This window comes from Hypanus sabinus, chromosome 27, assembly GCF_030144855.1.
Source record: "Hypanus sabinus isolate sHypSab1 chromosome 27, sHypSab1.hap1, whole genome shotgun sequence".
Lineage (NCBI taxonomy): Eukaryota > Metazoa > Chordata > Chondrichthyes > Myliobatiformes > Dasyatidae > Hypanus > Hypanus sabinus.
In genome coordinates this window covers 1,945,348-2,089,526 of record NC_082732.1, presented here as the reverse complement: position 1 = coordinate 2,089,526, position 144,179 = coordinate 1,945,348, and positions in this window count along the sequence as shown.

The following is a 144,179-nucleotide window of genomic DNA, read 5'->3' as shown; positions in this document are numbered from 1 at the left end:
AGCATAGAGTTCAAATTACCTGAAAACTGCTATGTGCTACCTTTATGTAAACCTTATTAGTTTGCTTCCTATAGGATGTAGAGTAGTCTGCAACCAATTTTATGAGTGTGCTCCCAAAGGTTCTGAAGTTACATTCAGTAGAATCACCTTTATTACACTGTCGAACTATAGCGTTTACTGAATGAAAGCAAGTCATTGGCTAGTGCACTCTAAACGTTATGAGGACGTTTCCTGAATTCAGGTTGTATTTGAGTATTCCATAGCACTGAGTACTCTACATGCAATATCTATACAGTTCCAAATCACCCCAAGTAGTTATGTACAGTGCCTTGACACTAAATGCATTGAATAGAATGTAATGCATTCTGCTCAAAGTAGTGTACAGTTCAATGTTGCTGAAAACTACTAAGTGCTAACTTGATGTAAACCTTCTAAATATACACACCGTATGATTTAGAGTAGTCTGCAACCAATTTTATGACTGTACTACCAAAGCTCCAGCAGTTACATTCTTGTAAAATCCCCCTTTCTACACTGTGGATCATTAGCCTTTACTGAACTAAAGGAAGTCATTGGCTCTTGCAATCTAAACATTATGAGGTAGGTTCTTGAAATCAGCTTGCAACTGAGTTTTCCATGGCACTAAGTACTCTACATGCAAATTATATACAGATCCATATCACCCCGAGAAGTTATGTACACAGCTTTAACACAAAATGCATTGAATAAAAAAGTAATACTTTCAGCTCAATGGAGCAGAGAGTTCAATTTTCCTGAAAGCTGCTGCTAACTTGATGTACACCTTATTACTTTGCTTCCTATATGATGTAGAGTAGTCTGTAACCAATGTTATGAGTGAGCTCTCAAAGTTTGTGAAGTTACTTTCAGTACAATCACCTTTATTAGAGCGTGGAACTATAGCGTTTACAGAATGAATTCAAGTCATTGGCTGTTGCACTCTAAACGTTATGAGGAGGTTTCCTGAATTCAGGTTGTATTTGAGTATTCCATAGCACTGAGTACTCTGCATGCAATATCTATACAGTTCCAAATCAGCCCAAGTAGTTATGTACAGAGCCTTGACACTAAATGCATTGAATAGAATGTAATGCATTCTGCTCAAAGTAGTGTACAGTAGAATGTTGCTGAAAACTACTGTGCTAACTTGATGTAAAACTTCTAAATATACACACCGTATGATTTAGAGTAGTCTGCAACCAATTTTATGTGTGTGCTACCAAAGTTTGTGAAGTTACTTTCAGTAGAGTCACCATTATTACAAACTGGAACATTAGCGTTTACTGAAAGAAAGCAAGTCATTGGCTGTTGCACGCTAAACGTTATGAAGTAGTTTCCTAAATTCAGCTTGTATTTGAGTATTCCATAGCACTGAGTACGCTACATGCAATATCTATACAGTTCCAAATCACCCCAAGTAGTTATGTAGAGAAACGTAACACTAAATGCATTGAATAGAATGTAATGCATTGAGCTCAAAGGAGTGTACAGTTCAATTTTGCTGAAAACTACTAAGTGCTAACTTGATGTAAAGCTTCTAATTTTACTCACCCTATGATTTAGAGTAGTCTGCAAGCAATTTTATGAGCGTACTACCAATTGCACCAGAAATTACATTCAGTAACATCACCCATTCTACACTGTGGAACATTGGCGTTTACTGAACTAATGCAAGTCATTGGCTGTTGCACTCTAAACGTTATGAGGTAGGTTCTTGAATTCAGCTTACAACTGAGTTTTCCATGGCACCAAGTACTCTACATGCAATGTTTATACATTTCCAAATCACCCCGAGTAGTTATGTACACAGCTTTAACACAAAATGCATTGAATTGAAAGTAATGCTTTCATCTCAATGGAGCATAGAGTTCAGTTTTCATGAAAGCTGCTAAGTGCTAACTTGATGTAAACCTTATTAGTTTGCTTCCTATATGATGTAGAGTAGTCTGTAACCAATGTCATGAGTGAGCTCTCACAGATTGTGAAGTTACTTTCAGTACAATCACCTTGATTAGACCGTGGAACTATAACGTTTACTGAATGAATTCAAGTCATTGGCTGTTGCACTCTAAACGTTATGAGGAGGTTTCCTGAATTCAGGTTGTATTTGAGTATTCCATAGCACTGAGTACCCTACATGCAATATCTATACAGTTCCAAATCACCCCAAGTAGTTATGTACAGAGCCTTGACACTAAATGCATTGAATAGAATGGAATGCATTCTGCTCAAAGTAGTGTACAGTTCAATGTTGCTGAAAACTACTGTGCTAACTTGATGTAAACCTTCTAATTTTACTCACCGTATGATTTAGTGTAGTCTGCAGCCAATTATATGACTGTACTACCAATGCTCCAGAAGTTACATTCAGTAAAATCACCCTTTCTACACTGTGGAACATTAGCATTTACTGAACTAAAGCAAGTCATTGGCTGTTGCACTCTAACCGTTATGAGGTAGGGTCTTGAATTCAGCTTGCAACTCAATATTCCCTGGCACTAAGTACTCTACATGCAAATTCTATACAGATCCCTATCACCCCGAGAAGTTATGTACACAGCTTTAACACAAAATGCATTGAATTGAAAGTAATGCTTTCAGCTCAATGGAGCATAGAGTTCAGTTTTCATGAAAGCTGCTAAGTGCTAACTTGATGTAAACCTTATTAGTTTGCTTCCTATATGATGTAGAGTAGTCTGTAACCAATGTCATGAGTGAGCTCTCAAAGATTGTGAAGTTACTTTCAGTACAATCACCTTTATTAGACCGTGGAACTGTAACGTTTACTGAATGAATTCAAGTCATTGGCTGTTGCACTCTAAACGTTATGAGGAGGTTTCCTGAATTCAGGTTGTATTTGAGTATTCCATAGCACTGAGTACTCTACATGCAATATCTATACAGTTCCAAATCACCCCAAGTAGTTATGTACAGAGCCTTGACAGTAAATGCATTGAATAGAATGTAATGCATTCTGCTCAAAGTAGTGTACAGTTCAATGTTGCTGAAAACTACTAAGTGCTAACTTGATGTAAACCTTCTAAATATACACACCGTATGATTTAGAGTAGTCTGCAACCAATTTTATGTGTGTGCTACCAAAGTTTGTGAAGTTACTTTCAGTAGAGTCACCATTATTACAAACTGGAACTATAGCGTTTACTGAAAGAAAGCAAGTCATTGGCTGTTGCACGCTAAACGTTATGAAGTAGTTTCCTAAATTCAGCTTGTATTTGAGTATTCCATAGCACTGAGTACGCTACATGCAATATCTATACAGTTCCAAATCACCCCAAGTAGTTATGTAGAGAAACGTAACACTAAATGCATTGAATAGAATGTAATGCATTCTGCTCAAAGTAGTGTACAGTTCAATGTTGCTGAAAACTACTGTGCTAACTTGATGTAAACCTTCTAATTTTACTCACCGTATGATTTAGTGTAGTCTGCAACCAATTTTATGACTGTACTACCAATGCTCCAGAAGTTACATTCAGTAAAATCACCCTTTCTACACTGTGGATCATTAGCCTTTACTGAACTAAAGGAAGTCATTGGCTCTTGCACTCTAAACATTATGAGGTAGGTTCTTGAATTCAGCTTGCAACTGAGTTTTCCATGGCACTAAGTACTCTACATGCAATTTCTATACAGATCCATATCACCCCGAGAAGTTATGTACACAGCTTTAACACAAAATGCATTGAATAAAAAGTAATGCTTTCAGCTCAATGGAGCATAGAGTTCAAATTTCCTGTAAACAGCTATGTGCTAACTTTATGTAAACCTTATTAGTTTGCTTCCTATAGGATGTAGAGTAGTCTGCAACCAATTTTATGAGTGTGCTCCCAAAGGTTCTGAAGTTACATTCAGTAGAATCACCTTTATTACACAGTCGAACTATAGTGTTTACTGAATGAAAGCAAGTCATTGGCTGTTGCACTCTAAACGTTATGAGGAGGTTTCCTGAATTCAGGTTGTATTTGAGTATTCCATAGCACTGAGTACTCTACATGCAATATCTATACAGTTCCAAATCACCCCAAGTAGTTATGTACAGAGCCTTGACACTAAATGCATTGAATAGAATGTAATGCATTCTGCTCAAAGTAGTGTACAGTTCAATGTTGCTGAAAACTACTAAGTGCTAACTTGATGTAAACCTTCTAATTTTACTCACCGTATGATTTAGTGTAGTCTGCAACCAATTTTATGAGTGTACTACCAATGCACCAGAAATTACATTCAGTAACATCACCCATTCTACACTGTGGAACATTGGCGTTTACTGAACTAATGCAAGTCATTGGCTGTTGCACTCTAAACGTTATGAGGTAGGTTCTTGAATTCAGCTTACAACTGAGTTTTCCATGGCACCAGGTACTCTACATGCAATGTTTATACAGTTCCAAATCACCCCGAGTAGTTATGTACACAGCTTTAACCCAAAGTGCATTGAACAAGAAGTAATGCTTTCAGCTCAATGGAGCATAGAGTTCAAATTTCCTGAAAACTGCCATCTGCTACCTTTATGTAAACCTTATTAATTTGCTTCCTATAGGATGTAGAGTAGTCTGCAACCAATTTTATGAGTGTGCTCCCAAAGGTTCTGAAGTTACATTCAGTAGAATCACCTTTATTACACTGTCGAACTATAGCCTTTACTGAATGAAAGCAAGTCATTGGCTGTTGCACTCTAAACGTTATGAGGAGGTTTCCTGAATTCAGGTTGTATTTGAGTATTCCATAGCACTGAGTACTCTACATGCAATATCTATACAGTTCCAAATCACCCCAAGTAGTTATGTACAGAGCATTCTGCTCAAAGTAGTGTACAGTTCAATGTTGCTGAAAACTACTAAGTGCTAACTTGATGTAAACCTTCTAATTTTACTCACCGTATGATTTATTGTAGTCTGCAACCAATTTTATGAGTGTACTACCAATGCTCCAGAAGTTACATTCAGTAAAATCACCCTTTCTACACTGTGGAACATTCGCATTTACTGAACTAAAGCAAGTCATTGGCTGTTGCACTCTAACCGTTATGAGGTAGGTTCTTGAATTCAGCTTGCAACTCAATATTCCCTGGCACTAAGTACTCTACATGCAAATTCTATACAGATCCCTATCACCCCGAGAAGTTATGTACACAGCTTTAACACAAAATGCATTGAATTGAAAGTAATGCTTTCAGCTCAATGGAGCATAGAGTTCAGTTTTCATGAAAGCTGCTAAGTGCTAACTTGATGTAAACCTTATTAGTTTGCGTCGTATATGATGTAGAGTGGTCTGTAACCAATGTTATGAGTGAGCTCTCAAAGATTGTGAAGTTACTTTCAGTACAATCACCTTTATTAGACCGTGGAACTATAACGTTTATTGAATGAATTCAAGTCATTGGCTGTTGCACTCTAAACGTTATGAGGAGGTTTCCTGAATTCAGGTTGTATTTGAGTATTCCATAGCACTGAGTACCCTACATGCAATATCTATACAGTTCCAAATCACCCCAAGTAGTTATGTACAGAGCCTTGACACTAAATGCATTGAATAGAATGTAATGCATTCTGCTCAAAGTAGTGTACTGTTCAATGTTGCTGAAAACTACTAAGTGCTAACTTGATGTAAACCTTCTAAATATACACACCGTATGATTTAGAGTAGTCTGCAACCAATTTTATGACTGTACTACCAATGCTCCAGAAGTTACATTCTGTAAAATCCCCCTTTCTACACTGTGGATCATTAGCCTTTACTGAACTAAAGGAAGTCATTGGCTCTTGCACTCTAAACATTATGAGGTAGGTTCTTGAATTCAGCTTGCAACTGAGTTTTCCATGGCACTAAGTACTCTACATGCAAATTATATACAGATCCATATCACCCCGAGAAGTTATGTACACAGCATTAACACAAAATGCATTGAATAAAAAGTAATGCTTTCAGCTCAATGGAGCAGAGAGTTCAATTTTCCTGAAAGCTGCTAAGTGCTAACTTGATGTAAACCTTATTACTTTGCTTCCTATATGATGTAGAGTAGTCTGTAACCAATGTTATGAGTGAGCTCTCAAAGTTTGTGAAGTTACTTTCAGTACAATCACCTTTATTAGAGCGTGGAACTATAGCGTTTACAGAATGAATTCAAGTCATTGGCTGTTGCACTCTAAACGTTATGAGGAGGTTTCCTGAATTCAGGTTGTATTTGAGTATTCCATAGCACTGAGTACTCTGCATGCAATATCTATACAGTTCCAAATCAGCCCAAGTAGTTATGTACAGAGCCTTGACACTAAATGCATTGAATAGAATGTAATGCATTCTGCTCAAAGTAGTGTACAGTTCAATGTTGCTGAAAACTACTGTGCTAACTTGATGTAAACCTTCTAATTTTACTCACCGTATGATTTAGTGTAGTCTGCAACCAATTTTATGACTGTACTACCAATGCTCCAGAAGTTACATTCAGTAAAATCACCCTTTCTACACTGTGGAACATTAGCATTTACTGAACTAAAGCAAGTCATTGGCTGTTGCACTCTAACCGTTATGAGGTAGGGTCTTGAATTCAGCTTGCAACTCAATATTCCCTGGCACTAAGTACTCTACATGCAAATTCTATACAGATCCCTATCACCCCGAGAAGTTATGTACACAGCTTTAACACAAAATGCATTGAATTGAAAGTAATGCTTTCAGCTCAATGGAGCATAGAGTTCAGTTTTCATGAAAGCTGCTAAGTGCTAACTTGATGTAAACCTTATTAGTTTGCTTCCTATATGATGTAGAGTAGTCTGTAACCAATGTCATGAGTGAGCTCTCAAAGATTGTGAAGTTACTTTCAGTACAATCACCTTTATTAGATCGTGGAACTATAACGTTTACTGAATGAATTCAAGTCATTGGCTGTTGCACTCTAAACGTTATGAGGAGGTTTCCTGAATTCAGGTTGTATTTGAGTATTCCATAGCACTGAGTACCCTACATGCAATATCTATACAGTTCCAAATCACCCCAAGTAGTTATGTACAGAGCCTTGACACTAAATGCATTGAATAGAATGTAATGCATTCTGCTCAAAGTAGTGTACAGTTCAATGTTGCTGAAAACTACTGTGCTAACTTGATGTAAACCTTCTAATTTTACTCACCGTATGATTTAGTGTAGTCTGCAACCAATTTTATGACTGTACTACCAATGCTCCAGAAGTTACATTCAGTAAAATCACCCTTTCTACACTGTGGATCATTAGCCTTTACTGAACTAAAGGAAGTCATTGGCTCTTGCACTCTAAACATTATGAGGTAGGTTCTTGAATTCAGCTTGCAACTGAGTTTTCCATGGCACTAAGTACTCTACATGCAATTTCTATACAGATCCATATCACCCCGAGAAGTTATGTACACAGCTTTAACACAAAATGCATTGAATAAAAAGTAATGCTTTCAGCTCAATGGAGCATAGAGTTCAAATTTCCTGTAAACTGCTATGTGCTAACTTTATGTAAACCTTATTAGTTTGCTTCCTATAGGATGTAGAGTAGTCTGCAACCAATTTTATGAGTGTGCTCCCAAAGGTTCTGAAGTTACATTCAGTAGAATCACCTTTATTACACAGTCGAACTATAGTGTTTACTGAATGAAAGCAAGTCATTGGCTGTTGCACTCTAAACGTTATGAGGAGGTTTCCTGAATTCAGGTTGTATTTGAGTATTCCATAGCACTGAGTACTCTACATGCAATATCTATACAGTTCCAAATCACCCCAAGTAGTTATGTACAGAGCCTTGACACTAAATGCATTGAATAGAATGTAATGCATTCTGCTCAAAGTAGTGTACAGTTCAATGTTGCTGAAAACTACTAAGTGCTAACTTGATGTAAACCTTCTAATTTTACTCACCGTATGATTTAGTGTAGTCTGCAACCAATTTTATGAGTGTACTACCAATGCACCAGAAATTACATTCAGTAACATCACCCATTCTACACTGTGGAACATTGGCGTTTACTGAACTAATGCAAGTCATTGGCTGTTGCACTCTAAACGTTATGAGGTAGGTTCTTGAATTCAGCTTACAACTGAGTTTTCCATGGCACCAGGTACTCTACATGCAATGTTTATACAGTTCCAAATCACCCCGAGTAGTTATGTACACAGCTTTAACCCAAAGTGCATTGAACAAGAAGTAATGCTTTCAGCTCAATGGAGCATAGAGTTCAAATTTCCTGAAAACTGCCATCTGCTACCTTTATGTAAACCTTATTAATTTGCTTCCTATAGGATGTAGAGTAGTCTGCAACCAATTTTATGAGTGTGCTCCCAAAGGTTCTGAAGTTACATTCAGTAGAATCACCTTTATTACACTGTCGAACTATAGCGTTTACTGAATGAAAGCAAGTCATTGGCTGTTGCACTCTAAACGTTATGAGGAGGTTTCCTGAATTCAGGTTGTATTTGAGTATTCCATAGCACTGAGTACTCTACATGCAATATCTATACAGTTCCAAATCACCCCAAGTAGTTATGTACAGAGCATTCTGCTCAAAGTAGTGTACAGTTCAATGTTGCTGAAAACTACTAAGTGCTAACTTGATGTAAACCTTCTAATTTTACTCACCGTATGATTTATTGTAGTCTGCAACCAATTTTATGAGTGTACTACCAATGCTCCAGAAGTTACATTCAGTAAAATCACCCTTTCTACACTGTGGAACATTCGCATTTACTGAACTAAAGCAAGTCATTGGCTGTTGCACTCTAACCGTTATGAGGTAGGTTCTTGAATTCAGCTTGCAACTCAATATTCCCTGGCACTAAGTACTCTACATGCAAATTCTATACAGATCCCTATCACCCCGAGAAGTTATGTACACAGCTTTAACACAAAATGCATTGAATTGAAAGTAATGCTTTCAGCTCAATGGAGCATAGAGTTCAGTTTTCATGAAAGCTGCTAAGTGCTAACTTGATGTAAACCTTATTAGTTTGCGTCGTATATGATGTAGAGTGGTCTGTAACCAATGTTATGAGTGAGCTCTCAAAGATTGTGAAGTTACTTTCAGTACAATCACCTTTATTAGACCGTGGAACTATAACGTTTATTGAATGAATTCAAGTCATTGGCTGTTGCACTCTAAACGTTATGAGGAGGTTTCCTGAATTCAGGTTGTATTTGAGTATTCCATAGCACTGAGTACCCTACATGCAATATCTATACAGTTCCAAATCACCCCAAGTAGTTATGTACAGAGCCTTGACACTAAATGCATTGAATAGAATGTAATGCATTCTGCTCAAAGTAGTGTACAGTTCAATGTTGCTGAAAACTACTAAGTGCTAACTTGATGTAATCCTTCTAATTTTACTCACTGTATGATTTAGTGTAGTCTGCAACCAATTTTATGACTGTACTACCAATGCACCAGAAATTACATTCAGTAACATCACCCATTCTACACTGTGGAACATTGGCGTTTACTGAACTAATGCAAGTCATTGGCTGTTGCACTCTAAACGTTATGAGGTAGGTTCTTGAATTCAGCTTACAACTGAGTGTTCCATGGCACTAAGTACTCTACATGCAATGTTTATACAGTTCCAAATCACCCTGAGTAGTTATGTACACAGCTTTAACCCAAAGTGCATTGAACAAGAAGTAATGCTTTCAGCTCAATGGAGCATAGAGTTCAAATTACCTGAAAACTGCTATGTGCTACCTTTATGTAAACCTTATTAGTTTGCTTCCTATAGGATGTAGAGTAGTCTGCAACCAATTTTATGAGTGTGCTCCCAAAGGTTCTGAAGTTACATTCAGTAGAATCACCTTTATTACACTGTCGAACTATAGCGTTTACTGAATGAAAGCAAGTCATTGGCTAGTGCACTCTAAACGTTATGAGGACGTTTCCTGAATTCAGGTTGTATTTGAGTATTCCATAGCACTGAGTACTCTACATGCAATATCTATACAGTTCCAAATCACCCCAAGTAGTTATGTACAGTGCCTTGACACTAAATGCATTGAATAGAATGTAATGCATTCTGCTCAAAGTAGTGTACAGTTCAATGTTGCTGAAAACTACTAAGTGCTAACTTGATGTAAACCTTCTAAATATACACACCGTATGATTTAGAGTAGTCTGCAACCAATTTTATGACTGTACTACCAAAGCTCCAGCAGTTACATTCTGTAAAATCCCCCTTTCTACACTGTGGATCATTAGCCTTTACTGAACTAAAGGAAGTCATTGGCTCTTGCAATCTAAACATTATGAGGTAGGTTCTTGAAATCAGCTTGCAACTGAGTTTTCCATGGCACTAAGTACTCTACATGCAAATTATATACAGATCCATATCACCCCGAGAAGTTATGTACACAGCTTTAACACAAAATGCATTGAATAAAAAGTAATACTTTCAGCTCAATGGAGCAGAGAGTTCAATTTTCCTGAAAGCTGCTGCTAACTTGATGTACACCTTATTACTTTGCTTCCTATATGATGTAGAGTAGTCTGTAACCAATGTTATGAGTGAGCTCTCAAAGTTTGTGAAGTTACTTTCAGTACAATCACCTTTATTAGAGCGTGGAACTATAGCGTTTACAGAATGAATTCAAGTCATTGGCTGTTGCACTCTAAACGTTATGAGGAGGTTTCCTGAATTCAGGTTGTATTTGAGTATTCCATAGCACTGAGTACTCTGCATGCAATATCTATACAGTTCCAAATCAGCCCAAGTAGTTATGTACAGAGCCTTGACACTAAATGCATTGAATAGAATGTAATGCATTCTGCTCAAAGTAGTGTACAGTAGAATGTTGCTGAAAACTACTGTGCTAACTTGATGTAAAACTTCTAAATATACACACCGTATGATTTAGAGTAGTCTGCAACCAATTTTATGTGTGTGCTACCAAAGTTTGTGAAGTTACTTTCAGTAGAGTCACCATTATTACAAACTGGAACATTAGCGTTTACTGAAAGAAAGCAAGTCATTGGCTGTTGCACGCTAAACGTTATGAAGTAGTTTCCTAAATTCAGCTTGTATTTGAGTATTCCATAGCACTGAGTACGCTACATGCAATATCTATACAGTTCCAAATCACCCCAAGTAGTTATGTAGAGAAACGTAACACTAAATGCATTGAATAGAATGTAATGCATTGAGCTCAAAGGAGTGTACAGTTCAATTTTGCTGAAAACTACTAAGTGCTAACTTGATGTAAAGCTTCTAATTTTACTCACCCTATGATTTAGAGTAGTCTGCAAGCAATTTTATGAGCGTACTACCAATGCACCAGAAATTACATTCAGTAACATCACCCATTCTACACTGTGGAACATTGGCGTTTACTGAACTAATGCAAGTCATTGGCTGTTGCACTCTAAACGTTATGAGGTAGGTTCTTGAATTCAGCTTACAACTGAGTTTTCCATGGCACCAAGTACTCTACATGCAATGTTTATACATTTCCAAATCACCCCGAGTAGTTATGTACACAGCTTTAACACAAAATGCATTGAATTGAAAGTAATGCTTTCATCTCAATGGAGCATAGAGTTCAGTTTTCATGAAAGCTGCTAAGTGCTAACTTGATGTAAACCTTATTAGTTTGCTTCCTATATGATGTAGAGTAGTCTGTAACCAATGTCATGAGTGAGCTCTCACAGATTGTGAAGTTACTTTCAGTACAATCACCTTGATTAGACCGTGGAACTATAACGTTTACTGAATGAATTCAAGTCATTGGCTGTTGCACTCTAAACGTTATGAGGAGGTTTCCTGAATTCAGGTTGTATTTGAGTATTCCATAGCACTGAGTACCCTACATGCAATATCTATACAGTTCCAAATCACCCCAAGTAGTTATGTACAGAGCCTTGACACTAAATGCATTGAATAGAATGGAATGCATTCTGCTCAAAGTAGTGTACAGTTCAATGTTGCTGAAAACTACTGTGCTAACTTGATGTAAACCTTCTAATTTTACTCACCGTATGATTTAGTGTAGTCTGCAGCCAATTATATGACTGTACTACCAATGCTCCAGAAGTTACATTCAGTAAAATCACCCTTTCTACACTGTGGAACATTAGCATTTACTGAACTAAAGCAAGTCATTGGCTGTTGCACTCTAACCGTTATGAGGTAGGGTCTTGAATTCAGCTTGCAACTCAATATTCCCTGGCACTAAGTACTCTACATGCAAATTCTATACAGATCCCTATCACCCCGAGAAGTTATGTACACAGCTTTAACACAAAATGCATTGAATTGAAAGTAATGCTTTCAGCTCAATGGAGCATAGAGTTCAGTTTTCATGAAAGCTGCTAAGTGCTAACTTGATGTAAACCTTATTAGTTTGCTTCCTATATGATGTAGAGTAGTCTGTAACCAATGTCATGAGTGAGCTCTCAAAGATTGTGAAGTTACTTTCAGTACAATCACCTTTATTAGACCGTGGAACTGTAACGTTTACTGAATGAATTCAAGTCATTGGCTGTTGCACTCTAAACGTTATGAGGAGGTTTCCTGAATTCAGGTTGTATTTGAGTATTCCATAGCACTGAGTACTCTACATGCAATATCTATACAGTTCCAAATCACCCCAAGTAGTTATGTACAGAGCCTTGACAGTAAATGCATTGAATAGAATGTAATGCATTCTGCTCAAAGTAGTGTACAGTTCAATGTTGCTGAAAACTACTAAGTGCTAACTTGATGTAAACCTTCTAAATATACACACCGTATGATTTAGAGTAGTCTGCAACCAATTTTATGTGTGTGCTACCAAAGTTTGTGAAGTTACTTTCAGTAGAGTCACCATTATTACAAACTGGAACTATAGCGTTTACTGAAAGAAAGCAAGTCATTGGCTGTTGCACGCTAAACGTTATGAAGTAGTTTCCTAAATTCAGCTTGTATTTGAGTATTCCATAGCACTGAGTACGCTACATGCAATATCTATACAGTTCCAAATCACCCCAAGTAGTTATGTAGAGAAACGTAACACTAAATGCATTGAATAGAATGTAATGCATTCTGCTCAAAGTAGTGTACAGTTCAATGTTGCTGAAAACTACTGTGCTAACTTGATGTAAACCTTCTAATTTTACTCACCGTATGATTTAGTGTAGTCTGCAACCAATTTTATGACTGTACTACCAATGCTCCAGAAGTTACATTCAGTAAAATCACCCTTTCTACACTGTGGATCATTAGCCTTTACTGAACTAAAGGAAGTCATTGGCTCTTGCACTCTAAACATTATGAGGTAGGTTCTTGAATTCAGCTTGCAACTGAGTTTTCCATGGCACTAAGTACTCTACATGCAATTTCTATACAGATCCATATCACCCCGAGAAGTTATGTACACAGCTTTAACACAAAATGCATTGAATAAAAAGTAATGCTTTCAGCTCAATGGAGCATAGAGTTCAAATTTCCTGTAAACAGCTATGTGCTAACTTTATGTAAACCTTATTAGTTTGCTTCCTATAGGATGTAGAGTAGTCTGCAACCAATTTTATGAGTGTGCTCCCAAAGGTTCTGAAGTTACATTCAGTAGAATCACCTTTATTACACAGTCGAACTATAGTGTTTACTGAATGAAAGCAAGTCATTGGCTGTTGCACTCTAAACGTTATGAGGAGGTTTCCTGAATTCAGGTTGTATTTGAGTATTCCATAGCACTGAGTACTCTACATGCAATATCTATACAGTTCCAAATCACCCCAAGTAGTTATGTACAGAGCCTTGACACTAAATGCATTGAATAGAATGTAATGCATTCTGCTCAAAGTAGTGTACAGTTCAATGTTGCTGAAAACTACTAAGTGCTAACTTGATGTAAACCTTCTAATTTTACTCACCGTATGATTTAGTGTAGTCTGCAACCAATTTTATGAGTGTACTACCAATGCACCAGAAATTACATTCAGTAACATCACCCATTCTACACTGTGGAACATTGGCGTTTACTGAACTAATGCAAGTCATTGGCTGTTGCACTCTAAACGTTATGAGGTAGGTTCTTGAATTCAGCTTACAACTGAGTTTTCCATGGCACCAGGTACTCTACATGCAATGTTTATACAGTTCCAAATCACCCCGAGTAGTTATGTACACAGCTTTAACCCAAAGTGCATTGAACAAGAAGTAATGCTTTCAGCTCAATGGAGCATAGAGTTCAAATTTCCTGAAAACTGCCATCTGCTACCTTTATGTAAACCTTATTAATTTGCTTCCTATAGGATGTAGAGTAGTCTGCAACCAATTTTATGAGTGTGCTCCCAAAGGTTCTGAAGTTACATTCAGTAGAATCACCTTTATTACACTGTCGAACTATAGCCTTTACTGAATGAAAGCAAGTCATTGGCTGTTGCACTCTAAACGTTATGAGGAGGTTTCCTGAATTCAGGTTGTATTTGAGTATTCCATAGCACTGAGTACTCTACATGCAATATCTATACAGTTCCAAATCACCCCAAGTAGTTATGTACAGAGCATTCTGCTCAAAGTAGTGTACAGTTCAATGTTGCTGAAAACTACTAAGTGCTAACTTGATGTAAACCTTCTAATTTTACTCACCGTATGATTTATTGTAGTCTGCAACCAATTTTATGAGTGTACTACCAATGCTCCAGAAGTTACATTCAGTAAAATCACCCTTTCTACACTGTGGAACATTCGCATTTACTGAACTAAAGCAAGTCATTGGCTGTTGCACTCTAACCGTTATGAGGTAGGTTCTTGAATTCAGCTTGCAACTCAATATTCCCTGGCACTAAGTACTCTACATGCAAATTCTATACAGATCCCTATCACCCCGAGAAGTTATGTACACAGCTTTAACACAAAATGCATTGAATTGAAAGTAATGCTTTCAGCTCAATGGAGCATAGAGTTCAGTTTTCATGAAAGCTGCTAAGTGCTAACTTGATGTAAACCTTATTAGTTTGCGTCGTATATGATGTAGAGTGGTCTGTAACCAATGTTATGAGTGAGCTCTCAAAGATTGTGAAGTTACTTTCAGTACAATCACCTTTATTAGACCGTGGAACTATAACGTTTATTGAATGAATTCAAGTCATTGGCTGTTGCACTCTAAACGTTATGAGGAGGTTTCCTGAATTCAGGTTGTATTTGAGTATTCCATAGCACTGAGTACCCTACATGCAATATCTATACAGTTCCAAATCACCCCAAGTAGTTATGTACAGAGCCTTGACACTAAATGCATTGAATAGAATGTAATGCATTCTGCTCAAAGTAGTGTACTGTTCAATGTTGCTGAAAACTACTAAGTGCTAACTTGATGTAAACCTTCTAAATATACACACCGTATGATTTAGAGTAGTCTGCAACCAATTTTATGACTGTACTACCAATGCTCCAGAAGTTACATTCTGTAAAATCCCCCTTTCTACACTGTGGATCATTAGCCTTTACTGAACTAAAGGAAGTCATTGGCTCTTGCACTCTAAACATTATGAGGTAGGTTCTTGAATTCAGCTTGCAACTGAGTTTTCCATGGCACTAAGTACTCTACATGCAAATTATATACAGATCCATATCACCCCGAGAAGTTATGTACACAGCATTAACACAAAATGCATTGAATAAAAAGTAATGCTTTCAGCTCAATGGAGCAGAGAGTTCAATTTTCCTGAAAGCTGCTAAGTGCTAACTTGATGTAAACCTTATTACTTTGCTTCCTATATGATGTAGAGTAGTCTGTAACCAATGTTATGAGTGAGCTCTCAAAGTTTGTGAAGTTACTTTCAGTACAATCACCTTTATTAGAGCGTGGAACTATAGCGTTTACAGAATGAATTCAAGTCATTGGCTGTTGCACTCTAAACGTTATGAGGAGGTTTCCTGAATTCAGGTTGTATTTGAGTATTCCATAGCACTGAGTACTCTGCATGCAATATCTATACAGTTCCAAATCAGCCCAAGTAGTTATGTACAGAGCCTTGACACTAAATGCATTGAATAGAATGTAATGCATTCTGCTCAAAGTAGTGTACAGTTCAATGTTGCTGAAAACTACTGTGCTAACTTGATGTAAACCTTCTAATTTTACTCACCGTATGATTTAGTGTAGTCTGCAACCAATTTTATGACTGTACTACCAATGCTCCAGAAGTTACATTCAGTAAAATCACCCTTTCTACACTGTGGAACATTAGCATTTACTGAACTAAAGCAAGTCATTGGGTGTTGCACTCTAACCGTTATGAGGTAGGGTCTTGAATTCAGCTTGCAACTCAATATTCCCTGGCACTAAGTACTCTACATGCAAATTCTATACAGATCCCTATCACCCCGAGAAGTTATGTACACAGCTTTAACACAAAATGCATTGAATTGAAAGTAATGCTTTCAGCTCAATGGAGCATAGAGTTCAGTTTTCATGAAAGCTGCTAAGTGCTAACTTGATGTAAACCTTATTAGTTTGCTTCCTATATGATGTAGAGTAGTCTGTAACCAATGTCATGAGTGAGCTCTCAAAGATTGTGAAGTTACTTTCAGTACAATCACCTTTATTAGATCGTGGAACTATAACGTTTACTGAATGAATTCAAGTCATTGGCTGTTGCACTCTAAACGTTATGAGGAGGTTTCCTGAATTCAGGTTGTATTTGAGTATTCCATAGCACTGAGTACCCTACATGCAATATCTATACAGTTCCAAATCACCCCAAGTAGTTATGTACAGAGCCTTGACACTAAATGCATTGAATAGAATGTAATGCATTCTGCTCAAAGTAGTGTACAGTTCAATGTTGCTGAAAACTACTGTGCTAACTTGATGTAAACCTTCTAATTTTACTCACCGTATGATTTAGTGTAGTCTGCAACCAATTTTATGACTGTACTACCAATGCTCCAGAAGTTACATTCAGTAAAATCACCCTTTCTACACTGTGGATCATTAGCCTTTACTGAACTAAAGGAAGTCATTGGCTCTTGCACTCTAAACATTATGAGGTAGGTTCTTGAATTCAGCTTGCAACTGAGTTTTCCATGGCACTAAGTACTCTACATGCAATTTCTATACAGATCCATATCACCCCGAGAAGTTATGTACACAGCTTTAACACAAAATGCATTGAATAAAAAGTAATGCTTTCAGCTCAATGGAGCATAGAGTTCAAATTTCCTGTAAACTGCTATGTGCTAACTTTATGTAAACCTTATTAGTTTGCTTCCTATAGGATGTAGAGTAGTCTGCAACCAATTTTATGAGTGTGCTCCCAAAGGTTCTGAAGTTACATTCAGTAGAATCACCTTTATTACACAGTCGAACTATAGTGTTTACTGAATGAAAGCAAGTCATTGGCTGTTGCACTCTAAACGTTATGAGGAGGTTTCCTGAATTCAGGTTGTATTTGAGTATTCCATAGCACTGAGTACTCTACATGCAATATCTATACAGTTCCAAATCACCCCAAGTAGTTATGTACAGAGCCTTGACACTAAATGCATTGAATAGAATGTAATGCATTCTGCTCAAAGTAGTGTACAGTTCAATGTTGCTGAAAACTACTAAGTGCTAACTTGATGTAAACCTTCTAATTTTACTCACCGTATGATTTAGTGTAGTCTGCAACCAATTTTATGAGTGTACTACCAATGCACCAGAAATTACATTCAGTAACATCACCCATTCTACACTGTGGAACATTGGCGTTTACTGAACTAATGCAAGTCATTGGCTGTTGCACTCTAAACGTTATGAGGTAGGTTCTTGAATTCAGCTTACAACTGAGTTTTCCATGGCACCAGGTACTCTACATGCAATGTTTATACAGTTCCAAATCACCCCGAGTAGTTATGTACACAGCTTTAACCCAAAGTGCATTGAACAAGAAGTAATGCTTTCAGCTCAATGGAGCATAGAGTTCAAATTTCCTGAAAACTGCCATCTGCTACCTTTATGTAAACCTTATTAATTTGCTTCCTATAGGATGTAGAGTAGTCTGCAACCAATTTTATGAGTGTGCTCCCAAAGGTTCTGAAGTTACATTCAGTAGAATCACCTTTATTACACTGTCGAACTATAGCGTTTACTGAATGAAAGCAAGTCATTGGCTGTTGCACTCTAAACGTTATGAGGAGGTTTCCTGAATTCAGGTTGTATTTGAGTATTCCATAGCACTGAGTACTCTACATGCAATATCTATACAGTTCCAAATCACCCCAAGTAGTTATGTACAGAGCATTCTGCTCAAAGTAGTGTACAGTTCAATGTTGCTGAAAACTACTAAGTGCTAACTTGATGTAAACCTTCTAATTTTACTCACCGTATGATTTATTGTAGTCTGCAACCAATTTTATGAGTGTACTACCAATGCTCCAGAAGTTACATTCAGTAAAATCACCCTTTCTACACTGTGGAACATTCGCATTTACTGAACTAAAGCAAGTCATTGGCTGTTGCACTCTAACCGTTATGAGGTAGGTTCTTGAATTCAGCTTGCAACTCAATATTCCCTGGCACTAAGTACTCTACATGCAAATTCTATACAGATCCCTATCACCCCGAGAAGTTATGTACACAGCTTTAACACAAAATGCATTGAATTGAAAGTAATGCTTTCAGCTCAATGGAGCATAGAGTTCAGTTTTCATGAAAGCTGCTAAGTGCTAACTTGATGTAAACCTTATTAGTTTGCGTCGTATATGATGTAGAGTGGTCTGTAACCAATGTTATGAGTGAGCTCTCAAAGATTGTGAAGTTACTTTCAGTACAATCACCTTTATTAGACCGTGGAACTATAACGTTTATTGAGTGAATTCAAGTCATTGGCTGTTGCACTCTAAACGTTATGAGGAGGTTTCCTGAATTCAGGTTGTATTTGAGTATTCCATAGCACTGAGTACCCTACATGCAATATCTATACAGTTCCAAATCACCCCAAGTAGTTATGTACAGAGCCTTGACACTAAATGCATTGAATAGAATGTAATGCATTCTGCTCAAAGTAGTGTACAGTTCAATGTTGCTGAAAACTACTAAGTGCTAACTTGATGTAATCCTTCTAATTTTACTCACTGTATGATTTAGTGTAGTCTGCAACCAATTTTATGACTGTACTACCAATGCACCAGAAATTACATTCAGTAACATCACCCATTCTACACTGTGGAACATTGGCGTTTACTGAACTAATGCAAGTCATTGGCTGTTGCACTCTAAACGTTATGAGGTAGGTTCTTGAATTCAGCTTACAACTGAGTGTTCCATGGCACTAAGTACTCTACATGCAATGTTTATACAGTTCCAAATCACCCTGAGTAGTTATGTACACAGCTTTAACCCAAAGTGCATTGAACAAGAAGTAATGCTTTCAGCTCAATGGAGCATAGAGTTCAAATTACCTGAAAACTGCTATGTGCTACCTTTATGTAAACCTTATTAGTTTGCTTCCTATAGGATGTAGAGTAGTCTGCAACCAATTTTATGAGTGTGCTCCCAAAGGTTCTGAAGTTACATTCAGTAGAATCACCTTTATTACACTGTCGAACTATAGCGTTTACTGAATGAAAGCAAGTCATTGGCTAGTGCACTCTAAACGTTATGAGGACGTTTCCTGAATTCAGGTTGTATTTGAGTATTCCATAGCACTGAGTACTCTACATGCAATATCTATACAGTTCCAAATCACCCCAAGTAGTTATGTACAGTGCCTTGACACTAAATGCATTGAATAGAATGTAATGCATTCTGCTCAAAGTAGTGTACAGTTCAATGTTGCTGAAAACTACTAAGTGCTAACTTGATGTAAACCTTCTAAATATACACACCGTATGATTTAGAGTAGTCTGCAACCAATTTTATGACTGTACTACCAAAGCTCCAGCAGTTACATTCTGTAAAATCCCCCTTTCTACACTGTGGATCATTAGCCTTTACTGAACTAAAGGAAGTCATTGGCTCTTGCAATCTAAACATTATGAGGTAGGTTCTTGAAATCAGCTTGCAACTGAGTTTTCCATGGCACTAAGTACTCTACATGCAAATTATATACAGATCCATATCACCCCGAGAAGTTATGTACACAGCTTTAACACAAAATGCATTGAATAAAAAGTAATACTTTCAGCTCAATGGAGCAGAGAGTTCAATTTTCCTGAAAGCTGCTGCTAACTTGATGTACACCTTATTACTTTGCTTCCTATATGATGTAGAGTAGTCTGTAACCAATGTTATGAGTGAGCTCTCAAAGTTTGTGAAGTTACTTTCAGTACAATCACCTTTATTAGAGCGTGGAACTATAGCGTTTACAGAATGAATTCAAGTCATTGGCTGTTGCACTCTAAACGTTATGAGGAGGTTTCCTGAATTCAGGTTGTATTTGAGTATTCCATAGCACTGAGTACTCTGCATGCAATATCTATACAGTTCCAAATCAGCCCAAGTAGTTATGTACAGAGCCTTGACACTAAATGCATTGAATAGAATGTAATGCATTCTGCTCAAAGTAGTGTACAGTAGAATGTTGCTGAAAACTACTGTGCTAACTTGATGTAAAACTTCTAAATATACACACCGTATGATTTAGAGTAGTCTGCAACCAATTTTATGTGTGTGCTACCAAAGTTTGTGAAGTTACTTTCAGTAGAGTCACCATTATTACAAACTGGAACATTAGCGTTTACTGAAAGAAAGCAAGTCATTGGCTGTTGCACGCTAAACGTTATGAAGTAGTTTCCTAAATTCAGCTTGTATTTGAGTATTCCATAGCACTGAGTACGCTACATGCAATATCTATACAGTTCCAAATCACCCCAAGTAGTTATGTAGAGAAACGTAACACTAAATGCATTGAATAGAATGTAATGCATTGAGCTCAAAGGAGTGTACAGTTCAATTTTGCTGAAAACTACTAAGTGCTAACTTGATGTAAAGCTTCTAATTTTACTCACCCTATGATTTAGAGTAGTCTGCAAGCAATTTTATGAGCGTACTACCAATGCACCAGAAATTACATTCAGTAACATCACCCATTCTACACTGTGGAACATTGGCGTTTACTGAACTAATGCAAGTCATTGGCTGTTGCACTCTAAACGTTATGAGGTAGGTTCTTGAATTCAGCTTACAACTGAGTTTTCCATGGCACCAAGTACTCTACATGCAATGTTTATACATTTCCAAATCACCCCGAGTAGTTATGTACACAGCTTTAACACAAAATGCATTGAATTGAAAGTAATGCTTTCATCTCAATGGAGCATAGAGTTCAGTTTTCATGAAAGCTGCTAAGTGCTAACTTGATGTAAACCTTATTAGTTTGCTTCCTATATGATGTAGAGTAGTCTGTAACCAATGTCATGAGTGAGCTCTCACAGATTGTGAAGTTACTTTCAGTACAATCACCTTGATTAGACCGTGGAACTATAACGTTTACTGAATGAATTCAAGTCATTGGCTGTTGCACTCTAAACGTTATGAGGAGGTTTCCTGAATTCAGGTTGTATTTGAGTATTCCATAGCACTGAGTACCCTACATGCAATATCTATACAGTTCCAAATCACCCCAAGTAGTTATGTACAGAGCCTTGACACTAAATGCATTGAATAGAATGGAATGCATTCTGCTCAAAGTAGTGTACAGTTCAATGTTGCTGAAAACTACTGTGCTAACTTGATGTAAACCTTCTAATTTTACTCACCGTATGATTTAGTGTAGTCTGCAGCCAATTATATGACTGTACTACCAATGCTCCAGAAGTTACATTCAGTAAAATCACCCTTTCTACACTGTGGAACATTAGCATTTACTGAACTAAAGCAAGTCATTGGCTGTTGCACTCTAACCGTTATGAGGTAGGGTCTTGAATTCAGCTTGCAACTCAATATTCCCTGGCACTAAGTACTCTACATGCAAATTCTATACAGATCCCTATCACCCCGAGAAGTTATGTACACAGCTTTAACACAAAATGCATTGAATTGAAAGTAATGCTTTCAGCTCAATGGAGCATAGAGTTCAGTTTTCATGAAAGCTGCTAAGTGCTAACTTGATGTAAACCTTATTAGTTTGCTTCCTATATGATGTAGAGTAGTCTGTAACCAATGTCATGAGTGAGCTCTCAAAGATTGTGAAGTTACTTTCAGTACAATCACCTTTATTAGACCGTGGAACTGTAACGTTTACTGAATGAATTCAAGTCATTGGCTGTTGCACTCTAAACGTTATGAGGAGGTTTCCTGAATTCAGGTTGTATTTGAGTATTCCATAGCACTGAGTACCCTACATGCAATATCTATACAGTTCCAAATCACCCCAAGTAGTTATGTACAGAGCCTTGACACTAAATGCATTGAATAGAATGTAATGCATTCTGCTCAAAGTAGTGTACAGTTCAATGTTGCTGAAAACTACTAAGTGCTAACTTGATGTAAACCTTCTAATTTTACTCACTGTATGATTTAGTGTAGTCTGCAACCAATTTTATGACTGTACTACCAATGCTCCAGAAGTTACGTTCAGTAAAATCCCCCTTTCTACACTGTGGATCATTAGCCTTTACTGAACTAAAGGAAGTCATTGGCTCTTGCACTCTAAACATTATGAGGTAGGTTCTTGAATTCAGCTTGCAACTGAGTTTTCCATGGCACTAAGTACACTACATGCAATTTCTATACAGATCCATATCACCCCGAGAAGTTATGTACACAGCTTTAACACAAAATGCATTGAATAAAAAGTAATGCTTTCAGCTCAATGCAGCATAGAGTTCAAATTTCCTGTAAACTGCTATGTGCTAACTTTATGTAAACCTTATTAGTTTGCTTCCTATAGGATGTAGAGTAGTCTGCAACCAATTTTATGAGTGTGCTCCCAAAGGTTCTGAAGTTACATTCAGTAGAATCACCTTTATTACACAGTCGAACTATAGCGTTTACTGAATGAAAGCAAGTCATTGGCTGTTGCACTCTAAACGTTATGAGGAATTTTCCTGAATTCAGGTTGTATTTGAGTATTCCATAGCACTGAGTACTCTACATGCAATATCTATACAGTTCCAAATCACCCCAAGTATTTATGTACAGAGCCTTGACACTAAATGCATTGAATAGAATGTAATGCATTCTGCTCAAAGTAGTGTACAGTTCAATGTTGCTGAAAACTACTAAGTGCTAACTTGATGTAAACCTTCTAATTTTACTCACCGTATGATTTAGTGTAGTCTGCAACCAATTTTATGAGTGTACTACCAATGCACCAGAAATTACATTCAGTAACATCACCCATTCTACACTGTGGAACATTGGCGTTTACTGAACTAATGCAAGTCATTGGCTGTTGCACTCTAAACGTTATGAGGTAGGTTCTTGAATTCAGCTTACAACTGAGTTTTCCATGGCACCAAGTACTCTACATGCAATGTTTATACATTTCCAAATCACCCCGAGTAGTTATGTACACAGCTTTAACCCAAAGTGCATTGAACAAGAAGTAATGCTTTCAGCTCAATGCAGCATAGAGTTCAAATTTCCTGAAAACTGCTATGTGCTACCTTTATGTAAACCTTATTAGTTTGCTTCCTATAGGATGTAGAGTAGTCTGCAACCAATTTTATGAGTGTGCTCCCAAAGGTTCTGAAGTTACATTCAGTAGAATCACCTTTATTACACTGTCGAACTATAGCGTTTACTGAATGAAAGCAAGTCATTGGCTGTTGCACTCTAAACGTTATGAGGAGGTTTCCTGAATTCAGGTTGTATTTGAGTATTCCATAGCACTGAGTACTCTACATGCAATATCTATACAGTTCCAAATCACCCCAAGTAGTTATGTACAGAGCCTTGACAGTAAATGCATTGAATAGAATGTAATGCATTCTGCTCAAAGTAGTGTACAGTTCAATGTTGCTGAAAACTACTAAGTGCTAACTTGATGTAAACCTTCTAAATATACACACCGTATGATTTAGAGTAGTCTGCAACCAATTTTATGTGTGTGCTACCAAAGTTTGTGAAGTTACTTTCAGTAGAGTCACCATTATTACAAACTGGAACTATAGCGTTTACTGAAAGAAAGCAAGTCATTGGCTGTTGCACGCTAAACGTTATGAAGTAGTTTCCTAAATTCAGCTTGTATTTGAGTATTCCATAGCACTGAGTACGCTACATGCAATATCTATACAGTTCCAAATCACCCCAAGTAGTTATGTAGAGAAACGTAACACTAAATGCATTGAATAGAATGTAATGCTTTGAGCTCAAAGGAGTGTACAGTTCAATTTTGCTGAAAACTACTAAGTGCTAACTTGATGTAAAGCTTCTAATTTTACTCACCCTATGATTTAGAGTAGTCTGCAAGCAATTTTATGAGTGTACTACCAATGCACCAGAAGGTACATTCAGTAACATCACCCTTTCTACACTGGAACATTGGCGTTTACTGAATTCATGCAAGTCATTGGCTGTTGCACTCTAAACGTTATTGGGTAGCTTCTTGAATTCAGCTTGCAACTGAGTTTTTCATAGCACTAAGTACTCTACATGCAATATCTATACAGTTCCAAATCACCCCGCGTAGTTATGTACACAGCTTTAACACAAAGTGCATTGAATAATAAGTAATGCTTTCAGCTCAAATGAGCATAGAGTTCAAATTGCCTGAAAACTGCTATGTGCTAACTTTATGTAAACATTATTAGTTTGCTTCCTATAGGATGTAGAGTAGTCTGCAATCAATTTTATGACTGTGCTCCCAAAGGTTGTGAAGTTACTTTCAGTAGAATCACCTTTATTACACAGTCGAACTACAGCGTTTACTGAATGAAAGCAAGTCATTGGCTGTTGCACGGTAAACGTTATGAGGTAGTTTCCTGAATTCAGCTTGCATTTGAGTATTCCATAGAACTGAGTACTCTACATGCTATATCTATACAGTTCCGAATCACCCCAAGTAGTTATGTAGAGAAACGTAACACTAAATGCATTGAATAGAATGTAATGCATTGAGCTCAATGGTGTGTACAGTTCAATTTTGCTGAAAACTACTAAGTGCTAACTTGATGTAAACCTTCTAATTGTACTCACCCTATGAATTAGAGTAGGCTGCAAGCAATTTTATGAGTGTACTACCAATGTAGCAGGTTGCATTCAGTAACATCACCCTTTCTACACAGTGGAACATTGGCGTTTACTGAACTAATGCAAGTCATTGGCTGTTGCACTCTAAACGTTATGGGGTAGCTTCTTGAATTCAGCTTGCAACTGAATTTTCCATAGCACTAAGTGCTCTACATGCAATATCTATACAGTTCCAAATCACCCCGAGTAGTTATGTACAAATCTTTAACACAAAGTGCATTGAATAATAAGTAATTCTTTCAGCTCAATGGAGCATAGAGTTCAAATTTCCTGAAAACTGCTATGTGCTACCTTTATGTAAACCTTATTAGTTTGCATCCTATAGGATGTAGAGTAGTCTGCAACCAATTTTATGAGTGTGCTCCCAAAGGTTCTGAAGTTACATTCAGTAGAATCACCTTTATTACACTGTCGAACTATAGCGTTTACTGAATGAAAGCAAGTCATTGGCTGTTGCACTCTAAACGTTATGAGGAGGTTTCCTGAATTCAGGTTGTATTTGAGTATTCCATAGCACTGAGTACTCTACATGCAATATCTATACAGTTCCAAATCACCCCAAGTAGTTATGTACAGAGCCTTGACAGTAAATGCATTGAATAGAATGTAATGCATTCTGCTCAAAGTAGTGTACAGTTCAATGTTGCTGAAAACTACTAAGTGCTAACTTGATGTAAACCTTCTAAATATACACACCGTATGATTTAGAGTAGTCTGCAACCAATTTTATGACTGTACTACCAATGTAGCAGAAGTTGCATTCAGTAACATCACCATTTCTACACTGCGAAACATTGGCGTTTACTGACTAAAGCAAGCCATTGGCTGTTGCACTCTAAACGTTATGAGGTAGGTTCTTGAATTCAGCTTGCAACTGAGTTTTCCATGGCAGTAAGTACTCTACATGCAATATCTATACAGTTCCAAATCACCCCGAGTAGTTAGGTACACAGGTTTAACACAAAGTGCATTGAATAAGAAGTAATGGTTTCAGCACAATGGAGCATAGAGTTCAAATTTCCTGAAAACTGCTATGTGCTAACTTTATGTAACCCTTATTAGTTTGCTTCCTATAGGATGTAGAGTAGTCTGCAACCAATTTTATGTGTGTGCTACCAAAGTTTGTGAAGTTACTTTCAGTAGATTCACCTTTATTACAAACTGGAACTATAGCGTTTACTGAAAGAAAGCAAGTCATTGGCTGTTGCACGCTAAACGTTATGTAGTTTCCTAAATTCAGCTTGTATTTGAGTATTCCATAGCACTGAGTACGCTACATGCAATATCTATACAGTTCCAAATCACCCCAAGTAGTTATGTAGAGAAACGTAACACTAAATGCATTGAATAGAATGTAATGCATTGAGCTCAGTTCAATTTTGCTGAAAAATACTATGTGCTAACTTGATGTAAACCTTCTAATTTTACTCACCCTATGATTTAGAGAAGTCTGCAAGCAATTTTATGAGTGTACTACCAATGCACCAGAAGTTACATTCAGTAACATCACCCTTTCTACACTGGAACATTGGCGTTTACTGAACTCATGCAAGTCATTGGCTGTTGCACTCTAAACGTTATGAGGTAGGTTCTTGAATTCAGCTTACAACTGAGTTTTCCATGGCACTAAGTACTCTACATGCAATGTTTATACAGTTCCAAATCACCCCGAGTAGTTATGTACTCAGCTTTAACCCAAAGTGCATTGAACAAGAAGTAATGCTTTCAGCTCAATGGAGCATAGAGTTCAAATTTCCTGAAAACTGCTATGTGCTACCTTTATGTAAACCTTATTAGTTTGCTTCCTATAGGATGTAGAGTAGTCTGCAACCAATTTTATGAGTGTGCTCCCAAAGGATCTGAAGTTACATTCAGTAGAATCACCTTTATTACACTGTCGAACTATAGCGTTTACTGAATGAAAGCAAGTCATTGGCTGTTGCACTCTAAACGTTATGAGGAGGTTTCGTGAATTCAGGTTGTATTTGAATATTCCATAGCACTGAGTACTCTACATGCAATATCTATACAGTTCCAAATCACCCCAAGTAGTTATGTACAGAGCCTTGACAGTAAATGCATTGAATAGAATGTAATGCATTCTGCTCAAAGTAGTGTACAGTTCAATGTTGCTGAAAACTACTAAGTGCTAACTTGATGTAAACCTTCTAAATATACGCACCGTATGATTTAGAGTAGTCTGCAACCAATTTTATGACTGTACTACCAATGTAGCAGAAGTTGCATTCAGTAACATCACCATTTCTACACTGCGAAACATTGGCGTTTACTGACTAAAGCAAGCCATTGGCTGTTGCACTCTAAACGTTATGAGGTAGGTTCTTGAATTCAGCTTGCAACTGAGTTTTCCATGGCAGTAAGTACTCTACATGCAATATCTATACAGTTCCAAATCACCCCGAGTAGTTAGGTACACAGGTTTAACACAAAGTGCATTGAATAAGAAGTAATGGTTTCAGCACAATGGAGCATAGAGTTCAAATTTCCTGAAAACTGCTATGTGCTAACTTTATGTAACCCTTATTAGTTTGCTTCCTATAGGATGTAGAGTAGTCTGCAACCAATTTTATGTGTGTGCTACCAAAGTTTGTGAAGTTACTTTCAGTAGAGTCACCTTTATTACAAACTGGAACTATAGCGTTTACTGAAAGAAAGCAAGTCATTGGCTGTTGCACGCTAAACGTTATGTAGTTTCCTAAATTCAGCTTGTATTTGAGTATTCCATAGCACTGAGTACGCTACATGCAATATCTATACAGTTCCAAATCACCCAAAGTAGTTATGTAGAGAAACGTAACACTAAATGCATTGAATAGAATGTAATGCATTGAGCTCAGTTCAATTTTGCTGAAAAATACTATGTGCTAACTTGATGTAAACCTTCTAATTTTACTCACCCTATGATGTAGAGTAGTCTGCAACCAATTTTATGTGTGTGCTACCAAAGTTTGTGAAGTTACTTTCAGTACAATCACCTTTATTAGAGCGTGGAACTATAGCGTTTACAGAATGAATTCAAGTCATTGGCTGTTGCACTCTAAACGTTATGAGGAGGTTTCCTGAATTCAGGTTGTATTTGAGTATTCCATAGCACTGAGTACTCTGCATGCAATATCTATACTGTTCCAAATCAGCCCAAGTAGTTATGTACAGAGCCTTGACACTAAATGCATTGAATAGAATGTAATGCATTCTGCTCAAAGTAGAGTACAGTTCAATGTTGCTGAAAACTACTGTGCTAACTTGATGTAAACCTTCTAATTTTACTCACCGTATGATTTAGTGTAGTCTGCAACCAATTTTATGACTGTACTACCAATGCTCCAGAAGTTACATTCAGTAAAATCACCCTTTCTACACTGTGGAACATTAGCATTTACTGAACTAAAGCAAGTCATTGGGTGTTGCACTCTAACCGTTATGAGGTAGGGTCTTGAATTCAGCTTGCAACTCAATATTCCCTGGCACTAAGTACTCTACATGCAAATTCTATACAGATCCCTATCACCCCGAGAAGTTATGTACACAGCTTTAACACAAAATGCATTGAATTGAAAGTAATGCTTTCAGCTCAATGGAGCATAGAGTTCAGTTTTCATGAAAGCTGCTAAGTGCTAACTTGATGTAAACCTTATTAGTTTGCTTCCTATATGATGTAGAGTAGTCTGTAACCAATGTCATGAGTGAGCTCTCAAAGATTGTGAAGTTACTTTCAGTACAATCACCTTTATTAGATCGTGGAACTATAACGTTTACTGAATGAATTCAAGTCATTGGCTGTTGCACTCTAAACGTTATGAGGAGGTTTCCTGAATTCAGGTTGTATTTGAGTATTCCATAGCACTGAGTACCCTACATGCAATATCTATACAGTTCTAAATCACCCCAAGTAGTTATGTACAGAGCCTTGACACTAAATGCATTGAATAGAATGTAATGCATTCTGCTCAAAGTAGTGTACAGTTCAATGTTGCTGAAAACTACTAAGTGCTAACTTGATGTAATCCTTCTAATTTTACTCTGTATGATTTAGTGTAGTCTGCAACCAATTTTATGACTGTACTACCAATGCACCAGAAATTACATTCAGTAACATCACCCATTCTACACTGTGGAACATTGGCCTTTACTGAACTAAAGGAAGTCATTGGCTGTTGCACTCTAAACGTTATGAGGTAGGTTCTTGAATTCAGCTTGCAACTGAGATTTCCATGGCACTAAGTACTCTACATGCAATGTTTATACAGTTCCAAATCACCCCGAGTAGTTATGTACACAGCTTTAACCCAAAGTGCATTGAACAAGAAGTAATGCTTTCAGCTCAATGGAGCATAGAGTTCAAATTACCTGAAAACTGCTATGTGCTACCTTTATGTAAACCTTTTTAGTTTGCTTCCTATAGGATGTAGAGTAGTCTGCAACCAATTTTATGAGTGTGCTCCCAAAGGTTCTGAAGTTACATTCAGTAGAATCACCTTTATTACACTGTCGAACTATAGCGTTTACTGAATGAAAGCAAGTCATTGGCTGTTGCACTCTAAACGTTATGAGGAGGTTTCCTGAATTCAGGTTGTATTTGAGTATTCCATAGCACTGAGTACTCTACATGCAATATCTATACAGTTCCAAATCACCCCAAGTAGTTATGTACAGAGCCTTGACACTAAATGCATTGAATAGAATGTAATGCATTCTGCTCAAAGTAGTGTACAGTTCAATGTTGCTGAAAACTACTGTGCTAACTTGATGTAAACCTTCTAATTTTACTCACCGTATGATTTAGTGTAGTCTGCAACCAATTTTATGACTGTACTACCAATGCACCAGAAATTACATTCAGTAACATCACCCATTCTACACTGTGGAACATTGGCCTTTACTGAACTAAAGGAAGTCATTGGCTGTTGCACTCTAAACGTTATGAGGTAGGTTCTTGAATTCAGCTTGCAACTGAGATTTCCATGGCACTAAGTACTCTACATGCAATGTTTATACAGTTCCAAATCACCCCGAGTAGTTATGTACACAGCTTTAACCCAAAGTGCATTGAACAAGAAGTAATGCTTTCAGCTCAATGGAGCATAGAGTTCAAATTACCTGAAAACTGCTATGTGCTACCTTTATGTAAACCTTATTAGTTTGCTTCCTATAGGATGTAGAGTAGTCTGCAACCAATTTTATGAGTGTGCTCCCAAAGGTTCTGAAGTTACATTCAGTAGAATCACCTTTATTACACTGTCGAACTATAGCGTTTACTGAATGAAAGCAAGTCATTGGCTGTTGCACTCTAAACGTTATGAGGAGGTTTCCTGAATTCAGGTTGTATTTGAGTATTCCATAGCACTGAGTACTCTACATGCAATATCTATACAGTTCCAAATCACCCCAAGTAGTTATGTACAGAGCCTTGACACTAAATGCATTGAATAGAATGTAATGCATTCTGCTCAAAGTAGTGTACAGTTCAATGTTGCTGAAAACTACTAAGTGCTAACTTGATGTAAACCTTCTAAATATACACACCGTATGATTTAGAGTAGTCTGCAACCAATTTTATGACTGTACTACCAATGCTCCAGAAGTTACATTCTGTAAAATCCCCCTTTCTACACTGTGGATCATTAGCCTTTACTGAACTAAAGGAAGTCATTGGCTCTTACACTCTAAACATTATGAGGTAGGTTCTTGAATTCAGCTTGCAACTGAGTTTTCCATGGCACTAAGTACTCTACATGCAAATTATATACAGATCCATATCACCCCGAGAAGTTATGTACACAGCATTAACACAAAATGCATTGAATAAAAAGTAATGCTTTCAGCTCAATGGAGCAGAGAGTTCAATTTTCCTGAAAGCTGCTAAGTGCTAACTTGATGTAAACCTTATTACTTTGCTTCCTATATGATGTAGAGTAGTCTGTAACCAATGTTATGAGTGAGCTCTCAAAGTTTGTGAAGTTACTTTCAGTACAATCACCTTTATTAGAGCGTGGAACTATAGCGTTTACAGAATGAATTCAAGTCATTGGCTGTTGCACTCTAAACGTTATGAGGAGGTTTCCTGAATTCAGGTTGTATTTGAGTATTCCATAGCACTGAGTACTCTGCATGCAATATCTATACAGTTCCAAATCAGCCCAAGTAGTTATGTACAGAGCCTTGACACTAAATGCATTGAATAGAATGTAATGCATTCTGCTCAAAGTAGTGTACAGTTCAATGTTGCTGAAAACTACTAAGTGCTAACTTGATGTAAACCTTCTAATTTTACTCACCGTATGATTTAGTGTAGTCTGCATCCAATTTTATGACTGTACTACCAATGCTCCAGAAGTTACATTCAGTAAAATCACCCTTTCTACACTGTGGAACATTCGCATTTACTGAACTAAAGCAAGTCATTGGCTGTTGCACTCTAACCGTTATGAGGTAGGGTCTTGAATTCAGCTTGCAACTCAATATTCCCTGGCACTAAGTACTCTACATGCAAATTCTATACAGATCCCTATCACCCCGAGAAGTTATGTACAGAGCTTTAACACAAAATGCATTGAATTGAAAGTAATGCTTTCAGCTCAATGGAGCATAGAGTTCAGATTTCATGAAAGCTGCTAAGTGCTAACTTGATGTAAACCTTATTAGTTTGCGTCGTATATGATGTAGAGTGGTCTGTAACCAATGTTATGAGTGAGCTCTCAAAGATTGTGAAGTTACTTTCAGTACAATCACCTTTATTAGACCGTGGAACTATAACGTTTATTGAATGAATTCAAGTCATTGGCTGTTGCACTCTAAACGTTATGAGGAGGTTTCCTGAATTCAGGTTGTATTTGAGTATTCCATAGCACTGAGTACCCTACATGCAATATCTATACAGTTCCAAATCACCCCAAGTAGTTATGTACAGAGCCTTGACACTAAATGCATTGAATAGAATGTAATGCATTCTGCTCAAAGTAGTGTACAGTTCAATGTTGCTGAAAACTACTAAGTGCTAACTTGATGTAATCCTTCTAATTTTACTCACTGTATGATTTAGTGTAGTCTGCAACCAATTTTATGACTGTACTACCAATGCACCAGAAATTACATTCAGTAACATCACCCATTCTACACTGTGGAACATTGGCGTTTACTGAACTAATGCAAGTCATTGGCTGTTGCACTCTAAACGTTATGAGGTAGGTTCTTGAATTCAGCTTACAACTGAGTGTTCCATGGCACTAAGTACTCTACATGCAATGTTTATACAGTTCCAAATCACCCTGAGTAGTTATGTACACAGCTTTAACCCAAAGTGCATTGAACAAGAAGTAATGCTTTCAGCTCAATGGAGCATAGAGTTCAAATTACCTGAAAACTGCTATGTGCTACCTTTATGTAAACCTTATTAGTTTGCTTCCTATAGGATGTAGAGTAGTCTGCAACCAATTTTATGAGTGTGCTCCCAAAGGTTCTGAAGTTACATTCAGTAGAATCACCTTTATTACACTGTCGAACTATAGCGTTTACTGAATGAAAGCAAGTCATTGGCTAGTGCACTCTAAACGTTATGAGGACGTTTCCTGAATTCAGGTTGTATTTGAGTATTCCATAGCACTGAGTACTCTACATGCAATATCTATACAGTTCCAAATCACCCCAAGTAGTTATGTACAGTGCCTTGACACTAAATGCATTGAATAGAATGTAATGCATTCTGCTCAAAGTAGTGTACAGTTCAATGTTGCTGAAAACTACTAAGTGCTAACTTGATGTAAACCTTCTAAATATACACACCGTATGATTTAGAGTAGTCTGCAACCAATTTTATGACTGTACTACCAAAGCTCCAGCAGTTACATTCTGTAAAATCCCCCTTTCTACACTGTGGATCATTAGCCTTTACTGAACTAAAGGAAGTCATTGGCTCTTGCACTCTAAACATTATGAGGTAGGTTCTTGAAATCAGCTTGCAACTGAGTTTTCCATGGCACTAAGTACTCTACATGCAAATTATATACAGATCCATATCACCCCGAGAAGTTATGTACACAGCTTTAACACAAAATGCATTGAATAAAAAGTAATACTTTCAGCTCAATGGAGCAGAGAGTTCAATTTTCCTGAAAGCTGCTGCTAACTTGATGTACACCTTATTACTTTGCTTCCTATATGATGTAGAGTAGTCTGTAACCAATGTTATGAGTGAGCTCTCAAAGTTTGTGAAGTTACTTTCAGTACAATCACCTTTATTAGAGCGTGGAACTATAGCGTTTACAGAATGAATTCAAGTCATTGGCTGTTGCACTCTAAACGTTAAGAGGAGGTTTCCTGAATTCAGGTTGTATTTGAGTATTCCATAGCACTGAGTACTCTGCATGCAATATCTATACAGTTCCAAATCAGCCCAAGTAGTTATGTACAGAGCCTTGACACTAAATGCATTGAATAGAATGTAATGCATTCTGCTCAAAGTAGTGTACAGTAGAATGTTGCTGAAAACTACTGTGCTAACTTGATGTAAAACTTCTAAATATACACACCGTATGATTTAGAGTAGTCTGCAACCAATTTTATGTGTGTGCTACCAAAGTTTGTGAAGTTACTTTCAGTAGAGTCACCATTATTACAAACTGGAACATTAGCGTTTACTGAAAGAAAGCAAGTCATTGGCTGTTGCACGCTAAACGTTATGAAGTAGTTTCCTAAATTCAGCTTGTATTTGAGTATTCCATAGCACTGAGTACGCTACATGCAATATCTATACAGTTCCAAATCACCCCAAGTAGTTATGTAGAGAAACGTAACACTAAATTCATTGAATAGAATGTAATGCATTGAGCTCAAAGGAGTGTACAGTTCAATTTTGCTGAAAACTACTAAGTGCTAACTTGATGTAAAGCTTCTAATTTTACTCACCCTATGATTTAGAGTAGTCTGCAAGCAATTTTATGAGTGTACTACCAATGCACCAGAAATTACATTCAGTAACATCACCCATTCTACACTGTGGAACATTGGCGTTTACTGAACTAATGCAAGTCATTGGCTGTTGCACTCTAAACGTTATGAGGTAGGTTCTTGAATTCAGCTTACAACTGAGTTTTCCATGGCACCAAGTACTCTACATGCAATGTTTATACATTTCCAAATCACCCAGAGTAGTTATGTACACAGCTTTAACCCAAAGTGCATTGAACAAGAAGTAATGCTTTCAGCTCAATGCAGCATAGAGTTCAAATTTCCTGAAAACTGCTATGTGCTACCTTTATGTAAACCTTATTAGTTTGCTTCCTATAGGATGTAGAGTAGTCTGCAACCAATTTTATGAGTGTGCTCCCAAAGGTTCTGAAGTTACATTCAGTAGAATCACCTTTATTACACTGTCGAACTATAGCGTTTACAGAATGAAAGCAAGTCATTGGCTGTTGCACTCTAAACGTTATGAGGAGGTTTCCTGAATTCAGGTTGTATTTGAGTATTCCATAGCACTGAGTACTCTACATGCAATATCTATACAGTTCCAAATCACCCCAAGTAGTTATGTACAGAGCCTTGACAGTAAATCCATTGAATAGAATGTAATGCATTCTGCTCAAAGTAGTGTACAGTTCAATGTTGCTGAAAACTACTAAGTGCTAACTTGATGTAAACCTTCTAAATATACACACCGTATGATTTAGAGTAGTCTGCAACCAATTTTATGTGTGTGCTACCAAAGTTTGTGAAGTTACTTTCAGTAGAGTCACCATTATTACAAACTGGAACTATAGCGTTTACTGAAAGAAAGCAAGTCATTGGCTGTTGCACGCTAAACGTTATGAAGTAGTTTCCTAAATTCAGCTTGTATTTGAGTATTCCATAGCACTGAGTACGCTACATGCAATATCTATACAGTTCCAAATCACCCCAAGTAGTTATGTAGAGAAACGTAACACTAAATGCATTGAATAGAATGTAATGCTTTGAGCTCAAAGGAGTGTACAGTTCAATTTTGCTGAAAACTACTAAGTGCTAACTTGATGTAAAGCTTCTAATTTTACTCACCCTATGATTTAGAGTAGTCTGCAAGCAATTTTATGAGTGTACTACCAATGCACCAGAAGGTACATTCAGTAACATCACCCTTTCTACACTGGAACATTGGCGTTTACTGAATTCATGCAAGTCATTGGCTGTTGCACTCTAAACGTTATTGGGTAGCTTCTTGAATTCAGCTTGCAACTGAGTTTTTCATAGCACTAAGTACTCTACATGCAATATCTATACAGTTCCAAATCACCCCGCGTAGTTATGTACACAGCTTTAACACAAAGTGCATTGAATAATAAGTAATGCTTTCAGCTCAAATGAGCATAGAGTTCAAATTGCCTGAAAACTGCTATGTGCTAACTTTATGTAAACATTATTAGTTTGCTTCCTATAGGATGTAGAGTAGTCTGCAATCAATTTTATGACTGTGCTCCCAAAGGTTGTGAAGTTACTTTCAGTAGAATCACCTTTATTACACAGTCGAACTACAACGTTTACTGAATGAAAGCAAGTCATTGGCTGTTGCACGGTAAACGTTATGAGGTAGTTTCCTGAATTCAGCTTGCATTTGAGTATTCCATAGAACTGAGTACTCTACATGCTATATCTATACAGTTCCGAATCACCCCAAGTAGTTATGTAGAGAAACGTAACACTAAATGCATTGAATAGAATGTAATGCATTGAGCTCAATGGTGTGTACAGTTCAATTTTGCTGAAAACTACTAAGTGCTAACTTGATGTAAACCTTCTAATTGTACTCACCCTATGAATTAGAGTAGTCTGCAAGCAATTTTATGAGTGTACTACCAATGTAGCAGGTTGCATTCAGTAACATCACCCTTTCTACACAGTGGAACATTGGCGTTTACTGAACTAATGCAAGTCATTGGCTGTTGCACTCTAAACGTTATGGGGTAGCTTCTTGAATTCAGCTTGCAACTGAATTTTCCATAGCACTAAGTGCTCTACATGCAATATCTATACAGTTCCAAATCACCCCGAGTAGTTATGTACAAATCTTTAACACAAAGTGCATTGAATAATAAGTAATTCTTTCAGCTCAATGGAGCATAGAGTTCAAATTTCCTGAAAACTGCTATGTGCTAATCTTTATGTAAACCTTATTAGTTTGCTTCCTATAGGATGAAGAGTAGTCTGCAACCAATTTTATGAGTGTGTTCCCAAAGGTTGTGAAGTTACTTTCAGTAGAATCACCTTTATTACACAGTCGAACTACAACGTTTACTGAATGAAAGCAAGTCATTGGCTGTTGCACGGTAAACGTTATGAGGTAGTTTCCTGAATTCAGCTTGAATTTGAGTATTCCATAGCACTGAGTACTCTACATGCAATATCTATACAGTTCCAAATCACCGCAAGTAGTTATGTAGAGAAACGTAACACTAAATGCATTGAATAGAACATAATGCATTGAGCTCAATGGAGTGTACAGTTCAACTTTGCTGAAAACTACTAAGTGCTAACTTGATGTCAACCTTCTAATTTTACTCACCCTATGATTTAGAGTAGTCTAAAACCAATTTTATGACTGTACTGCCAATGCACCAGAAGTTACATTCAGTAACATCACCCTTTCTACACTGTGGAACATTGGCGTTTACTGACTAAAGCAAGTCATTGGCTGTTGCACTCTAAACGTTATTGGGTAGCATCTTGAATTCAGCTCGCAACTGAGTTTTTCATAGCACTAAGTACTCTACATGCAATATCTATACAGTTCCAAATCACCCCGAGTAGTTATGTACACAGCTTTAACACAAAGTGCATTCAATAAGAAGTAATGCTTTCAGCTCAATGGAGCATAGACTTAAAATTTCCTGAAAACTGCTATGTGCTAACTTTATGTAAACCTTATTAGTTTGCTTCCTATAGGATGTAGAGTAGTCTGCAAACAATTTTATGTGTGTGCTCCCAAAGATTGTGAAGTTACTTTCAGTAGAATCACCTTTATTACACAGTCGAACTATAGCTTTTACTGAATGAAAGCAAGTCATTGGCTGTTGCACGGTAAACGTTATGAGGTAGTTTCCTGAATTCAGCTTGCATTTCAGTATTCCAGAGCACTGAGTACTCTACATGCAATATCTATACAGTTCCAAATCACCCCAAGTAGTTATGTAGAGAAACGTAACACTAAATGCTTTGAATAGAATGTAATGCATTGAGCTCAATGGAGTGTACAGTTCAATTTTGCTGAAAACTACTAAGTGCTAACTTGATGTCAACCTTCTAATTTTACTCACCCTATGATTTAGAGTAGTCTAAAACCAATTTTATGAGTGTACTGCCAATGCACCAGAAGTTACATTCAGTAACATCACCCTTTCTACACTGTCGAACATTGGCGTTTACTGACTAAAGCAAGTCATTGGCTATTGCACTCTAAACGTTATGAGGTAGGTTCTTGAATTCAGCTTGCAACTGAGTTTTCCATGGCAGTAAGTACTCTACATGCAATATCTATACAGTTCCAAATCACCCCTAGTAGTTATGTACACAGCTTTAACACAAAGTGCATTCAATAAGAAGTAATGCTTTCAGCTCAATGGAGCATAGAGTTAAAATTTCCTGAAAACTGCTATGTGCTAACTTTATGTAAACCTTATTAGTTTGCTTCCTATAGGATGTAGTCTGCAAACAATTTTATGTGTGTGCTCCCAAAGATTGTGAAGTTACTTTCAGTAGAATCACCTTTATTACACAGTCGAACTATAGCCTTTACTGAATGAAAGGAAGTCATTGGCTGTTGCACGGTAAACGTTATGAGGTAGTTTCCTGAATTCAGCTTGCATTTCAGTATTCCATAGCACTGAGTACTCTACATGCAATATCTATACAGTTCCAAATCACCCCAAGTAGTTATGTAGAGAAACGTAACACTAAATGCATTGAATAGAATGTAATGCATTGAGCTCAATGGAGTGTACAGTTCAATTTTGCTGAAAACTACTAAGTGCTAACTTGATGTCAACCTTCTAATTTTACTCACCCTATGATTTAGAGTAGTCTAAAACCAATTTTATGACTGTACTGCCAATGCACCAGAAGTTACATTCAGTAACATCACCCTTTCTACACTGTGGTACATTGGCGTTTACTGACTAAAGCAAGTCATTGGCTGTTGCACTCTAAACGTTATGAGGTAGGTTCTTGAATTCAGCTTGCAACTGAGTTTTCCATGGCAGTAAGTACTCTACATGCAATATCTGTACAGTTCCAAATCACCCCGAGTAGTTATGTACACAGCTTTAACACAAAGTGCATTCAATAAGAAGTAATGCTTTCAGATCAATGGAGCATAGAGTTAAAATTTCCTGAAAACTGCTATGTGCTAACTTTATGTAAACCTTATTAGTTTGCTTCCTATAGGATGTAGAGTAGTCTGCAATCAATTTTATGTGTGTGCTCCCAAAGGTTGTGAAGTTACTTTCAGTAGAATCATCTTTATTACACTGTCTAACTATAGCGTTTACTGAATGAAAGCAAGTCTTTGGCTGTTGCACGGTAAACGTTATGAGGTAGTTTCCTGAATTCAGCTTGAATTTCAGTATTCCATAGCACTGAGTACTCTACATGCAATATCTATACAGTTCCAAATCACCCCAAGTAGTTATGTAGAGAAACGTAACACTAAATGCTTTGAATAGAATGTAATGCATTGAGCTCAATGGAGTGTACAGTTCAATTTTGCTGAAAACTACTAAGTGCTAACTTGATGTCAACCTTCTAATTTTACTCACCCTATGATTTAGAGTAGTCTAAAACCAATTTTATGAGTGTACTGCCAATGCACCAGAAGTTACATTCAGTAACATCACCCTTTCTACACTGTCGAACATTGGCGTTTACTGACTAAAGCAAGTCATTGGCTATTGCACTCTAAACGTTATGAGGTAGGTTCTTGAATTCAGCTTGCAACTGAGTTTTCCATGGCAGTAAGTACTCTACATGCAATATCTATACAGTTCCAAATCACCCCTAGTAGTTATGTACACAGCTTTAACACAAAGTGCATTCAATAAGAAGTAATGCTTTCAGCTCAATGGAGCATAGAGTTAAAATTTCCTGAAAACTGCTATGTGCTAACTTTATGTAAACCTTATTAGTTTGCTTCCTATAGGATGTAGTCTGCAAACAATTTTATGTGTGTGCTCCCAAAGATTGTGAAGTTACTTTCAGTAGAATCACCTTTATTACACAGTCGAACTATAGCCTTTACTGAATGAAAGGAAGTCATTGGCTGTTGCACGGTAAACGTTATGAGGTAGTTTCCTGAATTCAGCTTGCATTTCAGTATTCCATAGCACTGAGTACTCTACATGCAATATCTATACAGTTCCAAATCATCCCAAGTAGTTATGTAGAGAAACGTAACACTAAATGCATTGAATAGAACATAATGCATTGAGCTCAATGGAGTGTACAGTTCAACTTTGCTGAAAACTACTAAGTGCTAACTTGATATAAACCTTCTAATTTTACTCACCCTATGATTTAGACTAGCCTGCAAGCAATTTTATGAGTGTACTGCCAATGCACCAGAAGTTACATTCAGTAACATCACCCTTTCTACAGTGTGGAACATTGGCGTTTACTGACTAAAGCAAGTCATTTGCTGTTGCACTCTAAACGTTATTGGGTAGCTTCTTGAATTCAGCTCGCAACTGAGTTTTTCATAGCACTAAGTACTCTACATGCAATATCTATACAGTTCCAAATCACCCCGAGTAGTTATGTACACAGCTTTAAAACAAAGTGCATTCAATAAGAAGTGCTTTCAGCTCAATGGAGCATAGACTTAAAATTTCCTGAAAAGTGCTATGTGCTAACTTTATGTAAACCTTATTAGTTTGCTTCCTATAGGATGAAGAGTAGTCTGCAATCAATTTTATGAGTGTGCTCCCAAAGGTTGTGAAGTTACTTTCAGTAGAATCACCTTTATTACACAGTCGAACTATAGCTTTTACTGAATGAAAGCAAGTCATTGGCTGTTGCACGGTAAACGTTATGAGGTAGTTTCCTGAATTCAGCTTGCATATCAGTATTCCAGAGCACTGAGTACTCTACATGCAATATCTATACAGTTCCAAATCACCCCAAGTAGTTATGTAGAGAAACGTAACACTAAATGCTTTGAATAGAATGTAATGCATTGAGCTCAATGGAGTGTACAGTTCAATTTTGCTGAAAACTACTAAGTGCTAACTTGATGTCAACCTTCTAATTTTACTCACCCTATGATTTAGAGTAGTCTAAAACCAATTTTATGAGTGTACTGCCAATGCACCAGAAGTTACATTCAGTAACATCACCCTTTCTACACTGTCGAACATTGGCGTTTACTGACTAAAGCAAGTCATTGGCTATTGCACTCTAAACGTTATGAGGTAGGTTCTTGAATTCAGCTTGCAACTGAGTTTTCCATGGCAGTAAGTACTCTACATGCAATATCTATACAGTTCCAAATCACCCCTAGTAGTTATGTACACAGCTTTAACACAAAGTGCATTCAATAAGAAGTAATGCTTTCAGCTCAATGGAGCATAGAGTTAAAATTTCCTGAAAACTGCTATGTGCTAACTTTATGTAAACCTTATTAGTTTGCTTCCTATAGGATGTAGTCTGCAAACAATTTTATGTGTGTGCTCCCAAAGATTGTGAAGTTACTTTCAGTAGAATCACCTTTATTACACAGTCGAACTATAGCCTTTACTGAATGAAAGGAAGTCATTGGCTGTTGCACGGTAAACGTTATGAGGTAGTTTCCTGAATTCAGCTTGCATTTCAGTATTCCATAGCACTGAGTACTCTACATGCAATATCTATACAGTTCCAAATCACCCCAAGTAGTTATGTAGAGAAACGTAACACTAAATGCATTGAATAGAATGTAATGCATTGAGCTCAATGGAGTGTACAGTTCAATTTTGCTGAAAACTACTAAGTGCTAACTTGATGTCAACCTTCTAATTTTACTCACCCTATGATTTAGAGTAGTCTAAAACCAATTTTATGACTGTACTGCCAATGCACCAGAAGTTACATTCAGTAACATCACCCTTTCTACACTGTGGAACATTGGCGTTTACTGACTAAAGCAAGTCATTGGCTGTTGCACTCTAAACGTTATGAGGTAGGTTCTTGAATTCAGCTTGCTACTGAGTTTTCCATGGCAGTAAGTACTCTACATGCAATATCTGTACAGTTCCAAATCACCCCGAGTAGTTATGTACACAGCTTTAACACAAAGTGCATTCAATAAGAAGTAATGCTTTCAGATCAATGGAGCATAGAGTTAAAATTTCCTGAAAACTGCTATGTGCTAACTTTATGTAAACCTTATTAGTTTGCTTCCTATAGGATGTAGAGTAGTCTGCAATCAATTTTATGTGTGTGCTCCCAAAGGTTGTGAAGTTACTTTCAGTAGAATCATCTTTATTACACAGTCGAACTATAGCCTTTACTGAATGAAAGGAAGTCATTGGCTGTTGCACGGTAAACGTTATGAGGTAGTTTCCTGAATTCAGCTTGCATTTCAGTATTCCATAGCACTGAGTACTCTACATGCAATATCTATACAGTTCCAAATCACCCCAAGTAGTTATGTAGAGAAACGTAACACTAAATGCTTTGAATAGAATGTAATGCATTGAGCTCAATGGAGTGTACAGTTCAATTTTGCTGAAAACTACTGTGCTAACTTGATGTCAACCTTCTAATTTTACTCACCCTATGATTTAGAGTAGTCTAAAACCAATTTTATGAGTGTACTGCCAATGCACCAGAAGTTACATTCAGTAACATCACCCTTTCTACACTGTCGAACATTGGCGTTTACTGACTAAAGCAAGTCATTGGCTATTGCACTCTAAACGTTATGAGGTAGGTTCTTGAATTCAGCTTGCAACTGAGTTTTCCATGGCAGTAAGTACTCTACATGCAATATCTATACAGTTCCAAATCACCCCTAGTAGTTATGTACACAGCTTTAACACAAAGTGCATTCAATAAGAAGTAATGCTTTCAGCTCAATGGAGCATAGAGTTAAAATTTCCTGAAAACTGCTATGTGCTAACTTTATGTAAACCTTATTAGTTTGCTTCCTATAGGATGTAGTCTGCAAACAATTTTATGTGTGTGCTCCCAAAGATTGTGAAGTTACTTTCAGTAGAATCACCTTTATTACACAGTCGAACTATAGCCTTTACTGAATGAAAGGAAGTCATTGGCTGTTGCACGGTAAACGTTATGAGGTAGTTTCCTGAATTCAGCTTGCATTTCAGTATTCCATAGCACTGAGTACTCTACATGCAATATCTATACAGTTCCAAATCACCCCAAGTAGTTATGTAGAGAAACGTAACACTAAATGCATTGAATAGAATGTAATGCATTGAGCTCAATGGAGTGTACAGTTCAATTTTGCTGAAAACTACTAAGTGCTAACTTGATGTAAAGCTTCTAATTTTACTCACCATATCATTTAGAGTAGTCTAAAACCAATTTTATGACTGTACTGCCAATGCACCAGAAGTTACATTCAGTAACATCACCCTTTCTACACTGTGGTACATTGGCGTTTACTGACTAAAGCAAGTCATTGGCTGTTGCACTCTAAACGTTATGAGGTAGGTTCTTGAATTCAGCTTGCAACTGAGTTTTCCATGGCAGTAAGTACTCTACATGCAATATCTGTACAGTTCCAAATCACCCCGAGTAGTTATGTACACAGCTTTAACACAAAGTGCATTCAATAAGAAGTAATGCTTTCAGATCAATGGAGCATAGAGTTAAAATTTCCTGAAAACTGCTATGTGCTAACTTTATGTAAACCTTATTAGTTTGCTTCCTATAGGATGTAGAGTAGTCTGCAATCAATTTTATGTGTGTGCTCCCAAAGGTTGTGAAGTTACTTTCAGTAGAATCATCTTTATTACACTGTCTAACTATAGCGTTTACTGAATGAAAGCAAGTCTTTGGCTGTTGCACGGTAAACCTTATGAGGTAGTTTCCTGAATTCAGCTTGAATTTCAGTATTCCATAGCACTGAGTACTCTACATGCAATATCTATACAGTTCCAAATCACCCCAAGTAGTTATGTAGAGAAACGTAACACTAAATGCATTGAATAGAACATAATGCATTGAGCTCAATGGAGTGTACAGTTCAACTTTGCTGAAAACTACTAAGTGCTAACTTGATATAAACCTTCTAATTTTACTCACCCTATGATTTAGACTAGCCTGCAAGCAATTTTATGAGTGTACTGCCAATGCACCAGAAGTTACATTCAGTAACATCACCCTTTCTACAGTGTGGAACATTGGCGTTTACTGACTAAAGCAAGTCATTTGCTGTTGCACTCTAAACGTTATTGGGTAGCTTCTTGAATTCAGCTCGCAACTGAGTTTTTCATAGCACTAAGTACTCTACATGCAATATCTATACAGTTCCAAATCACCCCGAGTAGTTATGTACACAGCTTTAAAACAAAGTGCATTCAATAAGAAGTGCTTTCAGCTCAATGGAGCATAGACTTAAAATTTCCTGAAAAGTGCTATGTGCTAACTTTATGTAAACCTTATTAGTTTGCTTCCTATAGGATGAAGAGTAGTCTGCAATCAATTTTATGAGTGTGCTCCCAAATGTTGTGAAGTTACTTTCAGTAGAATCACCTTTATTACACAGTCGAACTATAGCTTTTACTGAATGAAAGCAAGTCATTGGCTGTTGCACGGTAAACGTTATGAGGTAGTTTCCTGAATTCAGCTTGCATATCAGTATTCCAGAGCACTGAGTACTCTACATGCAATATCTATACAGTTCCAAATCACCCCAAGTAGTTATGTAGAGAAACGTAACACTAAATGCTTTGAATAGAATGTAATGCATTGAGCTCAATGGAGTGTACAGTTCAATTTTGCTGAAAACTACTAAGTGCTAACTTGATGTCAACCTTCTAATTTTACTCACCCTATGATTTAGAGTAGTCTAAAACCAATTTTATGAGTGTACTGCCAATGCACCAGAAGTTACATTCAGTAACATCACCCTTTCTACACTGTCGAACATTGGCGTTTACTGACTAAAGCAAGTCATTGGCTATTGCACTCTAAACGTTATGAGGTAGGTTCTTGAATTCAGCTTGCAACTGAGTTTTCCATGGCAGTAAGTACTCTACATGCAATATCTATACAGTTCCAAATCACCCCTAGTAGTTATGTACACAGCTTTAACACAAAGTGCATTCAATAAGAAGTAATGCTTTCAGCTCAATGGAGCATAGAGTTAAAATTTCCTGAAAACTGCTATGTGCTAACTTTATGTAAACCTTATTAGTTTGCTTCCTATAGGATGTAGTCTGCAAACAATTTTATGTGTGTGCTCCCAAAGATTGTGAAGTTACTTTCAGTAGAATCACCTTTATTACACAGTCGAACTATAGCCTTTACTGAATGAAAGGAAGTCATTGGCTGTTGCACGGTAAACGTTATGAGGTAGTTTCCTGAATTCAGCTTGCATTTCAGTATTCCATAGCACTGAGTACTCTACATGCAATATCTATACAGTTCCAAATCACCCCAAGTAGTTATGTAGAGAAACGTAACACTAAATGCATTGAATAGAATGTAATGCATTGAGCTCAATGGAGTGTACAGTTCAATTTTGCTGAAAACTACTAAGTGCTAACTTGATGTCAACCTTCTAATTTTACTCACCCTATGATTTAGAGTAGTCTAAAACCAATTTTATGACTGTACTGCCAATGCACCAGAAGTTACATTCAGTAACATCACCCTTTCTACACTGTGGAACATTGGCGTTTACTGACTAAAGCAAGTCATTGGCTGTTGCACTCTAAACGTTATGAGGTAGGTTCTTGAATTCAGCTTGCTACTGAGTTTTCCATGGCAGTAAGTACTCTACATGCAATATCTGTACAGTTCCAAATCACCCCGAGTAGTTATGTACACAGCTTTAACACAAAGTGCATTCAATAAGAAGTAATGCTTTCAGATCAATGGAGCATAGAGTTAAAATTTCCTGAAAACTGCTATGTGCTAACTTTATGTAAACCTTATTAGTTTGCTTCCTATAGGATGTAGAGTAGTCTGCAATCAATTTTATGTGTGTGCTCCCAAAGGTTGTGAAGTTACTTTCAGTAGAATCATCTTTATTACACAGTCGAACTATAGCCTTTACTGAATGAAAGGAAGTCATTGGCTGTTGCACGGTAAACGTTATGAGGTAGTTTCCTGAATTCAGCTTGCATTTCAGTATTCCATAGCACTGAGTACTCTACATGCAATATCTATACAGTTCCAAATCACCCCAAGTAGTTATGTAGAGAAACGTAACACTAAATGCTTTGAATAGAATGTAATGCATTGAGCTCAATGGAGTGTACAGTTCAATTTTGCTGAAAACTACTGTGCTAACTTGATGTCAACCTTCTAATTTTACTCACCCTATGATTTAGAGTAGTCTAAAACCAATTTTATGAGTGTACTGCCAATGCACCAGAAGTTACATTCAGTAACATCACCCTTTCTACACTGTCGAACATTGGCGTTTACTGACTAAAGCAAGTCATTGGCTATTGCACTCTAAACGTTATGAGGTAGGTTCTTGAATTCAGCTTGCAACTGAGTTTTCCATGGCAGTAAGTACTCTACATGCAATATCTATACAGTTCCAAATCACCCCTAGTAGTTATGTACACAGCTTTAACACAAAGTGCATTCAATAAGAAGTAATGCTTTCAGCTCAATGGAGCATAGAGTTAAAATTTCCTGAAAACTGCTATGTGCTAACTTTATGTAAACCTTATTAGTTTGCTTCCTATAGGATGTAGTCTGCAAACAATTTTATGTGTGTGCTCCCAAAGATTGTGAAGTTACTTTCAGTAGAATCACCTTTATTACACAGTCGAACTATAGCCTTTACTGAATGAAAGGAAGTCATTGGCTGTTGCACGGTAAACGTTATGAGGTAGTTTCCTGAATTCAGCTTGCATTTCAGTATTCCATAGCACTGAGTACTCTACATGCAATATCTATACAGTTCCAAATCACCCCAAGTAGTTATGTAGAGAAACGTAACACTAAATGCATTGAATAGAATGTAATGCATTGAGCTCAATGGAGTGTACAGTTCAATTTTGCTGAAAACTACTAAGTGCTAACTTGATGTTAACATTCTAATTTTACTCACCCTATGATTTAGAGTAGTCTAAAACCAATTTTATGACTGTACTGCCAATGCACCAGAAGTTACATTCAGTAACATCACCCTTTCTACACTGTGGAACATTGGCGTTTACTGACTAAAGCAAGTCATTGGCTGTTGCACTCTAAACGTTATGAGGTAGGTTCTTGAATTCAGCTTGCAACTGAGTTTTCCATGGCAGTAAGTACTCTACATGCAATATCTGTACAGTTCCAAATCACCCCGAGTAGTTATGTACACAGCTTTAACACAAAGTGCATTCAATAAGAAGTAATGCTTTCAGATCAATGGAGCATAGAGTTAAAATTTCCTGAAAACTGCTATGTGCTAACTTTATGTAAACCTTATTAGTTTGCTTCCTATAGGATGTAGAGAAGTCTGCAATCAATTTTATGTGTGTGCTCCCAAAGGTTGTGAAGTTACTTTCAGTAGAATCATCTTTATTACACTGTCTAACTATAGCGTTTACTGAATGAAAGCAAGTCTTTGGCTGTTGCACGGTAAACGTTATGAGGTAGTTTCCTGAATTCAGCTTGAATTTGAGTATTCCATAGCACTGAGTACTCTACATGCAATATCTATACAGTTCCAAATCACCCCAAGTAGTTATGTAGAGAAACGTAACACTAAATGCATTGAATAGAACAGAATGCATTGAGCTCAATGGAGTGTACAGTTCAACTTTGCTGAAAACTACTAAGTGCTAACTTGATATAAACCTTCTAATTTTACTCACCCTATGATTTAGACTAGCCTGCAAGCAATTTTATGAGTGTACTGCCAATGCACCAGAAGTTACATTCAGTAACATCATCCTTTCTACACTGTGGAACATTGGCGTTTACTGACTAAAGCAAGTCATTGGCTGTTGCACTCTAAACGTTATTGGGTAGCTTCTTGAATTCAGCTCGCAACTGAGTTTTTCATAGCACTAAGTACTCTACATGCAATATCTATACAGTTCCAAATCACCCCAAGTAGTTATGTAGAGAAACGTAACACTAAATGCTTTGAATAGAATGTAATGCATTGAGCTCAATGGACTGTACAGTTCAATTTTGCTGAAAACTACTAAGTGCTAACTTGATGTCGACCTTCTAATTTTACTCACCCTATGATTTGGAGTAGTCTAAAACCAATTTTATGAGTGTACTGCCAATGCACCAGAAGTTACATTCAGTAACATCACCCTTTCTACACTGTGGAACATTTGCGTTTACCGACTAAAGCAAGTCATTGGCTGTTGCACTCTAAACGTTATGAGGTAGGTTCTTGAATTCAGCTTGCAACTGAGTTTTCCATGACAGTAGGTACTCTACATGCAATATCTATACAGTTCCAAATCACCCCGAGTAGTTATGTACACAGCTTTAACACAAAGTGCATTCAATAAGAAGTAATGCTTTCAGATCAAAGGAGCATAGAGTTAAAATTTCCTGAAAACTGCTATCTGCTAAATTTATGTAAACCTTATTAGTTTGCTTCCTATAGGATGTAGAGTAGTCTGCAACCAATTTTATGTGTGTGCTCCCAAAGGTTGTGAAGTTACTTTCAATAGAATCAGCTTTATTACACAGTCGAACTATAGCGTTTACTGAATGAAAGCAAGTCATTGGCTGTTGCACGCTAAACGTTATGAAGTAGTTTCCTAAATTCAGCTTGTATTTGAGTATTCCATAGCACTGAGTACGCTACATGCAATATCTATACAGTTCCAAATCACCCCAAGTAGTTATGTAGAGAAACGTAACACTAAATGCATTGAATAAAATGTAATGCATTGAGCTCAATGGAGTGTACAGTTGAATTTTGCTGAAAACTACAAAGTGCTAACGATATAAACCTTCTAATTTTACTCACCCTATGATTTAGACTAGCCTGCAAGCAATTTTATGAGGGTACTACCAATGTAGCAGGTTGCATTCAGTAACATCACCCTTTCTACACAGTGGAACATTGGCGTTTACTGAACTAATGCAAGTCATTAGCTGTTGTATTCTAAACGTTATTGGGTAGCTCCTTGAATTCAGCTTGCCACTGAGTTTTTCATAGCACTAAGTACTCTACATGCAATATCTATACAGTTCCAAATCACCCCGAGTAGTTATGTACACAGCTTTAACACAAAGTGCATTCAATAAGAAGTAATGATTTCAGCTCAATGGAGCATAGAGTTCAAATTTCCTGAAAACTGCTATGTGCTAACTTTATGTAAACCTTATTAGTTTGCTTCCTATAGGATGTAGAGTAGTCTGCAACCAATTTTATGTGTGTGCTCCCAAAGTTTGTGAAGTTACTTTCAGTAGAGTCACCTTTATTACAAACTGGAACTATAGCGTTTACTGAATGAAAGCAAGTCATTGGCTGTTGCACGCTAAACGTTATGAAGTAGTTTCCTAAATTCGGCTTGTATTTGAGTATTCCATAGCACTGAGTACGCTACATGCAATATCTATACAGTTCCAAATCACCCCAAGTAGTTATGTAGAGAAACGTAACACTAAATGCATTGAATTAAATGTAATGCATTGAGCTCAATGGAGTGTACAGTTGAATTTTGCTGAAAACTACTAAGTGCTAAGATATAAACCTTCTAATTTTACTCACCCTATGATTTAGACTAGCCTTCAAGCAATTTTATGAGGGTACTACCAATGTAGCAGGTTGCATTCAGTAACATCACCCTTTCTACACAGTGGAACATTGGCGTTTACTGAACTAATGCAAGTCATTAGCTGTTTTATTCTAAACGTTATTGGGTAGCTCCTTGAATTCAGCTTGCCACTGAGTTTTTCATAGCACTAAGTACTCTACATGCAATATCTATACAGTTCCAAATCACCCCGAGTAGTTATGTACACAGCTTTAACACAAAGTGCATTCAATAAGAAGTAATGCTTTCAGCTCAATGGAGCATAGAGTTCAAATTTCCTGAAAACAGATATGTGCTAACTTTATGTAACCCTTATTAGTTTGCTTCCTATAGGATGTAGAGTAGTCTGCAACCAATTTTATGAGTGTGCTCCCAAAGTTTGTGAAGTTGCTTTCAGTAGAATCACCTTTATTACACAGTCGAACTATAGCGTTTACTGAATGAAAGCAAGTCATTGGCTGTTGCACGGTAAACGTTATGAGGTAGTTTCCTGAATTCAGCTTGCATTTCAGTATTCCATAGCACTGAGTACTCTACATGCAATATCTATACAGTTCCAAATCACCCCAAGTAGTTATGTAGAGAAACGTAACTCTAAATGCATTGAATAGAATGTAATGCATTGAGCTCAATGGAGTGTACAGTTCAATTTTGCTGAAAACTACTAAGTGCTAACTTGATATAAACCTTCTAATTTTACTCACCCTATGATTTAGACTAGCCTGCAAGCAGTTTCATGAGTGTACTACCAATGTAGCAGGTTGCATTCAGTAACATCACCCTTTCTACACAGTGGAACATTGGTGTTTACTGAACTAATGCAAGTCATTGGCTGTTGCATTCTAAACGTTATTGGGTAGCTTCTTGAATTCAGCTCGCAACTGAGTTTTTCATAGCACTAAGTACTCTACATGCAATATCTATACAGTTCCAAATCACCCCGAGTAGTTATGTACACAGCTTTAACACAAAGTGCATTGAATAAGAAGTAATGGTTTCAGCTCAATGGAGCATAGAGTTCAAATTTCCTGAAAACTGCTATGTGCTAACTTTATGTAACCCTTATTAGTTTGCTTCCTATAGACTAAAGCAAGTCATTGGCTATTGCACTCTAAACGTTATGAGGTAGGTTCTTGAATTCAGCTTGCAACTGAGTTTTCCATGGCAGTAAGTACTCTACATGCAATATCTATACAGTTCCAAATCACCACTAGTAGTTATGTACACAGCTTTAACACAAAGTGCATTCAATAAGAAGTAATGCTTTCAGCTCAATGGAGCATAGAGTTAAAATTTCCTGAAAACTGCTAAGTGCTAACTTTATGTAAACCTTATTAGTTTGCTTCCTATAGGATGTGGAGTAGTCTGCAACCAATTTTATGTGTGTGCTCCCAAAGGTTGTGAAGTTACTTTCAGTAGAATCACCTTTATTACACAGTCAAACTATAGCGTTTACTGAATGAAAGCAAGTCATTGGCTGTTGCACGGTAAACGTTATGAGGTAGTTTCCTGAATTCAGCTTGAATTTGAGTATTCCATAGCACTGAGTACTCTACATGCAATATCTATACAGTTCCAAATCACCGCAAGTAGTTATGTAGAGAAACGTAACACTAAATGCATTGAATAGAACATAATGCATTGAGCTCAATGGAGTGTACAGTTCAACTTTGCTGAAAACTACTAAGTGCTAACTTGATATAAACCTTCTAATTTTACTCACCCTATGATTTAGACTAGCCTGCAAGCAATTTTATGAGTGTACTGCCAATGCACCAGAAGTTACATTCAGTAACATCACCCTTTCTACAATGTGGAACATTGGCGTTTACTGACTAAAGCACGTCATTGGCTGTTGCACTCTAAACGTTATTGGGTAGCTTCTTGAATTCAGCTCGCAACTGAGTTTTTCATAGCACTAAGTACTCTACATGCAATATCTATACAGTTCCAAATCACCCCGAGTAGTTATGTACACAGCTTTAACACAAAGTGCATTCAATAAGAAGTAATGCTTTCAGCTCAATGGAGCATAGACTTAAAATTTCCTGAAAACTGCTATGTGCTAACTTTATGTAAACCTTATTAGTTTGCTTCCTATAGGATGTAGAGTAGTCTGCAAACAATTTTATGTGTGTGCTCCCAAAGATTGTGAAGTTACTTTCAGTAGAATCACCTTTATTACACAGTCGAACTATAGCCTTTACTGAATGAAAGGAAGTCATTGGCTGTTGCACGGTAAACGTTATGAGGTAGTTTCCTGAATTCAGCTTGCATTTCAGTATTCCATAGCACTGAGTACTCTACATGCAATATCTATACAGTTCCAAATCACCCCAAGTAGTTATGTAGAGAAACGTAACACTAAATGCATTGAATAGAATGTAATGCATTGAGCTCAATGGAGTGTACAGTTCAATTTTGCTGAAAACTACTAAGTGCTAACTTGATGTCAACCTTCTAATTTTACTCACCCTATGATTTAGAGTAGTCTAAAACCAATTTTATGACTGTACTGCCAATGCACCAGAAGTTACATTCAGTAACATCACCCTTTCTACACTGTGGAACATTGGCGTTTACTGACTAAAGCAAGTCATTGGCTGTTGCACTCTAAACGTTATGAGGTAGGTTCTTGAATTCAGCTTGCTACTGAGTTTTCCATGGCAGTAAGTACTCTACATGCAATATCTGTACAGTTCCAAATCACCCCGAGTAGTTATGTACACAGCTTTAACACAAAGTGCATTCAATAAGAAGTAATGCTTTCAGATCAATGGAGCATAGAGTTAAAATTTCCTGAAAACTGCTATGTGCTAACTTTATGTAAACCTTATTAGTTTGCTTCCTATAGGATGTAGAGTAGTCTGCAATCAATTTTATGTGTGTGCTCCCAAAGGTTGTGAAGTTACTTTCAGTAGAATCATCTTTATTACACAGTCGAACTATAGCCTTTACTGAATGAAAGGAAGTCATTGGCTGTTGCACGGTAAACGTTATGAGGTAGTTTCCTGAATTCAGCTTGCATTTCAGTATTCCATAGCACTGAGTACTCTACATGCAATATCTATACAGTTCCAAATCACCCCAAGTAGTTATGTAGAGAAACGTAACACTAAATGCTTTGAATAGAATGTAATGCATTGAGCTCAATGGAGTGTACAGTTCAATTTTGCTGAAAACTACTGTGCTAACTTGATGTCAACCTTCTAATTTTACTCACCCTATGATTTAGAGTAGTCTAAAACCAATTTTATGAGTGTACTGCCAATGCACCAGAAGTTACATTCAGTAACATCACCCTTTCTACACTGTCGAACATTGGCGTTTACTGATTAAAGCAAGTCATTGGCTATTGCACTCTAAACGTTATGAGGTAGGTTCTTGAATTCAGCTTGCAACTGAGTTTTCCATGGCAGTAAGTACTCTACATGCAATATCTATACAGTTCCAAATCACCCCTAGTAGTTATGTACACAGCTTTAACACAAAGTGCATTCAATAAGAAGTAATGCTTTCAGCTCAATGGAGCATAGAGTTAAAATTTCCTGAAAACTGCTATGTGCTAACTTTATGTAAACCTTATTAGTTTGCTTCCTATAGGATGTAGTCTGCAAACAATTTTATGTGTGTGCTCCCAAAGATTGTGAAGTTACTTTCAGTAGAATCACCTTTATTACACAGTCGAACTATAGCCTTTACTGAATGAAAGGAAGTCATTGGCTGTTGCACGGTAAACGTTATGAGGTAGTTTCCTGAATTCAGCTTGCATTTCAGTATTCCATAGCACTGAGTACTCTACATGCAATATCTATACAGTTCCAAATCACCCCAAGTAGTTATGTAGAGAAACGTAACACTAAATGCATTGAATAGAATGTAATGCATTGAGCTCAATGGAGTGTACAGTTCAATTTTGCTGAAAACTACTAAGTGCTAACTTGATGTAAAGCTTCTAATTTTACTCACCATATCATTTAGAGTAGTCTAAAACCAATTTTATGACTGTACTGCCAATGCACCAGAAGTTACATTCAGTAACATCACCCTTTCTACACTGTGGTACATTGGCGTTTACTGACTAAAGCAAGTCATTGGCTGTTGCACTCTAAACGTTATGAGGTAGGTTCTTGAATTCAGCTTGCAACTGAGTTTTCCATGGCAGTAAGTACTCTACATGCAATATCTGTACAGTTCCAAATCACCCCGAGTAGTTATGTACACAGCTTTAACACAAAGTGCATTCAATAAGAAGTAATGCTTTCAGATCAATGGAGCATAGAGTTAAAATTTCCTGAAAACTGCTATGTGCTAACTTTATGTAAACCTTATTAGTTTGCTTCCTATAGGATGTAGAGTAGTCTGCAATCAATTTTATGTGTGTGCTCCCAAAGGTTGTGAAGTTACTTTCAGTAGAATCATCTTTATTACACTGTCTAACTATAGCGTTTACTGAATGAAAGCAAGTCTTTGGCTGTTGCACGGTAAACCTTATGAGGTAGTTTCCTGAATTCAGCTTGAATTTCAGTATTCCATAGCACTGAGTACTCTACATGCAATATCTATACAGTTCCAAATCACCCCAAGTAGTTATGTAGAGAAACGTAACACTAAATGCATTGAATAGAACATAATGCATTGAGCTCAATGGAGTGTACAGTTCAACTTTGCTGAAAACTACTAAGTGCTAACTTGATATAAACCTTCTAATTTTACTCACCCTATGATTTAGACTAGCCTGCAAGCAATTTTATGAGTGTACTGCCAATGCACCAGAAGTTACATTCAGTAACATCACCCTTTCTACAGTGTGGAACATTGGCGTTTACTGACTAAAGCAAGTCATTTGCTGTTGCACTCTAAACGTTATTGGGTAGCTTCTTGAATTCAGCTCGCAACTGAGTTTTTCATAGCACTAAGTACTCTACATGCAATATCTATACAGTTCCAAATCACCCCGAGTAGTTATGTACACAGCTTTAAAACAAAGTGCATTCAATAAGAAGTGCTTTCAGCTCAATGGAGCATAGACTTAAAATTTCCTGAAAAGTGCTATGTGCTAACTTTATGTAAACCTTATTAGTTTGCTTCCTATAGGATGAAGAGTAGTCTGCAATCAATTTTATGAGTGTGCTCCCAAATGTTGTGAAGTTACTTTCAGTAGAATCACCTTTATTACACAGTCGAACTATAGCTTTTACTGAATGAAAGCAAGTCATTGGCTGTTGCACGGTAAACGTTATGAGGTAGTTTCCTGAATTCAGCTTGCATATCAGTATTCCAGAGCACTGAGTACTCTACATGCAATATCTATACAGTTCCAAATCACCCCAAGTAGTTATGTAGAGAAACGTAACACTAAATGCTTTGAATAGAATGTAATGCATTGAGCTCAATGGAGTGTACAGTTCAATTTTGCTGAAAACTACTAAGTGCTAACTTGATGTCAACCTTCTAATTTTACTCACCCTATGATTTAGAGTAGTCTAAAACCAATTTTATGAGTGTACTGCCAATGCACCAGAAGTTACATTCAGTAACATCACCCTTTCTACACTGTCGAACATTGGCGTTTACTGACTAAAGCAAGTCATTGGCTATTGCACTCTAAACGTTATGAGGTAGGTTCTTGAATTCAGCTTGCAACTGAGTTTTCCATGGCAGTAAGTACTCTACATGCAATATCTATACAGTTCCAAATCACCCCTAGTAGTTATGTACACAGCTTTAACACAAAGTGCATTCAATAAGAAGTAATGCTTTCAGCTCAATGGAGCATAGAGTTAAAATTTCCTGAAAACTGCTATGTGCTAACTTTATGTAAACCTTATTAGTTTGCTTCCTATAGGATGTAGTCTGCAAACAATTTTATGTGTGTGCTCCCAAAGATTGTGAAGTTACTTTCAGTAGAATCACCTTTATTACACAGTCGAACTATAGCCTTTACTGAATGAAAGGAAGTCATTGGCTGTTGCACGGTAAACGTTATGAGGTAGTTTCCTGAATTCAGCTTGCATTTCAGTATTCCATAGCACTGAGTACTCTACATGCAATATCTATACAGTTCCAAATCACCCCAAGTAGTTATGTAGAGAAACGTAACACTAAATGCATTGAATAGAATGTAATGCATTGAGCTCAATGGAGTGTACAGTTCAATTTTGCTGAAAACTACTAAGTGCTAACTTGATGTCAACCTTCTAATTTTACTCACCCTATGATTTAGAGTAGTCTAAAACCAATTTTATGACTGTACTGCCAATGCACCAGAAGTTACATTCAGTAACATCACCCTTTCTACACTGTGGAACATTGGCGTTTACTGACTAAAGCAAGTCATTGGCTGTTGCACTCTAAACGTTATGAGGTAGGTTCTTGAATTCAGCTTGCTACTGAGTTTTCCATGGCAGTAAGTACTCTACATGCAATATCTGTACAGTTCCAAATCACCCCGAGTAGTTATGTACACAGCTTTAACACAAAGTGCATTCAATAAGAAGTAATGCTTTCAGATCAATGGAGCATAGAGTTAAAATTTCCTGAAAACTGCTATGTGCTAACTTTATGTAAACCTTATTAGTTTGCTTCCTATAGGATGTAGAGTAGTCTGCAATCAATTTTATGTGTGTGCTCCCAAAGGTTGTGAAGTTACTTTCAGTAGAATCATCTTTATTACACAGTCGAACTATAGCCTTTACTGAATGAAAGGAAGTCATTGGCTGTTGCACGGTAAACGTTATGAGGTAGTTTCCTGAATTCAGCTTGCATTTCAGTATTCCATAGCACTGAGTACTCTACATGCAATATCTATACAGTTCCAAATCACCCCAAGTAGTTATGTAGAGAAACGTAACACTAAATGCTTTGAATAGAATGTAATGCATTGAGCTCAATGGAGTGTACAGTTCAATTTTGCTGAAAACTACTGTGCTAACTTGATGTCAACCTTCTAATTTTACTCACCCTATGATTTAGAGTAGTCTAAAACCAATTTTATGAGTGTACTGCCAATGCACCAGAAGTTACATTCAGTAACATCACCCTTTCTACACTGTCGAACATTGGCGTTTACTGACTAAAGCAAGTCATTGGCTATTGCACTCTAAACGTTATGAGGTAGGTTCTTGAATTCAGCTTGCAACTGAGTTTTCCATGGCAGTAAGTACTCTACATGCAATATCTATACAGTTCCAAATCACCCCTAGTAGTTATGTACACAGCTTTAACACAAAGTGCATTCAATAAGAAGTAATGCTTTCAGCTCAATGGAGCATAGAGTTAAAATTTCCTGAAAACTGCTATGTGCTAACTTTATGTAAACCTTATTAGTTTGCTTCCTATAGGATGTAGTCTGCAAACAATTTTATGTGTGTGCTCCCAAAGATTGTGAAGTTACTTTCAGTAGAATCACCTTTATTACACAGTCGAACTATAGCCTTTACTGAATGAAAGGAAGTCATTGGCTGTTGCACGGTAAACGTTATGAGGTAGTTTCCTGAATTCAGCTTGCATTTCAGTATTCCATAGCACTGAGTACTCTACATGCAATATCTATACAGTTCCAAATCACCCCAAGTAGTTATGTAGAGAAACGTAACACTAAATGCATTGAATAGAATGTAATGCATTGAGCTCAATGGAGTGTACAGTTCAATTTTGCTGAAAACTACTAAGTGCTAACTTGATGTTAACATTCTAATTTTACTCACCCTATGATTTAGAGTAGTCTAAAACCAATTTTATGACTGTACTGCCAATGCACCAGAAGTTACATTCAGTAACATCACCCTTTCTACACTGTGGAACATTGGCGTTTACTGACTAAAGCAAGTCATTGGCTGTTGCACTCTAAACGTTATGAGGTAGGTTCTTGAATTCAGCTTGCAACTGAGTTTTCCATGGCAGTAAGTACTCTACATGCAATATCTGTACAGTTCCAAATCACCCCGAGTAGTTATGTACACAGCTTTAACACAAAGTGCATTCAATAAGAAGTAATGCTTTCAGATCAATGGAGCATAGAGTTAAAATTTCCTGAAAACTGCTATGTGCTAACTTTATGTAAACCTTATTAGTTTGCTTCCTATAGGATGTAGAGAAGTCTGCAATCAATTTTATGTGTGTGCTCCCAAAGGTTGTGAAGTTACTTTCAGTAGAATCATCTTTATTACACTGTCTAACTATAGCGTTTACTGAATGAAAGCAAGTCTTTGGCTGTTGCACGGTAAACGTTATGAGGTAGTTTCCTGAATTCAGCTTGAATTTGAGTATTCCATAGCACTGAGTACTCTACATGCAATATCTATACAGTTCCAAATCACCCCAAGTAGTTATGTAGAGAAACGTAACACTAAATGCATTGAATAGAACAGAATGCATTGAGCTCAATGGAGTGTACAGTTCAACTTTGCTGAAAACTACTAAGTGCTAACTTGATATAAACCTTCTAATTTTACTCACCCTATGATTTAGACTAGCCTGCAAGCAATTTTATGAGTGTACTGCCAATGCACCAGAAGTTACATTCAGTAACATCATCCTTTCTACACTGTGGAACATTGGCGTTTACTGACTAAAGCAAGTCATTGGCTGTTGCACTCTAAACGTTATTGGGTAGCTTCTTGAATTCAGCTCGCAACTGAGTTTTTCATAGCACTAAGTACTCTACATGCAATATCTATACAGTTCCAAATCACCCCAAGTAGTTATGTAGAGAAACGTAACACTAAATGCTTTGAATAGAATGTAATGCATTGAGCTCAATGGACTGTACAGTTCAATTTTGCTGAAAACTACTAAGTGCTAACTTGATGTCGACCTTCTAATTTTACTCACCCTATGATTTGGAGTAGTCTAAAACCAATTTTATGAGTGTACTGCCAATGCACCAGAAGTTACATTCAGTAACATCACCCTTTCTACACTGTGGAACATTTGCGTTTACCGACTAAAGCAAGTCATTGGCTGTTGCACTCTAAACGTTATGAGGTAGGTTCTTGAATTCAGCTTGCAACTGAGTTTTCCATGACAGTAGGTACTCTACATGCAATATCTATACAGTTCCAAATCACCCCGAGTAGTTATGTACACAGCTTTAACACAAAGTGCATTCAATAAGAAGTAATGCTTTCAGATCAAAGGAGCATAGAGTTAAAATTTCCTGAAAACTGCTATCTGCTAAATTTATGTAAACCTTATTAGTTTGCTTCCTATAGGATGTAGAGTAGTCTGCAACCAATTTTATGTGTGTGCTCCCAAAGGTTGTGAAGTTACTTTCAATAGAATCAGCTTTATTACACAGTCGAACTATAGCGTTTACTGAATGAAAGCAAGTCATTGGCTGTTGCACGCTAAACGTTATGAAGTAGTTTCCTAAATTCAGCTTGTATTTGAGTATTCCATAGCACTGAGTACGCTACATGCAATATCTATACAGTTCCAAATCACCCCAAGTAGTTATGTAGAGAAACGTAACACTAAATGCATTGAATAAAATGTAATGCATTGAGCTCAATGGAGTGTACAGTTGAATTTTGCTGAAAACTACAAAGTGCTAACGATATAAACCTTCTAATTTTACTCACCCTATGATTTAGACTAGCCTGCAAGCAATTTTATGAGGGTACTACCAATGTAGCAGGTTGCATTCAGTAACATCACCCTTTCTACACAGTGGAACATTGGCGTTTACTGAACTAATGCAAGTCATTAGCTGTTGTATTCTAAACGTTATTGGGTAGCTCCTTGAATTCAGCTTGCCACTGAGTTTTTCATAGCACTAAGTACTCTACATGCAATATCTATACAGTTCCAAATCACCCCGAGTAGTTATGTACACAGCTTTAACACAAAGTGCATTCAATAAGAAGTAATGATTTCAGCTCAATGGAGCATAGAGTTCAAATTTCCTGAAAACTGCTATGTGCTAACTTTATGTAAACCTTATTAGTTTGCTTCCTATAGGATGTAGAGTAGTCTGCAACCAATTTTATGTGTGTGCTCCCAAAGTTTGTGAAGTTACTTTCAGTAGAGTCACCTTTATTACAAACTGGAACTATAGCGTTTACTGAATGAAAGCAAGTCATTGGCTGTTGCACGCTAAACGTTATGAAGTAGTTTCCTAAATTCGGCTTGTATTTGAGTATTCCATAGCACTGAGTACGCTACATGCAATATCTATACAGTTCCAAATCACCCCAAGTAGTTATGTAGAGAAACGTAACACTAAATGCATTGAATTAAATGTAATGCATTGAGCTCAATGGAGTGTACAGTTGAATTTTGCTGAAAACTACTAAGTGCTAAGATATAAACCTTCTAATTTTACTCACCCTATGATTTAGACTAGCCTTCAAGCAATTTTATGAGGGTACTACCAATGTAGCAGGTTGCATTCAGTAACATCACCCTTTCTACACAGTGGAACATTGGCGTTTACTGAACTAATGCAAGTCATTAGCTGTTTTATTCTAAACGTTATTGGGTAGCTCCTTGAATTCAGCTTGCCACTGAGTTTTTCATAGCACTAAGTACTCTACATGCAATATCTATACAGTTCCAAATCACCCCGAGTAGTTATGTACACAGCTTTAACACAAAGTGCATTCAATAAGAAGTAATGCTTTCAGCTCAATGGAGCATAGAGTTCAAATTTCCTGAAAACAGATATGTGCTAACTTTATGTAACCCTTATTAGTTTGCTTCCTATAGGATGTAGAGTAGTCTGCAACCAATTTTATGAGTGTGCTCCCAAAGTTTGTGAAGTTGCTTTCAGTAGAATCACCTTTATTACACAGTCGAACTATAGCGTTTACTGAATGAAAGCAAGTCATTGGCTGTTGCACGGTAAACGTTATGAGGTAGTTTCCTGAATTCAGCTTGCATTTCAGTATTCCATAGCACTGAGTACTCTACATGCAATATCTATACAGTTCCAAATCACCCCAAGTAGTTATGTAGAGAAACGTAACTCTAAATGCATTGAATAGAATGTAATGCATTGAGCTCAATGGAGTGTACAGTTCAATTTTGCTGAAAACTACTAAGTGCTAACTTGATATAAACCTTCTAATTTTACTCACCCTATGATTTAGACTAGCCTGCAAGCAGTTTCATGAGTGTACTACCAATGTAGCAGGTTGCATTCAGTAACATCACCCTTTCTACACAGTGGAACATTGGTGTTTACTGAACTAATGCAAGTCATTGGCTGTTGCATTCTAAACGTTATTGGGTAGCTTCTTGAATTCAGCTCGCAACTGAGTTTTTCATAGCACTAAGTACTCTACATGCAATATCTATACAGTTCCAAATCACCCCGAGTAGTTATGTACACAGCTTTAACACAAAGTGCATTGAATAAGAAGTAATGGTTTCAGCTCAATGGAGCATAGAGTTCAAATTTCCTGAAAACTGCTATGTGCTAACTTTATGTAACCCTTATTAGTTTGCTTCCTATAGACTAAAGCAAGTCATTGGCTATTGCACTCTAAACGTTATGAGGTAGGTTCTTGAATTCAGCTTGCAACTGAGTTTTCCATGGCAGTAAGTACTCTACATGCAATATCTATACAGTTCCAAATCACCACTAGTAGTTATGTACACAGCTTTAACACAAAGTGCATTCAATAAGAAGTAATGCTTTCAGCTCAATGGAGCATAGAGTTAAAATTTCCTGAAAACTGCTAAGTGCTAACTTTATGTAAACCTTATTAGTTTGCTTCCTATAGGATGTGGAGTAGTCCGCAACCAATTTTATGTGTGTGCTCCCAAAGGTTGTGAAGTTACTTTCAGTAGAATCACCTTTATTACACAGTCAAACTATAGCGTTTACTGAATGAAAGCAAGTCATTGGCTGTTGCACGGTAAACGTTATGAGGTAGTTTCCTGAATTCAGCTTGAATTTGAGTATTCCATAGCACTGAGTACTCTACATGCAATATCTATACAGTTCCAAATCACCGCAAGTAGTTATGTAGAGAAACGTAACACTAAATGCATTGAATAGAACATAATGCATTGAGCTCAATGGAGTGTACAGTTCAACTTTGCTGAAAACTACTAAGTGCTAACTTGATATAAACCTTCTAATTTTACTCACCCTATGATTTAGACTAGCCTGCAAGCAATTTTATGAGTGTACTGCCAATGCACCAGAAGTTACATTCAGTAACATCACCCTTTCTACAATGTGGAACATTGGCGTTTACTGACTAAAGCACGTCATTGGCTGTTGCACTCTAAACGTTATTGGGTAGCTTCTTGAATTCAGCTCGCAACTGAGTTTTTCATAGCACTAAGTACTCTACATGCAATATCTATACAGTTCCAAATCACCCCGAGTAGTTATGTACACAGCTTTAACACAAAGTGCATTCAATAAGAAGTAATGCTTTCAGCTCAATGGAGCATAGACTTAAAATTTCCTGAAAACTGCTATGTGCTAACTTTATGTAAACCTTATTAGTTTGCTTCCTATAGGATGTAGAGTAGTCTGCAAACAATTTTATGTGTGTGCTCCCAAAGATTGTGAAGTTACTTTCAGTAGAATCACCTTTATTACACAGTCGAACTATAGCCTTTACTGAATGAAAGGAAGTCATTGGCTGTTGCACGGTAAACGTTATGAGGTAGTTTCCTGAATTCAGCTTGCATTTCAGTATTCCATAGCACTGAGTACTCTACATGCAATATCTATACAGTTCCAAATCACCCCAAGTAGTTATGTAGAGAAACGTAACACTAAATGCATTGAATAGAATGTAATGCATTGAGCTCAATGGAGTGTACAGTTCAATTTTGCTGAAAACTACTAAGTGCTAACTTGATGTCAACCTTCTAATTTTACTCACCCTATGATTTAGAGTAGTCTAAAACCAATTTTATGACTGTACTGCCAATGCACCAGAAGTTACATTCAGTAACATCACCCTTTCTACACTGTGGAACATTGGCGTTTACTGACTAAAGCAAGTCATTGGCTGTTGCACTCTAAACGTTATGAGGTAGGTTCTTGAATTCAGCTTGCAACTGAGTTTTCCATGGCAGTAAGTACTCTACATGCAATATCTGTACAGTTCCAAATCACCCCGAGTAGTTATGTACACAGCTTTAACACAAAGTGCATTCAATAAGAAGTAATGCTTTCAGATCAATGGAGCATAGAGTTAAAATTTCCTGAAAACTGCTATGTGCTAACTTTATGTAAACCTTATTAGTTTGCTTCCTATAGGATGTAGAGTAGTCTGCAATCAATTTTATGTGTGTGCTCCCAAAGGTTGTGAAGTTACTTTCAGTAGAATCATCTTTATTACACTGTCTAACTATAGCGTTTACTGAATGAAAGCAAGTCTTTGGCTGTTGCACGGTAAACGTTATGAGGTAGTTTCCTGAATTCAGCTTGAATTTGAGTATTCCATAGCACTGAGTACTCTACATGCAATATCTATACAGTTCCAAATCACCGCAAGTAGTTATGTAGAGAAACGTAACACTAAATGCATTGAATAGAACATAATGCATTGAGCTCAATGGAGTGTACAGTTCAACTTTGCTGAAAACTACTAAGTGCTAACTTGATATAAAAATTCTAATTTTACTCACCCTATGATTTAGACTAGCCTGCAAGCAATTTTATGAGTGTACTGCCAATGCACCAGAAGTTACATTCAGTAACATCACCCTTTCTACACTGTGGAACATTGGCGTTTACTGACTAAAGCAAGTCATTGGCTGTTGCACTCTAAACGTTATTGGGTAGCTTCTTGAATTCAGCTCGCAACTGAGTTTTTCATAGCACTAAGTACTCTACATGCAATATCTATACAGTTCCAAATCACCCCGAGTAGTTATGTACACAGCTTTAACACAAAGTGCATTCAATAAGAAGTAATGCTTTCAGCTCAATGGAGCATAGACTTAAAATTTCCTGAAAACTGCTATGCGCTAACTTTATGTAAACCTTATTAGTTTGCTTCCTATAGGATGTAGAGTAGTCTGCAAACAATTTTATGTGTGTGCTCCCAAAGATTGTGAAGTTACTTTCAGTAGAATCACCTTTATTACACAGTCGAACTATAGCTTTTACTGAATGAAAGCAAGTCATTGGCTGTTGCACGGTAAACGTTATGAGGTAGTTTCCTGAATTCAGCTTGCATTTCAGTATTCCAGAGCACTGAGTACTCTACATGCAATATCTATACAGTTCCAAATCACCCCAAGTAGTTATGTAGAGAAACGTAACACTAAATGCTTTGAATAGAATGTAATGCATTGAGCTCAATGGAGTGTACAGTTCAATTTTGCTGAAAACTACTAAGTGCTAACTTGATGTCAACCTTCTAATTTTACTCACCCTATGATTTAGAGTAGTCTAAAACCAATTTTATGAGTGTACTGCCAATGCACCAGAAGTTACATTCAGTAACATCACCCTTTCTACACTGTCGAACATTGGCGTTTACTGACTAAAGCAAGTCATTGGCTATTGCGCTCTAAACGTTATGAGGTAGGTTCTTGAATTCAGCTTGCAACTGAGTTTTCCATGGCAGTAAGTACTCTACATGCAATATCTATACAGTTCCAAATCACCCCTAGTAGTTATGTACACAGCTTTAACACAAAGTGCATTCAATAAGAAGTAATGCTTTCAGCTCAATGGAGCATAGAGTTAAAATTTCCTGAAAACTGCTATGTGCTAACTTTATGTAAACCTTATTAGTTTGCTTCCTATAGGATGTAGTCTGCAAACAATTTTATGTGTGTGCTCCCAAAGATTGTGAAGTTACTTTCAGTAGAATCACCTTTATTACACAGTCGAACTATAGCCTTTACTGAATGAAAGGAAGTCATTGGCTGTTGCACGGTAAACGTTATGAGGTAGTTTCCTGAATTCAGCTTGCATTTCAGTATTCCATAGCACTGAGTACTCTACATGCAATATCTATACAGTTCCAAATCACCCCAAGTAGTTATGTAGAGAAACGTAACACTAAATGCATTGAATAGAATGTAATGCATTGAGCTCAATGGAGTGTACAGTTCAATTTTGCTGAAAACTACTAAGTGCTAACTTGATGTCAACCTTCTAATTTTACTCACCCTATGATTTAGAGTAGTCTAAAACCAATTTTATGACTGTACTGCCAATGCACCAGAAGTTACATTCAGTAACATCACCCTTTCTACACTGTGGAACATTGGCGTTTACTGACTAAAGCAAGTCATTGGCTGTTGCACTCTAAACGTTATGAGGTAGGTTCTTGAATTCAGCTTGCAACTGAGTTTTCCATGGCAGTAAGTACTGTACATGCAATATCTGTACAGTTCCAAATCACCCCGAGTAGTTATGTACACAGCTTTAACACAAAGTGCATTCAATAAGAAGTAATGCTTTCAGATCAATGGAGCATAGAGTTAAAATTTCCTGAAAACTGCTATGTGCTAACTTTATGTAAACCTTATTAGTTTGCTTCCTATAGGATGTAGAGTAGTCTGCAATCAATTTTATGTGTGTGCTCCCAAAGGTTGTGAAGTTACTTTCAGTAGAATCACCTTTATTACACAGTCAAACTATAGCGTTTACTGAATGAAAGCAAGTCATTGGCTGTTGCACGGTAAACGTTATGAGGTAGTTTCCTGAATTCAGCTTGCATTCCAGTATTCCATAGCACTGAGTACTCTACATGCAATATCTATACAGTTCCAAATCACCGCAAGTAGTTATGTAGAGAAACGTAACACTAAATGCATTGAATAGAACATAATGCATTGAGCTCAATGGAGTGTACAGTTCAACTTTGCTGAAAACTACTAAGTGCTAACTTGATATAAACCTTCTAATTTTACTCACCCTATGATTTAGACTAGCCTGCAAGCAATTTTATGAGCGTACTACCAATGTAGCAGGTTGCATTCAGTAACATCACCCTTTCTACACAGTGGAACATTGGCGTTTACTGACTAAAGCAAGTCATTGGCTGTTGCACTCTAAACGTTATGAGGTAAGTTCTTGAATTCAGCTTGCAACTGAGTTTTCCATGGCAGTAAGTACTCTACATGCAATATCTATACAGTTCCAAATCACCCCGAGTAGTTATGTACACAGCTTTAACACAAAGTGCATTCAATAAGAAGTAATGGTTTCAGCTCAATGGAGCATAGAGTTCAAATTTCCTGAAAACTGCTATGTGCTAATCTTTATGTAAACCTTATTAGTTTGCTTCCTATAGGATGTAGAGTAGTCTGCAACAAATTTTATGAGTGTGCTCCCAAAGTTTGTGAAGTTACTTTCAGTAGAATCACCTTTATTACAAACTGGAACTATAGCGTTTACTGAATGAAAGCAAGTCATTGGCTGTTGCACGCTAAACGTTATGAAGTAGTTTCCTAAATTCAGCTTGTATTTGAGTATCCCATAGCACTGAGTACGCTACATGCAATATCTATACAGTTCCAAATCACCCCAAGTAGTTATGTAGTAAAACTTAACACTAAATGCATTGAATAGAATGTAATGCATTGAGCTCAATGGAGTGTACAGTACAATTTTGCTCAAAAACTACTAAGTGCTAACTTGATGTCAACCTTCTAATTTTACTCACCCTATGATTTAGAGTAGTCTAAAACCAATTTTATGAGTGTACTGCCAATGCACCAGAAGTTACATTCAGTAACATCACCCTTTCTACACTGTGGAACATTGGCGTTTACTGACTAAAGCAAGTCATTGGCTGTTGCACTCTAAACGTTATGGGGTAGGTTCTTGAATTCAGCTTGCAACTGAGTTTTCCATGGCAGTAAGTACTCTACATGCAATATCTATACAGTTCCAAATCACCCCGAGTAGTTATGTACACAGCTTTAACACAAAGTGCATTGAATAAGAAGTAATGGTTTCAGCTCAATGGAGCATAGAGTTCAAATTGCCTGAAAACTGCTATGTGCTAACTTTATGTAACCCTTATTAGTTTGCTTCCTATAGGATGTAGAGTAGTCTGCAACCAATTTTATGAGTGTACTCCCAAAGTTTGTGAAGTTACTTTCAGTAGAATCACCTTTATTACAAACTGGAACTATAGCTTTACTGAATGAAAACAAGTCATTGGCTGTTGCACGCTAAACGTTATGAAGTAGTTTCCTAAATTCAGCTTGAATTTGAGTATTCCATAGCACTGAGTACTCTACATGCAATATCTATACAGTTCCAAATCACCCCAAGTAGTTATGTAGAGAAACGTAACACTAAATGCATTGAATAGAATGTAATGCATTGAGCTCAATGGAGTGTACAGTTCAATTTTGCTGAAAACTACTCAGTGCTAACTTGATGTCCACCTTCTAATTTTACTCACCCTATGATTTAGAGTAGTCTAAAACCAATTTTATGAGTGTACTGCCAATGCACCAGAAGTTACATTCAGTAACATCACCCTTTCTACACTGTGGAACATTGGCGTTTACTGACTAAAGCAAGTCATTGGCTGTTGCACTCTAAACGTTATGAGGTAGGTTCTTGAATTCAGCTTGCAACTGAGTTTTCCATGGCAGTAAGTACTCTACATGCAATATCTATACAGTTCCAAATCACCACTAGTAGTTATGTACACAGCTTTAACACAAAGTGCATTCAATAAGAAGTAATGCTTTCAGCTCAATGGAGCATAGAGTTAAAATTTCCTGAAAACTGCTATGTGCTAACTTTATGTAAACCTTATTAGTTTGCTTCCTATAGGATGTGGAGTAGTCTGCAACCAATTTTATGTGTGTGCTCCCAAAGGTTGTGAAGTTACTTTCAGTAGAATCACCTTTATTACACAGTCAAACTATAGCGTTTACTGAATGAAAGCAAGTCATTGGCTGTTGCACGGTAAACGTTATGAGGTAGTTTCCTGAATTCAGCTTGAATTTGAGTATTCCATAGCACTGAGTACTCTACATGCAATATCTATACAGTTCCAAATCACCGCAAGTAGTTATGTAGAGAAACGTAACACTAAATGCATTGAATAGAACATAATGCATTGAGCTCAATGGAGTGTACAGTTCAACTTTGCTGAAAACTACTAAGTGCTAACTTGATGTCAACCTTCTAATTTTACTCACCCTATGATTTAGAGTAGTCTAAAACCAATTTTATGAGTGTACTGCCAATGCACCAGAAGTTACATTCAGTAACATCACCCTTTCTACACTGTCGAACATTGGCGTTTACTGACTAAAGCAAGTCATTGGCTATTGCGCTCTAAACGTTATGAGGTAGGTTCTTGAATTCAGCTTGCAACTGAGTTTTCCATGGCAGTAAGTACTCTACATGCAATATCTATACAGTTCCAAATCACCCCTAGTAGTTATGTACACAGCTTTAACACAAAGTGCATTCAATAAGAAGTAATGCTTTCAGCTCAATGGAGCATAGAGTTAAAATTTCCTGAAAACTGCTATGTGCTAACTTTATGTAAACCTTATTAGTTTGCTTCCTATAGGATGTAGTCTGCAAACAATTTTATGTGTGTGCTCCCAAAGATTGTGAAGTTACTTTCAGTAGAATCACCTTTATTACACAGTCGAACTATAGCCTTTACTGAATGAAAGGAAGTCATTGGCTGTTGCACGGTAAACGTTATGAGGTAGTTTCCTGAATTCAGCTTGCATTTCAGTATTCCATAGCACTGAGTACTCTACATGCAATATCTATACAGTTCCAAATCACCCCAAGTAGTTATGTAGAGAAACGTAACACTAAATGCATTGAATAGAATGTAATGCATTGAGCTCAATGGAGTGTACAGTTCAATTTTGCTGAAAACTACTAAGTGCTAACTTGATGTCAACCTTCTAATTTTACTCACCCTATGATTTAGAGTAGTCTAAAACCAATTTTATGACTGTACTGCCAATGCACCAGAAGTTACATTCAGTAACATCACCCTTTCTACACTGTGGAACATTGGCGTTTACTGACTAAAGCAAGTCATTGGCTGTTGCACTCTAAACGTTATGAGGTAGGTTCTTGAATTCAGCTTGCAACTGAGTTTTCCATGGCAGTAAGTACTGTACATGCAATATCTGTACAGTTCCAAATCACCCCGAGTAGTTATGTACACAGCTTTAACACAAAGTGCATTCAATAAGAAGTAATGCTTTCAGATCAATGGAGCATAGAGTTAAAATTTCCTGAAAACTGCTATGTGCTAACTTTATGTAAACCTTATTAGTTTGCTTCCTATAGGATGTAGAGTAGTCTGCAATCAATTTTATGTGTGTGCTCCCAAAGGTTGTGAAGTTACTTTCAGTAGAATCACCTTTATTACACAGTCAAACTATAGCGTTTACTGAATGAAAGCAAGTCTTTGGCTGTTGCACGGTAAACGTTATGAGGTAGTTTCCTGAATTCAGCTTGAATTTGAGTATTCCATAGCACTGAGTACTCTACATGCAATATCTATACAGTTCCAAATCACCCCAAGTAGTTATGTAGAGAAACGTAACACTAAATGCATTGAAAAGAACATAATGCATTGAGCTCAATGGAGTGTACAGTTCAACTTTGCTGAAAACTACTAAGTGCTAACTTGATATAAACCTTCTAATTTTACTCACCCTATGATTTAGACTAGCCTGCAAGCAATTTTATGAGTGTACTGCCAATGCACCAGAAGTTACATTCTGTAACATCACCCTTTCTACACTGTGGAACATTGGCGTTTACTGACTAAAGCAAGTCATTGGCTGTTGCACTCTAAACGTTATTGGGTAGCTTCTTGAAATCAGCTCGCAACTGAGTTGTTCATAGCACTAAGTACTCTACATGCAATATCTGTACAGTTCCAAATCACCCCGAGTAGTTATGTACACAGCTTTAACACAAAGTACATTCAATAAGAAGTAATGCTTTCAGATCAATGGAGCATAGAGTTAAAATTTCCTGAAAACTGCTATGTGCTAACTTTATGTAAACCTTATTAGTTTGCTTCCTATAGGATGTAGAGTAGTCTGCAAACAATTTTATGTGTGTGCTCCCAGAGATTGTGAAGTTACTTTCAGTAGAATCACCTTTATTACACAGTCGAACTATAGCTTTTACTGAATGAAAGCAAGTCATTGGCTGTTGCACGGTAAACGTTATGAGGTAGTTTCCTGAATTCAGCTTGAATTTGAGTATTCCATAGCACTGAGTACTCTACATGCAATATCTATACAGTTACAAATCACCCCAAGTAGTTATGTAGAGAAACGTAACACTAAATGCTTTGAATAGAATGTAATGCATTGAGCTCAATGGAGTGTACAGTTCAATTTTGCTGAAAACTACTCAGTGCTAACTTGATGTCAACCTTCTAATTTTACTCACCCTATGATTTAGAGTAGTCTAAAACCAATTTTATGAGTGTACTGCCAATGCACCAGAAGTTACATTCAGTAACATCACCCTTTCTACACTGTGGAACATTGGCGTTTACTGACTAAAGCAAGTCATTGGCTGTTGCACTCTAAACGTTATGAGGTAGGTTCTTGAATTCAGCTTGCAACTGAGTTTTCCATGGCAGTAAGTACTCTACATGCAATATGTATACAGTTCCAAATCACCACTAGTAGTTATGTACACAGCTTTAACACAAAGTGCATTCAATAAGAAGTAATGCTTTCAGCTCAATGGAGCATAGAGTTAAAATTTCCTGAAAACTGCTATGTGCTAACTTTATGTAAACCTTATTAGTTTGCTTCCTATAGGATGTGGAGTAGTCTGCAACCAATTTTATGTGTGTGCTCCCAAAGGTTGTGAAGTTACTTTCAGTAGAATCCCCTTTATTACACAGTCAAACTATAGCGTTTACTGAATGAAAGCAAGTCATTGGCTGTTGCACGGTAAACGTTATGAGGTAGTTTCCTGAATTCAGCTTGAATTTGAGTATTCCATAGCACTGAGTACTCTACATGCAATATCTATACAGTTCCAAATCACCGCAAGTAGTTATGTAGAGAAACGTAACACTAAATGCATTGAATAGAACATAATGCATTGAGCTCAATGGAGTGTACAGTTCAACTTTGCTGAAAACTACTAAGTGCTAACTTGATATAAAAATTCTAATTTTACTCACCCTATGATTTAGACTAGCCTGCAAGCAATTTTATGAGTGTACTGCCAATGCACCAGAAGTTACATTCAGTAACATCACCCTTTCTACACTGTGGAACATTGGCGTTTACTGACTAAAGCAAGTCATTGGCTGTTGCACTCTAAACGTTATTGGGTAGCTTCTTGAATTCAGCTCGCAACTGAGTTTTTCATAGCATTAAGTACTCTACATGCAATATCTATACAGTTCCAAATCACCCCGAGTAGTTATGTACACAGCTTTAACACAAAGTGCATTCAATAAGAAGTAATGCTTTCAGCTCAATGGAGCATAGACTTAAAATTTCCTGAAAACTGCTATGCGCTAACTTTATGTAAACCTTATTAGTTTGCTTCCTATAGGATGTAGAGTAGTCTGCAAACAATTTTATGTGTGTGCTCCCAAAGATTGTGAAGTTACTTTCAGTAGAATCACCTTTATTACACAGTCGAACTATAGCTTTTACTGAATGAAAGCAAGTCATTGGCTGTTGCACGGTAAACGTTATGAGGTAGTTTCCTGAATTCAGCTTGCATTTCAGTATTCCAGAGCACTGAGTACTCTACATGCAATATCTATACAGTTCCAAATCACCCCAAGTAGTTATGTAGAGAAACGTAACACTAAATGCTTTGAATAGAATGTAATGCATTGAGCTCAATGGAGTGTACAGTTCAATTTTGCTGAAAACTACTAAGTGCTAACTTGATGTCAACCTTCTAATTTTACTCACCCTATGATTTAGAGTAGTCTAAAACCAATTTTATGAGTGTACTGCCAATGCACCAGAAGTTACATTCAGTAACATCACCCTTTCTACACTGTCGAACATTGGCGTTTACTGACTAAAGCAAGTCATTGGCTATTGCGCTCTAAACGTTATGAGGTAGGTTCTTGAATTCAGCTTGCAACTGAGTTTTCCATGGCAGTAAGTACTCTACATGCAATATCTATACAGTTCCAAATCACCCCTAGTAGTTATGTACACAGCTTTAACACAAAGTGCATTCAATAAGAAGTAATGCTTTCAGCTCAATGGAGCATAGAGTTAAAATTTCCTGAAAACTGCTATGTGCTAACTTTATGTAAACCTTATTAGTTTGCTTCCTATAGGATGTAGTCTGCAAACAATTTTATGTGTGTGCTCCCAAAGATTGTGAAGTTACTTTCAGTAGAATCACCTTTATTACACAGTCGAACTATAGCCTTTACTGAATGAAAGGAAGTCATTGGCTGTTGCACGGTAAACGTTATGAGGTAGTTTCCTGAATTCAGCTTGCATTTCAGTATTCCATAGCACTGAGTACTCTACATGCAATATCTATACAGTTCCAAATCACCCCAAGTAGTTATGTAGAGAAACGTAACACTAAATGCATTGAATAGAATGTAATGCATTGAGCTCAATGGAGTGTACAGTTCAATTTTGCTGAAAACTACTAAGTGCTAACTTGATGTCAACCTTCTAATTTTACTCACCCTATGATTTAGAGTAGTCTAAAACCAATTTTATGACTGTACTGCCAATGCACCAGAAGTTACATTCAGTAACATCACCCTTTCTACACTGTGGAACATTGGCGTTTACTGACTAAAGCAAGTCATTGGCTGTTGCACTCTAAACGTTATGAGGTAGGTTCTTGAATTCAGCTTGCAACTGAGTTTTCCATGGCAGTAAGTACTGTACATGCAATATCTGTACAGTTCCAAATCACCCCGAGTAGTTATGTACACAGCTTTAACACAAAGTGCATTCAATAAGAAGTAATGCTTTCAGATCAATGGAGCATAGAGTTAAAATTTCCTGAAAACTGCTATGTGCTAACTTTATGTAAACCTTATTAGTTTGCTTCCTATAGGATGTAGAGTAGTCTGCAATCAATTTTATGTGTGTGCTCCCAAAGGTTGTGAAGTTACTTTCAGTAGAATCACCTTTATTACACAGTCAAACTATAGCGTTTACTGAATGAAAGCAAGTCATTGGCTGTTGCACGGTAAACGTTATGAGGTAGTTTCCTGAATTCAGCTTGCATTCCAGTATTCCATAGCACTGAGTACTCTACATGCAATATCTATACAGTTCCAAATCACCGCAAGTAGTTATGTAGAGAAACGTTACACTAAATGCATTGAATAGAACATAATGCATTGAGCTCAATGGAGTGTACAGTTCAACTTTGCTGAAAACTACTAAGTGCTAACTTGATATAAAAATTCTAATTTTACTCACCCTATGATTTAGACTAGCCTGCAAGCAATTTTATGAGTGTACTGCCAATGCACCAGAAGTTACATTCAGTAACATCACCCTTTCTACACTGTGGAACATTGGCGTTTACTGACTAAAGCAAGTCATTGGCTGTTGCACTCTAAACGTTATTGGGTAGCTTCTTGAATTCAGCTCGCAACTGAGTTTTTCATAGCACTAAGTACTCTACATGCAATATCTATACAGTTCCAAATCACCCCGAGTAGTTATGTACACAGCTTTAACACAAAGTGCATTCAATAAGAAGTAATGCTTTCAGCTCAATGGAGCATAGAGTTCAAATTTCCTGAAAACTGCTATGTGCTAATCTTTATGTAAACCTTATTAGTTTGCTTCCTATAGGATGTAGAGTAGTCTGCAACCAATTTCATGAGTGTGCTCACAAAGTTTGTGAAGTTACTTTCAGTAGAATCACCTTTATTACAAACTGGAACTATAGCGTTTACTGAAAGAAAGCAAGTCATTGGCTGTTGCACGCTAAACGTTATGAGGTAGTTTCCTAAATTCAGCTTGTATTTGAGTATTCCATAGCACTGAGTAAGCTACATGCAATATCTATACAGTTCCAAATCACCCCAACTAGTTATTTAGAGAAACGTAACACTAAATGCATTGAATAGAATGTAATGCATTGAGCTCAATGGAGTGTACAGTTCAATTTTGCTGAAAACTACTAAGTGTTAACTTGATGTCAACCTTCTAATTTTACTCACCCTATGATTTAGAGTAGTCTAAAACCAATTTTATGACTGTACTGCCAATGCACCAGAAGTTACATTCAGTAACATCACCCTTTCTACACTGTGGAACATTGGCGTTTACTGACTAAAGCAAGTTATTGGCTGTTGCAGTCTAAACGTTATGAGGTAGGTTCTTGAATTCAGCTTGCAACTGAGCTTTCCATGGCAGTAAGTACTCTACATGCAATATCTATACAGTTCCAAATCACCCCTAGTAGTTATGTACACAGCTTTAACACAAAGTGCATTCAATAAGAAGTAATGCTTTCAGCTCAATGGAGCATAGAGTTAAAATTTCCTGAAAACTGCTATGTGCTAACTTTATGTAAACCTTATTAGTTTGCTTCCTATAGGATGTAGTCTGCAAACAATTTTATGTGTGTGCTCCCAAAGATTGTGAAGTTACTTTCAGTAGAATCACCTTTATTACACAGTCGAACTATAGCCTTTACTGAATGAAAGGAAGTCATTGGCTGTTGCACGGTAAACGTTATGAGGTAGTTTCCTGAATTCAGCTTGCATTTCAGTATTCCATAGCACTGAGTACTCTACATGCAATATCTATACAGTTCCAAATCACCCCAAGTAGTTATGTAGAGAAACGTAACACTAAATGCATTGAATAGAATGTAATGCATTGAGCTCAATGGAGTGTACAGTTCAATTTTGCTGAAAACTACTAAGTGCTAACTTGATGTCAACCTTCTAATTTTACTCACCCTATGATTTAGAGTAGTCTAAAACCAATTTTATGACTGTACTGCCAATGCACCAGAAGTTACATTCAGTAACATCACCCTTTCTACACTGTGGAACATTGGCGTTTACTGACTAAAGCAAGTCATTGGCTGTTGCACTCTAAACGTTATGAGGTAGGTTCTTGAATTCAGCTTGCAACTGAGTTTTCCATGGCAGTAAGTACTGTACATGCAATATCTGTACAGTTCCAAATCACCCCGAGTAGTTATGTACACAGCTTTAACACAAAGTGCATTCAATAAGAAGTAATGCTTTCAGATCAATGGAGCATAGAGTTAAAATTTCCTGAAAACTGCTATGTGCTAACTTTATGTAAACCTTATTAGTTTGCTTCCTATAGGATGTAGAGTAGTCTGCAATCAATTTTATGTGTGTGCTCCCAAAGGTTGTGAAGTTACTTTCAGTAGAATCACCTTTATTACACAGTCAAACTATAGCGTTTACTGAATGAAAGCAAGTCATTGGCTGTTGCACGGTAAACGTTATGAGGTAGTTTCCTGAATTCAGCTTGCATTCCAGTATTCCATAGCACTGAGTACTCTACATGCAATATCTATACAGTTCCAAATCACCGCAAGTAGTTATGTAGAGAAACGTAACACTAAATGCATTGAATAGAACATAATGCATTGAGCTCAATGGAGTGTACAGTTCAACTTTGCTGAAAACTACTAAGTGCTAACTTGATATAAAAATTCTAATTTTACTCACCCTATGATTTAGACTAGCCTGCAAGCAATTTTATGAGTGTACTGCCAATGCACCAGAAGTTACATTCAGTAACATCACCCTTTCTACACTGTGGAACATTGGCGTTTACTGACTAAAGCAAGTCATTGGCTGTTGCACTCTAAACGTTATTGGGTAGCTTCTTGAATTCAGCTCGCAACTGAGTTTTTCATAGCACTAAGTACTCTACATGCAATATCTATACAGTTCCAAATCACCCCGAGTAGTTATGTACACAGCTTTAACACAAAGTGCATTCAATAAGAAGTAATGCTTTCAGCTCAATGGAGCATAGAGTTCAAATTTCCTGAAAACTGCTATGTGCTAATCTTTATGTAAACCTTATTAGTTTGCTTCCTATAGGATGTAGAGTAGTCTGCAACCAATTTCATGAGTGTGCTCACAAAGTTTGTGAAGTTACTTTCAGTAGAATCACCTTTATTACAAACTGGAACTATAGCGTTTACTGAAAGAAAGCAAGTCATTGGCTGTTGCACGCTAAACGTTATGAGGTAGTTTCCTAAATTCAGCTTGTATTTGAGTATTCCATAGCACTGAGTAAGCTACATGCAATATCTATACAGTTCCAAATCACCCCAACTAGTTATTTAGAGAAACGTAACACTAAATGCATTGAATAGAATGTAATGCATTGAGCTCAATGGAGTGTACAGTTCAATTTTGCTGAAAACTACTAAGTGTTAACTTGATGTCAACCTTCTAATTTTACTCACCCTATGATTTAGAGTAGTCTAAAACCAATTTTATGACTGTACTGCCAATGCACCAGAAGTTACATTCAGTAACATCACCCTTTCTACACTGTGGAACATTGGCGTTTACTGACTAAAGCAAGTTATTGGCTGTTGCACTCTAAACGTTATGAGGTAGGTTCTTGAATTCAGCTTGCAACTGAGCTTTCCATGGCAGTAAGTACTCTACATGCAATATCTGTACAGTTCCAAATCACCCCGAGTAGTTATGTACACAGCTTTAACACAAAGTGCATTCAATAAGAAGTAATGCTTTCAGATCAATGGAGCATAGAGTTAAAATTTCCTGAAAACTGCTATGTGCTAACTTTATGTAAACCTTATTAGTTTGCTTCCTATAGGATGTAGAGTAGTCTGCAATCAATTTTATGTGTGTGCTCCCAAAGGTTGTGAAGTTACTTTCAGTAGAATCATCTTTATTACACTGTCTAACTATAGCGTTTACTGAATGAAAGCAAGTCTTTGGCTGTTGCACGGTAAACGTTATGAGGTAGTTTCCTGAATTCAGCTTGAATTTGAGTATTCCATAGCACTGAGTACTCTACATGCAATATCTATACAGTTCCAAATCACCCCAAGTAGTTATGTAGAGAAACGTAACACTAAATGCATTGAAAAGAACATAATGCATTGTGCTCAATGGAGTGTACAGTTCAACTTTGCTGAAAACTACTAAGTGCTAACTTGATATAAACCTTCAAATTTTACTCACCCTATGATTTAGACTAGCCTGCAAGCAATTTTATGAGTGTACTGCCAATGCACCAGAAGTTACATTCAGTAACATCACCCTTTCTACACTGTGGAACATTGGCGTTTACTGACTAAAGCAAGTCATTGGCTGTTGCACTCTAAACGTTATTGGGTAGCTTCTTGAAATCAGCTCGCAACTGAGTTGTTCATAGCACTAAGTACTCTACATGCAATATCTATACAGTTCCAAATCACCCCGAGTAGTTATGTACACAGCTTTAACACAAAGTGCATTCAATAAGAAGTAATGCTTTTAGCTCAATGGAGCATAGACTTAAAATTTCCTGAAAACTGCTATGTGCTAACTTTATGTAAACCTTATTAGTTTGCTTCCTATAGGATGAAGAGTAGTCTGCAACCAATTTTATGAGTGTGCTCCCAAAGGTTGTGAAGTTACTTTCAGTAGAATCACCTTTATTACACAGTCGAACTATAGCGTTTACTGAATGAAAGCAAGTCATTGGCTGTTGCACGGTAAACGTTATGAGGTAGTTTCCTGAATTCAGCTTGCATTTCAGTATTCCATAGCACTGAGTACTCAACATGCAATATCTATACATTTCAAAATCACCCCAAGTAGTTATGTAGAGAAACGTAACACTAAATGCTTTGAATAGAATGTAATGCATTGAGCTCAATGGAGTGTACAGTTCAATTTTGCTGAAAACTACTAAGTGCTAACTTGATGTCAACCTTCTAATTTTACTCACCCTATGATTTAGAGTAGTCTAAAACCAATTTTATGAGTGTACTGCCAATGCACCAGAAGTTACATTCAGTAACATCACCCTTTCTACACTGTCGAACATTGGCGTTTACTGACTAAAGCAAGTCATTGGCTATTGCACTCTAAACGTTATGAGGTAGGTTCTTGAATTCAGCTTGCAACTGAGTTTTCCATGGCAGTAAGTACTCTACATGCAATATCTATACAGTTCCAAATCACCCCTAGTAGTTATGTACACAGCTTTAACACAAAGTGCATTCAATAAGAAGTAATGCTTTCAGCTCAATGGAGCATAGAGTTAAAATTTCCTGAAAACTGCTATGTGCTAACTTTATGTAAACCTTATTAGTTTGCTTCCTATAGGATGTAGTCTGCAAACAATTTTATGTGTGTGCTCCCAAAGGTTGTGAAGTTACTTTCAGTAGAATCACCTTTATTACACAGTCGAACTATAGCCTTTACTGAATGAAAGGAAGTCATTGGCTGTTGCACGGTAAACGTTATGAGGTAGTTTCCTGAATTCAGCTTGCATTTCAGTATTCCATATCACTGAGTACTCTACATGCAATATCTATACAGTTCCAAATCACCCCAAGTAGTTATGTAGAGAAACGTAACACTAAATGCATTGAATAGAATGTAATGCATTGAGCTCAATGGAGTGTACAGTTCAATTTTGCTGAAAACTACTAAGTGCTAACTTGATGTCAACATTCTAATTTTACTCACCCTATGATTTAGAGTAGTCTAAAACCAATTTTATGACTGTACTGCCAATGCACCAGAAGTTACATTCAGTAACATCACCCTTTCTACACTGTGGAACATTGGCGTTTACTGAACTAATGCAAGTCATTGGCTGTTGCACTCTAAACGTTATTGGGTAGCTTCTTGAATTCACCTCGCAACTGAGTTTTTCATAGCACTAAGTACTCTACATGCAATATCTATACAGTTCCAAATCACCCCGAGTAGTTATGTACACAGCTTTAACACAAAGTGCATTCAATAAGAAGTAATGCTTTCAGCTCAATGGAGCATAGAGTTAAAATTTCCTGAAAACTGCTATGTACTAACTTCATGTAAACCTTATTAGTTTGCTTCCTATAGGATGTAGAGTAGTCTGCAACCAATTTTATGTGTGTGCTCCCAAAGGTTGTGAAGTTACTTTCAGTAGAATCACCTTTATTACACAGTCGAACTATAGCGTTTACTGAATGAAAGCAAGTCATTGGCTGTTGCACGGTAAACGTTATGAGGTAGTTTCCTGAATTCAGCTTGCATTTCAGTATTCCATAGCACTGAGTACTCTACATGCAATATCTATACAGTTCCAAATCACCCCAAGTAGTTATGTAGAGAAACGTAACACTAAATGCATTGAATAGAATGTAATGCATTGAGCTCAATGGAGTGTACAGTTCAATTTTGCTGAAAACTACTAAGTGCTAACTTGATGTCAACCTTCTAATTTTACTCACCCTATGATTTAGAGTAGTCTAAAACCAATTTTATGACTGTACTGCCAATGCACCAGAAGTTACATTCAGTAACATCACCCTTTCTACACTGTGGAACATTGGCGTTTACTGACTAAAGCAAGTCATTGGCTGTTGCACTCTAAACGTTATTGGGTAGCTTCTTGAATTCAGCTCGCAACTGAGTTGTTCATAGCACTAAGTACTCTACATGCAATATCTATACAGTTCCAAATCACCCCGAGTAGTTATGTACACAGCTTTAACACAAAGTGCATTCAATAAGAAGTAATGCTTTTAGCTCAATGGAGCATAGACAAAATTTCCTGAAAACTGCTATGTGCTAACTTTATGTAAACCTTATTAGTTTGCTTCCTATAGGTTGAAGAGTAGTCTGCAACCAATTTTATGAGTGTGCTCCCAAAGGTTGTGAAGTTACTTTCAGTAGAATCACCTTTATTACACAGTCGAACTATAGCGTTTACTGAATGAAAGCAAGTCATTGGCTGTTGCACGGTAAACGTTATGAGGTAGTTTCCTGAATTCAGCTTGCATTTCAGTATTACATAGCACTGAGTACTCAACATGCAATATCTATACAGTTCCAAATCACCCCAAGTAGTTATGTAGAGAAACGTAACACTAAATGCATTGAATAGAACATAATGCATTGAGCTCAATGGAGTGTACAGTTCAACTTTGCTGAAAACTACTAAGTGCTAACTTGATATAAAAATTCTAATTTTACTCACCCTATGATTTAGACTAGCCTGCAAGCAATTTTATGAGTGTACTGCCAATGCACCAGAAGTTACATTCAGTAACATCACCCTTTCTACACTGTGGAACATTGGCGTTTACTGACTAAAGCAAGTCATTGGCTGTTGCACTCTAAACGTTATTGGGTAGCTTCTTGAATTCAGCTCGCAACTGAGTTTTTCATAGCACTAAGTACTCTACATGCAATATCTATACAGTTCCAAATCACCCCGAGTAGTTATGTACACAGCTTTAACACAAAGTGCATTCAATAAGAAGTAATGCTTTCAGCTCAATGGAGCATAGAGTTCAAATTTCCTGAAAACTGCTATGTGCTAATCTTTATGTAAACCTTATTAGTTTGCTTCCTATAGGATGTAGAGTAGTCTGCAACCAATTTCATGAGTGTGCTCACAAAGTTTGTGAAGTTACTTTCAGTAGAATCACCTTTATTACAAACTGGAACTATAGCGTTTACTGAAAGAAAGCAAGTCATTGGCTGTTGCACGCTAAACGTTATGAGGTAGTTTCCTAAATTCAGCTTGTATTTGAGTATTCCATAGCACTGAGTAAGCTACATGCAATATCTATACAGTTCCAAATCACCCCAACTAGTTATGTAGAGAAACGTAACACTAAATGCATTGAATAGAATGTAATGCATTGAGCTCAATGGAGTGTACAGTTCAATTTTGCTGAAAACTACTAAGTGTTAACTTGATGTCAACCTTCTAATTTTACTCACCCTATGATTTAGAGTAGTCTAAAACCAATTTTATGACTGTACTGCCAATGCACCAGAAGTTACATTCAGTAACATCACCCTTTCTACACTGTGGAACATTGGCGTTTACTGACTAAAGCAAGTTATTGGCTGTTGCACTCTAAACGTTATGAGGTAGGTTCTTGAATTCAGCTTGCAACTGAGCTTTCCATGGCAGTAAGTACTCTACATGCAATATCTGTACAGTTCCAAATCACCCCGAGTAGTTATGTACACAGCTTTAACACAAAGTGCATTCAATAAGAAGTAATGCTTTCAGATCAATGGAGCATAGAGTTAAAATTTCCTGAAAACTGCTATGTGCTAACTTTATGTAAACCTTATTAGTTTGCTTCCTATAGGATGTAGAGTAGTCTGCAATCAATTTTATGTGTGTGCTCCCAAAGGTTGTGAAGTTACTTTCAGTAGAATCATCTTTATTACACTGTCTAACTATAGCGTTTACTGAATGAAAGCAAGTCTTTGGCTGTTGCACGGTAAACGTTATGAGGTAGTTTCCTGAATTCAGCTTGAATTTGAGTATTCCATAGCACTGAGTACTCTACATGCAATATCTATACAGTTCCAAATCACCCCAAGTAGTTATGTAGAGAAACGTAACACTAAATGCATTGAAAAGAACATAATGCATTGTGCTCAATGGAGTGTACAGTTCAACTTTGCTGAAAACTACTAAGTGCTAACTTGATATAAACCTTCAAATTTTACTCACCCTATGATTTAGACTAGCCTGCAAGCAATTTTATGAGTGTACTGCCAATGCACCAGAAGTTACATTCAGTAACATCACCCTTTCTACACTGTGGAACATTGGCGTTTACTGACTAAAGCAAGTCATTGGCTGTTGCACTCTAAACGTTATTGGGTAGCTTCTTGAAATCAGCTCGCAACTGAGTTGTTCATAGCACTAAGTACTCTACATGCAATATCTATACAGTTCCAAATCACCCCGAGTAGTTATGTACACAGCTTTAACACAAAGTGCATTCAATAAGAAGTAATGCTTTTAGCTCAATGGAGCATAGACTTAAAATTTCCTGAAAACTGCTATGTGCTAACTTTATGTAAACCTTATTAGTTTGCTTCCTATAGGATGAAGAGTAGTCTGCAACCAATTTTATGAGTGTGCTCCCAAAGGTTGTGAAGTTACTTTCAGTAGAATCACCTTTATTACACAGTCGAACTATAGCGTTTACTGAATGAAAGCAAGTCATTGGCTGTTGCACGGTAAACGTTATGAGGTAGTTTCCTGAATTCAGCTTGCATTTCAGTATTCCATAGCACTGAGTACTCAACATGCAATATCTATACATTTCAAAATCACCCCAAGTAGTTATGTAGAGAAACGTAACACTAAATGCTTTGAATAGAATGTAATGCATTGAGCTCAATGGAGTGTACAGTTCAATTTTGCTGAAAACTACTAAGTGCTAACTTGATGTCAACCTTCTAATTTTACTCACCCTATGATTTAGAGTAGTCTAAAACCAATTTTATGAGTGTACTGCCAATGCACCAGAAGTTACATTCAGTAACATCACCCTTTCTACACTGTCGAACATTGGCGTTTACTGACTAAAGCAAGTCATTGGCTATTGCACTCTAAACGTTATGAGGTAGGTTCTTGAATTCAGCTTGCAACTGAGTTTTCCATGGCAGTAAGTACTCTACATGCAATATCTATACAGTTCCAAATCACCCCTAGTAGTTATGTACACAGCTTTAACACAAAGTGCATTCAATAAGTAATGCTTTCAGCTCAATGGAGCATAGAGTTAAAATTTCCTGAAAACTGCTATGTGCTAACTTTATGTAAACCTTATTAGTTTGCTTCCTATAGGATGTAGTCTGCAAACAATTTTATGTGTGTGCTCCCAAAGGTTGTGAAGTTACTTTCAGTAGAATCACCTTTATTACACAGTCGAACTATAGCCTTTACTGAATGAAAGGAAGTCATTGGCTGTTGCACGGTAAACGTTATGAGGTAGTTTCCTGAATTCAGCTTGCATTTCAGTATTCCATAGCACTGAGTACTCTACATGCAATATCTATACAGTTCCAAATCACCCCAAGTAGTTATGTAGAGAAACGTAACACTAAATGCATTGAATAGAATGTAATGCATTGAGCTCAATGGAGTGTACAGTTCAATTTTGCTGAAAACTACTAAGTGCTAACTTGATGTCAACATTCTAATTTTACTCACCCTATGATTTAGAGTAGTCTAAAACCAATTTTATGACTGTACTGCCAATGCACCAGAAGTTACATTCAGTAACATCACCCTTTCTACACTGTGGAACATTGGCGTTTACTGAACTAATGCAAGTCATTGGCTGTTGCACTCTAAACGTTATTGGGTAGCTTCTTGAATTCACCTCGCAACTGAGTTTTTCATAGCACTAAGTACTCTACATGCAATATCTATACAGTTCCAAATCACCCCGAGTAGTTATGTACACAGCTTTAACACAAAGTGCATTCAATAAGAAGTAATGCTTTCAGCTCAATGGAGCATAGAGTTAAAATTTCCTGAAAACTGCTATGTACTAACTTCATGTAAACCTTATTAGTTTGCTTCCTATAGGATGTAGAGTAGTCTGCAACCAATTTTATGTGTGTGCTCCCAAAGGTTGTGAAGTTACTTTCAGTAGAATCACCTTTATTACACAGTCGAACTATAGCGTTTACTGAATGAAAGCAAGTCATTGGCTGTTGCACGGTAAACGTTATGAGGTAGTTTCCTGAATTCAGCTTGCATTTCAGTATTCCATAGCACTGAGTACTCTACATGCAATATCTATACAGTTCCAAATCACCCCAAGTAGTTATGTAGAGAAACGTAACACTAAATGCATTGAATAGAATGTAATGCATTGAGCTCAATGGAGTGTACAGTTCAATTTTGCTGAAAACTACTAAGTGCTAACTTGATGTCAACCTTCTAATTTTACTCACCCTATGATTTAGAGTAGTCTAAAACCAATTTTATGACTGTACTGCCAATGCACCAGAAGTTACATTCAGTAACATCACCCTTTCTACACTGTGGAACATTGGCGTTTACTGACTAAAGCAAGTCATTGGCTGTTGCACTCTAAACGTTATTGGGTAGCTTCTTGAATTCAGCTCGCAACTGAGTTGTTCATAGCACTAAGTACTCTACATGCAATATCTATACAGTTCCAAATCACCCCGAGTAGTTATGTACACAGCTTTAACACAAAGTGCATTCAATAAGAAGTAATGCTTTTAGCTCAATGGAGCATAGACAAAATTTCCTGAAAACTGCTATGTGCTAACTTTATGTAAACCTTATTAGTTTGCTTCCTATAGGTTGAAGAGTAGTCTGCAACCAATTTTATGAGTGTGCTCCCAAAGGTTGTGAAGTTACTTTCAGTAGAATCACCTTTATTACACAGTCGAACTATAGCGTTTACTGAAAGAAAGCAAGTCATTGGCTGTTGCACGGTAAACGTTATGAGGTAGTTTCCTGAATTCAGCTTGCATTTCAGTATTCCATAGCACTGAGTACTCAACATGCAATATCTATACAGTTCCAAATCACCCCAAGTAGTTATGTAGAGAAACGTAACACTAAATGCTTTGAATAGAATGTAATGCATTGAGCTCAATGGAGTGTACAGTTCAATTTTGCTGAAAACTACTAAGTGCTAACTTGATGTCAACCTTCTAATTTTACTCACCCTATGATTTAGAGTAGTCTAAAACCAATTTTATGAGTGTACTGCCAATGCACCAGAAGTTACATTCAGTAACATCACCCTTTCTACACTGTCGAACATTGGCGTTTACTGACTAAAGCAAGTCATTGGCTATTGCACTCTAAACGTTATGAGGTAGGTTCTTGAATTCAGCTTGCAACTGAGTTTTCCATGGCAGTAAGTACTCTACATGCAATATCTATACAGTTCCAAATCACCCCTAGTAGTTATGTACACAGCTTTAACACAAAGTGCATTCAATAAGTAATGCTTTCAGCTCAATGGAGCATAGAGTTAAAATTTCCTGAAAACTGCTATGTGCTAACTTTATGTAAACCTTATTAGTTTGCTTCCTATAGGATGTAGTCTGCAAACAATTTTATGTGTGTGCTCCCAAAGGTTGTGAAGTTACTTTCAGTAGAATCACCTTTATTACACAGTCGAACTATAGCCTTTACTGAATGAAAGGAAGTCATTGGCTGTTGCACGGTAAACGTTATGAGGTAGTTTCCTGAATTCAGCTTGCATTTCAGTATTCCATAGCACTGAGTACTCTACATGCAATATCTATACAGTTCCAAATCACCCCAAGTAGTTATGTAGAGAAACGTAACACTAAATGCATTGAATAGAATGTAATGCATTGAGCTCAATGGAGTGTACAGTTCAATTTTGCTGAAAACTACTAAGTGCTAACTTGATGTCAACATTCTAATTTTACTCACCCTATGATTTAGAGTAGTCTAAAACCAATTTTATGACTGTACTGCCAATGCACCAGAAGTTACATTCAGTAACATCACCCTTTCTACACTGTGGAACATTGGCGTTTACTGAACTAATGCAAGTCATTGGCTGTTGCACTCTAAACGTTATTGGGTAGCTTCTTGAATTCACCTCGCAACTGAGTTTTTCATAGCACTAAGTACTCTACATGCAATATCTATACAGTTCCAAATCACCCCGAGTAGTTATGTACACAGCTTTAACACAAAGTGCATTCAATAAGAAGTAATGCTTTCAGCTCAATGGAGCATAGAGTTAAAATTTCCTGAAAACTGCTATGTACTAACTTCATGTAAACCTTATTAGTTTGCTTCCTATAGGATGTAGAGTAGTCTGCAACCAATTTTATGTGTGTGCTCCCAAAGGTTGTGAAGTTACTTTCAGTAGAATCACCTTTATTACACAGTCGAACTATAGCGTTTACTGAATGAAAGCAAGTCATTGGCTGTTGCACGGTAAACGTTATGAGGTAGTTTCCTGAATTCAGCTTGCATTTCAGTATTCCATAGCACTGAGTACTCTACATGCAATATCTATACAGTTCCAAATCACCCCAAGTAGTTATGTAGAGAAACGTAACACTAAATGCATTGAATAGAATGTAATGCATTGAGCTCAATGGAGTGTACAGTTCAATTTTGCTGAAAACTACTAAGTGCTAACTTGATGTCAACCTTCTAATTTTACTCACCCTATGATTTAGAGTAGTCTAAAACCAATTTTATGACTGTACTGCCAATGCACCAGAAGTTACATTCAGTAACATCACCCTTTCTACACTGTGGAACATTGGCGTTTACTGACTAAAGCAAGTCATTGGCTGTTGCACTCTAAACGTTATTGGGTAGCTTCTTGAATTCAGCTCGCAACTGAGTTGTTCATAGCACTAAGTACTCTACATGCAATATCTATACAGTTCCAAATCACCCCGAGTAGTTATGTACACAGCTTTAACACAAAGTGCATTCAATAAGAAGTAATGCTTTTAGCTCAATGGAGCATAGACAAAATTTCCTGAAAACTGCTATGTGCTAACTTTATGTAAACCTTATTAGTTTGCTTCCTATAGGTTGAAGAGTAGTCTGCAACCAATTTTATGAGTGTGCTCCCAAAGGTTGTGAAGTTACTTTCAGTAGAATCACCTTTATTACACAGTCGAACTATAGCGTTTACTGAATGAAAGCAAGTCATTGGCTGTTGCACGGTAAACGTTATGAGGTAGTTTCCTGAATTCAGCTTGCATTTCAGTATTCCATAGCACTGAGTACTCAACATGCAATATCTATACAGTTCCAAATCACCCCAAGTAGTTATGTAGAGAAACGTAACACTAAATGCTTTGAATAGAATGTAATGCATTGAGCTCAATGGAGTGTACAGTTCAATTTTGCTGAAAACTACTAAGTGCTAACTTGATGTCAACCTTCTAATTTTACTCACCCTATGATTTAGAGTAGTCTAAAACCAATTTTATGAGTGTACTGCCAATGCACCAGAAGTTACATTCAGTAACATCACCCTTTCTACACTGTCGAACATTGGCGTTTACTGACTAAAGCAAGTCATTGGCTATTGCACTCTAAACGTTATGAGGTAGGTTCTTGAATTCAGCTTGCAACTGAGTTTTCCATGGCAGTAAGTACTCTACATGCAATATCTATACAGTTCCAAATCACCCCTAGTAGTTATGTACACAGCTTTAACACAAAGTGCATTCAATAAGTAATGCTTTCAGCTCAATGGAGCATAGAGTTAAAATTTCCTGAAAACTGCTATGTGCTAACTTTATGTAAACCTTATTAGTTTGCTTCCTATAGGATGTAGTCTGCAAACAATTTTATGTGTGTGCTCCCAAAGGTTGTGAAGTTACTTTCAGTAGAATCACCTTTATTACACAGTCGAACTATAGCCTTTACTGAATGAAAGGAAGTCATTGGCTGTTGCACGGTAAACGTTATGAGGTAGTTTCCTGAATTCAGCTTGCATTTCAGTATTCCATAGCACTGAGTACTCTACATGCAATATCTATACAGTTCCAAATCACCCCAAGTAGTTATGTAGAGAAACGTAACACTAAATGCATTGAATAGAATGTAATGCATTGAGCTCAATGGAGTGTACAGTTCAATTTTGCTGAAAACTACTAAGTGCTAACTTGATATAAACCTTCTAATTTTACTCACCCTATGATTTAGACTAGCCTGCAAGCAATTTTATGAGTGTACTACCACTGTAGCAGGTTGCATTCAGTAACATCACCCTTTCTACACAGTGGAACATTGGTGTTTACTGAACTAATGCAAGTCATTGGCTGTTGCACTCTAAACGTTATTGGGTAGCTTCTTGAATTCAGCTCGCAACTGAGTTTTTCATAGCACTAAGTACTCTACATGCAATATCTATACAGTTCCAAATCACCCCGAGTAGTTATGTACACAGCTTTAACACAAAGTGCATTGAATAAGAAGTAATGCTTTCAGCTCAATGGAGCATAGAGTTCAAATTTCCTGAAAACTGCTATGTGCTAACTTTATGTAAACCTTATTAGTTTGCTTCCTATAGGTTGAAGAGTAGTCTGCAACCAATTTTATGAGTGTGCTCCCAAAGGTTGTGAAGTTACTTTCAGTAGAATCACCTTTATTACACAGTCGAACTATAGCGTTTACTGAATGAAAGCAAGTCATTGGCTGTTGCACGGTAAACGTTATGAGGTAGTTTCCTGAATTCAGCTTGCATTTCAGTATTCCATAGCACTGAGTACTCAACATGCAATATCTATACAGTTCCAAATCACCCCAAGTAGTTATGTAGAGAAACGTAACACTAAATGCTTTGAATAGAATGTAATGCATTGAGCTCAATGGAGTGTACAGTTCAATTTTGCTGAAAACTACTAAGTGCTAACTTGATGTCAACCTTCTAATTTTACTCACCCTATGATTTAGAGTAGTCTAAAACCAATTTTATGAGTGTACTGCCAATGCACCAGAAGTTACATTCAGTAACATCACCCTTTCTACACTGTCGAACATTGGCGTTTACTGACTAAAGCAAGTCATTGGCTATTGCACTCTAAACGTTATGAGGTAGGTTCTTGAATTCAGCTTGCAACTGAGTTTTCCATGGCAGTAAGTACTCTACATGCAATATCTATACAGTTCCAAATCACCCCTAGTAGTTATGTACACAGCTTTAACACAAAGTGCATTCAATAAGTAATGCTTTCAGCTCAATGGAGCATAGAGTTAAAATTTCCTGAAAACTGCTATGTGCTAACTTTATGTAAACCTTATTAGTTTGCTTCCTATAGGATGTAGTCTGCAAACAATTTTATGTGTGTGCTCCCAAAGGTTGTGAAGTTACTTTCAGTAGAATCACCTTTATTACACAGTCGAACTATAGCCTTTACTGAATGAAAGGAAGTCATTGGCTGTTGCACGGTAAACGTTATGAGGTAGTTTCCTGAATTCAGCTTGCATTTCAGTATTCCATAGCACTGAGTACTCTACATGCAATATCTATACAGTTCCAAATCACCCCAAGTAGTTATGTAGAGAAACGTAACACTAAATGCATTGAATAGAATGTAATGCATTGAGCTCAATGGAGTGTACAGTTCAATTTTGCTGAAAACTACTAAGTGCTAACTTGATATAAACCTTCTAATTTTACTCACCCTATGATTTAGACTAGCCTGCAAGCAATTTTATGAGTGTACTACCACTGTAGCAGGTTGCATTCAGTAACATCACCCTTTCTACACAGTGGAACATTGGTGTTTACTGAACTAATGCAAGTCATTGGCTGTTGCACTCTAAACGTTATTGGGTAGCTTCTTGAATTCAGCTCGCAACTGAGTTTTTCATAGCACTAAGTACTCTACATGCAATATCTATACAGTTCCAAATCACCCCGAGTAGTTATGTACACAGCTTTAACACAAAGTGCATTGAATAAGAAGTAATGCTTTCAGCTCAATGGAGCATAGAGTTCAAATTTCCTGAAAACTGCTATGTGCTAACTTTATGTAACCCTTATTAGTTTGCTTCCTATAGGATGTAGAATAGTCTGCAACCAATTTTATGAGTGTGCTCCCAAAGGTTGTGAAGTTACTTTCAGTAGAATCACCTTTATTACACAGTCGAACTATATCGTTTACTGAATGAAAGCAAGTCATTGGCTGTTGCACGGTAAACGTTATGAGGTAGTTTCCTGAATTCAGCTTGCATTTCAGTATTCCATAGCACTGAGTACTCTACATGCAATATCTATACAGTTCCAAATCACCCCAAGTAGTTATGTAGAGAAACGTAACACTAAATGCATTGAATAGAATGTAATGCATTGAGCTCAATGGACTGTACAGTTCAATTTTGCTGAAAACTACTAAGTGCTAACTTGATATAAACCTTCTAATTTTACTCACCCTATGATTTAGAGTAGTCTAAAACCAATTTTATGAGTGTACTGCCAATGCACCAGAAGTTACATTCAGTAACATCACCCCTTCTACACTGTGGAACATTGGCGTTTACTGACTAAAGCAAGTCATTGGCTGTTGCACTCTAAACGTTATGAGGTAAGTTCTTGAATTCAGCTTGCAACTGAGTTTTCCATGGCAGTAAGTACTCTACATGCAATATCTATACAGTTCCAAATCACCCCGAGTAGTTATGTACACAGCTTTAACACAAAGTGCATTCAATAAGAAGTAATGCTTTCAGCTCAATGGAGCATAGACTTAAAATTTCCAGAAAACAGCTATGTGCTAACTTTATGTAAACCTTATTAGTTTGCTTCCTATAGGATGTAGAGTAGTCTGCAACCAATTTTATGTGTGTGCTCCCAAACATTGTGAAGTTACTTTCAGTAGAATCACCTTTATTACAAACTGGAACTATAGCGTTTACTGATTGAAAGCAAGTCATTGGCTGTTGCACGCTAAACGTTATGAAGTAGTTTCCTAAATTCAGCTTGTATTTGAGTATTCCATAGCACTGAGTACGCTACATGCAATATCTATACAGTTCCAAATCACCCCAAGTAGTTATGTAGTGAAACTTAACACTAAATGCATTGAATAGAATGTAATGCATTGAGCTCAATGGAGTATACAGTTCAATTTTGCTAAAAACTACTAAGTGCTAACTTGATGTCAACCTTCTAATTTTACTCACCCTATGATTTAGAGTAGTCTAAAACCAATTTTATGTGTGTACTGCCAATGCACCAGAAGTTACATTCAGTAACATCACCCTTTCTACACTGTGGAACATTGGCGTTTACTGACTAAAGCAAGTCATTGGCTGTTGCACTCTAAACGTTATGGGGTAGGTTCTTGAATTCAGCTTGCAACTGAGTTTTCCATGGCAGTAAGTACTCTACATGCAATATCTATACAGTTCCAAATCACCCCGAGTAGTTATGTACACAGGTTTAACACAAAGTGCATTGAATAAGAAGTAATGGTTTCAGCTCAATGGAGCATAGAGTTAAAATTTCCTGAAAACTGCTATGTGCTAACTTTATGGAACCCTTATTAGTTTGCTTCCTATAGGATGTAGAGTAGTCTGCAACCAATTTTATCAATGTGCTCCCAAAGGTTGTGAAGTTACTTTCAGTAGAATCACCTTTATTACACAGTCGAACTATAGCGTTTACTGAATGAAAGCAAGTCATTGGCTGTTGCACGGTAAACGTTATGAGGTAGTTTCCTGAATTCAGCTTGCATTTCAGTATTCCATAGCACTGAGTACTCAACATGCAATATCTATACAGTTCCAAATCACCCCAAGTAGTTATGTAGAGAAACGTAACACTAAATGCTTTGAATAGAATGTAATGCATTGAGCTCAATGGAGTGTACAGTTCAATTTTGCTGAAAACTACTAAGTGCTAACTTGATGTCAACCTTCTAATTTTACTCACCCTATGATTTAGAGTAGTCTAAAACCAATTTTATGAGTGTACTGCCAATGCACCAGAAGTTACATTCAGTAACATCACCCTTTCTACAATGTCGAACATTGCCGTTTACTGACTAAAGCAAGTCATTGGCTATTGCACTCTAAACGTTATGAGGTAGGTTCTTGAATTCAGCTTGCAACTGAGTTTTCCATGGCAGTAAGTACTCTACATGCAATATCTATACAGTTCCAAATCACCCCTAGTAGTTATGTACACAGCTTTAACACAAAGTGCATTCAATAAGTAATGCTTTCAGCTCAATGGAGCATAGAGTTAAAATTTCCTGAAAACTGCTATGTGCTAACTTTATGTAAACCTTATTAGTTTGCTTCCTATAGGATGTAGTCTGCAAACAATTTTATGTGTGTGCTCCCAAAGGTTGTGAAGTTACTTTCAGTAGAATCACCTTTATTACACAGTCGAACTATAGCCTTTACTGAATGAAAGGAAGTCATTGGCTGTTGCACGGTAAACGTTATGAGGTAGTTTCCTGAATTCAGCTTGCATTTCAGTATTCCATAGCACTGAGTACTCTACATGCAATATCTATACAGTTCCAAATCACCCCAAGTAGTTATGTAGAGAAACGTAACACTAAATGCATTGAATAGAATGTAATGCATTGAGCTCAATGGAGTGTACAGTTCAATTTTGCTGAAAACTACTAAGTGCTAACTTGATATAAACCTTCTAATTTTACTCACCCTATGATTTAGACTAGCCTGCAAGCAATTTTATGAGTGTACTACCAATGTAGCAGGTTGCATTCAGTAACATCACCCTTTCTACACAGTGGAACATTGGTGTTTACTGAACTAATGCAAGTCATTGGCTGTTGCACTCTAAACGTTATTGGGTAGCTTCTTGAATTCAGCTCGCAACTGAGTTTTTCATAGCACTAAGTACTCTACATGCAATATCTATACAGTTCCAAATCACCCCGAGTAGTTATGTACACAGCTTTAACACAAAGTGCATTGAATAAGAAGTAATGCTTTCAGCTCAATGGAGCATAGAGTTCAAATTTCCTGAAAACTGCTATGTGCTAACTTTATGTAACCCTTATTAGTTTGCTTCCTATAGGATGTAGAATAGTCTGCAACCAATTTTATGAGTGTGCTCCCAAAGGTTGTGAAGTTACTTTCAGTAGAATCACCTTTATTACACAGTCGAACTATATCGTTTACTGAATGAAAGCAAGTCATTGGCTGTTGCACGGTAAACGTTATGAGGTAGTTTCCTGAATTCAGCTTGCATTTCAGTATTCCATAGCACTGAGTACTCTACATGCAATATCTATACAGTTCCAAATCACCCCAAGTAGTTATGTAGTGAAACGTAACACTAAATGCATTGAATAGAATGTAATGCATTGAGCTCAATGGACTGTACAGTTCAATTTTGCTGAAAACTACTAAGTGCTAACTTGATATAAACCTTCTAATTTTACTCACCCTATGATTTAGAGTAGTCTAAAACCAATTTTATGAGTGTACTGCCAATGCACCAGAAGTTACATTCAGTAACATCACCCCTTCTACACTGTGGAACATTGGCGTTTACTGACTAAAGCAAGTCATTGGCTGTTGCACTCTAAACGTTATGAGGTAAGTTCTTGAATTCAGCTTGCAACTGAGTTTTCCATGGCAGTAAGTACTCTACATGCAATATCTATACAGTTCCAAATCACCCCGAGTAGTTATGTACACAGCTTTAACACAAAGTGCATTCAATAAGAAGTAATGCTTTCAGCTCAATGGAGCATAGAGTTAAAATTTCCTGAAAACTGCTATGTGCTAACTTTATGGAACCCTTATTAGTTTGCTTCCTATAGGATGTAGAGTAGTCTGCAACCAATTTTATCAATGTGCTCCCAAAGGTTGTGAAGTTACTTTCAGTAGAATCACCTTTATTACACAGTCGAACTATAGCGTTTACTGAATGAAAGCAAGTCATTGGCTGTTGCACGGTAAACGTTATGAGGTAGTTTCCTGAATTCAGCTTGCATTTCAGTATTCCATAGCACTGAGTACTCTACATGCAATATCTATACAGTTCCAAATCACCCCAAGTAGTTATGTAGAGAAACGTAACACTAAATGCATTGAATAGAATGTAATGCATTGAGCTCAATGGAGTGTACAGTTCAATTTTGCTGAAAACTACTAAGTGCTAACTTGATATAAACCTTCTAATTTTACTCACCCTATGATTTAGACTAGCCTGCAAGCAATTTTATGAGTGTACTACCAATGTAGCAGGTTGCATTCAGTAACATCACCCTTTCTACACAGTGGAACATTGGTGTTTACTGAACTAATGCAAGTCATTGGCTGTTGCACTCTAAACGTTATTGGGTAGCTTCTTGAATTCAGCTCGCAACTGAGTTTTTCATAGCACTAAGTACTCTACATGCAATATCTATACAGTTCCAAATCACCCCGAGTAGTTATGTACACAGCTTTAACACAAAGTGCATTCAATAAGAAGTAATGCTTTCAGCTCAATGGAGCATAGAGTTAAAATTTCCTGAAAACTGCTATGTGCTACCTTTATGTAAACCTTATTAGTTTGCTTCCAATAGGATGTAGAGTAGTCTGCAACCAATTTTATGTGTGTGCTCCCAAAGGTTGTGAAGTTACTTTCAGTAGAATCACCTTTATTCTACAGTCGAACTATAGCGTTTACTGAATGACAGCATGTCATTGGCTGTTGCACGGTAAACGTTATGTGGTAGTTTCCTGAATTCAGCTTGCATTTCAGTATTCCATAGCACTGAGTACTCTACATGCAATATCTATACAGTTCCAAATCACCCCAAGTAGTTATGTAGAGAAACGTAACACTAAATGCATTGAATAGAATGTAATGCATTGAGCTCAATGGAGTGTACAGTACAATTTTGCTCAAAAACTACTAAGTGCTAACTTGATGTCAACCTTCTAATTTTACTCACCCTATGATTTAGAGTAGTCTAAAACCAATTTTATGAGTGTACTGCCAATGCACCAGAAGTTACATTCAGTAACATCACCCTTTCTACACTGTGGAACATTGGTGTTTACTGACTAAAGCAAGTCATTGGCTGTTGCACTCTAAACGTTATGAGGTAGGTTCTTGAATTCAGCTTGCAACTGAGTATTCCATGGCAGTAAGTACTCTACATGCAATATCTATACAGTTCCAAATCACCCCGAGTATTTATGCACACAGGTTTAACACAAAGTGCATTGAATAAGAAGTAATGGTTTCAGCTCAATGGAGCATAGAGTTCAAATTTCCTGAAAACTGCTATGTGCTAACTTTATGTAAACCTTATTAGTTTGCTTCCTATAGGATGTAGAGTAGTCTGCAACCAATTTTATGAGTGTGCTCCCAAAGGTTGTGAAGTTACTTTCAGTAGAATCACCTTTATTACACAGTCGAACTATAGCGTTTACTGAATGAAAGCAAGTCATTGGCTGTTGCACGGTAAACGTTATGAGGTAGTTTCCTGAATTCAGCTTGCATTTGAGTATTCCATAGCACTGAGTACTCTACATGCAATATCTATACAGTTCCAAATCACCCCAAGTAGTTATGTAGAGAAACGTAACACTAAATGCATTGAATAGAATGTAATGCATTGAGCTCAATGGAGTGTACAGTTCAATTTTGCTGAAAACTACTAAGTGCTAACTTGATACAAACCTTCTAATTTTACTCACCCTATGATTTAGACTAGCCTGCAAGCAGTTTTATGAGTGTACTACCAATGTAGCAGGTTGCATTCCGTAACATCACCCTTTCTACACAGTGGAACATTGGTGTTTACTGAACTAATGCAAGTCATTGGCTGTTGCACTCTAAACGTTATTGGGTAGCTTCTTGAATTCAGCTCGCAACTGAGTTTTTCATAGCACTAAGTACTCTACATGCAATATCTATACAGTTCCAAATCACCCCGAGTAGTTATGTACACAGCTTTAACACAAAGTGCATTCAATAAGAAGTAATGGTTTCAGCTCAATGGAGCATAGAGTTAAAATTTCCTGAAAACTGCTATGTGCTAACTTTATGTAAACCTTATTAGTTTGCTTCCTATAGGATGTAGAGTAGTCTGCAACCAATTTTATGTGTGTGCTCCCAAGGATTGTGAAGTTACTTTCAGTAGAATCACCTTTATTACACAGTCGAACTATAGCGTTTACTGAATGAAAGCAAGTCATTGGCTGTTGCACGGTAAACGTTATGAGGTAGTTTCCTGAATTCAGCTTGCATTTCAGTATTCCATAGCACTGAGTACTCTACATGCAATATCTATACAGTTCCAAATCACCCCAAGTAGTTATGTAGAGAAACGTAACACTAAATGCATTGAATAGAATGTAATGCATTGAGCTCAATGGAGTGTACAGTTCAATTTTGCTGAAAACTACTAAGTGCTAACTTGATGTCAGCCTTCTAATTTTACTCACCCTATGATATAGAGTAGTCTAAAACCAATTTTATCAGTGTACTGCCAATGCACCAGAAGTTACATTCAGTAACATCACCCTTTCTACACTGTAGAACATTGGCGTTTACTGACTAAAGCAAGTCATTGGCTGTTGCACTCTAAACGTTATGAGGTAGGTTCTTGAATTCAGCTTGCAACTGAGTTTTCCATGGCAGTAAGTACTCTACATGCAATATCTATACAGTTCCAAATCACCCCGAGTAGTTATGTACACAGCTTTAACACAAAGTGCATTCAATAAGAAGTAATGCTTTCAGCTCAATGGAGCATAGAGTTAAAATTTCCTGAAAACTACTATGTGCTAACTTTATGTAAACCTTATTAGTTTGCTTCCTATAGGATGTAGAGTAGTCTGCAACCAATTTTATGAGTGTGCTCCCAACGTTTGTGAAGTTACTTTCAGTAGAATCACCTTTATTACAAACTGGAACTATAGCGTTTACTGAATGAAAGCAAGTCATTGGCTGTTGCACGCTAAACGTTATGAAGTAGTTTCCTAAATTCAGCTTGTATTTGAGTATTCCATAGCACTGAGTACGCTACATGCAATATCTATACAGTTCCAAATCACCCCAAGTAGTTATGTAGTGAAACTTAACACTAAATGCATTGAATAGAATGTAATGCATTGAGCTCAATGGAGTGTACAGTTCAATTTTGCTGAAAACTACTAAGTGCTAACTTGATGTCAACCTTCTAATTTTACTCACCCTATGATTTAGAGTAGTCTAAAACCAATTTTATGTGTGTACTGCCAATGCACCAGAAGTTACATTCAGTAACATCACCCTTTCTACACTGCAGAACATTGGCGTTTACTGACTAAAGCAAGTCATTGGCTGTTGCACTCTAAACGTTATGAGGTAGGTTCTTGAATTCAGCTTGCAACTGAGTTTTCCATGGCAGTAAGTACTCTACATGCAATATCTATACAGTTCCAAATCACCCCGAGTAGTTATGTACACAGCTTTAACACAAAGTGCATTGAATAAGAAGTAATGCTTTCAGCTCAATGGAGCATAGAGTTCAAATTTCCTGAAAACTGCTATGTGCTAACTTTATGTAAACCTTATTAGTTTGCTTCCTATAGGATGTAGAGTAGTCTGAAACCAATTTTATGTGTGCTCCCAACGTTTGTGAAGTTACTTTCAGTAGAATCACCTTTATTACAAACTGGAACTATAGCGTTTACTGAATGAAAGCAAATCATTGTATGTTGCACGCTAAACGTTATGAAGTAGTTTCATAAATTCAGCTTGTATTTGAGTATTCCATAGCACTGAGTAAGCTACATGCAATATCTATACAGTTCCAAATCACCCCAAGTAGTTATGTAGAGAAACGTAACACTAAATGCATTGAATAGAATGTAATGCATTGAGCTCAATGGAGTGTACAGTTCAATTTTGCTGAAATCTACTAAGTGCTAACTTGATATAAACCTTCTAATTTTACTCACCCTATGATTTAGACTAGCCTGCAAGCAGTTTCATGAGTGTACTACCAATGTAGCAGGTTGCATTAAGTAACATCACCCTTTCTACACAGTGGAACATTGGTGTTTACTGAACTAATGCAAGTCATTGGCTGTTGCACTCTAAACGTTATTGGGTAGCTTCTTGAATTCAGCTCGCAACTGAGTTTTTCATAGCACTAAGTACTCTACATGCAATATCTATACAGTTCCAAATCACCCCGAGTAGTTATGTACACAGCTTTAACACAAAGTGCATTGAATAAGAAGTAATGGTTTCAGCTCAATGGAGCATAGAGTTCAAATTTCCTGAAAACTGCTATGTGCTAACTTTATGTAACCCTTATTAGTTTGCTTCCTATAGGATGTAGAATAGTCTGCAACCAATTTTATGAGTGTGCTTCCAAAGGTTGTGAAGTTACTTTCAGTAGAATCACCTTTATTACACAGTCGAACTATAGCGTTTACTGAATGAAAGCAAGTCATTGGCTGTTGCACGGTAAACGTTATGAGGTAGTTTCCTGAATTCAGCTTGCATTTCAGTATTCCATAGCACTGAGTACTCTACATGCAATATCTATACAGTTCCAAATCACCCCAAGTAGTTATGTAGAGAAACGTAACACTAAATGCATTGAATAGAATGTAATGCATTGAGCTCAATGGAGTGTACAGTTCAATTTTGCTGAAAACTACTAAGTGCTAACTTGATATAAACCTTCTAATTTTACTCACCCTATGATTTAGACTAGCCTGCAAGCAATTTTATGAGTGTACTACCAATGTAGCAGGTTGCATTCAGTAACATCACCCTTTCTACACAGTGGAACATTGGTGTTTACTGAACTAATGCAAGTCATTGGCTTTTGCACTCTAAACGTTATTGGGTAGCTTCTTGAATTCACCTCGCAACTGAGTTTTTCATAGCACTAAGTACTCTACATGCAATATCTATACAGTTCCAAATCACCCCGAGTAGTTATGTACACAGCTTTAACACAAAGTGCATTCAATAAGAAGTAATGCTTTCAGCTCAATGGAGCATAGAGTTAAAATTTCCTGAAAACTGCTATGTGCTAACTTTATGTAAACCTTATTAGTTTGCTTCCTATAGGATGTAGAGTAGTCTGAAACCAATTTTATGTGTGCTCCCAAAGTTTGTGAAGTTACTTTCAGTAGAATCACCTTTATTACAAACTGGAACTATAGCGTTTACTGAATGAAAGCAAATCATTGGATGTTGCACGCTAAACGTTATGAAGTAGTTTCATAAATTCAGCTTGTATTTGAGTATTCCATAGCACTGAGTAAGTTACATGCAATATCTATACAGTTCCAAATCACCCCAAGTAGTTATGTAGAGAAACGTAACACTAAATGCATTGAATAGAATGTAATGCATTGAGCTCAATGGAGTGTACAGTTCAATTTTGCTGAAAACTACTAAGTGCTAACTTGATATAAACCTTCTAATTTTACTCACCCTATGATTTAGACTAGCCTGCAAGCAATTTTATGAGTGTACTACCAATGTAGCAGGTTGCATTCAGTAACATCACCCTTTCTACACAGTGGAACATTGGTGTTTACTGAACTAATGCAAGTCATTGGCTGTTGCACTCTAAACGTTATTGGGTAGCTTCTTGAATTCAGCTCGCAACTGAGTTTTTCATAGCACTAAGTACTCTACATGCAATATCTATACAGTTCCAAATCACCCCGAGTAGTTATGTACACAGCTTTAACACAAAGTGCATTCAATAAGAAGTAATGCTTTCAGCTCAATGGAGCATAGAGTTAAAATTTCCTGAAAACTGCTATGTGCTAACTTTATGTAAACCTTATTAGTTTGCTTCCTATAGGATGTAGAGTAGTCTGAAACCAATTTTATGTGTGCTCCCAAAGTTTGTGAAGTTACTTTCAGTAGAATCACCTTTATTACAAACTGGAACTATAGCGTTTACTGAATGAAAGCAAATCATTGGATGTTGCACGCTAAACGTTATGAAGTAGTTTCATAAATTCAGCTTGTATTTGAGTATTCCATAGCACTGAGTAAGCTACATGCAATATCTATACAGTTCCAAATCACCCCAAGTAGTTATGTAGAGAAACGTAACACTAAATGCATTGAATATAATGTAATGCATTGAGCTCAATGGAGTGTACAGTTCAATTTTGCTGAAATCTACTAAGTGCTAACTTGATATAAACCTTCTAATTTTACTCACCCTATGATTTAGACTAGCCTGCAAGCAGTTTCATGAGTGTACTACCAATGTAGCAGGTTGCATTAAGTAACATCACCCTTTCTACACAGTGGAACATTGGTGTTTACTGAACTAATGCAAGTCATTGGCTGTTGCACTCTAAACGGTATTGGGTAGCTTCTTGAATTCAGCTCGCAACTGAGTTTTTCATAGCACTAAGTACTCTACATGCAATATCTATACAGTTCCAAATCACCCCGAGTAGTTATGTACACAGCTTTAACACAAAGTGCATTGAATAAGAAGTAATGGTTTCAGCTCAATGGAGCATAGAGTTCAAATTTCCTGAAAACTGCTATGTGCTAACTTTAAGTAACCCTTATTAGTTTGCTTCCTATAGGATGTAGAATAGTCTGCAACCAATTTTATGAGTGTGCTCCCAAAGGTTGTGAAGTTACTTTTAGTAGAATCACCTTTATTACACAGTCGAACTATAGCGTTTACTGAATGAAAGCAAGTCATTGGCTGTTGCACGGTAAACGTTATGAGGTAGTTTCCTGAATTCAGCTTGCATTTCAGTATTCCATAGCACTGAGTACTCTACATGCAATATCTATACAGTTCCAAATCACCCCAAGTAGTTATGTAGAGAAATGTAACACTAAATGCATTGAATAGAATGTAATGCATTGAGCTCAATGGAGTGTACAGTTCAATTTTGCTGAAAACTACTAAGTGCTAACTTGATATAAACCTTCTAATTTTACTCACCCTATGATTTAGACTAGCCTGCAAGCAATTTTATGAGTGTACTACCAATGTAGCAGGTTGCATTCAGTAACATCACCCTTTCTACACAGTGGAACATTGGTGTTTACTGAACTAATGCAAGTCATTGGCTGTTGCACTCTAAACGTTATTGGGTAGCTTCTTGAATTCACCTCGCAACTGGGTTTTTCATAGCACTAAGTACTCTACATGCAATATCTATACAGTTCCAAATCACCCCGAGTAGTTATGTACACAGCTTTAACACAAAGTGCATTCAATAAGAAGTAATGCTTTCAGCTCAATGGAGCATAGAGTTAAAATTTCCTGAAAACTGCTATGTGCTAACTTTATGTAAACCTTATTAGTTTGCTTCCTATAGGATGTAGAGTAGTCTGAAACCAATTTTATGTGTGCTCCCAAAGTTTGTGAAGATACTTTCAGTAGAATCACCTTTATTACAAACTGGAACTATAGCGTTTACTGAATGAAAGCAAATCATTGGATGTTGCACGCTAAACGTTATGAAGTAGTTTCATAAATTCAGCTTGTATTTGAGTATTCCATAGCACTGAGTAAGTTACATGCAATATCTATACAGTTCCAAATCACCCCAAGTAGTTATGTAGAGAAACGTAACACTAAATGCATTGAATAGAATGTAATGCATTGAGCTCAATGGAGTGTACAGTTCAATTTTGCTGAAATCTACTAAGTTCTAACTTGATATAAACCTTCTAATTTTACTCACCCTATGATTTAGACTAGCCTGCAAGCAGTTTCATGAGTGTACTACCAATGTAGCAGGTTGCATTCAGTAACATCACCCTTTCTACACAGTGGAACATTGGTGTTTACTGAACTAATGCAAGTCATTGGCTGTTGCACTCTAAACGTTATTTGGTAGCTTCTTGAATTCAGCTCGCAACTGAGTTTTTCATAGCACTAAGTACTCTACATGCAATATCTATACAGTTCCAAATCACCCCGAGTAGTTATGTACACAGCTTTAACACAAAGTGCATTCAATAAGAAGTAATGGTTTCAGCTCAATGGAGCATAGAGTTCAAATTTCCTGAAAACTGCTATGTGCTAATCTTTATGTAAACCGTATTAGTTTGCTTCCTATAGGATGTAGAGTAGTCTGCAACAAATTTTATGAGTGTGCTCCCAAAGTTTGTGAAGTTACTTTCAGTAGAATCACCTTTCTAACAAACTGGAACTATAGCGTTTACTGAATGAAAGCAACTCATTGGCTGTTGCACGCTAAACGTTATGAAGTAGTTTCCTAAATTCAGCTTCTATTTGAGTATTCCATAGCACTGAGTACGCTACATGCAATATCTATACAGTTCCAAATCACCCCAAGTAGTTATGTAGTGAAACTTAACACTAAATGCATTGAATAGAATGTAATGCATTGAGCTCAATGGAGTATACAGTTCAATTTTGCTGAAAACTACTAAGTGCTAACTTGATGTCAACCTTCTAATTTTACTCACCCTATGATTTAGAGTAGTCTAAAACCAATTTTATGTGTGTACTGCCAATGCACCAGAAGTTACATTCAGTAACATCACCCTTTCTACACTGTGGAACATTGGCGTTTACTGACTAAAGCAAGTCATTGGCTGTTGCACTCTAAACGTTATGAGGTAGGTTCTTGAATTCAGCTTGCAACTGAGTTTTCCATGGCAGTAAGTACTCTACATGCAATATCTATACAGTTCCAAATCACCCCGAGTAGTTATGTACACAGGTTTAACAGAAAGTGCATTGAATAAGAAGTAATGGTTTCAGCTCAATGGAGCATAGAGTTCAAATTTCCTTAAAACTGCTATGTGCTAACTTTATGTAACCCTTATTAGTTTGCTTCCTATAGGATGTAGAGTAGTCTGCAACCAATTTTATGAGTGTGCTCCCAAAGGTTGTGAAGTTACTTTCAGTAGAATCACCTTTATTACACAGTCGAACTATAGCGTTTACTGAATGAAAGCAAGTCATTGGCTGTTGCACGGTAAACGTTATGAGGTAGTTTCCTGAATTCAGCTTGCATTTCAGTATTCCATAGCACTGAGTACTCTACATGCAATATCTATACAGTTCCAAATCACCCCAAGTAGTTATGTAGAGAAACGTAACACTAAATGCATTGAATAGAATGTAATGCATTGAGCTCAATGGAGTGTACAGTTCAATTTTGCTGAAAACTACTAAGTGCTAACTTGATATAAACCTTCTAATTTTACTCACCCTATGATTTAGACTAGCCTGCAAGCAATTTTATGAGTGTACTACCAATGTAGCAGGTTGCATTCAGTAACATCACCCTTTCTACACAGTGGAACATTGGTGTTTACTGAACTAATGCAAGTCATTGGCTGTTGCACTCTAAACGTTATTGGGTAGCTTCTTGAATTCAGCTCGCAACTGAGTTTTTCATAGCACTAAGTACTCTACATGCAATATCTATACAGTTCCAAATCACCCCGAGTAGTTATGTACACAGCTTTAACAGAAAGTGCATTGAATAAGAAGTAATGGTTTCAGCTCAATGGAGCATAGAGTTCAAATTTCCTGAAAACTGCTATGTGCTAATCTTTATGTAAACCTTATTAGTTTGCTTCCTATAGGATGTAGAGTAGTCTGCAACAAATTTTATGAGTGTGCTCCCAAAGTTTGTGAAGTTACTTTCAGTAGAATCACCTTTCTAACAAACTGGAACTATAGCGTTTACTGAATGAAAGCATCTCATTGGCTGTTGCACGCTAAACGTTATGAAGTAGTTTCCTAAATTCAGCTTGTATTTGAGTATTCCATAGCACTGAGTACGCTACATGCAATATCTATACAGTTCCAAATCACCCCAAGTAGTTATGTAGTGAAACTTAACACTAAATGCATTGAATAGAATGTAATGCATTGAGCTCAATGGAGTATACAGTTCAATTTTGCTGAAAACTACTAAGTGCTAACTTGATGTCAACCTTCTAATTTTACTCACCCTATGATTTAGAGTAGTCTAAAACCAATTTTATGTGTGTACTGCCAATGCACCAGAAGTTACATTCAGTAACATCACCCTTTCTACACTGTGTAACATTGGCGTTTACTGACTAAAGCAAGTCATTGGCTGTTGCACTCTAAACGTTATGAGGTAGGTTCTTGAATTCAGCTTGCAACTGAGTTTTCCATGGCACTAAGTACTCTACATGCAATATCTATACAGTTCCAAATCACCCCAAGTAGTTATGTAGAGAAACGTAACACTAAATGCATTGAATAGAATGTAATGCATTGAGCTCAATGGAGTGTACAGTTCAATTTTGCTGAAAACTACTAAGTGCTAACTTGATATAAACCTTCTAATTTTACTCACTCTATGATTTAGACTAGCCTGCAAGCAATTTTATGAGTGTACTACCAATGTAGCAGGTTGCATTCAGTAACATCACCCTTTCTACACAGTGGAACATTGGTGTTTACTGAACTAATGCAAGTCATTGGCTGTTGCACTCTAAACGTTATTGGGTAGCTTCTTGAATTCACCTCGCAACTGAGTTTTCCATGGCAGTAAGTACTCTACATGCAATATCTATACAGTTCCAAATCACCCCGAGTAGTTATGTACACAGCTTTAACACAAAGTGCATTCAATAAGAAGTAATGCTTTCAGCTCAATGGAGCATAGACTTAAAATTTCCAGAAAACAGCTATGTGCTAACTTTATGTAAACCTTATTAGTTTGCTTCCTATAGGATGTAGAGTAGTCTGCAACCAATTTTATCTGTGTGCTCCCAAACATTGTGAAGTTACTTTCAGTAGAATCACCTTTATTACAAACTGGAACTATAGCGTTTACTGAATGAAAGCAAGTCATTGGCTGTTGCACGCTAAACGTTATGAAGTAGTTTCCTAAATTCAGCTGGTATTTGAGTATTCCATAGCACTGAGTACGCTACATGCAATATCTATACAGTTCCAAATCACCCCAAGTAGTTATGTAGTGAAACTTAACACTAAATGCATTGAATAGAATGTAATGCATTGAGCTCAATGGAGTATACAGTTCAATTTTGCTGAAAACTACTAAGTGCTAACTTGATGTCAACCTTCTAATTTTACTCACCCTATGATTTAGAGTAGTCTAAAACCAATTTTATGAGTGTACTGCCAATGCACCAGAAGTTACATTCAGTAACATCACCCTTTCTACACTGTGGAACATTGGCGTTTACTGACTAAAACAAGTCATTGGCTGTTGCACTCTAAACGTTATGAGGTAGGTTCTTGAATTCAGCTTGCAACTGAGTTTTCCATGGCAGTAAGTACTCTACATGCAATATCTGTACAGTTCCAAATCACCCCGAGTAGTTATGTACACAGCTTTAACACAAAGTGCATTGAATAAGAAGTAATGGTTTCAGCTCAATGGAGCATAGAGTTCAAATTTCCTGAAAACTGCTATGTGCTAACTTTATGTAACCCTTATTAGTTTGCTTCCTATAGGATGTAGAATAGTCTGCAACCAATTTTATGAGTGTGCTCCCAAAGGTTGTGAAGTTACTTTCAGTAGAATCACCTTTATTACACAGTCGAACTATAGCGTTTACTGAATGAAAGCAAGTCATTGGCTGTTGCACGGTAAACGTTATGAAGTAGTTTCCTAAATTCAGCTTGTATTTGAGTATTCCATAGCACTGAGTACGCTACATGCAACATCTATACAGTTCCAAATCACCCCAAGTAGTTATGTAGTGAAACTTAACACTAAATGCATTGAATAGAATGTAATGTATTGAGCTCAAAGGAGTATACAGTTCAATTTTGCTGAAAACTACTAAGTGCTAACTTGATGTCAACCTTCTAATTTTACTCACCCTATGATTTAGAGTAGTCTAAAACCAATTTTATGTGTGTACTGCCAATGCACCAGAAGTTACATTCAGTAACATCACCCTTTCTACACTGTGGAACATTGGCGTTTACTGACTAAAGCAAGTCATTGGCTGTTGCACTCTAAACGTTATGGGGTAGGTTCTTGAATTCAGCTTGCAACTGAGTTTTCCATGGCAGTAAGTACTCTACATGCAATATCTATACAGTTCCAAATCACCCCGAGTAGTTATGTACACAGCTTTAACAGAAAGTGCATTAAATAAGAAGTAATGCTTTCAGCTCAATGGAGCATAGAGTTAAAATTTCCTGAAAACTGCTATGTGCTAACTTTATGTAAAACTTATTAGTTTGCTTCCTATAGGATGTAGAGTAGTCTGCAACCAATTTTATGTGTGTGCTCCCAAAGGTTGTGAAGTTACTTTCAGTAGAATCACCTTTATTATACAGTCGAACTATAGCGTTTACTGAATGACAGCAAGTCATTGGCTGTTGCACGGTAAACGTTATGAGTAGTTTCCTGAATTCAGCTTGCATTTCAGTGTTCCATAGCACTGAGTACTCTACATGCAATATCTATACAGTTCCAAATCACCCCAAGTAGTTATGTAGAGAAACGTAACACTAAATGCATTGAATAGAATGTAATGCATTGAGCTCAATGGAGTGTACAGTTCAATTCTGCTGAAAACTACTAAGTGCTAACTTGATGTCAACCTTCTAATTTTACTCACCCTATGATTTAGAGTAGTCTAAAACCAATTTTATGTGTGTACTGCCAATGCACCAGAAGTTACATTCAGTAACATCACCCTTTCTACACTGTGGAACATTGGCGTTTACTGACTAAAGCAAGTCATTGGCTGTTGCACTCTAAACGTTATGAGGTAGGTTCTTGAATTCAGCTTGCAACTGAGTTTTCCATGGCACTAAGTACTCTACATGCAATATCTATACAGTTCCAAATCACCCCAAGTAGTTATGTAGAGAAACGTAACACTAAATGCATTGAATAGAATGTAATGCATTGAGCTCAATGGAGTGTACAGTTCAATTTTGCTGAAAACTACTAAGTGCTAACTTGATATAAACCTTCTAATTTTACTCACTCTATGATTTAGACTAGCCTGCAAGCAATTTTATGAGTGTACTACCAATGTAGCAGGTTGCATTCAGTAACATCACCCTTTCTACACAGTGGAACATTGGTGTTTACTGAACTAATGCAAGTCATTGGCTGTTGCACTCTAAACGTTATTGGGTAGCTTCTTGAATTCACCTCGCAACTGAGTTTTCCATGGCAGTAAGTACTCTACATGCAATATCTATACAGTTCCAAATCACCCCGAGTAGTTATGTACACAGCTTTAACACAAAGTGCATTCAATAAGAAGTAATGCTTTCAGCTCAATGGAGCATAGACTTAAAATTTCCAGAAAACAGCTATGTGCTAACTTTATGTAAACCTTATTAGTTTGCTTCCTATAGGATGTAGAGTAGTCTGCAACCAATTTTATCTGTGTGCTCCCAAACATTGTGAAGTTACTTTCAGTAGAATCACCTTTATTACAAACTGGAACTATAGCGTTTACTGAATGAAAGCAAGTCATTGGCTGTTGCACGCTAAACGTTATGAAGTAGTTTCCTAAATTCAGCTGGTATTTGAGTATTCCATAGCACTGAGTACGCTACATGCAATATCTATACAGTTCCAAATCACCCCAAGTAGTTATGTAGTGAAACTTAACACTAAATGCATTGAATAGAATGTAATGCATTGAGCTCAATGGAGTATACAGTTCAATTTTGCTGAAAACTACTAAGTGCTAACTTGATGTCAACCTTCTAATTTTACTCACCCTATGATTTAGAGTAGTCTAAAACCAATTTTATGAGTGTACTGCCAATGCACCAGAAGTTACATTCAGTAACATCACCCTTTCTACACTGTGGAACATTGGCGTTTACTGACTAAAACAAGTCATTGGCTGTTGCACTCTAAACGTTATGAGGTAGGTTCTTGAATTCAGCTTGCAACTGAGTTTTCCATGGCAGTAAGTACTCTACATGCAATATCTGTACAGTTCCAAATCACCCCGAGTAGTTATGTACACAGCTTTAACACAAAGTGCATTGAATAAGAAGTAATGGTTTCAGCTCAATGGAGCATAGAGTTCAAATTTCCTGAAAACTGCTATGTGCTAACTTTATGTAACCCTTATTAGTTTGCTTCCTATAGGATGTAGAATAGTCTGCAACCAATTTTATGAGTGTGCTCCCAAAGGTTGTGAAGTTACTTTCAGTAGAATCACCTTTATTACACAGTCGAACTATAGCGTTTACTGAATGAAAGCAAGTCATTGGCTGTTGCACGGTAAACGTTATGAAGTAGTTTCCTAAATTCAGCTTGTATTTGAGTATTCCATAGCACTGAGTACGCTACATGCAACATCTATACAGTTCCAAATCACCCCAAGTAGTTATGTAGTGAAACTTAACACTAAATGCATTGAATAGAATGTAATGTATTGAGCTCAAAGGAGTATACAGTTCAATTTTGCTGAAAACTACTAAGTGCTAACTTGATGTCAACCTTCTAATTTTACTCACCCTATGATTTAGAGTAGTCTAAAACCAATTTTATGTGTGTACTGCCAATGCACCAGAAGTTACATTCAGTAACATCACCCTTTCTACACTGTGGAACATTGGCGTTTACTGACTATAGCAAGTCATTGGCTGTTGCACTCTAAACGTTATGGGGTAGGTTCTTGAATTCAGCTTGCAACTGAGTTTTCCATGGCAGTAAGTACTCTACATGCAATATCTATACAGTTCCAAATCACCCCGAGTAGTTATGTACACAGCTTTAACACAAAGTGCATTCAATAAGAAGTAATGCTTTCAGCTCAATGGAGCATAGACTTAAAATTTCCAGAAAACAGCTATGTGCTAACTTTATGTAAACCTTATTAGTTTGCTTCCTATAGGATGTAGAGTAGTCTGCAAACAATTTTATGTGTGTGCTCCCAAACATTGTGAAGTTACTTTCAGTAGAATCACCTTTATTACAAACTGGAACTATAGCGTTTACTGAATGAAAGCAAGTCATTGGCTGTTGCACGCTAAACGTTATGAAGTAGTTTCCTAAATTCAGCTTGTATTTGAGTATTCCATAGCACTGAGTACGCTACATGCAACATCTATACAGTTCCAAATCACCCCAAGTAGTTATGTAGTGAAACTTAACACTAAATGCATTGAATAGAATGTAATGTATTGAGCTCAATGGAGTATACAGTTCAATTTTGCTGAAAACTACTAAGTGCTAACTTGATGTCAACCTTCTAATTTTACTCACCCTATGATTTAGAGTAGTCTAAAACCAATTTTATGTGTGTACTGCCAATGCACCAGAAGTTACATTCAGTAACATCACCCTTTCTACACTGTGGAACATTGGCGTTTACTGACTAAAGCAAGTCATTGGCTGTTGCACTCTAAACGTTATGGGGTAGGTTCTTGAATTCAGCTTGCAACTGAGTTTTCCATGGCAGTAAGTACTCTACATGCAATATCTATACAGTTCCAAATCACCCCGAGTAGTTATGTACACAGCTTTAACAGAAAGTGCATTAAATAAGAAGTAATGCTTTCAGCTCAATGGAGCATAGAGTTAAAATTTCCTGAAAACTGCTATGTGCTAACTTTATGTAAAACTTATTAGTTTGCTTCCTATAGGATGTAGAGTAGTCTGCAACCAATTTTATGTGTGTGCTCCCAAAGGTTGTGAAGTTACTTTCAGTAGAATCACCTTTATTATACAGTCGAACTATAGCGTTTACTGAATGACAGCAAGTCATTGGCTGTTGCACGGTAAACGTTATGAGGTAGTTTCCTGAATTCAGCTTGCATTTCAGTGTTCCATAGCACTGAGTACTCTACATGCAATATCTATACAGTTCCAAATCACCCCAAGTAGTTATGTAGAGAAACGTAACACTAAATGCATTGAATAGAATGTAATGCATTGAGCTCAATGGAGTGTACAGTTCAATTTTGCTGAAAACTACTAAGTGCTAACTTGATGTCAACCTTCTAATTTTACTCACCCTATGATTTAGAGTAGTCTAAAACCAATTTTATGTGTGTACTGCCAATGCACCAGAAGTTACATTCAGTAACATCACCCTTTCTACACTGTGGAACATTGGCGTTTACTGAACTAATGCAAGTCATTAGCTGTTTTATTCTAAACGTTATTGGGTAGCTCCTTGAATTCAGCTTGCCACTGAGTTTTTCATAGCACTAAGTACTCTACATGCAATATCTATACAGTTCCAAATCACCCCGAGTAGTTATGTACACAGCTTTAACACAAAGTGCATTCAATAAGAAGTAATGCTTTCAGCTCAATGGAGCATAGAGTTCAAATTTCCTGAAAACTGTTATGTGCTAACTTTATGTAAACCTTATTAGGTTGCTTCCTATAGGATGTAGAGTAGTCTGCAACCAATTTTATGAGTGTGCTCCCAAAGTTTGTGAAGTTACTTTCAGTAGAATCACCTTTATTACAAACTGGAACTATAGCGTTTACTGAATGAAAGCAAGTCATTGGCGGTTGCACGCTAAACGTTATGAGGTAGTTGCCTGAATTCAGCTTGTATTTGAGTATTCCATAGCACTGATTACTCTACATGCAATATCTATACAGTTCCAGATCACCCCAAGTAGTTATGTAGAGAAACGTAACACTAAATGCATTGAATAGAATGTAATGCATTGAGTTCAATGGAGTGTACAGTTCAATTTTGCTGAAAACTACTAATGCTAACATGATGTCAACCTTCTAATTTTACTCACCCTATGATTTAGAGTAGTCTAAAACCAATTTTATGAGTGTATCGCCAATGCACCAGACGTTACATTCAGTAACATCACCCTTTCTACACTGTGGAACATTGGTGTTTACTGACTAAAGCAAGTCATTGGCTGTTGCGCTCAAAACGTTATGAGGTAGGTTCTTGAATTCAGCTTGCAACTGAGTTTTCCATGGCACTAAGTACTCTACATGCAATATCTATACAGTTCCAAATCACCCCGAGTAGTTATGTACACAGCTTTAACACAAAGTGCATTCAATAAGAAGTAATGCTTTCAGCTCAATGGAGCATAGAGTTAAAATTTCCTGAAAACTGCTATGTGCTAACTTTATGTAAACCTTATTAGTTTGCTTCCTATAGGATGTAGAGTAGTCTGCAACCAATTTTATTTGTGTGCTCCCAAACATTGTGAAGTTACTTTCAGTAGAATCACCTTTATTACAAACTGGAACTATAGCGTTTACTGAATGAAAGCAAGTCATTGGCTGTTGCACGGTAAACGTTATGAGGTAGTTTCCTGAATTCAGCTTGCATTTCAGTATTCCATAGCACTGAGTACTCTACATGCAATATCTATACAGTTCCAAATCACCCCAAGTAGTTATGTAGAGAAACGTAACACTAAATGCATTGAATAGAATGTAATGCATTGAGCTCAATGGAGTGTACAGTTCAATTTTGCTGAAAACTACTAAGTGCTAACTTGATATAAACCTTCTAATTTTACTCACCCTATGATTTAGACTAGCCTGCAAGCAATTTTATGAGTGTACTACCAATGTAGCAGGTTGCATTCAGTAACATCACCCTTTCTACACAGTGGAACATTGGTGTTTACTGACTAAAGCAAGTCATTGGCTGTTGCACTCTAAACGTTATGAGGTAAGTTCTTGAATTCAGCTTGCAACTGAGTTTTCCATGGCAGTAAGTACTCTACATGCAATATCTATACAGTTCCAAATCACCCCGAGTAGTTATGTACACAGCTTTAACACAAAGTGCATTCAGTAAGAAGTAATGCTTTCAGCTCAATGGAGCATTGACTTAAAATTTCCAGAAAACAGCTATGTGCTAACTTTATGTAAACATTATTAGTTTGCTTCCTATAGGATGTAGAGTAGTCTGCAACCAATTTTATTTGTGTGCTCCCAAACATTGTGAAGTTACTTTCAGTAGAATCACCTTTATTACAAACTGGAACTATAGCGTTTACTGAATGAAAGCAAGTCATTGGCTGTTGCACGCTAAACGTTATGAAGTAGTTTCCTAAATTCAGCTTGTATTTGAGTATTCCATAGCACTGAGTACGCTACATGCAATATCTATACAGTTCCAAATCACCCCAAGTAGTTATGTAGTGAAACTTAACACTAAATGCATTGAATAGAATGTAATGCATTGAGCTCAATGGAGTATACAGTTCAATTTTGCTGAAAACTACTAAGTGCTAACTTGATGTCAACCTTCTAATTTTACTCACCCTATGATTTAGAGTAGTCTAAAACCAATTTTATGTGTGTACTGCCAATGCACCAGAAGTTACATTCAGTAACATCACCCTTTCTACACTGTGGAACATTGGCGTTTACTGACTAAAGCAAGTCATTGGCTGTTGCACTCTAAACGTTATGAGGTAGGTTCTTGAATTCAGCTTGCAACTGAGTTTTCCATGGCAGTAAGTACTCTACATGCAATATCTATACAGTTCCAAATCACCCCGAGTAGTTATGTACACAGGTTTAACACAAAGTGCATTGAATAAGAAGTAATGGTTTCAGCTCAATGGAGCATAGAGTTCAAATTTCCTGAAAACTGCTATGTGCTAACTTTATGTAACCCTTATTAGTTTGCTTCCTATAGGATGTAGTGTAGTCTGCAACCAATTTTATGAGTGTGCTCCCAAAGGTTGTGAAGTTACTTTCAGTAGAATCACCTTTATTACACAGTCGAACTATGGCGTTTACTGAATGAAAGCAAGTCATTGGCTGTTGCACGGTAAACGTTATGAGGTAGTTTCCTGAATTCAGCTTGCATTTCAGTATTCCATAGCACTGAGTACTCTACATGCAATATCTATACAGTTCCAAATCACCCCAAGTAGTTATGTAGAGAAACGTAACACTAAATGCATTGAATAGAATGTAATGCATTGAGCTCAATGGAGTGTACAGTTCAATTTTGCTGAAAACTACTAAGTGCTAACTTGATATAAACCTTCTAATTTTACTCACCCTATGATTTAGACTAGCCTGCAAGCAATTTTATGAGTGTACTACCAATGTAGCAGGTTGCATTCAGTAACATCACCCTTTCTACACAGTGGAACATTGGTGTTTACTGAACTAATGCAAGTCATTAGCTGTTGCACTCTAAACGTTATTGGGTAGCTTCTTGAATTCAGCTCGCAACTGAGTTTTTCATAGCACTAAGTACTCTACATGCAATATCTATACAGTTCCAAATCACCCCGAGTAGTTATGTACACAGCTTTAACACAAAGTGCATTGAATAAGAAGTAATGGTTTCAGCTCAATGGAGCATAGAGTTAAAATTTCCTCAAAACTGCTCTGTGCTAACTTTATGTAAACCTTATTAGTTTGCTTCCTATAGGATGTAGAGTAGTCTGCAACCAATTTTATGTGTGTGCTCCCAAAGGTTGTGAAGTTACTTTCAGTAGAATCACCTTTATTACACAGTCGAACTATAGCGTTTACTGAATGAAAGCAAGTCATTGGCTGTTGCACGGTAAACGTTATGAGGTAGTTTCCTGAATTCAGCTTGCATTTCAGTATTCCATAGCACTGAGTACTCTACATGCAATATCTATACAGTTCCAAATCACCCCAAGTAGTTATGTAGAGAAACGTAACACTAAATGCATTGAATAGAATGTAATGCATTGAGCTCAATGGAGTGTACAGTTCAATTTTGCTGAAAACTACTAAGTGCTAACTTGATATAAACCTTCTAATTTTACTCACCCTATGATTTAGACTAGCCTGCAAGCAATTTTATGAGTGTACTACCAATGTAGCAGGTTGCATTCAGTAACATCACCCTTTCTACACAGTGGAACATTGGTGTTTACTGAACTAATGCAAGTCATTGGCTGTTGCACTCTAAACGTTATTGGGTAGCTTCTTGAATTCAGCTCGCAACTGAGTTTTTCATAGCACTAAGTACTCTACATGCAATATCTATACAGTTCCAAATCACCCCGAGTAGTTATGTACACAGCTTTAACACAAAGTGCATTCAATAAGAAGTAATGCTTTCAGCTCAATGGAGCATAGAGTTAAAATTTCCTGAAAACTGCTATGTGCTAACTTTATGTAAACCTTATTAGTTTGCTTCCTATAGGATGTAGAGTAGTCTGCAACCAATTTTATGAGTGTGCTCCCAAAGGTTGTGAAGTTACTTTCAGTAGAATCACCTTTATTACACAGTCGAACTATAGCGTTTACTGAATGAAAGCAAGTCATTGGCTGTTGCACGGTAAACGTTATGAGGTAGTTTCCTGAATTCAGCTTGCATTTCAGTATTCCATAGCACTGAGTACTCTACATGCAATATCTATACAGTTCCAAATCACACCAAGTAGTTATGTAGAGAAACGTAGCACTAAATGCATTGAATAGTATGTAATGCATTGAGCTCAATGGAGTGTACAGTTCAATTTTGCTGAAAACTACTAAGTGCTAACTTGATATAAACCTTCTAATTTTACTCACCCTATGATTTAGAGTAGTCTAAAACCAATTTTATGAGTGTACTGCCAATGCACCAGAAGTTACATTCAGTAACATCACCCTTTCTACACTGTGGAACATTGGCGTTTACTGACTAAAGCAAGTCATTGGCTGTTGCACTCTAAACGTTATGAGGTAAGTTCTTGAATTCAGCTTGCAACTGAGTTTTCCATGGCAGTAAGTACTCTACATGCAATATCTATACAGTTCCAAATCACCCCGAGTAGTTATGTACACAGCTTTAACACAAAGTGCATTCAGTAAGAAGTAATGCTTTCAGCTCAATGGAGCATAGACTTAAAATTTCCAGAAAACAGCTATGTGCTAACTTTATGTAAACATTATTAGTTTGCTTCCTATAGGATGTAGAGTAGTCTGCAACCAATTTTATTTGTGTGCTCCCAAACATTGTGAAGTTACTTTCAGTAGAATCACCTTTATTACAAACTGGAACTATAGCGTTTACTGAATGAAAGCAAGTCATTGGCTGTTGCACGCTAAACGTTATGAAGTAGTTTCCTAAATTCAGCTTGTATTTGAGTATTCCATAGCACTGAGTACGCTACATGCAATATCTATACAGTTCCAAATCACCCCAAGTAGTTATGTAGTGAAACGTAACACTAAATGCATTGAATAGAATGTAAAGCATTGAGCTCAATGGAGTATACAGTTCAATTTTGCTGAAAACTACTAAGTGCTAACTTGATGTCAACCTTCTAATTTTACTCACCCTATGATTTAGAGTAGTCTAAAACCAATTTTATGTGTGTACTGCCAATGCACCAGAAGTTACATTCAGTAACATCACCCTTTCTACACTGTGGAACATTGGCGTTTACTGACTAAAGCAAGTCATTGGCTGTTGCACTCTAAACGTTATGAGGTAGGTTCTTGAATTCAGCTTGCAACTGAGTTTTCCATGGCAGTAAGTACTCTACATGCAATATCTATACAGTTCCAAATCACCCCGAGTAGTTATGTACACAGGATTAACACAAAGTGCATTGAATAAGAAGTAATGGTTTCAGCTCAATGGAGCATAGAGTTCAAATTTCCTGAAAACTGCTATGTGCTAACTTTATGTAACCCTTATTAGTTTGCTTCCTATAGGATGTAGTGTAGTCTGCAACCAATTTTATGAGTGTGCTCCCAAAGGTTGTGAAGTTACTTTCAGTAGAATCACCTTTATTACACAGTCGAACTATAGCGTTTACTGAATGAAAGCAAGTCATTGGCTGTTGCACGGAAAACGTTATGAGGTAGTTTCCTGAATTCAGCTTGCATTTCAGTATTCCATAGCACTGAGTACTCTACATGCAATATCTATACAGTTCCAAATCACCCCAAGTAGTTATGTAGAGAAACGTAACACTAAATGCATTGAATAGAATGTAATGCATTGAGCTCAATTGAGTGTACAGTTCAATTTTGCTGAAAACTACTAAGTGCTAACTTGATATAAACCTTCTAATGTTACTCACCCTATGATTTAGACTAGCCTGCAAGCAATTTTATGAGTGTACTACCAATGTAGCAGGTTGCATTCAGTAACATCACCCTTTCTACACAGTGGAACATTGGTGTTTACTGAACTAATGCAAGTCATTGGCTGTTGCACTCTAAACGTTATTGGGTAGCTTCTTGAATTCAGCTCGCAACTGAGTTTTTCATAGCACTAAGTACTCTACATGCAATATCTATACAGTTCCAAATCACCCCGAGTAGTTATGTACACAGCTTTAACACAAAGTGCATTGAATAAGAAGTAATGGTTTCAGCTCAATGGAGCATAGAGTTAAAATTTCCTGAAAACTGCTATGTGCTAACTTTATGTAAACCTTATTAGTTTGCTTCCTATAGGATGTAGAGTAGTCTGCAACCAATTTTATGTGTGTGCTCCCAAAGGTTGTGAAGTTACTTTCAGTAGAATCACCTTTATTACACAGTCGAACTATAGCGTTTACTGAATGAAAGCAAGTCATTGGCTGTTGCACGGTAAACGTTATGAGGTAGTTTCCTGAATTCAGCTTGCATTTCAGTATTCCATAGCACTGAGTACTCTACATGCAATATCTATACAGTTCCAAATCACCCCAAGTAGTTATGTAGAGAAACGTAACACTAAATGCATTGAATAGAATGTAATGCATTGAGCTCAATGGAGTGTACAGTTCAATTTTGCTGAAAACTACTAAGTGCTAACTTGATATAAACCTCCTAATTTTACTCACCCTATGATTTAGACTAGCCTGCAAGCAATTTTATGAGTGTACTACCAATGTAGCAGGTTGCATTCAGTAACATCACCCTTTCTACACAGTGGAACATTGGTGTTTACTGAACTAATGCAAGTCATTGGCTGTTGCACTCTAAACGTTATTGGGTAGCTTCTAGAATTCAGCTCGCAACTGAGTTTTTCATAACACTAAGTACTCTACATGCAATATCTATACAGTTCCAAATCACCCCGAGTAGTTATGTACACAGCTTTAACACAAAGTGCATTGAATAAGAAGGAATGGTTTCAGCTCAATGGAGCATAGAGTTAAAATTTCCTGAAAACTGCTATGTGCTAACTTTATGTAAACCTTATTAGTTTGCTTCCTATAGGATGTAGAGTAGTCTGCAACCAATTTTATGAGTGTGCTCCCAAAGGTTGTGAAGTTACTTTCAGTAGAATCACCTTTATTACACAGTCGAACTATAGCGTTTACTGAATGAAAGCAAGTCATTGGCTGTTGCACGGTAAACGTTATGAGGTAGTTTCCTGAATTCAGCTTGCATTTCAGTATTCCATAGCACTGAGTACTCTACATGCAATATCTATACAGTTCCAAATCACCCCAAGTAGTTATGTAGAGAAACGTAACACTAAATGCATTGAATAAAATGTAATGCATTGAGATCAATGGAGTGTACAGTTCAATTTGCTGAAAACTACTAAGTGCTAACTTGATATAAACCTTCTAATTTTACTCACCCTATGATTTAGACTAGCCTGCAAGCAATTTTATGAGTGTACTACCAATGTAGCAGGTTGCATTCAGTAACATCACCCTTTCTACACAGTGGAACATTGGTGTTTACTGAACTAATGCAAGTCATTGGCTGTTGCACTCTAAACGTTATTGGGTAGCTTCTTGAATTCAGCTCGCAACTGAGTTTTTCATAGCACTAAGTACTCTACATGCAATATCTATACAGTTCCAAATCACCCCGAGTAGTTATGTACACAGCTTTAACACAAAGTGCATTCAATAAGAAGTAATGCTTTCAGCTCAATGGAGCATAGAGTTAAAATTTCCTGAAAACTGCTATGTGCTAACTTTATGTAAACCTTATTAGTTTGCTTCCTATAGGATGTAGAGTAGTCTGCAACCAATTTTATGAGTGTGCTCCCAAAGGTTGTGAAGTTACTTTCAGTAGAATCACCTTTATTACACAGTCGAACTATAGCGTTTACTGAATGAAAGCAAGTCATTGGCTGTTGCACGGTAAACGTTATGAGGTAGTTTCCTGAATTCAGCTTGCATTTCAGTATTCCATAGCACTGAGTACTCTACATGCAATATCTATACAGTTCCAAATCACCCCAAGTAGTTATGCAGAGAAACGTAGCACTAAATGCATTGAATAGTATGTAATGCATTGAGCTCAATGGAGTGTACAGTTCAATTTTGCTGAAAACTACTAAGTGCTAACTTGATATAAACCTTCTAATTTTACTCACCCTATGATTTAGAGTAGTCTAAAACCAATTTTATGAGTGTACTGCCAATGCACCAGAAGTTACATTCAGTAACATCACCCTTTCTACACTGTGGAACATTGGCGTTTACTGACTAAAGCAAGTCATTGGCTGTTGCACTCTAAACGTTATGAAGTAGTTTCCTAAATTCAGCTTGTATTTGAGTGTTCCATAGCACTGAGTACGCTACATGCAATATCTATACAGTTCCAAATCACCCCAAGTAGTTATGTAGTGAAACTTAACACTAAATGCATTGAATAGAATGTAATGCATTGAGCTCAATGGAGTATACAGTTCAATTTTGCTGAAAACTACTAAGTGCTAACTTGATGTCAACCTTCTAATTTTACTCACCCTATGATTTAGAGTAGTCTAAAACCAATTTTATGTGTGTACTGCCAATGCACCAGAAGTTACATTCAGTAACATCACCCTTTCTACACTGTGGAACATTGGCGTTTACTGACTAAAGCAAGTCATTGGCTGTTCCACTCTAAACGTTATGAGGTAGGTTCTTGAATTCAGCTTGCAACTGAGTTTTCCATGGCAGTAAGTACTCTACATGCAATATCTATACAGTTCCAAATCACCCCGAGTAGTTATGTACACAGGTTTAACACAAAGTGCATTGAATAAGAAGTAATGGTTTCAGCTCAATGGAGCATAGAGTTCAAATTTCCTGAAAACTGCTATGTGCTAACTTTATGTAACCCTTATTAGTTTGCTTCCTATAGGATGTAGTGTAGTCTGCAACCAATTTTATGAGTGTGCTCCCAAAGGTTGTGAAGTTACTTTCAGTAGAATCACCATTATTACACAGTCGAACTATAGCGTTTACTGAATGAAAGCAAGTCATTGGCTGTTGCACGGTAAACGTTATGAGGTAGTTTCCTGAATTCAGCTTGCATTTGAGTATTCCATTGCACTGAGTACGCTACATGCAATATCTATACAGTTCCAAATCACCCCAAGTAGTTATGTAGTGAAACGTAACACTAAATGCATTGAATAGAATGTAAAGCATTGAGCTCAATGGAGTATACAGTTCAATTTTGCTGAAAACTACTAAGTGCTAACTTGATGTCAACCTTCTAATTTTACTCACCCTATGATTTAGAGTAGTCTAAAACCAATTTTATGTGTGTACTGCCAATGCACCAGAAGTTACATTCAGTAACATCACCCTTTCTACACTGTGGAACATTGGCGTTTACTGACTAAAGCAAGTCATTGGCTGTTGCACTCTAAACGTTATGAGGTAGGTTCTTGAATTCAGCTTGCAACTGAGTTTTCCATGGCAGTAAGTACTCTACATGCAATATCTATACAGTTCCAAATCACCCCGAGTAGTTATGTACACAGGATTAACACAAAGTGCATTGAATAAGAAGTAATGGTTTCAGCTCAATGGAGCATAGAGTTCAAATTTCCTGAAAACTGCTATGTGCTAACTTTATGTAACCCTTATTAGTTTGCTTCCTATAGGATGTAGTGTAGTCTGCAACCAATTTTATGAGTGTGCTCCCAAAGGTTGTGAAGTTACTTTCAGTAGAATCATCTTTATTACACAGTCGAACTATAGCGTTTACTGAATGAAAGCAAGTCATTGGCTGTTGCACGGAAAACGTTATGAGGTAGTTTCCTGAATTCAGCTTGCATTTCAGTATTCCATAGCACTGAGTACTCTACATGCAATATCTATACAGTTCCAAATCACCCCAAGTAGTTATGCAGAGAAACGTAGCACTAAATGCATTGAATAGAATGTAATGCATTGAGCTCAATGGAGTGTACAGTTCAATTTTGCTGAAAACTACTAAGTGCTAACTTGATATAAACCTTCTAATTTTACTCACCCTATGATTTAGACTAGCCTGCAAGCAATTTTATGAGTGTACTACCAATGTAGCAGGTTGCATTCAGTAACATCACCCTTTCTACACAGTGGAACATTGGTGTTTACTGAACTAATGCAAGTCATTGGCTGTTGCACTCTAAACGTTATTGGGTAGCTTCTTGAATTCAGCTCGCAACTGAGTTTTTCATAGCACTAAGTACTCTACATGCAATATCTATACAGTTCCAAATCACCCCGAGTAGTTATGTACACAGCTTTAACACAAAGTGCATTCAATAAGAAGTAATGCTTTCAGCTCAATGGAGCATAGAGTTAAAATATCCTGAAAACTGCTATGTGCTAACTTGAAGTAAACCTTATTAGTTTGCTTCCTATAGGATGTAGAGTAGTCTGCAACCAATTTTCTGTGTGTGCTCCCAAAGGTTGTGAAGTTACTTTCAGTAGAATCACCTTTATTACACAGTCTAACTATAGCGTTTACTGAATGAAAGCAAGTCATTGGCTGTTGCACGCTAAACGTTATGAGGTAGTTTCCTGAATTCAGCTTGCATTTCAGTATTCCATAGCACTGAGTACTCTACATGCAATATCTATACAGTTCCAAATCACCCCAAGTATTTATGTAGAGAAACGTAACACTAAATGCATTGAATAGAATGTAATGCATTGAGCTCAATGGAGTGTACAGTTCAATTTTGCTGAAAACTACTAAGTGCTAACTTGATGTAAACCTTCTAATTTTACTCACCCTGTGATTTAGACTAGCCTGCAAGCAATTTTATGAGTGTACTACCAATGTAGCAGGTTGCATTCAGTAACATCACCCTTTCTACACAGTGGAACATTGGCATTTACTGAACTAATGCAAGTCATTGGCTGTTGCACTCTAAACGTTATGGGGTAGGTTCTTGAATTCAGCTTGCAAATGAGTTTTCCATAGCACTAAGTGCTCTACATGCAATATCTATACAGTTCCAAATCACCCCGAGTAGTTATGTACACAGCTTTAACACAAAGTGCATTGAATAATAAGTAATTCTTTCAGCTCAATGGAGCATAGAGTTCAAATTTCCTGAAAACTGCTATGTGCTAATCTTTATGTAAACCTTATTAGTTTGCTTCCTATAGGATGTAGAGTAGTCTGCAACCAATTTTATGTGTGTGCTCCCAAAGGTTGTGAAGTTACTTTCAGTAGAATCACCTTTATTACACAGTCGAACTATAGCGTTTACTGAATGAAAGCAAGTCATTGGCTGTTGCACGGTAAACGTTATGAGGTAGTTTCCTGAATTCAGCTTGCATTTGAGTATTCCATTGCACTGAGTACTCTACATGCAATATCTATACAGTTCCAAATCACCCCAAGTAGTTATGTAGAGAAACGTAACACTAAATGCATTGAATAGAATGTAATGCATTGAGCTCAATGGAGTGTACAGTTCAATTTTGCTGAAAACTACTAAGTGCTAACTTGATGTAAACCTTCTAATTTTACTCACCCTGTGATTTAGACTAGCCTGCAAGCAATTTTATGAGTGTACTACCAATGTAGCAGGTTGCATTCAGTAACATCACCCTTTCTACACAGTGGAACATTGGCATTTACTGAACTAATGCAAGTCATTGGCTGTTGCACTCTAAACGTTATGGGGTAGGTTCTTGAATTCAGCTTGCAAATGAGTTTTCCATAGCACTAAGTGCTCTACATGCAATATCTATACAGTTCCAAATCACCCCGAGTAGTTATGTACACAGCTTTAACACAAAGTGCATTGAATAATAAGTAATTCTTTCAGCTCAATGGAGCATAGAGTTCAAATTTCCTGAAAACTGCTATGTGCTAATCTTTATGTAAACCTTATTAGTTTGCTTCCTATAGGATGTAGAGTAGTCTGCAACCAATTTTATGTGTGTGCTCCCAAAGGTTGTGAAGTTACTTTCAGTAGAATCACCTTTATTACACAGTCGAACTATAGCGTTTACTGAATGACAGCAAGTCATTGGCTGTTGCACGGTAAACGTTATGAGGTAGTTTCCTGAATTCAGCTTGCATTTCAGTATTCCATAGCACTGATTCTCTACATGCAATATTTATACAGTTCCAAATCACCCCATGTAGTTATGTAGAGAAACGTAACACTAAATGCATTGAATAGAATGTAATGCATTGAGCTCAATGGAGTGTACAGTTCAATTTTGCTGAAAACTACTAAGTGCTAACTTGATGTCAACCTTCTAATTTTACTCACCCTATGATTTAGAGTAGTCTAAAACCAATTTTATGAGTGTACCGCCAATGCACCAGACGTTACATTCAGTAACATCACCCTTTCTACACTGTGGAACATTGGCGTTTACTGACTAAAGCAAGTCATTGGCTGTTGCACTCTAAACGTTATGAGGTAGGTTCTTGAATTCAGCTTGCAACTGAGTTTTCCATGGCAGTAAGTACTCTACATGCAATATCTATACAGTTCCAAATCACCCCGAGTAGTTATGTACACAGGTTTAACACAAAGTGCATTGAATAAGAAGTAATGGTTTCAGCTCAATGGAGCATAGAGTTCAAATTTCCTGAAAACTGCTATGTGCTAACTTTATGTAACCCTTATCATTTTGCTTCCTATAGGATGTAGAGTAGTCTGCAACCAATTTTATGAGTGTGCTCCCAAAGGTTGTGAAGTTCCTTTCAGTAGAATCACCTTTATTACACAGTCGAACTATAGCGTTTACTGAATGAAAGCAAGTCATTGGCTGTTGCACGCTAAACGTTATGAAGTAGTTTCCTAAATTCGGCTTGTATTTGAGTATTCCATAGCACTGAGTACGCTACATGCAATATCTATACAGTTCCAAATCACCCCAAGTAGTTATGTAGAGAAACGTAACACTAAATGCATTGAATAGAATGTAATGCATTGAGCTCAATGGAGTGTACAGTTCAATTTTGCTGAAAGCTACTAAGTGCTAACTTGATATAAACCTTCTAATTTTACTCACCCTATGATTTAGACTAGCCTGCAAGCAATTTTATGAGTGTACTACCAATGTAGCAGGTTGCATTCAGTAACATCACCCTTTCTACACAGTGGAACATTGGTGTTTACTGAACTAATGCAAGTCATTGGCTGTTGCACTCTAAACGTTATTGGGTAGCTTCTTGAATTCAGCTCGCAACTGAGTTTTTCATAGCACTAAGTACTCTACATGCAATATCTATACAGTTCCAAATCACCCCGAGTAGTTATGTACACAGCTTTAACACAAAGTGCATTCAATAAGAAGTAATGCTTTCAGCTCAATGGAGCATAGAGTTAAAATATCCTGAAAACTGCTATGTGCTAACTTGAAGTAAACCTTATTAGTTTGCTTCCTATAGGATGTAGAGTAGTCTGCAACCAATTTTCTGTGTGTGCTCCCAAAGGTTGTGAAGTTACTTTCAGTAGAATCACCTTTATTACACAGTCGAACTATAGCGTTTACTGAATGAAAGCAAGTCATTGGCTGTTGCACGGTAAACGTTATGAGGTAGTTTCCTGAATTCAGCTTGCATTTCAGTATTCCATAGCACTGAGTACTCTACATGCAATATCTATACAGTTCCAAATCACCCCAAGTATTTATGTAGAGAAACGTAACACTAAATGCATTGAATAGAATGTAATGCATTGAGCTCAATGGAGTGTACAGTTGAATTTTGCTGAAAACTACTAGGTGCTAAGATATAAACCTTCTAATTTTACTCACCCTATGATTTAGACTAGCCTTCAAGCAATTTTATGAGGGTACTACCAATGTAGCAGGTTGCATTCAGTAACATCACCCTTTCTACACAGTGGAACATTGGCGTTTACTGAACTAATGCAAGTCATTAGCTGTTTTATTCTAAACGTTATTGGGTAGCTCCTTGAATTCAGCTTGCCACTGAGTTTTTCATAGCACTAAGTACTCTACATGCAATATCTATACAGTTCCAAATCACCCCGAGTAGTTATGTACACAGCTTTAACACAAAGTGCATTCAATAAGAAGTAATGCTTTCAGCTCAATGCAGCATAGAGTTCAAATTTCCTGAAAACTGCTATGTGCTAACTTTATGTAAACCTTATTAGGTTGCTTCCTATAGGATGTAGAGTAGTCTGCAACCAATTTTATGAGTGTGCTCCCAAAGTTTGTGAAGTTGCTTTCAGTAGAATCACCTTTATTACAAACTGGCACTATAGCGTTTACTGAATGAAAGCAAGTCATTGGCGGTTGCACGCTAAACGTTATGAGGTAGTTGCCTGAATTCAGCTTGTATTTGAGTATTCCATAGCACTGATTACTCTACATGAAATATCTATACAGTTCCAAATCACCCCAAGTAGTTATGTAGAGAAACGTAACCCTAAATGCATTGAATAGAATGTAATGCATTGAGTTCAATGGAGTGTACAGTTCAATTTTGCTGAAAACTACTAATGCTATCATGATGTCAACCTTCTAATTTTACTCACCCTATGATTTAGAGTAGTCTAAAACCAATTTTATGAGTGTACCGCCAATGCACCAGACGTTACATTCAGTAACATCACCCTTTCTACACTGTGGAACATTGGCGTTTACTGACTAAAGCAAGTCATTGGCTGTTGCACTCAAAACGTTATGAGGTAGGTTCTTGAATTCAGCTTGCAACTGAGTTTTCCATGGCAGTAAGTACTCTACATGCAATATCTATACAGTTCCAAATCACCCCGAGTAGTTATGTACACAGGTTTAACACAAAGTGCATTGAATAAGAAGTAATGGTTTCAGCTCAATGGAGCATAGAGTTCAAATTTCCTGAAAACTGCTATGTGCTAACTTTATGTAACCCTTATTATTTTGCTTCCTATAGGATGTAGAGTAGTCTGCAACCAATTTTATGAGTGTGCTCCCAAAGGTTGTGAAGTTCCTTTCAGTAGAATCAACTTTATTACACAGTCGAACTATAGCGTTTACTGAATGAAAGCAAGTCATTGGCTGTTGCACGGTAAACGTTATGAGGTAGTTTCCTGAATTCAGCTTGCATTTGAGTATTCCATAGCACTGAGTACACTACATGCAATATCTATACAGTTCCAAATCACCCCAAGTAGTTATGTAGAGAAACGTAACACTAAATGCATTGAATAGAATGTAATGCATTGAGCTCAATGGAGTGTACAGTTCAATTTTGCTGAAAGCTACTAAGTGCTAACTTGATATAAACCTTCTAATTTTACTCACCCTATGATTTAGACTAGCCTGCAAGCAATTTTATGAGTGTACTACCAATGTAGCAGGTTGCATTCAGTAACATCACCCTTTCTACACAGTGGAACATTGGTGTTTACTGAACTAATGCAAGTCATTGCCTGTTGCACTCTAAACGTTATTGGGTAGCTTCTTGAATTCAGCTCGCAACTGAGTTTTTCATAGCACTAAGTACTCTACATGCAATATCTATACAGTTCCAAATCACCCCGAGTAGTTATGTACACAGCTTTAACACAAAGTGCATTGAATAAGAGGTAATGGTTTCAGCTCAATGGAGCATAGAGTTCAAATTTCCTGAAAACTGCTATGTGCTAATCTTTATGTAAACCTTATTAGTTTGCTTCCTATAGGATGTAGAGTAGTCTGCAACCAATTTTATGAGTGTGCTCCCAAAGTTTGTGAAGTTACTTTCAGTAGAATCACCTTTATTACAAACTGGAACTATAGCGTTTACTGAATGAAAGCAACTCATTGGCTGTTGCACGCTAAACGTTATGAAGTAGTTTCCTAAATTCAGCTTGTATTTGAGTATTCCATAGCACTGAGTACGCTACATGCAATATCTATACAGTTCCAAATCACCCCAAGTAGTTATGTAGTGAAACTTAACACTAAATGCATTGAATAGAATGTAATGCATTGAGCTCAATGGAGTGTACAGTTCAATTTTGCTCAAAAACTACTAAGTGCTAACTTGATATAAACCTTCTAATTTTACTCACCCTATGATTTAGAGTAGTCTAAAACCAATTTTATGAGTGTACTGCCAATGCACCAGAAGTTACATTCAGTAACATCACGCTTTCTACACTGTGGAACATTGGTGTTTACTGACTAAAGCAAGTCATTGGCTGTTGCACTCTAAACGTTATGAGGTAGGTTCTTGAATTCAGCTTGCAACTGAGTATTCCATGGCAGTAAGTACTCTACATGCAATATCTATACATTTCCAAATCACCCCGAGTAGTTATGTACACAGGTTTAACACAAAGTGCATTGAATAAGAAGTAATGCTTTCAGCTCAATGGAGCATAGAGTTCAAATTTCCTGAAAACTGCTATGTGCTAACTTTATGTAACCCTGATTAGTTTGCTTCCTATAGGATGTAGAGTAGTCTGCAACCAATTTTATGAGTGTGCTCCCAAAGGTTGTGAAGTTACTTTCAGTAGAATCACCTTTATTACACAGTCGAACTATAGCGTTTACTGAATGAAAGCAAGTCATTGGCTGTTGCACGGTAAACGTTATGAGGTAGTTTCCTGAATTCAGCTTGCATTTGAGTATTCCATAGCACTGAGTACTCTACATGCAATATCTATACAGTTCCAAATCACCCCAAGTAGTTATGTAGTGAAACTTAACACTAAATGCATTGAATAGAATGTAATGCATTGAGCTCAATGGAGTGTACAGTTCAATTTTGCTAAAAACTACTAAGTGCTAACTTGATGTCAACCTTCTAATTTTACTCACCCTATGATTTAGACTAGCGTGCAAGCAATTTTATGAGTGTACTACCAATGTAGCAGGTTGCATTCAGTAACATCACCCTTTCTACACTGTGGAACATTGGCGTCTACTGACTAAAGCAAGTCATTGGCTGTTGCACTCTAAACGTTATGAGGTAGGTTCTTAAATTCAGCTTGCAATTGAGTTTTCCATGGCAGTAAGTACTCTACATGCAATATCTATACAGTTCCAAATCACCCCCAGTAGTTATGTACACAGGTTTAACACAAATTGCATTGAATAAGAAGTAATGCTTTCAGCTCAATGGAGCATAGAGTTCAAATTTCCTGAAAACTGATATATGCTAACTTTATGTAACCCTTATTAGTTTGCTTCCTATAGGATGTAGAGTAGTCTGCAACCAATTTTACGAGTGTGCTCCCAAGGGTTGTGAAGTTACTTTCAGTAGAATCACCTTTATTACACAGTCGAACTATAGCGTTTACTGAATGAAAGCAAGTCATTGGCTGTTGCACCGTAAACGTTATGAGGTAGTTTCCTGAATTCAGCTTGCATTTGAGTATTCCATAGCACTGAGTACTCTACATGCAATATCTGTACAGTTCCAAATCACCCCAAGTAGTTATGTAGAGAAACGTAACACTAAATGCATTGAATAGAATGTAATGCATTGAGCTCAATGGAGTGTACAGTTCAATTTTGCTGAAAACTACTAAGTGCTAACTTGATGTCAACCTTCTAATTTTACTCACCCTATGATTTAGACTAGCCTGCAAGCAATTTTATGAGTGTACTACCAATGTAGCAGGTTGCATTCAGTAACATCACCCTTTCTACACAGTGGAACATTGGTGTTTACTGAACTAATGCAAGTCATTGGCTGTTGCACTCTAAACGATATTGGGTAGCTTCTTGAATTGAGCTCGCAACTGAGTTTTTCATAGCACTAAGTACTCTACATGCAATATCTATACAGTTCCAAATCACCCCGAGTAGTTATGTACACAGCTTTAACACAAAGTGCATTCAATAAGAAGTAATGCTTTCAGCTCAATGGAGCATAGAGTTCAAATTTCCTGAAAACTGCTATGTGCTAACTTTATGTAAACCTTATTAGTTTGCTTCCTATAGGATGTAGAGTAGTCTGCAACCAATTTTATGTGTGTGCTCCCAAAGTATGTGAAGTTACTTTCAGTAGAGTCACCTTTATTACAAACTGGAACTATAGCGTTTACTGAATGAAAGCAAGTCATTGGCTGTTGCACGCTAAACGTTATGAAGTAGTTTCCTAAATTCGGCTTGTATTTGAGTATTCCATAGCACTGAGTACGCTACATGCAATATCTATACAGTTCCAAATCACCCCAAGTAGTTATGTAGAGAAACGTAACACTAAATGCTTTGAATAGAATGTAATGCATTGAGCTCAATGGAGTGTACAGTTCAATTTTGCTGAAAACTACTAAGTGCTAACTTGATGTCAACCTTCTAATTTTACTCACCCTATGATTTAGAGTAGTCTAAAACCAATTTTATGAGTGTACCGCCAATGCACCAGACGTTACATTCAGTAACATCACCCTTTCTACACTGTGGAACATTGGCGTCTACTGTCTAAAGCAAGTCATTGGCTGTTGCACTCTAAACGTTATGAGGTAGGTTCTTAAATTCAGCTTGCAATTGAGTTTTCCATGGCAGTAAGTACTCTACATGCAATAGCTATACAGTTCCAAATCACCCCCAGTAGTTATGTACACAGGTTTAACACAAATTGCATTGAATAAGAAGTAATGCTTTCAGCTCAATGGAGCATAGAGTTCAAATTTCCTGAAAACTGATATGTGCTAACTTTATGTAACCCTTATTAGTTTGCTTCCTATAGGATGTAGAGTAGTCTGCAACCAATTTTACGAGTGTGCTCCCAAGGGTTGTGAAGTTACTTTCAGTAGAATCACCTTTATTACACAGTCGAACTATAGCGTTTACTGAATGAAAGCAAGTCATTGGCTGTTGCACCGTAAACGTTATGAGGTAGTTTCCTGAATTCAGCTTGCATTTGAGTATTCCATAGCACTGAGTACTCTACATGCAATATCTGTACAGTTCCAAATCACCCCAAGTAGTTATGTAGAGAAACGTAACACTAAATGCATTGAATAGAATGTAATGCATTGAGCTCAATGGAGTGTACAGTTCAATTTTGCTGAAAACTACTAAGTGCTAACTTGATGTCAACCTTCTAATTTTACTCACCCTATGATTTAGACTAGCCTGCAAGCAATTTTATGAGTGTACTACCAATGTAGCAGGTTGCATTCAGTAACATCACCCTTTCTACACAGTGGAACATTGGTGTTTACTGAACTAATGCAAGTCATTGGCTGTTGCACTCTAAACGATATTGGGTAGCTTCTTGAATTGAGCTCGCAACTGAGTTTTTCATAGCACTAACTACTCTACATGCAATATCTATACAGTTCCAAATCACCCCGAGTAGTTATGTACACAGCTTTAACACAAAGTGCATTCAATAAGAAGTAATGCTTTCAGCTCAATGGAGCATTGAGTTCAAATTTCCTGAAAACTGCTATGTGCTAACTTTATGTAAACCTTATTAGTTTGCTTCCTATAGGATGTAGAGTAGTCTGCAACCAATTTTATGTGTGTGCTCCCAAAGTATGTGAAGTTACTTTCAGTAGAGTCACCTTTATTACAAACTGGAACTATAGCGTTTACTGAATGAAAGCAAGTCATTGGCTGTTGCACGCTAAACGTTATGAAGTAGTTTCCTAAATTCTGCTTGTATTTGAGTATTCCATAGCACTGAGTACGCTACATGCAATATCTATACAGTTCCAAATCACCCCAAGTAGTTATGTAGAGAAACGTAACACTAAATGCATTGAATAGAATGTAATGCATTGAGCTCAATGGAGTGTACAGTTCAATTTTGCTGAAAACTACTAAGTGCTACCTTGATATAAACCTTCTAATTTTACTCACCTTATGATTTAGACTAGCCTGCAAGCAATTTTATGAGTGTACTACCAATGTAGCAGGTTGCATTCAGTAGCATCACCCTTTCTACACAGTGGAACATTGGTGTTTACTGAACTAATGCAAGTCATTGGCTGTTGCACTCTAAACGTTATTGGGTAGCTTCTTGAATTCAGCTCGCAACTGAGTTTTTCATAGCACTAAGTACTCTACATGCAATATCTATACAGTTCCAAATCACCCCAAGTAGTTATGTAGAGAAACGTAGCACTAAATGCATTGAATAGAATGTAATGCATTGAGCTCAATGGAGTGTACAGTTCAATTTTGCTGAAAACTACTAAGTGCTAACTTGATATAAACCTTCTAATTTTACTCACCCTATGATTTAGAGTAGTCTAAAACCAATTTTATGAGTGTACTGCCAATGCACCAGAAGTTACATTCAGTAACATCACCCTTTCTACACTGTGGAACATTGGCGTTTACTGAACTAATGCAAGTCATTGGCTGTTGCACTCTAAACGTTATGGGGTAGGTTCTTGAATTCAGCTTGCAAATGAGTTTTCCATAGCACTAAGTGCTCTACATGCAATATCTATACAGTTCCAAATCACCCCGAGTAGTTATGTACACAGCTTTAACACAAAGTGCATTGAATAATAAGTAATTCTTTCAGCTCAATGGAGCATAGAGTTCAAATTTCCTGAAAACTGCTATGTGCTAATCTTTATGTAAACCTTATTAGTTTGCTTCCTATAGGATGTAGAGTAGTCTGCAACCAATTTTATGTGTGTGCTCCCAAAGGTTGTGAAGTTACTTTCAGTAGAATCACCTTTATTATACAGTCGAACTATAGCGTTTTCTGAATGACAGCAAGTCATTGGCCGTTGCACGGTAAACGTTATGAGGTAGTTTCCTGAATTCAGCTTGCATTTCAGTATTCCATAGCACTGAGTTCTCTACATGCAATATCTATACAGTTCCAAATCACCCCATGTAGTTATGTAGAGAAACGTAACACTAAATGCATTGAATAGAATGTAATGCATTGAGCTCAATGGAGTGTACAGTTCAATTTTGCTGAAAACTACTAAGTGCTAACTTGATGTCAACCTTCTAATTTTACTCACCCTATGATTTAGAGTAGTCTAAAACCAATTTTATGAGTGTACCGCCAATGCACCAGACGTTACATTCAGTAACATCACCCTTTCTACACTGTGGAACATTGGCGTTTACTGACTAAAGCAAGTCATTGGCTGTTGCACTCTAAACGTTATGAGGTAGGTTCTTGAATTCAGCTTGCAACTGAGTTTTCCATGGCAGTAAGTACACTACATGCAATATCTATACAGTTCCAAATCACCCCGAGTAGTTATGTACACAGCTTTAACACAAAGTGCATTGAATAAGAAGTAATGGTTTCACCTCAATGGAGCATAGAGTTCAAATTTCCTGAAAACTGCTATGTGCTAACTTTATGTAACCCTTATTATTTTGCTTCCTATAGGATGTAGAGTAGTCTGCAACCAATTTTATGAGTGTGCTCCCAAAGGTTGTGAAGTTCCTTTCAGTAGAATCACCTTTATTACACAGTCGAACTATAGCGTTTACTGAATGAAAGCAAGTCATTGGCTGTTGCACGCTAAACGTTATGAAGTAGTTTCCTAAATTCGGCTTGTATTTGAGTATTCCATAGCACTGAGTACGCTACATGCAATATCTATACAGTTCCAAATCACCCCAAGTAGTTATGTAGAGAAACGTAACACTAAATGCATTGAATAGAATGTAATGCATTGAGCTCAATGGAGTGTACAGTTGAATTTTGCTGAAAACTACTAAGTGCTAAGATATAAACCTTCTAATTTTACTCACCCTATGATTTAGACTAGCCTTCAAGCAATTTTATGAGGGTACTACCAATGTAGCAGGTTGCATTCAGTAACATCACCCTTTCTACACAGTGGAACATTGGCGTTTACTGAACTAATGCAAGTCATTAGCTGTTTTATTCTAAACGTTATTGGGTAGCTCCTTGAATTCAGCTTGCCACTGAGTTTTTCATAGCACTAAGTACTCTACATGCAATATCTATACAGTTCCAAATCACCCCGAGTAGTTATGTACACAGCTTTAACACAAAGTGCATTCAATAAGAAGTAATGCTTTCAGCTCAATGGAGCATAGAGTTCAAATTTCCTGAAAACTGCTATGTGCTAACTTTATGTAAACCTTATTAGGTTGCTTCCTATAGGATGTAGAGTAGTCTGCAACCAATTTTATGAGTGTGCTCCCAAAGTTTGTGAAGTTGCTTTCAGTAGAATCACCTTTATTACAAACTGGCACTATAGCGTTTACTGAATGAAAGCAAGTCATTGGCGGTTGCACGCTAAACGTTATGAGGTAGTTGCCTGAATTCAGCTTGTATTTGAGTATTCCATAGCACTGATTACTCTACATGAAATATCTATACAGTTCCAAATCACCCCAAGTAGTTATGTAGAGAAACGTAACACTAAATGCATTGAATAGAATGTAATGCATTGAGTTCAATGGAGTGTACAGTTCAATTTTACTGAAAACTACTAATGCTAACATGATGTCAACCTTCTAATTTTACTCACCCTATGATTTAGAGTAGTCTAAAACCAATTTTATGAGTGTACCGCCAATGCACCAGACGTTACATTCAGTAACATCACCCTTTCTACACTGTGGAACATTGGCGTTTACTGACTAAAGCACGTCATTGGCTGTTGCACTCTAAACGTTATGAGGTAGGTTCTTGAATTCAGCTTGCAACTGAGTTTTCCATGGCAGTAAGTACTCTACATGCAATATCTATACAGTTCCAAATCACCCCCAGTAGTTATGTACACAGGTTTAACACAAATTGCATTGAATAAGAAGTAATGCTTTCAGCTCAATGGAGCATAGAGTTCAAATTTCCTGAAAACTGATATATGCTAACTTTATGTAACCCTTATTAGTTTGCTTCCTATAGGATGTAGAGTAGTCTGCAACCAATTTTACGAGTGTGCTCCCAAGGGTTGTGAAGTTACTTTCAGTAGAATCACCTTTATTACACAGTCGAACTATAGCGTTTACTGAATGAAAGCAAGTCATTGGCTGTTGCACCGTAAACGTTATGAGGTAGTTTCCTGAATTCAGCTTGCATTTGAGTATTCCATAGCACTGAGTACTCTACATGCAATATCTGTACAGTTCCAAATCACCCCAAGTAGTTATGTAGAGAAACGTAACACTAAATGCATTGAATAGAATGTAATGCATTGAGCTCAATGGAGTGTACAGTTCAATTTTGCTGAAAACTACTAAGTGCTAACTTGATGTCAACCTTCTAATTTTACTCACCCTATGATTTAGACTAGCCTGCAAGCAATTTTATGAGTGTACTACCAATGTAGCAGGTTGCATTCAGTAACATCACCCTTTCTACACAGTGGAACATTGGTGTTTACTGAACTAATGCAAGTCATTGGCTGTTGCACTCTAAACGATATTGGGTAGCTTCTTGAATTGAGCTCGCAACTGAGTTTTTCATAGCACTAAGTACTCTACATGCAATATCTATACAGTTCCAAATCACCCCGAGTAGTTATGTACACAGCTTTAACACAAAGTGCATTCAATAAGAAGTAATGCTTTCAGCTCAATGGAGCATAGAGTTCAAATTTCCTGAAAACTGCTATGTGCTAACTTTATGTAAACCTTATTAGTTTGCTTCCTATAGGATGTAGAGTAGTCTGCAACCAATTTTATGTGTGTGCTCCCAAAGTATGTGAAGTTACTTTCAGTAGAGTCACCTTTATTACAAACTGGAACTATAGCGTTTACTGAATGAAAGCAAGTCATTGGCTGTTGCACGCTAAACGTTATGAAGTAGTTTCCTAAATTCGGCTTGTATTTGAGTATTCCATAGCACTGAGTACGCTACATGCAATATCTATACAGTTCCAAATCACCCCAAGTAGTTATGTAGAGAAACGTAACACTAAATGCTTTGAATAGAATGTAATGCATTGAGCTCAATGGAGTGTACAGTTCAATTTTGCTGAAAACTACTAAGTGCTAACTTGATGTCAACCTTCTAATTTTACTCACCCTATGATTTAGAGTAGTCTAAAACCAATTTTATGAGTGTACCGCCAATGCACCAGACGTTACATTCAGTAACATCACCCTTTCTACACTGTGGAACATTGGCGTCTACTGTCTAAAGCAAGTCATTGGCTGTTGCACTCTAAACGTTATGAGGTAGGTTCTTAAATTCAGCTTGCAATTGAGTTTTCCATGGCAGTAAGTACTCTACATGCAATAGCTATACAGTTCCAAATCACCCCCAGTAGTTATGTACACAGGTTTAACACAAATTGCATTGAATAAGAAGTAATGCTTTCAGCTCAATGGAGCATAGAGTTCAAATTTCCTGAAAACTGATATGTGCTAACTTTATGTAACCCTTATTAGTTTGCTTCCTATAGGATGTAGAGTAGTCTGCAACCAATTTTACGAGTGTGCTCCCAAGGGTTGTGAAGTTACTTTCAGTAGAATCACCTTTATTACACAGTCGAACTATAGCGTTTACTGAATGAAAGCAAGTCATTGGCTGTTGCACCGTAAACGTTATGAGGTAGTTTCCTGAATTCAGCTTGCATTTGAGTATTCCATAGCACTGAGTACTCTACATGCAATATCTGTACAGTTCCAAATCACCCCAAGTAGTTATGTAGAGAAACGTAACACTAAATGCATTGAATAGAATGTAATGCATTGAGCTCAATGGAGTGTACAGTTCAATTTTGCTGAAAACTACTAAGTGCTAACTTGATGTCAACCTTCTAATTTTACTCACCCTATGATTTAGACTAGCCTGCAAGCAATTTTATGAGTGTACTACCAATGTAGCAGGTTGCATTCAGTAACATCACCCTTTCTACACAGTGGAACATTGGTGTTTACTGAACTAATGCAAGTCATTGGCTGTTGCACTCTAAACGATATTGGGTAGCTTCTTGAATTGAGCTCGCAACTGAGTTTTTCATAGCACTAACTACTCTACATGCAATATCTATACAGTTCCAAATCACCCCGAGTAGTTATGTACACAGCTTTAACACAAAGTGCATTCAATAAGAAGTAATGCTTTCAGCTCAATGGAGCATTGAGTTCAAATTTCCTGAAAACTGCTATGTGCTAACTTTATGTAAACCTTATTAGTTTGCTTCCTATAGGATGTAGAGTAGTCTGCAACCAATTTTATGTGTGTGCTCCCAAAGTATGTGAAGTTACTTTCAGTAGAGTCACCTTTATTACAAACTGGAACTATAGCGTTTACTGAATGAAAGCAAGTCATTGGCTGTTGCACGCTAAACGTTATGAAGTAGTTTCCTAAATTCTGCTTGTATTTGAGTATTCCATAGCACTGAGTACGCTACATGCAATATCTATACAGTTCCAAATCACCCCAAGTAGTTATGTAGAGAAACGTAACACTAAATGCATTGAATAGAATGTAATGCATTGAGCTCAATGGAGTGTACAGTTCAATTTTGCTGAAAACTACTAAGTGCTACCTTGATATAAACCTTCTAATTTTACTCACCTTATGATTTAGACTAGCCTGCAAGCAATTTTATGAGTGTACTACCAATGTAGCAGGTTGCATTCAGTAGCATCACCCTTTCTACACAGTGGAACATTGGTGTTTACTGAACTAATGCAAGTCATTGGCTGTTGCACTCTAAACGTTATTGGGTAGCTTCTTGAATTCAGCTCGCAACTGAGTTTTTCATAGCACTAAGTACTCTACATGCAATATCTATACAGTTCCAAATCACCCCAAGTAGTTATGTAGAGAAACGTAGCACTAAATGCATTGAATAGAATGTAATGCATTGAGCTCAATGGAGTGTACAGTTCAATTTTGCTGAAAACTACTAAGTGCTAACTTGATATAAACCTTCTAATTTTACTCACCCTATGATTTAGAGTAGTCTAAAACCAATTTTATGAGTGTACTGCCAATGCACCAGAAGTTACATTCAGTAACATCACCCTTTCTACACTGTGGAACATTGGCGTTTACTGAACTAATGCAAGTCATTGGCTGTTGCACTCTAAACGTTATGGGGTAGGTTCTTGAATTCAGCTTGCAAATGAGTTTTCCATAGCACTAAGTGCTCTACATGCAATATCTATACAGTTCCAAATCACCCCGAGTAGTTATGTACACAGCTTTAACACAAAGTGCATTGAATAATAAGTAATTCTTTCAGCTCAATGGAGCATAGAGTTCAAATTTCCTGAAAACTGCTATGTGCTAATCTTTATGTAAACCTTATTAGTTTGCTTCCTATAGGATGTAGAGTAGTCTGCAACCAATTTTATGTGTGTGCTCCCAAAGGTTGTGAAGTTACTTTCAGTAGAATCACCTTTATTATACAGTCGAACTATAGCGTTTTCTGAATGACAGCAAGTCATTGGCCGTTGCACGGTAAACGTTATGAGGTAGTTTCCTGAATTCAGCTTGCATTTCAGTATTCCATAGCACTGAGTTCTCTACATGCAATATCTATACAGTTCCAAATCACCCCATGTAGTTATGTAGAGAAACGTAACACTAAATGCATTGAATAGAATGTAATGCATTGAGCTCAATGGAGTGTACAGTTCAATTTTGCTGAAAACTACTAAGTGCTAACTTGATGTCAACCTTCTAATTTTACTCACCCTATGATTTAGAGTAGTCTAAAACCAATTTTATGAGTGTACCGCCAATGCACCAGACGTTACATTCAGTAACATCACCCTTTCTACACTGTGGAACATTGGCGTTTACTGACTAAAGCAAGTCATTGGCTGTTGCACTCTAAACGTTATGAGGTAGGTTCTTGAATTCAGCTTGCAACTGAGTTTTCCATGGCAGTAAGTACACTACATGCAATATCTATACAGTTCCAAATCACCCCGAGTAGTTATGTACACAGCTTTAACACAAAGTGCATTGAATAAGAAGTAATGGTTTCACCTCAATGGAGCATAGAGTTCAAATTTCCTGAAAACTGCTATGTGCTAACTTTATGTAACCCTTATTATTTTGCTTCCTATAGGATGTAGAGTAGTCTGCAACCAATTTTATGAGTGTGCTCCCAAAGGTTGTGAAGTTCCTTTCAGTAGAATCACCTTTATTACACAGTCGAACTATAGCGTTTACTGAATGAAAGCAAGTCATTGGCTGTTGCACGCTAAACGTTATGAAGTAGTTTCCTAAATTCGGCTTGTATTTGAGTATTCCATAGCACTGAGTACGCTACATGCAATATCTATACAGTTCCAAATCACCCCAAGTAGTTATGTAGAGAAACGTAACACTAAATGCATTGAATAGAATGTAATGCATTGAGCTCAATGGAGTGTACAGTTGAATTTTGCTGAAAACTACTAAGTGCTAAGATATAAACCTTCTAATTTTACTCACCCTATGATTTAGACTAGCCTTCAAGCAATTTTATGAGGGTACTACCAATGTAGCAGGTTGCATTCAGTAACATCACCCTTTCTACACAGTGGAACATTGGCGTTTACTGAACTAATGCAAGTCATTAGCTGTTTTATTCTAAACGTTATTGGGTAGCTCCTTGAATTCAGCTTGCCACTGAGTTTTTCATAGCACTAAGTACTCTACATGCAATATCTATACAGTTCCAAATCACCCCGAGTAGTTATGTACACAGCTTTAACACAAAGTGCATTCAATAAGAAGTAATGCTTTCAGCTCAATGGAGCATAGAGTTCAAATTTCCTGAAAACTGCTATGTGCTAACTTTATGTAAACCTTATTAGGTTGCTTCCTATAGGATGTAGAGTAGTCTGCAACCAATTTTATGAGTGTGCTCCCAAAGTTTGTGAAGTTGCTTTCAGTAGAATCACCTTTATTACAAACTGGCACTATAGCGTTTACTGAATGAAAGCAAGTCATTGGCGGTTGCACGCTAAACGTTATGAGGTAGTTGCCTGAATTCAGCTTGTATTTGAGTATTCCATAGCACTGATTACTCTACATGAAATATCTATACAGTTCCAAATCACCCCAAGTAGTTATGTAGAGAAACGTAACACTAAATGCATTGAATAGAATGTAATGCATTGAGTTCAATGGAGTGTACAGTTCAATTTTACTGAAAACTACTAATGCTAACATGATGTCAACCTTCTAATTTTACTCACCCTATGATTTAGAGTAGTCTAAAACCAATTTTATGAGTGTACCGCCAATGCACCAGACGTTACATTCAGTAACATCACCCTTTCTACACTGTGGAACATTGGCGTTTACTGACTAAAGCACGTCATTGGCTGTTGCACTCTAAACGTTATGAGGTAGGTTCTTGAATTCAGCTTGCAACTGAGTTTTCCATGGCAGTAAGTACTCTACATGCAATATCTATACAGTTCCAAATCACCCCGAGTAGTTATGTACACAGGTTTAACACAAAGTGCATTGAATAAGAAGTAATGGTTTCAGCTCAATGGAGCATAGAGTTCAAATTTCCTGAAAACTGCTATGTGCTAACTTTATGTAACCCTTATTATTTTGCTTCCTATAGGATGTAGAGTAGTCTGCAAACAATTTTATGAGTGTGCTCCCAAAGGTTGTGAAGTTCCTTTCAGTAGAATCACCTTTATTACACAGTCGAACTATAGCGTTTACTGAATGAAAGCAAGTCATTGGCTGTTGCACGCTAAACGTTATGAGGTAGTTTCCTGAATTCAGCTTGCATTTGAGTATTCCATAGCACTGAGTACTCTACATGCAATATCTATACAGTTCCAAATCACCCCAAGTAGTTATGTAGAGAAACGTAACACTAAATGCATTGAATAGAATGTAATGCATTGAGCTCAATGGAGTGTACAGTTCAATTTTGCTGAAAACTACTAAGTGCTAACTTGATATAAACCTTCTAATTTTACTCACCCTATGATTTAGACTAGCCAGCAAGCAATTTTATGAGTGTACTACCAATGTAGCAGGTTGCATTCAGTAACATCACCCTTTCTACACAGAGGAACATTGGTGTTTACTGAACTAATGCAAGTCATTGGCTGTTGCACTCTAAACGTTATTGGGTAGCTTCTTGAATTCAGATCGCAACTGAGTTTTTCATAGCACTAAGTACTCTACATGCAATATCTATACAGTTCCAAATCACCCCGAGTAGTTATGTACACAGCTTTAACACAAAGTGCTTTGAATAAGAGGTAATGGTTTCAGCTCAATGGAGCATAGAGTTCAAATTTCCTGAAAACTGCTATGTGCTAATCTTTATGTAAACCTTATTAGTTTGCTTCCTATAGGATGTAGAGTAGTCTGCAACCAATTTTATGAGTGTGCTCCCAAAGTTTGTGAAGTTACTTTCAGTAGAATCACCTTTATTACAAACTGGAACTATAGCGTTTACTGAATGAAAGCAACTCATTGGCTGTTGCACGCTAAACGTTATGAAGTAGTTTCCTAAATTCGGCTTGTATTTGAGTATTCCATAGCACTGAGTACGCTACATGCAATATCTATACAGTTCCAAATCACCCCAAGTAGTTATGTAGAGAAACGTAACACTAAATGCATTGAATAGAATGTAATGCATTGAGCTCAATGGAGTGTACAGTTCAAATTTGCTGAAAACTACTAAGTGCTACCTTGATATAAACCTTCTAATTTTACTCACCTTATGATTTAGACTAGCCTGCAAGCAATTTTATGAGTGTACTACCAATGTAGCAGGTTGCATTCAGTAGCATCACCCTTTCTACACAGTGGAACATTGGTGTTTACTGAACTAATGCAAGTCATTGGCTGTTGCACTCTAAACGTTATTGGGTAGCTTCTTGAATTCAGCTCGCAACTGAGTTTTTCATAGCACTAAGTACTCTACATGCAATATCTATACAGTTCCAAATCACCCCAAGTAGTTATGTAGAGAAACGTAGCACTAAATGCATTGAATAGAATGTAATGCATTGAGCTCAATGGAGTGTACAGTTCAATTTTGCTGAAAACTACTAAGTGCTAACTTGATATAAACCTTCTAATTTTACTCACCCTATGATTTAGAGTAGTCTAAAACCAATTTTATGAGTGTACTGCCAATGCACCAGAAGTTACATTCAGTAACATCACCCTTTCTACACTGTGGAACATTGGCGTTTACTGACTAAAGCAAGTCATTGGCTGTTGCACTCTAAACGTTATGAGGTAGGTTCTTGAATTCAGCTTGCAACTGAGTTTTCCATGGCAGTAAGTACTCTACATGCAATATCTATACAGTTCCAAATCACCCCGAGTAGTTATGTACACAGGTTTAACACAAAGTGCATTGAATAAGAAGTAATGGTTTCAGCTCAATGGAGAATAGAGTTCAAATTTCCTGAAAACTGCTATGTGCTAATCTTTATGTAAACCTTATTAGTTTGCTTCCTATAGGATGTAGAGTAGTCTGCAACCAATTTTATGAGTGTGCTCCCAAAGTTTGTGAAGTTACTTTCAGTAGAATCACCTTTATTACAAACTGGAACTATAGCGTTTACTGAATGAAAGCAACTCATTGGCTGTTGCACGCTAAACGTTATGAAGTAGTTTCCTAAATTCGGCTTGTATTTGAGTATTCCATAGCACTGAGTACGCTACATGCAATATCTATACAGTTCCAAATCACCCCAAGTAGTTATGTAGAGAAACGTAACACTAAATGCATTGAATAGAATGTAATGCATTGAGCTCAATGGAGTGTACAGTTCAATTTTGCTGAAAACTACTAAGTGCTACCTTGATATAAACCTTCTAATTTTACTCACCTTATGATTTAGACTAGCCTGCAAGCAATTTTATGAGTGTACTACCAATGTAGCAGGTTGCATTCAGTAGCATCACACTTTCTACACAGTGGAACATTGGTGTTTACTGAACTAATGCAAGTCATTGGCTGTTGCACTCTAAACGTTATTGGGTAGCTTCTTGAATTCAGCTCGCAACTGAGTTTTTCATAGCACTAAGTACTCTACATGCAATATCTATACAGTTCCAAATCACCCCAAGTAGTTATGTAGAGAAACGTAGCACTAAATGCATTGAATAGAATGTAATGCATTGAGCTCAATGGAGTGTACAGTTCAATTTTGCTGAAAACTACTAAGTGCTAACTTGATATAAACCTTCTAATTTTACTCACCCTATGATTTAGAGTAGTCTAAAACCAATTTTATGAGTGTACTGCCAATGCACCAGAAGTTACATTCAGTAACATCACCCTTTCTACACTGTGGAACATTGGCGTTTACTGAACTAATGCAAGTCATTGGCTGTTGCACTCTAAACGTTATGGGGTAGGTTCTTGAATTCAGCTTGCAAATGAGTTTTCCATAGCACTAAGTGCTCTACATGCAATATCTATACAGTTCCAAATCACCCCGAGTAGTTATGTACACAGCTTTAACACAAAGTGCATTGAATAATAAGTAATTCTTTCAGCTCAATGGAGCATAGAGTTCAAATTTCCTGAAAACTGCTATGTGCTAATCTTTATGTAAACCTTATTAGTTTGCTTCCTATAGGATGTAGAGTAGTCTGCAACCAATTTTATGTGTGTGCTCCCAAAGGTTGTGAAGTTACTTTCAGTAGAATCACCTTTATTATACAGTCGAACTATAGCGTTTTCTGAATGACAGCAAGTCATTGGCCGTTGCACGGTAAACGTTATGAGGTAGTTTCCTGAATTCAGCTTGCATTTCAGTATTCCATAGCACTGAGTTCTCTACATGCAATATCTATACAGTTCCAAATCACCCCATGTAGTTATGTAGAGAAACGTAACACTAAATGCATTGAATAGAATGTAATGCATTGAGCTCAATGGAGTGTACAGTTCAATTTTGCTGAAAACTACTAAGTGCTAACTTGATGTCAACCTTCTAATTTTACTCACCCTATGATTTAGAGTAGTCTAAAACCAATTTTATGAGTGTACCGCCAATGCACCAGACGTTACATTCAGTAACATCACCCTTTCTACACTGTGGAACATTGGCGTTTACTGACTAAAGCAAGTCATTGGCTGTTGCACTCTAAACGTTATGAGGTAGGTTCTTGAATTCAGCTTGCAACTGAGTTTTCCATGGCAGTAAGTACACTACATGCAATATCTATACAGTTCCAAATCACCCCGAGTAGTTATGTACACAGCTTTAACACAAAGTGCATTGAATAAGAAGTAATGGTTTCACCTCAATGGAGCATAGAGTTCAAATTTCCTGAAAACTGCTATGTGCTAACTTTATGTAACCCTTATTATTTTGCTTCCTATAGGATGTAGAGTAGTCTGCAACCAATTTTATGAGTGTGCTCCCAAAGGTTGTGAAGTTCCTTTCAGTAGAATCACCTTTATTACACAGTCGAACTATAGCGTTTACTGAATGAAAGCAAGTCATTGGCTGTTGCACGCTAAACGTTATGAAGTAGTTTCCTAAATTCGGCTTGTATTTGAGTATTCCATAGCACTGAGTACGCTACATGCAATATCTATACAGTTCCAAATCACCCCAAGTAGTTATGTAGAGAAACGTAACACTAAATGCATTGAATAGAATGTAATGCATTGAGCTCAATGGAGTGTACAGTTGAATTTTGCTGAAAACTACTAAGTGCTAAGATATAAACCTTCTAATTTTACTCACCCTATGATTTAGACTAGCCTTCAAGCAATTTTATGAGGGTACTACCAATGTAGCAGGTTGCATTCAGTAACATCACCCTTTCTACACAGTGGAACATTGGCGTTTACTGAACTAATGCAAGTCATTAGCTGTTTTATTCTAAACGTTATTGGGTAGCTCCTTGAATTCAGCTTGCCACTGAGTTTTTCATAGCACTAAGTACTCTACATGCAATATCTATACAGTTCCAAATCACCCCGAGTAGTTATGTACACAGCTTTAACACAAAGTGCATTCAATAAGAAGTAATGCTTTCAGCTCAATGGAGCATAGAGTTCAAATTTCCTGAAAACTGCTATGTGCTAACTTTATGTAAACCTTATTAGGTTGCTTCCTATAGGATGTAGAGTAGTCTGCAACCAATTTTATGAGTGTGCTCCCAAAGTTTGTGAAGTTGCTTTCAGTAGAATCACCTTTATTACAAACTGGCACTATAGCGTTTACTGAATGAAAGCAAGTCATTGGCGGTTGCACGCTAAACGTTATGAGGTAGTTGCCTGAATTCAGCTTGTATTTGAGTATTCCATAGCACTGATTACTCTACATGAAATATCTATACAGTTCCAAATCACCCCAAGTAGTTATGTAGAGAAACGTAACACTAAATGCATTGAATAGAATGTAATGCATTGAGTTCAATGGAGTGTACAGTTCAATTTTACTGAAAACTACTAATGCTAACATGATGTCAACCTTCTAATTTTACTCACCCTATGATTTAGAGTAGTCTAAAACCAATTTTATGAGTGTACCGCCAATGCACCAGACGTTACATTCAGTAACATCACCCTTTCTACACTGTGGAACATTGGCGTTTACTGACTAAAGCACGTCATTGGCTGTTGCACTCTAAACGTTATGAGGTAGGTTCTTGAATTCAGCTTGCAACTGAGTTTTCCATGGCAGTAAGTACTCTACATGCAATATCTATACAGTTCCAAATCACCCCGAGTAGTTATGTACACAGGTTTAACACAAAGTGCATTGAATAAGAAGTAATGGTTTCAGCTCAATGGAGCATAGAGTTCAAATTTCCTGAAAACTGCTATGTGCTAACTTTATGTAACCCTTATTATTTTGCTTCCTATAGGATGTAGAGTAGTCTGCAACCAATTTTATGAGTGTGCTCCCAAAGGTTGTGAAGTTCCTTTCAGTAGAATCACCTTTATTACACAGTCGAACTATAGCGTTTACTGAATGAAAGCAAGTCATTGGCTGTTGCACGCTAAACGTTATGAGGTAGTTTCCTGAATTCAGCTTGCATTTGAGTATTCCATAGCACTGAGTACTCTACATGCAATATCTATACAGTTCCAAATCACCCCAAGTAGTTATGTAGAGAAACGTAACACTAAATGCATTGAATAGAATGTAATGCATTGAGCTCAATGGAGTGTACAGTTCAATTTTGCTGAAAACTACTAAGTGCTAACTTGATATAAACCTTCTAATTTTACTCACCCTATGATTTAGACTAGCCAGCAAGCAATTTTATGAGTGTACTACCAATGTAGCAGGTTGCATTCAGTAACATCACCCTTTCTACACAGAGGAACATTGGTGTTTACTGAACTAATGCAAGTCATTGGCTGTTGCACTCTAAACGTTATTGGGTAGCTTCTTGAATTCAGATCGCAACTGAGTTTTTCATAGCACTAAGTACTCTACATGCAATATCTATACAGTTCCAAATCACCCCGAGTAGTTATGTACACAGCTTTAACACAAAGTGCTTTGAATAAGAGGTAATGGTTTCAGCTCAATGGAGCATAGAGTTCAAATTTCCTGAAAACTGCTATGTGCTAATCTTTATGTAAACCTTATTAGTTTGCTTCCTATAGGATGTAGAGTAGTCTGCAACCAATTTTATGAGTGTGCTCCCAAAGTTTGTGAAGTTACTTTCAGTAGAATCACCTTTATTACAAACTGGAACTATAGCGTTTACTGAATGAAAGCAACTCATTGGCTGTTGCACGCTAAACGTTATGAAGTAGTTTCCTAAATTCGGCTTGTATTTGAGTATTCCATAGCACTGAGTACGCTACATGCAATATCTATACAGTTCCAAATCACCCCAAGTAGTTATGTAGAGAAACGTAACACTAAATGCATTGAATAGAATGTAATGCATTGAGCTCAATGGAGTGTACAGTTCAAATTTGCTGAAAACTACTAAGTGCTACCTTGATATAAACCTTCTAATTTTACTCACCTTATGATTTAGACTAGCCTGCAAGCAATTTTATGAGTGTACTACCAATGTAGCAGGTTGCATTCAGTAGCATCACCCTTTCTACACAGTGGAACATTGGTGTTTACTGAACTAATGCAAGTCATTGGCTGTTGCACTCTAAACGTTATTGGGTAGCTTCTTGAATTCAGCTCGCAACTGAGTTTTTCATAGCACTAAGTACTCTACATGCAATATCTATACAGTTCCAAATCACCCCAAGTAGTTATGTAGAGAAACGTAGCACTAAATGCATTGAATAGAATGTAATGCATTGAGCTCAATGGAGTGTACAGTTCAATTTTGCTGAAAACTACTAAGTGCTAACTTGATATAAACCTTCTAATTTTACTCACCCTATGATTTAGAGTAGTCTAAAACCAATTTTATGAGTGTACTGCCAATGCACCAGAAGTTACATTCAGTAACATCACCCTTTCTACACTGTGGAACATTGGCGTTTACTGACTAAAGCAAGTCATTGGCTGTTGCACTCTAAACGTTATGAGGTAGGTTCTTGAATTCAGCTTGCAACTGAGTTTTCCATGGCAGTAAGTACTCTACATGCAATATCTATACAGTTCCAAATCACCCCGAGTAGTTATGTACACAGGTTTAACACAAAGTGCATTGAATAAGAAGTAATGGTTTCAGCTCAATGGAGAATAGAGTTCAAATTTCCTGAAAACTGCTATGTGCTAATCTTTATGTAAACCTTATTAGTTTGCTTCCTATAGGATGTAGAGTAGTCTGCAACCAATTTTATGAGTGTGCTCCCAAAGTTTGTGAAGTTACTTTCAGTAGAATCACCTTTATTACAAACTGGAACTATAGCGTTTACTGAATGAAAGCAACTCATTGGC